We start from the raw sequence: 144179 nt of genomic DNA, 5'->3' as shown, positions 1-144179 counted from the left end.
TTAGAAGTAAGGCAAGTGTTAGTTTCTTCATTTTCCTGAAGGCTAGAGCATAGAGAGCAGCAGCCTGTTACCCAAGGTCAGGAGGGTCAGCAGCAGAGCTGGGACAGCAGTGCCCAGCTGAGAGCAATATTCAGAGGTCCCCTAACCCAGAAGGCAGTCAGAAAACAGAGGCACCACTGCTCCTCGAGAACCAGTTTGCCCTGAAGAGCTATTTGCCCCTCTGAAAACTCTTGATCAGCAGATCTGGAGGCCATGCAGTGAGGAACCAGAACCAAATAGCACATTTAAAGTTCTTATCCTGAGCACCTAAGTAAAGAAAACAATAAACCTCTTTCACTGCATCTCCATTTTACCTTTATACTCATCTACAGATGCACCTTCTTCACCATTCTCTACCTCATTTGGTGTATATGCATTATGCAAAAAAACAATAAAACCCAAGCATGGAAATAATTTTTCATGAACTACATAAAATCAACCCCTATTTAAGATGACACTACATTTCCAGTGTCTGGTTTCTCCACTCCCACACACATTACAGATAGCCTAAAATGGCACAGGGCCTCTGTTGAGTATGATTTATTGCGTTGATTTATTGAACTGAGCAATGACAGAGCTCCCGCTTGACAAGTTTTCGTTTCTTCATGGCAAGTAATTAGCCTTCATATTGCCAAAGGGCTCTTCAGCTGCCCTGTCAATGCTGCTCCAACCTAATGAAAATACACAGTCTTATCATAGCAAGACATTTACATTATTCACATACTGCTTTCCAGCGGCCTCTCATTAGCTCCAGCCTGCTTAACTTTGCTGGTTTATTTGCTGCAACAGAACAGAAAAATATGGTGCTCAAGGAGGAAGGGATTCATCCAGCTGCAATCTTGCCTCACTGCTGGTTTAAAATAAGTTCTTCTGACACCCCCATGCCAATGATTTTAAAGAGAGCATGTGAGGATATATACCCCAGCACACATTTTTGGCTATATATTTGCTCTTTAGCCTTCACAGAGCTGCATCTTGCCATTAAGCACAGCCCCAAATAACAGGCAGAGTTATAATCCACACCTCATCACAGTCATAATCTCTCTCCTGCCTCTTCCTCCTGACAGGTAGTTTACAGCTATCTGATCCTGATACCGAACTCGTCTCCTGCCAAGCTGCCAGCACTCTAGCCAGCAAACGAAATCTATAACCACATCCCTGCCTATTCCGTAACTACCTGGGGAGAGGATAACTGTCAGCAGTTCAACAACCTTGCTAACTCTTTCAGGCTGGGACCAAACCCCGCAGGCAGTCCAGCTGGGATGGAAAAGGAGCTGTGAGGGCAAGCTGTCCAAGCCACAGTGCTGCCGGATTTATACAGAGGAAGATGGTCTGTTAAGCATTCCCATCAAATCCCACAAACAGTGCTTTGTCCGGTGTGGTATTAACATCCCACTGGAGAATTGCAAACTGTAAAGTGCCTCAACACCTCAGCACACATCATGCATAGACCTACCCAAACCACCTCTAACACAGCCAGTGCAGCTGCCAGGAGCGATTTTGTCTAGCAGCAAGATCTTCAGCAAGGCTGTACAAGACCACCTGGGACCACTGGTTAGGAAGACAGTCAGATTTGTGTGCAAGAAAAGCATACGGTGAGAGTGAACGGACAAGCTGCCGCAAAATATACATTCAGCTAGGCTCTCTTATAAACTTTCTAGAATGATACTACATCCTTTCAGAATTCTTTTAGCATTCCAATCCACAGATTAAGATTATACTAGAGCACAGCAAATCATTTCATCCTTTGCCTCAGCTTTCTCTTGTCCTGTTTTACCCACCTCGTGATAAACTTTGTTCCCGTTTCTGGGACAAGGAATTCTGTTCCTCATCCACACAGGAGTGGTCTTTCCATTGACTAGGACTCTGGACTGCCAGAGAGAGCAATTAGGAAGCAAAGCAGCATTATGAAGAAAACCTAATTTCTTCATCTAGAGTGGATGATGGAGAAATATGAATTTTACCCTGTAGACTTCAAAGCTGTCAATGAATTGCTTAATACATAGCCAACAATTTCAGTCTGCCACCAGCAAGTAGAAAAAAAAAGGGATGAATCCTACTAGGAAACCAGCACCTGGCAAAGATACTTCTACAGAAAGCTGTTTTCTTTGCAGAAGCTATCTTGCTGACTGGCCAGTGGAGTATTTAGTGTGTATTTAGTATTCAAGAAGAAGCTAACTTGCATGTAGACTGCTGAAGCCTTGCTTGGTTTATGCCAGATAACGGTCTAACCCTAGGTGGATGCAAAAAGGTAACATAGGGAATAAGGTCCCTCACAGCTGTGCTATTCTCCAGCCTTCCTCAGAACTTGCCTTCCCCAGGAGACATAAGGAGGGGAAAGCAAATCTCACTGTCCTCTGCTTAATTCTAACAGAGAAAGATAGTGAGGAAAAGGTGAAGCACACTTTCAGTCTCTGCTATCCCACTGGATTGCACAACTGAGAAATACAATTGGTAATATTCATGAACTGGGCCTATTGCTCCCAGCATGTTCCCCACCACAAATGAGAGATAACAGAAAAAAGCATTGTTCCCTAAATCCCACGTTCTTCCCCACAGATCCTTTGGACATGATAAAGACACATACAACGCCTAATTTTTGTTTTCTACTTCTGCCTTTTACCATCTTAGAAGGAATGCCTCATCATCAGGTTGCTTGTAACTCTTTTATCCTATTTCAGCTTTCAGGACAAACAATTCCCTGATGTAAAACTACTGTCCAGAAGAGCAAAGCCCAAATTGGATATGGCCTTCTGTCTGCCTGTGTTTATTTTTGCTGGTATTGCCTTTGATTCTAACACTGTATCTTCCTTTCAATCTGCAAAGCACCTAGGACATTTTCTACTGCACACTTTAAAAAATACGAAATACTCATAAAACATTGCTTGGGAAGCTGTGAGTAACAAAAACCGAGCTGTCCTACAGCCATGGATTATGACAAAAAAAATAAGTGTTGATTAAATTCATGCTATACAGTTTAAGTGTTGCTATTCCAACTGTGAACAACTAGATACTTCATCCTGAGCTTGCTTTTCAAGGCAATACTAATGCCTTAGGAGGGTCTTTAGTCATAGTTCCTTGCTTATTTCGGAAGTTTCCCCATGCCAGTGCTATTATGCATATAGGCACCTTGGCAACTGTGTCAGAAAGCAGATATTGGGCTTCTAATGTTAAGGCCAAAGGCTGCAGATAAATAAGGTTGTGGTGACCCAAGGGAACATGCTATATTTCTTCCAATTGCTTTTTTCATTTTCAATCTGAACGTTCAGCAACAAAAGCCTACTGAAATTTCAGGGTAGGGGAAGGAAGAAGGGTGAGAGCAGAAAAGTAATCACTTTTTGTGGGCCTTTTTCAAGTCTCCTTAAGCCCTAAAGGAGATTCAGTGGTAAAGTCTTCGAAAGGAGCAAAAGTAGGTCCTGCTTTTCCACCTAAAAGAGTGAACAGGAAAAGAGAAATATGCTAAATTTGCCTAATACTTAAACCCTAAATATAAAAATGAAAAAAGCAAAGGGTAAAAGTTATGGGGAAAATAAAGTTCATTTGTAAGGATCTTAATGACAGAATAAAATCCACCTTCTCTTCTTCCCTTTGACCAACTTATTATCAATTTCATTTAAATCTTGCTGTGGGTTGTGTAAGCTTCTATGCCACTCCTTTAAGCAGCTTCTATGCCACTCCTTTAAGCAGTAAGGAGATTTCTTGTAGGCTGAGGGCTGTATGGCAGATAAAAAGGCTTCCCCAGGATGTGGGGGGGTTTGCAATCTCATTGATGCCTTTTTGTCTCTCTATTCTGCTTTACCTTATGAAGCTTAGCCATGTTTCTGTCAACTCTGGCAGCCTCATCCCTCCAACTCCTTTTTTTGGTGGCATTTTGCTTTCTTTTCTCTTTCCTTTCCTGAGAAGTCTCCCTTATACTTCATTACTTCCCCCTTTGGTCACATCTTTCTCAGTTCCCTGTAGTGAGGGGTTGCTGTCATTCCCTGTTGCATGTAACCCCTCCCCAGTCAATGCCGGCATCTTCCTTCTCACCACACACTCTACCATACAACTCAAAATCAGAGCTTCTTTGCAACAGTCCTGAATCTGGTTTCCCGATAGCACTTTCGAGTATTGCTTACCTGTGAAGAGGTATCCTCAGAGATGACATTTCACGTACAGACAACTGATCTCTGAAAAGCTATTTGTACTCAGCCTGGCCCAAGAACTTGTGAAAGGAGGGTGAAAAGCTATGTATTAGAGACTTCTTTTCAGTTCTGAATATTGTTCAGTAACTCTGAGACTAGAGGTCCAATTTGCAAAGGTGGGCTTCAACCAAGACACAGATGTGCAGATACAGATGCCAGCTTAAGGTAATGGCAGTGCAGAAGATGAGCACTCTCTATTATTAGATTTTGACAGTCTGGCACGGAGTCCTACAAGCTGCTGCGTTAATGAGTCATGAGCACAGGATGGGAACTAAGACATCCCTCAGGATAAAACTGATGCCCTTCAGGGACTGAACCAGAGATAGGAAGAAATGATTCTGAGTCAAGAACCGCAGATAATCAGCATCACTTAACACCTTCTTCCCACAGACTGTGGATCCTTTCTGACTATTCGGCCATTGTGAGTTACCAACTGTGTACATCAGAGATCTTTAAAAGTACACCTTTCTCAAGTATATTCAAGCAAAACATATTCCCCTATGGAGTTCTTAACTACAACTCTGTTTTCAGCTCACCAGTCTGTTACAGCCCTTTGTGCAAAACATGTGGCTCTAAGTAAAATAGAGATTCTGTTTGCAGCAACAAGCAAATACTAAAGCTTCTTCTTAATTCATGTAAGGCTTATACTGATCCAATTGTTATTATAGCATTGCCAAGTAACCAAATATTCTGCTTTTCCCTACTTTTCCTGGTCTTGCAGGTTTCCTCCCCTTTATGTTACGGTATTGAAACAGATTGAATTGTGCAGGCAAAACCACAATTGAGGAGAAGAGGAAAAACCTCCAATGTTTTAATCTGTTTTAATGTTTTTCAACATTTTCCTTTTTTTTCTGTTTAAAACTCTGCCAAAATCATTACTTAATATAAAGAGTTTAAAAAAAAATTAAAATTAAAAACATGATCCAGTGGCTTAGGTATCACTGAGACGCACATTTGTCTAACCCATGCAGTCCAGTGAAGGAGTCTCCCAAAATGCAATAGGAAGGATTTCTGCCTTACCAGATGCCTTGTACTTCTGCAGTCATCTCACACACAGACGCATAGCCCAAGAACTCTGAAAGGCACAACAAAACCAGAATGGTATATCATAACAGCTTCAAGATGGTATTAGGAGTCATTTCTAATAAACAGACTTTTCACATCACTTTGTCACATCTAGATTAGATGTCCAGCATGTAAGAGGTTTCAGATGCTATATACAACAAACACTTTCCATCATATGAAGAGATAGGACTAAACCAGCAAACTATCATATATCCAGAACACCAACCAGAAGAGCTAATGGAAAACCCACTTCCATAGGAATAACTCCCTTATCCTCTCTATGGACCTGTCACAGAAACTGTATTAGAGGAGTAAAAATGTGACAGATGGTAGTGACTCTTGCTGGATGACATTACTTGTAGCACTAACATGATTATGAGATTAAGAAAGTGTGGGGATAACACATCTTCTTTTTCTTGCAATATTTTTGTTTAATCACAGAAATTTCATTAGAAAAAGGAAGAAAAACAGAGGATGAGTATGCTTCTCAGCAGTGTTTGGGTCACAAAGTAGGGAAATGATGATAATATCACATGCTTTTTTTTAAAAAAAAAAGATCTATTAGAGATGCTGTCACAGAGATTAAGTGCATAAGAAATAGTGCAGCTAATTAGTGCATCTAATCTATATTGATAATGCCCATTTAATGTATATGCCAAGAGTCCTATTTGAAATGGGTGATGTGAAATCCTTACAGGAGTTAAACCGGAAGTTTCTGTGCCTAGATCTCCAAGTAATTCCAAGCAGAGTGAAAGTTATCGCAGATGGTTAAAACTCAGATGGGTGAAAGTGGAAATTACTGGCCTACATCAGACAGAATGATGGAAAGGGGACTTAAGTACCACTCTGAATATTTAAAAGTTCTACTATAGAAGGAAAAGACACAATCCCAGCATGCCACTAAACCTTGATGTCAGTATTCCTCTTCGAAGCTTATATGGAATATAAGCATTCTCTGGTACACTTTGACCACTCTTATCTGGTATATATAAACACTGACTGAGCTGTCTTTACAGCTATTGAAGATCCTTATATCCAACTAAGAATTTTGGCATTACCTATTCCAGTCCAAGACTTAAGAACAGAAACAAGATACAGTAATAATACAGCACCAGATAAGATTTATATAATTTCAGAAAGATGAGCCAATCTCACTTGCATCTTCTCATAAGAGTCCCTTATATATTCAGAGAAACTTACCATCTCAGTAGAAATCAAACTAGAGGAGATATTATATATTTATTACACCATTTATTAAAATAAATCATAATTAGTATGATATCATCTGGCGATTCTTGTTATCTGTTACAATGAGATGAAGAAACAAATAAAAAATGTCATTTTCACTAGATGTTTCTATACTATAATATTCTAATCAGTACTCATTTCTTAACAAATGCAAGACAACCATATAGTTTTATGAAGTAAGCCTGGGAGATAATTACATCCTTAAATAAAATTAAAAAAACAACTTATCCTTTGTTTGTCACGGGAAGGTGAGAAAGCACACAAAAAATACACATAGATCCAGCTGCTCCTATGCAGCTTCGCAGACTCCTGCTTTTTGCAGGTCATTTTAACAACACATTTATGTGTCAAATCTAAAATGTCACTGCTTTGAAGTGCCAACAGGGAAAGGAGAAGTAACACTGGAACTGAAAAAACAGGGCCCATATGGACGTGTCAATTTATTATTTACAAAGCCAATTCTGGGTTTTCTTCTCTGATAAGGGCTTCAAATGTGATCTTTGGTGAGTCATTTTAAGACATATCTGAAGAAAGACTTTGTTTCCAAAGTCCTGCTTAATTTCCATTTGAGAAATGCAAATCCAAATTACAGTCCTGTCACGGATGGATTGATGCACTTCACTCATAAAAGAGAAGTAGCAATATGTTTATTGATATAAAACAGCAATTTAATGAAGTTTGACAGTAAATGCAACAGTGGTTTAACAAGATTTGATGGCAAGGTTCACTTGATATTTACTAGAGGACAGGGTCAGATGAAACTGTCAGGGAGGCCCTCCCGTTGAGTCGTGAGGTTCAGAAAGAACCCCCTTGCGTTCTAAACTCCTGCCGAGAGGAGTTTATGTGCGACTGGATCCAGACTTAGTCCCAGACTTGGTCAACGGTTTATGTCTAAAGGAGTATATGTGCACAATCAATCCTTGATATTACTTAGCTAAGACTTTAAAGTTTCAGCGTGCTTATTCCCAATTCACTTACTGACTATCTGATGCAATAAGGATTCTCTCAACCTCGAGGAGTAACCTTGAGAGGTGTCCCTACTCAAGGGGCGATCCTGACATGCAGCCGGCCGCCATGCAGGAGAGCTCACTGGCCCCTGGGCTGTCCACTATTTATGGACTAAGATAATTGACTCATGGTCATATTTACATACCAACTACAGGGGTTAGTTTCTTCCAAATTTGGCTTGAGTCGGACATGGACAAACACTGTGGTTAGGTGGGCGCATTGTATTGCTATCTGTCTCCCCCGAATTCACTTTGAGACAGATGCAGCCACCACAACCAGACGCATCCATTAGGATCTCCACTGGTGGTTATTGCTTGATCAGGGTTACAGGAAATACAGGTCTGGTTGTGGGAAGAGCACATTGCCACAAGTCCTCAGAGTCACCACTCAGCTGCCACTCCACAGACTCTTAACATTTTTCCAAAGATAAAAATCCTTTTTAAAATTTAATTGCCTGGGAGCATTCAGAAACAACCTACTTAAGCTCACCCTCCTCTAAACCACTGTCTGTGGTCCTTTTGCACAGATACATATAAATAGTATACATAGTCAAGGAAAAAGGCAGTAGAACACAGCTTTCTGCCCTTCTACAGAAGCACCAACACTGGGCTGGAGATCAACATCACTTTCTCTCTCTAGTGCAGTGTATCATTAATTTTGCCATAAAACATGAACTTGCATTTGCAGCTGAGAGTGATTTTCTTCTTCCATCCCATTTCCCCCAGTAACTAGCACTCTAGTAGGTATTGTCTCTTCAGACAGTGGAGGTGTCAGTGGAGGTGTGAATTCATAGTTCCTACAGCCTGGCTCAGCTTTCTAACCAGTTAGCTGCTGGTTAAACAGAGGGCACCTTCTCCAACTGGATTTTGAAGGACCTCTGCTCAGTTTTTGTAGTGCTATTCCAGGAGCAAGGCTGTGATCCTCAAGCAGAAGGAGCTGTCTCCCCATTGACCTCTGGCATCTTCTATAGCCCTTCTCCACCTTTCTTCTTCTTGAGAAATAATAAAGGCAACAGCGTCTCTTGTGTGCTCTCCTCTCCACCTGCTGAGCTCTGCGAGGAAGTGTCTGGCTTCCCCCATCGTTTTGATGGAGACAGTAGATGCTCGGTTTAGCTTAGATCACAACATCGTGGACAAAGTGATTAGCAGTAATTTTAAAGCCCCTGCAACTCAATGGCAAAGCTAAGCTAAACTGAACATAACAGTACCTGCCTGGTTAGGCAAATATTACTCAGGACAAAACAACTGAATACACATAGGTACACATGACTCTAAAATGCATAGAAGTATGTTGATTACCTTAAACTATTCATGTGACAACAAACTAGATTGTATAGCACAGCTAATACACACATGTCTGAAAATATCTTAAGGAACAGTATTAAAGAAAAGGGGTCTAATCATAAAATGGGTTTAAAAAGAAAAAGATGAGAGCATCCACACAGGGAAAAAATGAGAGGTCAGGAACTGTATTCTTTCACTACATGGGTTCCTGCACTACAAGATGCTGAATGGGTGAAGAAAGAAACTGTTGTTGCTTTATTACCACACTTCATGCAGACATTCATGCAAAGACAGCCACAGCTTTACTGATCTCAGTAGTCACAACACAGCTTAAGACAGTGGGGAAAACAATGTTAGAAAGACAAAAGCATAGGATCCAGCAAGAAAAAAGGTCATGGCTTTGCTCAGCTACAGCTGTCCTTTCTTTTGGCTGCACTGCAAGGTGTGTGTGAAGTACTGACATACAGAAGAAGAACCTGTATATAGGCAGCTAACATGGAAGACCTTAGCCTAGAAGATTGTGTTGATGGACTAATCTTCAAAGGGTGGAATACGAAGATTCCCACTAACATAATAATAGTAATAATTAAGAACACAAAAACCTGAAATAGTGTAGGAAGGGAAGAAGGAATAGAGAAGGAAGAATACAGGCTGTTAATTCATGCCTGGCCTGTAACAGAAGGAACCCCATCTGAAAAGTTTAACTCCCAGGGGAAAAAAAACCAACCAACTTTAAACAAAAGTTTGAAAAGAAAGTGAAAAAGAAATGGCAATTTCACCTTCAGATAAAAGCTGCTAAGGGAAAAAGAAAGTACAGAATGTAAAAGGGTATTTTCTTTAAAAAAATACTTTACATATTTCAATTCTTGTATTTCCCTTGGGGTTTGCATATTTCGGTCACATAGTTATCCAATTAAAATGAAAACTCTGCATTATCCTTTAGGCGAGGACAGCTGCCAGCTGCTAAGTTTTATAAAGTCTTTAATCTTGTCCATAAATATTTAACAAGAATTGGTTGGTACACAAGCCAAAGTAAAGTAAGAAATCAAAGGCATGAGCTCTGCAGTAACCTCTGTATTGTCTGAATGGAGATGAACTACTAGAACAAAATTATGACTTTTCTCTTTTTATGTTAAAATTATTATTAAAATATATGCAGGCAACTTTTCTGATCCTTTTCCCATTTTCTTCTCCTCATGTAATGTATAGAAGAGAAGCAAAAGAACTAAACAGATTTCAAAACTGAGATAAATCTCTCTTTCCAAATGGAGTTTACAGCACAGCAAAGTACCAATCTTTGCCATTTTATCCTATATGCCTTCCATGTTAATTAGATGTTTTTCAAGCACAGCCTTCAAAAAAGGGTAACCACTTTTCATGATGCACTGGATATATAGAGACTGTGTCTTCAATATCTGTAGGCAGAAATATACTTACAGGTGTAGTGTGACTACAGGCACAGCCCACAACTTCAGGTCTTTGCAACATCAGCACCAGCACACCCTCACACATGGCACGCTGTCTAAACCCTTTGGCAGCAGCAATGCTCATAGATAGGACGTCAGTTTGACAACCAAGCCGGCAGCCTAAGTCACACGCAGGAGCAAGGAGGAGCCTTGTGCCCTGTTTCCATAGACTGCGTGCACAGGAACGTACCCGGGAGCAGGCAGCCTTCAAAGGCACACGTCTGAGGAAATCACTGATGCAACAGCCCCACACCAAGCCAGGGAAAACTGGCAGCTCTTGCTTGGACACAGGATTTTCTAACAGGTGCTGAACTGAGGGACTCGTAGACTTATATTTGTAAGGCTACATGCAGTCATAGCCTTGCATAACCCGCATAACCCCATTTTTTCCGAAAGCAGAGGAATAGTCCTGTTGTCTATAAGGAAATGGTAATCAGTCCCTGCGCCCAATCCCAATGTTATATCTGCAAAGGATCAGCAGCAGGAGACGTGGCCTTGCCCTGCAGCAGTACATTCATGATAAGCACACAGCACAGTTACAGCACGTACAGCAGCAGCATTACAGCGTCATCGTCTCTTGGGCTCAAGAGAATAAGCTCAGTGACAAGCTCCACATGTGGCCCTTGCATGGTTGGTTTCAGTTTTTCCCATGCCTCTGCTGACCACCAAACCTCATCTCCATGGCCTGGACCATCAGCTCCCCAGGATCCGACACCCATAGGACTAGGGAGCCCAGACACCATAAGGAACAAGCATGAAACAGCACCTTCTGAGTCCTCTATATCTGTGACGGACAATCCATGCCCAAGACAGAGAACGACAGCTGCTGGTTCACACTTGCAGATAACTTTTTTCAAAATGTTTGCAAACAGAACAACATATTCTGGTGCCCAAGGGGTTTTAGCCTGGTTTTACCTTCACTTCAAGGAATTACCTTAGTTTAGTTTTTGTTTGGATTAAATACATACTGCTAAGTATAGTCAAACAGAGAAAAAGTCTTTTAGCACAGCCTTAAAAAATAAAATTAACGAGACCAATTTCTTGCCCATTTGATTGCCAGGCCTGTAGAAACTCAGAGTTGAGAGACAGCACAGTGAGTAGTCTCAGTCTAATAAACAAATACACAATGGAAAGCACTGCTCTTAATCCTAGCAGTGTGACAGTAGCTCTTTAAACATCATACTGTTCCAACAGGCAGAATATTGAAAAATGTAAGCACAAACTCTCCAAGCACAGACTACCCAAGAAGAGGATCAGCCAGATGACCTAATGACTCTTAGAATCATAGAATGGTTTGGGTTGAAAGGACTCTTCTCTACTTCTGTGACAAAAGTAAGTTATCTTTGTCAGCTGAACCCAGCTCAGGTGAGTCTGAGAGTTGCTTTTAAATTCATTGTTTTTTACTAAGGCAGCCACAGCAGAATTAAAAAAAAAAAAAAAAAAAAAATCATTTTAATTTCCAGAAAGACCATATCACTTATAACAACATAAAGTAACTATCTGTGTCAGGATGTCAACCTTGATGTAAACAGACAGACAGATACTGGAACTGCACTCAGTAAACTAAAGCTGCATATGCTATGAATTGGTTATAAGGCACTCCTTGGCACAATGGAGCAAAGCACATGCTAGAGCTTAATCCTTCTGCTTTCTGAATCAATAGAAATATTCTTCTCAATTTAACAGGATGGGATGAAAACACTAAAATCAGCTTCACAGAAGTGGCAGAGTGAATTGTGAGGGATGCTGGAGATGAAATCAGATGAAAGGGGTTATTGCCAGGACCTTTGTGAGTGACAAGCGCTTTACAGAACTTTGCATTTTCAGTTTTAATCTGAAACCTGAGAAATAAAGGAACCTGACTTTTCAAGGAAGATCTTTGGCAATGTTGTTAAAGAGAGCGGTTGGGGAAAGAGAGACAAAAGAAAAGGGTACTTGTGAGATTTCTGGAAATTAAAACCTTGACATATTCAAAATCACTAGTCATTAATGAAAAATACAACTCATTCTCCCAGCTCTGTCACTGGTGAGTCAAGTAAGCTTGGAAAATTATGGTCAGAAGTACAAGTGACAGCAAGTCTCTCTGAAGTTAGCGAAAGCTGCAGAGACTTAACGCTCTGGAAAAAGTCAGGTCACTAATATCCCTGCACCAAAATTTCACATATATTTAAATGTAATTCTGAGGCAGCATTGACTCATCTGTTTCTTCTTCAAGTAATCACAATAAGGCCTTCAAATACTTCCATGAAGAAAATGCTTTAAATTCCTCTGAAGACAGGCTCCAAGTACAACGCCAATGGCATATCCCACCCAATCTGTGATTAAGATGCTATTTGAACTTTGGATCCAGACTTAAGAGGTATTTGTCCTGAGTTCTGTTAGCCCTGACAGATTAGAGCACAGTCCTTCGCAGGACTGTGAATAATTGAACAAAGAAATTCACTGCTATGGTCAAGGTGAGCAGAACTTGATAAATATTTTCATGGAAGAACTCATCCTCATAAGAAAATTTTATAGCACAGATTCATCTTTGACAGGTATTAATTATAGATGAGGGACCTCAATGCAAAGATAAGCTAGGGAGGATAGGTACTATGAAAGCCTCAGAAAATCTGCAGTTAGCCTAGCGAGCAAACCCACTTTTGTAAAAGAAGAGCTCCTCAGGCTCACAAGCCCTTAGGGCAGAGCTAATTAAAGTTCAGAAAGAGCAGCAAGAAGTGATGAGCGTGACAACTCCCCTGATGGAGGAAACAATCCAGGGGAAACCAGTGGCAGGCTGAGCGTAATCACCCTGAGGTGAGATGTGTCAAAGCTGGGGAAGGCCATACAAAAACTGGTCACATCTGGGTGAGAAGAGCTGGAGTAAGCAGGAGGCAGTCCCGTATTTTGCAGTGAGGGACAGAGGAAAGCAGTAAACGACGTATTTTTTTCCACTCAGTACAAACTTAACTTTTCTGCAACGAAAGCACAAGCGGTTTGTGTGCTGAAGGACAGAATGACTAACTGAGCCCAACTCTGGACTAAACCTCTATGTCCAAATGTTTAGTCCTTGAGCCAGACTTAGATGTACAGAGTGATATAATACTGTTAGATGAAGCCATGCCTCCTGGCAGAAATGCTATGAGCAGATGAAAACATGTGCAATTCAGCTGTAAAGACTACCAGGGACACATGGTTGCTATGAGATGAAACATGGCCCACAGCTGCTGTGGGACAGGGAGGACAAGGGGAGCACTTCACATCACATCATGTCCAAAGTAGTAAATTGTTCAGCAGAGCAAAATAAGACTGGCAGAAGAGAGAGCAACATCTTGCTTGTGTGCATCCAGCCAGCGACGCACCACCAAGAAGCTTTGGTGAGAGGCACAAACAATATCACTCTCCCAATTTGGATCTCCACTGTGGACAGCACACGTAAGATGTAGCACAAGACATATAAACAACTTGAAGTGCAGGACATATTGCAGTTCTATTTTTACCTGATGCTACATTGGAAAAGATTGCTATTAAGCTAGTAGAAACTTCTAAAGCAGCACCAACTGCTTTTAACTGATACTATTACTTTAACTGATTCCTTCAGCAAATAGCCAGCAATAGCCTTTATTTCCTAGGTTACTTCCCCACAACAGTAATCGAATTCTTGTTAACAATTTTCAGTCATGGAGGAAATCTGAACAAACTAATCTCTGATAAAGCACCTCTGTTCACAGCTGTGCAATCTGAAGTATTTCTGAGGGAGAGACATATTAAGCCTTGAAATTCTTCCATTTATTATCCTCATGCCAATGAGAAAATGGAACATTTTAATTGAGTTTTGAAAGAGTGTTTGCAAACTGCTGACCTAGAAGGAAAGCCCTGTAAATCATTTGCCATAGATTTCTTACAGGACTAGTGAGAAACCTGATATGAAGCAAAACAGCCGTCTGCCACAGCCCTGGTGAGTGAGTAGTGCATACAGATCAAGTTAAATGCTGTTTTTCACAAGCCTCAGCCAGAGCTACAGGTAGCTTTGATTCAGGAGCAAAAGAAACATTTTGCACCACAGCATCATGCACACCATTTCAACTTTCCTTTAAAAGGGAAAAACAGGAAAACATAAACCCAGGAAAATAGGAAAATATAAACAGATACAGATCATCTGGTTTATAGTGCTTGCCTCTCAGCAGAGCACAGAGGTAGAAACTCAAGCTGCTTTAGCAACTATCTGCCTGTTCTCTAATTTGGGGGAACTCTACACAAGTTATCATAAAACTTAGATATAGAGTACATAGGCTCATCTCATTCTGATAAATGATACAGCATAATTCAACTCACTAGAACGTACGCAGCGCAGCACAACACCATTAGGTGGTAGACATATATCTGCTCTAATGCTAACTATTCGTAATAAATGATTTGGTTTTGATTCTAAGACCGGATTTCTGATAAAGAAATGTGCTACTAAGCTCAGAGACACTTACAGCTGCAGAGGAACTCACACCACAGTTACCAGGAAGGAAAAATATGGAATTATATAACCCACATTCTTACACTTTCAGACCAGAAGATTACATTCCGGATTATCTTGACAGGCTGGATTGCAATACTTGATATTTTGAGCAGAGTGTACTTGTGTCAAATAATTGTTCTATCATAAAATGAAAGACATATTTATCAGTGAGAGACAGGTGTGAAGCAGAGATCAAACACAGAGAAGCATCTCTGTGCAGTCTCCCATAGTGGTAACTTCACATGTTAAAATATTTTAGAAGTTTGACCTGGTGCCAAAGTACACAGAAATGGCTGAGGTACTCAATGACTTCTCCACCTTGGTCTTTCACTCATAAAGCTTGCCATCAGCAATCCCAGGTCCATGAGACCTGTAGGAAAGTCTGGAGCAAGGAAGACTTACCATTCACGGAGGAGGATCAGGTTAGGGAACATTTAAACAGATTGGACTTACATAAATCCATGCAACCTGATGGTGTGTATTCACAAGTGCTGAGAGAGATGGATAGTGTCATTGCAAGGCCATTCTCAATAATGAAAGATCATGGCGATCAGGGGAGGTTCCTGAGCACTGGAAGGGAGCAAACATCACTTCTACCTTCAAGAATGGCAAGGCGGATCCGAGGAACTACAGGCCAGATGGCCTGAGTTCAGTCACTAGGAAGATGATAGGACAAATTCTTCCAGAGGTCCTTTACCTAGGACAGAAAGGTGATTCGGAGTAATTGGTATGGATTTATGAAAGGGAAATCACGCCTGACCAACCTGATAGCCTTCTACAATGACAAGACCAGCTTGGTGATGACAGTAAAATCTGTTTATCTCTACTTTATTATGACTTTCAGCACTGTCTACCACAGCATTATCACTGACAAACAAAGTACAGGCCATATAAGCGGACAATGAGGTGGACTGAAAACAGGCTGAATTTCTGGGCTCAAAGGGTTGTGATCAGCAGCATAAAGTCCAATTGGAGACCATTACAGTGTTTGAATCTTCATTAATGATCTAGATGATGGGGCAGATCAGGAAGGCATCATCAGGAAGTTTGCAGAGGATACAAAACTGGGAGTGGTTGATAGAGGTTGATAGTGGTTGGAAGGACCTCAGCAGGGCTGAAAAATGGACAGAATAACGTTGGACTTCAGAAAGTTCAACAAAGGGAAATGCAAAGTCCTACACCTGGGAGGAAATCACCCAATACACTAGTTGAGTCTGGGAACAACTGGCTGGAAAACAACTTTGCAGAAAAGGACCTGGGAGTCCTGATAGACAAGTTGAACATGAGCAAGCAATGTGCCCTTGCAGCAAAGAAGACCAAAGGCATCCTCGGCTGCATTACAAACAGCGTCACCAGCAGGTCGAGGGAAGTGATGCTTCCCCTCTAGTCAGCCCTGATGAGACACATCTGGCGTCCTGTGTCCAGCTCTGGGTTCTCCAGGGCAAGACGGACAGGCACATACAGGAGTGAGTCCAGCAAAACATCACAAAGATTACTACGGGCTTTCAGCATACAAGTAGAGGCTGGGATAGCTGGGACTCTACAGGCTGGAGAAGGGAAGGCTCGGGGTGATCTCATCAATGTCTATTAGTACCTGATGGGGAAAGTTAAGAAAATGGAGTCAGACTCTTCTCAGCAGTGACCAGTGACCAGAGAAGAGGCAATGGGCACAAACTGAAATATGGCAAATTCCATGTAAACATAAGAAAAAGCTTTTTCACTGGGAGGGTAGTCACACTCTGGAACAGTTTTCGCAGAGAGGTTGTAGGGCGTCTATCCTTGCAGCTATTCCAAACCTGAATGGACAGGATCCTGAGCAATCTGTTCTAGCTGACGCAGCTTTTAGAAGGGGAGTTGGACCAGATTATTTCCAGAGGTACCTGCCAACCTCAACCATTCTGGGATTATGTGAATTTACCATTTGGGTTAATTGTCTACATATATTTCTGCGGGGTAATTCAACAAAATTGCGAGAAGTCTATTATTTCATCTAAAAAAAGTATGTATTCCACTAGGCAGGACACATTTGATGCTGTGTTTGGCAGCTGCAGTTAGGGAAATGGTTTTAAAGTATACTTTATATTGCAGTACATAAGCGTGACTGCCCCTACTGTCTAGGTACCATTATTAGACAGGAGTACATGAAAGAATGGATGCCCTTGCTCTTTCCAAAGTAGTGTATCTATGAAAAAGACCAACCTCTTTGGTAATGCACAAAGAAATCGTAACTCATATTTTATATATTTTAAAGCTTTCATAATTCAAAGATACTAGCACTTACATGTTATTGATTGTACTTACAACTCCTAAGTCCTGAGACTTGTTTCTCAGAGGCAAGGATCACCTTTTTTCCCCTCTGATACATCTATATTTTTTATTGAAGAAGAGCTATTTCACACACAAGCACCCACTTGTAGTCTGTTGCTGCTTAATAGCAATCACTGCCTGTTTTTTCTCTTAGCTTTAGTATAATCTCAACAGCAATTCTGTACTGATTAATCCTACCTAAATTTAGTGTATATATGTCTCAAATAGCACAAATATTGAATTTCAAAACACCACTCTCCACTCTGATACTTACGGCCTCGGTTTCCCTTCTGAATCTGCTTGTCTCATCTGTAAATTTCTTTGGAGCAAGAAGTGTTTCAACCAAGGCACACAGGTGCTATCCTGACAGAAACAGTAGAAAATATGAACAATAAATCTCTCTCACTGCATGCTGAAAGAAGGTCTTGGCTTCTCTCTGTATGTGCATCTTCAGAAAACAGATTGAGATTATTGAACACGGGAAGACTTTGCCTCTTTGAGACAAACATGGTGAGGAGGGAATATAATCAAGTCAGACTTGAATAAATTAAAAAAAAAAAAAAAAAAAATAAAACAAAGCCACATTTTCCCTAGATAATTCAATATCATGACTAGCCTTCTCCATAGATTTTCTCCCAGTCAGAATTATTAAATGCTGCTATGTTGCCAACTTAGTTGGCCAATAATGAGTGGCTGGGGTTGGACTTAATGTGGTCTCATCAGCATTCAGTAGCACTACATGATACTGCAGCAGGAAGAAGACAGAATGGGGGAGGGAAAGGAGATAAAAGGAAAGAAGGATTAAGACAAATATTATTTCTTAAATTATACAGTAGTTTTTCATGCTAATGGATATCCCCTCCCAGACTTCATGCAAAGTAAAGAAATTGGCATAGTATGTAGCGAAGACACTAGTATGATTATATTTATTTTTGGTTGTTACATTTTGGCAGAAATTTTGGCAGCCTTACTCCACACAGATATGTGGACAAATCATTCACTCTGTAAACAGGCCTCCATTACAGCTAGAACAAGATCTACTATTATTCTCTTCTTCTTTCTCTATGCTCCTGAGACAACAGCATTTTTGCTTGAACAAAGAATACGTAGGGTATCTGAGGTCTTAACAACATCCCAAGGCCAGATCTCTTTTGGTGCTAATGGCGACAGGGGACAGTAGACCAACACCAGTGCATATCAGCTGACTCTCCTTATTTGCACAGATCCACCTGGAATTTGTGACTGACACCTGCAGCTCACACTGAAGCCTGTGATGCTTGACTATCACTGCTATCAGTATTCATTCTACGTGCAGCAAACTGACTTGCTTTTCTGTGCTGCAGTCACACCTTCCAGTGATGCTGTACACATGTCACTGGTCTCTGCTAGAAAGCACCTATGGCCCTAGCAGAGCATTTTTAGAAAGTATTTAGTATGTTTGTTGCTAAATTTGTCTCCAAGTTCTACAAACCTGTATTATGAGTGCAAATGAGGCCACATTTGTTGGAGGATTATATATATACTTTATATATTTGTATTATATATTTGTTGGAGGATTATATATTTTTTTTTTCACCCTTAAAGCACCCTTTTTTCCAACTTGGGCCAAAAAAATTGGTAGTTTATGCCTTTAATGAAGCACTAATTTTCAAGCAAAAATCCACGTTGCTTAGCATGGGGTTTGGACTGTCTCCAAGCTCAATCCCCAGCAGGGACTGTGACCCTATCTCCCCACGCTTTTCTGGTATTCCCATTATCCAGAGCGTTCCCAGTCCCACGCTGACCAGCTACACTGGCTGCTTGGGGAGAATGCAGTCACAATCTTAGTTTCATCTCCACAGACTCACACAAAATTTGGTAGGAGGGAGTGACAGTACAATTTCTTCTTAATGATTTATGACAAGTGCATGCACTGCAGAAGAAAGCAGAAAGGAGGAACTGTAATGAAGATACAGGTATAGATACAAGTTTCAACTTGTAGTTTCACATAGTGTTACTGCGAAAAGAAAAATCTCTTCCAGTTAAGTCTCCTTTCCCACTAGCATTGCTGGATGTATCAACAGATTCACTTTCAGACTTTGTCACTTAGCAATATATAAACAGATCTACAGCTGATTTATTCTACCTGTTTTAGAGACCCTGCCTAAAATTCTATAAAATATAATTCCACCAGTTTGCAGCAAATCTATTTAAAGGGACCATGGATTTCTGATTCCCATTTGTATTGAACATCAATAACTACTAGACATAAAACAAGAGAAGGAGATTTGTTATTAAAATGGAAGGTCAGGAGCCCATATATCTGGGTTATATTTCTGGGTTGAGTCTTGGTGCCTGTGGGTCCAAGTATATAATTTCATATATGTGTATCTAGCTATCTCTGTAAAATGAAGTATTTAATTTGCAGAATGCTTCCAAAGGTAAGGTACCATTTATAAAGGACCTGAAGTCTTCAGGTGGAAGGGCAGTCTGGCATCACCAGGCTAACATTAAATATCTGTTATGTTCAATAGAAACCAAGCAAAATGGGAGCTATTAGGAACACAGTCTAGCACACAGCAATTAGTCAAGGCCAATACAGTTGCTCCGATTCCTTTCCTTTTGTAAGTCCCTTCTGCACACTGAATAAGGTGGGTACCCTGTAGAGAACTAAAGTAGGATGTTATAATTTAAGACACTGGACATATAGTTAATGTTGCATGGCCCACCATAAATCTGGCATTTTTCAGCCTCCAAATACTTGACTTTGCAACCTAAGTAACAGTCTTAATGAACTGCATTGCTCCAAATAAGAAGTAGACTGTTAATCTAGACAAGCATCACTTTGAAGTGGGAAGAAATGTAAATAACATCACTTCATATTTAAGTTTTACCTGGTCCCAAGCTTACATCCCCATAGTCAATTTGTCAGTCATTCTATGGACACATCTGCTAATCACACAGCCCCATGCCATGACAATCTGGCTGCATTTGCCTGAGGCCGCTTCTGAATTCAGAGGGTACAACTGAGCCCTGAAAGACTCCCAGACACTTGGTCAAACAAGCATTTACCAAGGAGCTAAAATGGATATAACAATTCTTTCCCCCCCGCCCTGCCCACATGCTGCCTTTGCATCACCTCTGACTTTGCTTCTTCCCTAGAAGCAGCCCTTGAACACCAACACTGGCACCTACATCTTATATCACACCCAAGCCATTAGCACCTGGGAAAGTCCCAGAGACTTCATTTAATTCTTGTTTGAACTAAGCCATGTCTTTCTGTGAAAGAATAGTCTTTCTATCTAGAAAGGCAGAGAGATCTAAACCTTATACTGGCTCTTTATTTCTTGTAGGATATTATCATCAAGGGGGAAGGCTGTGTAGGTCAGATGAGGTGCCCAGTTTCACCTGTGTAACACCCTCGCTGTCAGTGTATTTGCACAGCTGTGACTTAGCAAATGGGTCTAATGCTGAAGAGACACAAGGAAAGAAGTGTTTTTCTTTGTGGTAGTGGCTGAGCAAACCTTGCAGGCACTCTGCTAACAGAGTAAAAAATCATTCAAAGCTGTCTTTTGTCACACTAGTCAGTGAGTATTATTCTTTGAGTACAGCCTTGTTGAGAAGGCAGAAGCTATCCTTACATAGGTACTTTTTGATCTACAAATGCATTTTAAGGTAGAGGTATATATTTTAAAGTGAGAACACAGAGACCAGTCAGAGAAGAAAGAAATGCAGCATGTGCTAGAATAAAACCAGCAATGGCAAAAAAAAAAAAAAAAAAAAAAAAAAAGGGACTATGATGAAATACATTCTTTTACAGCATGGATATCCAGCATGCCCTTCACAAAGCCTTGAGGGCTGACCCAGACCCTACTGAAATGAACAGCAGACTTCCACATAGAATATTGCTAGTTGCACCCTGACTTGACTGCAGATATGTATACATTTCTTGCAACAGACACAGTATTTCGTACCTACTGACAATCAGCCACCATCATTACCCAGCCTGTGGGTGGCTGACTGCTTTTCCATTATATATGTAAAATACGTAGAACTAACTAGGCTGTGATCTGGCTGCTTTCACTTATCTGTTTATCCTTGTGGCAGTGCCGTATGACTGACATTAGACAAACAACAGTGTAGGATCTTTCCTAAGAGTGTTCTTTATCAGGTCTCTTCGTTACAATGGTGCAGCTGGACTCCCCGTGGTCCACAAGAATACGTACATAGGAATGCCCCTGCAGGTGTTCAGAATAGGCTGTACCCAGCCCTGTCTTTTGGTTTCACTCTCACAGATGTTAAAATGAGCATTTCAGCTTCTTACTCTAGAGTCGCACCAATCAGACAGGCATCCCTCCTGAGGCAGGAGGTGTGAGTGGTAGAAAGCCTTTTTAACCTATGTTGGCATTATATATATATATATTCTTCCTCAAGTTAAATCCAGAAACTAAAGAAATGGCTGGAAAAGTATAGCTGCACTGAGCAGATTGACCTTCATTTTACACAGTCATATTCCCAGTCCAGTTCAGCCCAGTCTTTATCTCCCTAGAAGAGTTACCAGAGTGTCAAGGATAAAAAGATCACTAGAGTTCCAATCTGCCATATGCAATTTTGTAGTGCACCAAAAGCATCTATACAGACAACACACATAATGTGTGGAAGAATACTACTAGCTGTTAATTCAGTTCATAGCTATATTAGTGGTTAGCAGAGTTTCTTCTAGAACTAGCATATTTTAAAGTTTTCTCTAGAAATAGAGAGCTAGAGCAGGATCACATTGAGAAACAAGGTAAGTTCAGCCATTTTCAAAAAAAAGGTTTTGATTTTTAAAAGTAGATTCAACACTAAAATAAACTGAAATGAGTTTTCTGCAATTTTGAACATGATATTTAAAAAAATGTACTAGTGTACTCTTTTTTTCCACAAGAAGCAGTTGATATGTGCCAAAATTTCCATGCCAATAGAGACAGCGTTTCATGTGCTATTTCAGTGCCTTCATTTTGGGGTTTTCAGCTTGTGACACTTAATGAAACTTACTCCTTTTCAAAGCAAATATTGATGTCAGATGGACACTTATCAATCAAAGCACCAACTAGCTCTTTTTGTTGGAAAACATGAGTCTATTTTTTTATGGTAAGAACTGAGCTGTACAGGAAAATGGCTGTATCAGTTGCCCCACTCTAACAAAATGTTTAATTTCTTACAAAAAAGACTTGAAATGATGAAAATGCACTGTCTATGATGAGGTGTATGAAGGCTGATGGCACAGTAAGGGAAGAGGTGCACATCTTCTGTCTCTCCCCCATGCCAAGATGCAATGGGAACATTCTGACTCCTTCCACCCAATGCACTCTTCCATGCATTAAAGGTCTATGGGGGGGCTCAGGCTGCCTCTGCAGTCTCTTTAGGGTCTGTGTATTTTTCATTTCTTAGTCAAAAATTACTTCTTAAGCTTGTTTCTGCAAATACAGCCAAATCTAAAAGGGGATCAACAGACTACCTATTTGAGAAATTAAGTGTAATTTTTCAAATTTAAAAAGGAATACATATGCAACATAAGTATGAAGCCAGAGGGTGCTCTTTTTATTTACAATGTCCTGATTAAGGCTGGTTTCTATGGCAGCAGGAAAGAAGGTTTTTGTTTTTTCCTGTACACACACCCCCCAGAGGAACTATTCAGCTATTGAATTTAGGAAGATTCACTTAGCTTATTAAAAATACTTTTTCTTCTTTGATGATACACCAAAAGTGATAAAAGATCAGCTACTTATATCATATCCCACTTAAAACATTTCCTTCAATGTATCTGCAACTGTATTTTCTTATTGCTGTTCTGAGTTTCAAAAGAGGCATTTAGAAATACAGCAAGGGCATTTGATTATTCAGCACCAGCTGAGGTCAGAAAATCACACTGATTAGTGATATTAAGCTGAGTAGAGTCAAAAATTAATTATAACTTTACATCAGACCTTTACAAGCAGGTTCATAAGAATGACATTGGGTTTTGGATAAACAGCTATAAAGGTGAAGATAATTTCTCCTATTAAAAGTATATGCATTTACAATTTCTATTTTTATATCTGATAGCAAAAACTATAATCACCAACTCATTGTGCAGATATGGAAAGTTCTGTTCTAACAAGTTTGGGTTAGGTAAAATGTTGCAGAAACAAGAAATACAGTCCATTTTAATTTACCATCTCACAGCCATGCATTAGTAGGCAAGTTCAAAGGCTCAGAGACTGTGGTCTCTTTACATTGCCTGTGGAAGACTAATATACTCTCAAATGGCACAATATGTAGATCTGTGGTAAAAAAAATGTACAGCCTGGCATTCAACAGTGGTGAACAACTACAAGGACAGATTTGGGATATCAGCTCAGGATTAATTAGACTGTTAGGCACTTGGAAATTGATCTTATTTCCACTGAAGTCAACAATTACACTACTGTTCACATACATGGTAGAGATTTGACACTTTGACTAAATAATTTCCTTGTTGGTTGATAGTTTTTTACAATAAAATATGTCAAGCTGCACAGCTTCCCAGCACAAGAGGTATGTGTATATAACAAACATCTGGTCAAACTTGTCCTCAGTCCAAACTACTACTGTGTCCACATTGTGTGGACACAATTTTGGTTTAAGTCTGCATAATCCCTTGATGTGTACTGAGACAAGACACGGAGAAAAACTGGATCCCTCGTGTTGCTTGGCACAAGTCTGAATACATCAATATCCAGTGTGGATAGGACAGATACGCTACATTTAACCTGGCTGCTACCACATATATCCCACTTGCTCTTGCAGCAGTGCTCATGGCTGAGGTCAAGAAGACTTACCACCTGCTAGGTCTTTCCTGGGACCCTTTTGTTTGCACGTGAGCAAATATTGCAAGGACTCCTGCACTCCAAGCAAGTGCATACTATAGGCAACAATTTACATTCATAGTATATGCACAGCTCTAATTTTACCTTCCTCTCAGGAAGGTAAAAGTTTGCATGGCAGACTCCCTTAAATTTACAAGAGAAGCAGCTTTGACATAGTGAAGATTATCTGTGCAGATCCATCCCACTCTTTGTAGGACCTCTTCCATTTTCTCTGTAGCACCAGACTACCTTCTGGAACACAGCAAGTAAATAAAGGCCATATAATTTCTTTGGTGTTTTCAGGAGGATTCAGTCACAGAAAAATGTTACCATTAGCATGGTGTCAAGTCAAATAACACTGTTTTATGGAATTTGCATGCTGTATTCATAATTCTTTGCAAACCTGACCTCATAACCTTCAATTCTGATGTCACAAATATTTACACAGATAAGCAGTTTCTGGGATAATCTAGTTTTGCTCAAAATGCAAAATCCCACACATGGAACACAATTCAGCTCTCTAAATATCTGTGTAAACAAATGCTGCTTAATTTGGAGCACTACCTTTACCACACCACTATACTTAACACTTAGCATTTCTTTTTCATTCCAGGATGCCACACTGCTGAACTGTGCTCCGTGTTTGTTTCAAGAACCCAGCGCAGAGCGGGAGGGGTTTGGTCCAGATCCTGCCATCGCACACCTTGTTTCACTGACCTGAATGCATGCTGCATTGAACCTGGTAGGTACGTCTTCCACTGAGAAATTCTAGTGGACAAAGAGTTTTGCTTCATTGTCCTACGAAGACTTTCAGTTCTGCAACTGCTTCAATGCAAGACTCTCTAGGTTACAGAGAAGAGTGGCACCTCACTCCCATTGACTGCAGTATAAATTACACTTCATTCCTTTACAAATCTCTCTCTTCTCTCTCTCAGATGGAAACTGTCCAATTTCTACTGGAGGGAGGAGAAAAAAAAATGTGTTAAAAAGGCAGCAAAGTGTATGGTGATTGCTTTCTTCCCTATCTAGTGCACACTGTCCCAAAGATGTTCTCCTCAAGTCAGATGAAACTGAATAATATATTTTAATATCACTGCAGGATAAGTTTGACCTTTAAATATTAATATTTAAATATTAATGAAATAGCAGGAGGAAAGCAGACTGACAGGTGTAATACAAGTCAGACAAAATAGCACAGTAAAATTATATGCTGCATTGAAATTCTCATTAGTGATAATGAGATATGCACATATAATCCATGATCTGAAAATGTAGTCCAGAAAATCCAGGTAGAATAAATGATCAGAAAATTTTGCTAAGAGTAATTATTCTTATTTTATAACTTTGGGGGCAATTCTTTAAGAGAGGAAAAGTCAGACACCTGTACTTATGCAAGTAAGTGGACTTCTTTCTTTAAGTTGGACCCTTATTGGATTTGTTTCCTAAAATATTTTACCCAAGGGTCTAATTCCATTCCAACAGTATAGGAAAACCTTAATCTTTACAAAGTTCTTCATGTTGGCTTACTAGTCTGTTCTTTATTAATCAAAGTGTATCTCTCAAACACACCCTGAGTACTGCTTATACCACTAAAGCTGTCTGAGATTAGTAGAAAATTACATGCTGAAATTATAAACATTTTCCCATTAAGAGCAATATAACAAGATAGAGATGTAATTTTGAAGTAGGATCAGTTCTTCATTGAGAACCTTCACTGCAACATAAATAGGCAAAATCACAGAAGTCAGGTAGAGACACTGGGAGACACTTTCAAATCACTCACACTTAAAATCATGTGTGCAAATCTACAATATGGTTTTGAAAAACATGACTCAAAGAATCTGTCTTAAAACCAATGAAAGCAAGACATTAATAATGAAGGAGAGTTTAACAGATCCACAGCTACTGCCTCACAGGTCTGTATCTGCTAAAGCTGTGCTATTTAATGGAAAGATAATGTGATGTTGGAAATCATGTAATTTAAAAAATTATTTACAATTAGTTTGTTTATCCTTTTTGAAGATAGTTAACTACCTAGAAGGTGTAAAGCTGTAAAAGGTGTAAATGTGTAGAACTGCATCATGGAGGTGAGGTTTAAATTCCCTGGAAGAAGTAAATATTTTACACTAAAATCAGGCTGGCTAGGGAATTCAATTTGTTATATCTCCCAGTGTCTCTCAGCATCACCTGCAGGGCCAGACTTATTCAATGCTTTATCTTCTTCTGTCAGAAGAAAAAAAAAGTGACTAACACTAATTCTATGGCACAGCACACACAACTACTTTTGCAGGTAAATTCTTATCCCAAGCAATCAGACTCCAGACAAAGTCTCATGGAGACCAACAAATAGCTGTACAACCTCAGCCAACGTGAGAGTACTGCAAGATCATGAATGTAGAATACAACTGAAAATGCTATTTTCACAGGGCATGTATATTCTGAGGAGGCCAAAATCTGTGCATGTCCTAAGTCTGAGCTGCCAGCATAGCACGTTTTATTTTAAATAACACCTGTGCCACCTACTCCATCCTTACTGAGCTTCCAATAGCCCTTCCAATACTTACATCCTCACCACCTCACCTGCACTATGCATAATTCCATGGCTCAACACACAGTCCATCAAAGTGTCCTGCCAGCTCCTTACTCTCCCTGATGATTTCTCTTGACTTTATTTTGACAGAATCCTGTAACAGGCTCATGAAATGCAGAGAGAACAACTGAGGGAGCTGAGACATAGCATCCAGCTTATCCCAGACACTACACTGCCCGAGCCCATGTGAGATATGGGCCTCGATGAGGCAGCCTCTAAGCACAGGGAACATGATTGACCTCATGCCAAAGACATGTCCACTGTTCTTATTAAGCACCACTCATCAGCAGAGACGCTCATTGTCCTTCTGATGCGAGATGATCAACCAGGAGCCATTAATTTCAGGACGTAACAGGGCTCTTGAGAAAATGCAAGCTTACATTTGAGGATACACAACACGTAGATGGTGGCAACTGAAATGTGTCATGTGTTTGGATGTGAGACATTGCATTTTGGCATCATCAAAGGACAGTCCCACTTCTGCTGTCAGGGTTAGTGAGGGAATGTGGTCTTTCAGAAGAGCACACTCAGAGGACTCCAGGGCATAGCAAAACCAAATCTTCTTGTTGAAGTTTACTATAACTCTTTTTTAATCAAAGTTTAGTTCTATGGCACTTGAAATAGTATTTTCACAACAGAAATTTTGCTCCACATTCGGTATCTAGACAGAAGACATTTTTTGAGTGCTTATGCTTGCTGACATTTTAAAGCTTAGAACCTAAGAAGTCACACAGAGATATGCTTCATTCATCAAAACCTGCTGCATATTTGCAAAGTGTATATGTGTCTTATGCTCCAGGTCTCCATGTGCATCCTTGCTTTATTTTTCTTGAAATGTACAAATCCCAGCTCAGGATTATTTTAATTTTTTTTTTTTTTTGGCATTTTGCCATCTAAATCAGTTAGGCATCTCTTGTTTTTCTTGCTTTCTTTTGTAAAATTACATAATTACAGATTAATGCATTTTTCCATTCAAAGTTGAAGTAATTCAGGCTTCATTTAAAGGCCTAAATTACCCCTTTACACACTACAGAGTGAGTACATTTGCTCTCTGCCTAGAGCTTACTTATACTGATTTGCTGCCTCCTTTTCTTTGTCTTTGATTATTTTAATTCCTTACAGACATGGATGGGAAAGGGTAAAACATACTATTAAACCAAAGGATGGGCATTATGTAGAAGCAATGTCATTCTGAAACTAGAACAAAATAAAAATCCTATCCATTTCACTCAATCTTACTTTAAAAACCTTTTTTCATTCTGTACCCTCCAGAAGAAGAATGAAGGCATAGGCACAAAAACTGCTGCAAAGCAAGCTGAATACCAGAACTCCCTCATGTTTTGTGCAGAGAGGGCTGAGGTAGGACAGGCTTTCTGAGAGACCAAGGGCTTACCAGAAGGACACAGGAACAATTCTAAGCCAGACCCTGTAGCTGAGAGTAACCAGGAGCTTTGATTCCCTACATACCCTGGACCTGGGCCAAAAAAATATTGTTATCATGGATAAGCAAGCGTAAGTAATTACTGAACTCTCTACTCTCTACAAAAGGGTATGAGGAACCCTCTAGGGAAGCAGAGCATTTCAACTCAACCAGGTCATACTTAAAGCCTACAAACCCAGATAAACATCCAGCACTATTTCCAAAACTGCACTTAAGGACCTTGACTATGTTGAGAGCCTATTCACTCTGTACTCCCAACAGTCAATGAAGAGAGACAGAGACCACTATGGAGCTCATGTGACATTTGAACAGATTCTGGAAGTGAGTGCTTTAACGCAGGACCTCTGTTAATGTCCATAGTCAGATGGCAGGAATGTAAGCGTGAATGATTTATTTCAATCATGCATGTTGTCTGTGGCAGAGGTAGAAGCTCCACATGTATTTTCTGACTCCCAGTTCTATAACTGAGTGACACTGAAATAATTCGGGGTTATACGATTAATGTTGTTTCTTTACACCTGCCAATTTACATGAGCATGTTTTAAGCTATCAGAGCATAGGGGAGTGTAGAAACTAGACTGTATGCCATGGCTGAACAGTGTTTCAATCACGAAATGCTTCCTTCCTTTACTAATACATATCCTCTAATAAGGCTCTGTTAATTCCCTTCAAGAAAATTCCAATATCTGATGTGCTGTTGCATGCTTGGTAAATGACTTGTGTTTTACCATTATGTAAGTAAAGACGGAACATCTCTCTCTGCATGACTCAATGATTTAATAATTATTAATGAGACATTATGCCTTTAAACATTCCTGGCAGATGATTAAGTGCAAGCTAAATGTTTAACGTAGCTTTTAGAGGCTTGTATTATGATGCTGCATAGCAAGTGAAACTTCATATACACAGCTAAGGTAAATTCCATTATAGCTACCTGGGAATTGTTGCGCAGGTTTTGTGAAGCAGACAAAATAACAAACTTTGGTCAATATATTCAGTGTCATTTGTATATCAGGCAGTTTTGCCACCCCAAGGAGTTTTGCACTGTCAATGTATCCATATTCCAAACCTGTATCCAGATACTTCTTACCATGTACATGATTCTCACCTGCAGAATCCTGGCACGCAAGTCCAAAGACAGTTGCCTTCTGCTGGATGTGAACAGCTCATCTTCCTGCATGCCAAGTTAAAAATAGAGCTCTGCTGTAAGAACCAGTCATCTGCAGGATGTCTACAGGCATGAATGCTCAGGAATACAGTGGCAAGACATTGAGTAACGTGCATCAAAATGAACATGGTGAGCTGCAGAAGAAAGGCTGACGATCTTTACACACAAATGTGACAGGGACGTCTGTTATCACTGGCTTAAAAACCCAAAAACCTTTCCCTTACAATACTGACAAATATGACAAGTGAGATTATAACTGGATGTTTGGAACAATTTATTGTTTTCCCCCTTTGCTTGGTTCTGCAGTAAGCTAAGGTAGCAACTGGAATACTTAATAAACATTAGCTACCTTCTACATCCCCTCATCTTATTCAGCATTGCCTAAAAGAATTTATTCTTGTTATTATTGCTATTAGTCAGTGAGGGGTTGTTTAAAGCAGTTTGAAATGCTTGGAAGGTACAAAGCAAGAATTTGCCCCAATAGAAGAAAAAGTGTTAGTCCAAACAACGTATAAGCCTGATGTGGTCATGAATAATACGTGCTCTTGGTCTCTAAACACTTACAATTCCCAAGCACCTTACTGCAGTTTAAGGGAAGGAGTGGTAACACTGAGAAGCAGCTTTAGGAGTCCAAAAGTCATGATGACTATGGAGATGCGAGATTATTAGTTTGTTAGAATTAAATCTATCACTTGGTTCTAGTAAATAATTGAAGGCAGATCATGGTTTTCCTAAGCTCTGTTTGAGTTGGACTGTGACAATAAGGACAAAGAGTCAATTCAAACCACTTTTATGCTCTCCCGTCTCAGAGTTTCTGGTGCTTACTCTACAGAAAGACATACAGAAAAGTAAGAAGTTTTTGTTCACGCTTGCAGCCAACAGCTCGAAAGAAACTGATATCTAATACTGCGATGCAGAAATTATTTCTCCAGTAAGAATAGACAATCACATATCTTAGTACAATGATAACCCACTGGGTTATAAGCTGATGTGACACTGCCTTTTGTCAGGTTACATTAACAGAGACCAAAAGCACCACAGCCAGTTAAAAACATCTTGATCCCCTGTGGAGGCTCTGAGTTGTCCAAGAATGGTGACAGATACATTAAGGAGCAAACTAACAGAGAGACAGACTAGGTCATACAGTCTCTGGATTACTATGTTTTTAATGATTAAACATACATGAACGAATTGTGGTTTGTTTCTAAGGTAGTTTTCTCTGAAATAGCCTGCCTTCAGATGAAGTACACAGTCCTAGGAAGGCTGGCTAGTCATTGACTTCTCCTACGTGTTACCAGAGAACAGAGAACTGTAGTTCAGGTATGTTGAAACAGCCAGGTAAGAAAACTGCACTAAGGCCAATCTGAAGACTGGGAAGACCACAAATCCCCCTAGATTTATGTGATTGTTCAAGATCTGACAGCTGAAAGAAAAGGCTCTGGAAGATACCAGAGGGGTCAAAGCATGCCATGATTTGCTGTGCCAACAAGACAAGAAGTGTGGCTCTTCCTTCACTTCATTTTAATTTTGTGCCTATTGTGGCGCACAAGAACAGAAATTGTAGTCACCAGTAGAATTTATCTCTGATCCATTAAGAAAGACTGCCATCTCCCGGTTTCTTCAACAACAGTCTTCCTCGAAAAAAAAAGTTGGTTTAGTTAAAGCTTACCGCTGATCATAAAGTCATGCTTGCTCTGAACCTTTAAGGGAAAATGTCACTGATAATAAAGGACAGGCAAGTGAAAGTTGGAAAGGCTAATGCATTATGACTACACTATATAGATTAAGCCAACGTGTGCAATAATTATAACTATCACAGCTTGACACAGTTTATAAAGGCTTGAACTGTAAAAGCTCAGAGCCCAGTAATACAAGCTATTGAGCATTCTCTTATAGAGCGCTGACTGTCCGAGGTCCCACTGAGTTTCAATCAAAAAAAGCAGTATTACATAACAGAATAAGAATTAACCATTCTCATTCTCAGGAATATTAAAACTCCTTTAAATGGCAATCTGAAAGGGTCTTAAAAGTAAAAGTAACTTACACTGGTCTTAAGGACATGCAGAATTATGTAGAGCAGAAGAGTAGTGTAAAACTATGGATGTAGGAGCATACTAATAATATTGGGCAAGGGAGGGGTGAACCACTTCAAGGAAATCACTAGTAAGCGTACTCCTAACTGCATCTTGCAGAAAATGTGAGAATGAGCTCATCTGATACTTTCTTGAAGGTATTCTGTTATTCACCATGGGCTAACAGCACACTGAGGTAGAGGTATCACAGATTATTTGACATGCTCTGTGTTCACTATTTAGTTCCTCCTCTTTCCAGGTTGATGAGAATCTGGTCCCCTAAGATGTATATACCTTGTAACAAAATAGTATTTTACTATCATTTGTATGTTTAAATTTTGGTGGTTAAGAGCAATACACTTTTGCTAATTAGTATTACAATAGCGCCCAGAGCTCCCTGATACATATAGGCCTTCTCTGTTATAGGTCCCATACAAACATATTTTTTAAATTAGTCCTTGCTTTAAGGGCTTGCTGTCTAAACACAAACAAGCAGTGGGAGTAAAGAAATATGGTTATTCTCATCTTACAGATTAAAATATTCTCACTGTATGGATGACATATATGAAATGAGAATGATCACTTAAGGTAACAGGAGCATCTACAACACAAGAAGGCATTGAGTTCTGTCCTCACAAGTCCCAGATGTCTTTACTGCAAAATCTTTTTCATTATTTAATACAGGAAGGAAACAAACATTTAAAACATAAATGTCATTTTGAACATAGGCATGCTGTCCATATTACTGAAATCAGGAGCCTGAGCCTAAAATTTTTATTAAAGGTATCCATTCCCCATCCATAATCAGAAAAATGCTAATACCATTGTTTAAACAATGCTTTGTTTAATTCAAGATTTTCAACCCCTTCTTCCTTGAAGAAAGAATTGTGCATTATTTGGTGTAAAGCTTAAAGGCATTTCAAACTGTTACATAAAGAAAATATTATTCTTCAGCACAAAAATGTTTACACATTTTAGGAAGAAACATAACAATTTAACTATGTGACATCTGAAACTTTTTCACAATACTTGCCATTGCATCCTTCTATAAGCTTTTAGATTTCTAGGTAAGTGTATGAAAATGAATGAGACTGAAGAAAACTCAGAAAAATTCTGCACTCTGTTCTCCATCATCTTTGTCACTAACAGTATAAGAAACATAGGGCTACTATTCAAGGAAGTAAAATCCAATTTCAAATTTCAGGAACCTACTTTAAAACAACAAATTTAAAAAATCCTAAATGGCATAATAGAATTGAATTAGAAATATTCAGCAAGGTGTAGAAAATTTTGTAGTGAAACAATGTTCCATGATAGGTAAATGAACACATGTGATGGACAACTTAAATAAATAAATAAAAAGTAACCTAAATCCTTCATTTTCTTTCCTCTTCAACTAATGGCATTTTTATGTTGGAGCTATCTCATAGCTAGGGTGACATCTTGTGTTCATTCCATCCACAAAATGCCACAGACCTGTCTCCATCCCACTGCCATGCACCCAGAAGCTCTATCCCTCCCCTTCAAATTTTATCTTCAAAATAGTTGCAAAGAACTTTAGCTGACCCTATATATTTCACTTACTGTCTCAGATTTCATAAACTCTTTGAGTTTAATTGTGACTTTATATTATTTGAACAGAGCCATTTTAAATGAAGATGTGTAAATGATAAGGCAATATAGGAAGACACACTCCTCCTGAAAAGGAGACGGTAATATATTTACTAGGATTCCTTAAATTAATGAGGGCACTGTAAAAGGAGAGCCTTTTATGCCTGAGAAAATTATTATTTTAAAGATTATGAACCTGTCAGTCTGTAAGTTATAAGCTAGCTGACATACCTGCAGTTTGATTAATCTGTTAATTAATCACTTGATCCTACTTGTAGTCTTTGCAGTATTTTGAAAAACCTTCACTAAGTTTTTTAAAAACAGGAAAATATTACAAAATGGATCTTCATATGTAAAAAAAGAATATCATGAATTTAAATGCTATCTTAATAAAAGCCCTACTGTCATGTGCAAAACAGACTATTTATCAACACTTGCTAGGGATGGTGGAACAGTTGAAACAAACAGCTGTAAACAGCCTCCTAAAATAGAACAGAAAATGCTTGATTATTATTTCATCCAATTCAGAAAAGCAGTTTCTAAGTACCCAAAAAACATTTTGTAAGTTTAAATTACAAATGTTAGAAACAACTTCTTCTGCATTGCTAAAATACAATAAAGTAGAACCTTAACTATTCAGCTGTGTGTGCCATGCATGCTTTTACACTACAGTTATCCTCATGGTACCCTCCTGCCTGCCAGTAGCACATTGCAAATTATGCACTTCTCTTTATTGTGTATTACTTGTTCTTTCATTGCCTCTGTGAGGATAAAAATGTGTATAGCACCTTGTTTTCCTAGAGGATTTTTTTTGTTTGTAGTGTGTAGGTGCTAGCTATAAAATGACTATATATTTCTCTTCGAAATTGCAGTTTTCTTAAAAAAAAAAAAAAAAAAAAAAAAAAAAAAGATTTATGCAATTATAACAGAAAATCCCACTGTGACAACTGTGACAAACTAAAGGGAAGTGATCCTTCTCTCTACTCAGCACTGGTGAGACCCATGTGGAGTACTGTGTCCAGCTCTGGGCTCCCTAATATAAGGACGTGGACATACTGAAGTGAGTTCAGCAAATGGCCACAAAGATGATAAAGGGATTGGAGCACCTGGCATACAAGGAGAAACTGAGAAAGCTGGGACTGTTCAGCCTGGAGAAGAGAAGGTTCAATGTGTATCAATACCTGATAGGAGGGAGTAAAGAAGACAGAGTCTTCCGTGTAGTCTCCATCCCTGAAGACACTCAAAACTTGAGTGAACAGCAACCTGCTCTAGTTGATCCTGCTTGAGCATGGGAGTTGGACTAGGCAATCCCCAGAGGTGCCTTGCAACCTCAACCATTTTGTGATTCTACAATTGCAACTGTCTTCTTCATTTTGGAGAGATTTAAGCAATATTTCAGATAAACTGGGCCCTAGTGATGATGTATTTTGGAGATGAGGACCAAAATACTGACCTTAGCATAAATTTCTGTGGCAAACCAATGCATAATTCCTCTTACTGCAGGGAAGAACTACAGCATTTTATACTAGGTGGCATTTCCTAAACACTGAAGATTTTTTGCTTATAAATGTCACATAATCTAGCTATAGTCACATTCTATATAGCTCACCTCAGTTTAATTAAGCTAATTTCACACAATTAGCTGATCACCTTGGTAGTAGCAGAGTTAATGATGTAGTCACAGATGGTAACGAATACAGACAGACAGGTATTACCTGCAAATGGCTAGCCTCTGAGTCCAGCTGCTAATGTAGTTGCATTCCTTTGCTAGAAAAGGACACAAAGTAATTGATTTTTGTGGGTTTCCAACCATTAGGGATCAAGAGGAGTAGGCATGCAGATGATCATCACTATCTGTTGGATGCATCGCTTCAGGAAGGGCCCAGACTAGTACAGTAACCTGGACTCCTGCCATCCAGCTCATATGATACACCAGGGTTTCATGATCAACCATGCTAAACTCTGCAGAGAGGTCTGAAAGAGTGAGACTAGACTTTGGTCTTCTATGTGTATAAAAGACAAGATCATTCATTAGAACAATTAAAATGGTTTCAGTTCCTTACGCTGGCATGATCCAGATTATTCCAACTCTAGAATATTGGCTTCCCTTTAATGAACCAATAAGAGCAATGGTGATGGCCTAACACTTTGAGATACTAAACCGCTTCTCAGAAACACCTGAGCAGTTGTAAGTTCCAGAAAATCCATGAGAACTAGGCAAAATCTACAAGGTCTCCTATGAAATGCAATTCAACTCATCTCTACTTTCTCATCCCAGCTGCAGATCTGCACTGGATTTGATTTGGAACACATTCAGGTGAATGTCCATCTGCATTTACGATTGATACACTGAATAGCTTCAGTTGTAAAATACATGGTAAATGAGAAATTTCCTAAAAAACTCACAAATGTGATTTGAATCCAGCTGTATTCCACACACTACACAAAGTGTTGACGCCGCCAGTTGTAACTGAGACAATACCTCCATATGACACAAGGGAGATGTTATTTGAAAGCAGTATTAAACAAAAACCCTAAAGAACAGTGGTTATGATGGCCTACCTTGCTTTCTCCAAACACAGATATCTTACTCTCCTTGTCTTAAACTCAAAGCCATACTTTAAATTCCGTCACAGATTCAGTGATATTCAATGATACCCTATGGAGATATGACTTGTACCAGCAATTTCTAACCCCCGTTAACATTAAGATGTTCTATAAATCAAGTCATTTGTTCTCTATGTGATATATCTGGATATATCTGTATCTACACCATTTATATCAGCTCAGGAGTGGGTAACTTTTCTCTGCCAAAGTCCAGATTTCAGAATTATATGACTCAATTAAATTAGAAAAATCGATTATTTCTGCAGATACATTTGTATCCATCACTTGCATACATATACAGATTTTTTTTTCTTACATAAGTTAGACCTGTTTGAAAAAAAACTTATATCTATCTTGATACTTGATCTTAAACCAAGACCCTATCCAGAACTTATTACTGTCTGACAGATATTTGATCCAAGAGGGAAAATTATAATCTGTTAAAAATGAAGACAGCTCTCAAATGTTTTCCAGTTTCTGGCTATAAGCAATAGAAGCTCTAGTTTTCTAGTTCAAAACTTTTAGCGTAATGGTACAGATGTTCATAAATTACATAAGTAGTGGTTTTTTTCACGTCCAACCTAAGACATCAAAAAAGCATTTTTCCAGAGATTCTGCTTTCTGAAAATAAAATCTGTCTGCCTTAACTCAGCTGTGTACCACAACTCTAACATCCAAAAATGACTACACACTTTTGTTTCATGATCTTTTCTGTATGGGATTTTGATACCTTTTGTATAAATTACCACCATCTACCTGAAATGATACAACCGAAATCAATGACTACTTTTGTGTTACATTGTTAATCAACACAAGTTAGTTAAAGGTAAGCAGGAGCAAAGATTTTTAATTTGGCTTTAATGATGAATTGATTCTGGGAGATAAAATACTGACATTGGCAGCCCATTAAAAAAATTCATCTTCAGAGATAAATTCAGAGTATCTAATATGGACTTACTCAGCTCTCTAAAGGCTTTGCTAACCTAAAATATGATTCCCTACAAACCTTTCTGCAAGATCATACCTAGAGAATTTGAGACATTTTGACAACAACTCAATAACCATTTGAGAATATCCTATTGTTAGTAACGATTGCCTGATAAGTCAAGCAATTAGGAATGAATCTACTGGACAGAAATGAGACATGTACCAGGGGGAATTCATATGATATCTAAGAAATGTCAAACTTCAGAGAAAAACTATTAACATGACTTAGTGTTTTAAACTACTGTCTAGACCTGTCACAATAAAATTACCATTATTGCCTTCTGAGTCTTCTTTCTTGTGACTTTCCACAATTGCAGCTTGAAGAAAAAACAAGACAAAAAGAAAGAAGCTCATAAAACATGTTTTGAAATTTCCAGAGAAGCACACTTCTTTCCTAACTCCAAGCAACATCTTTTACAAGATACTGCAACAAAGCAATATTGGAGCACATGGTACTTTGCCACCTAATGAAATCTGGAATTTCTGAATTCCTATACATAATGCCATGACACCTGTTTACACAGATGCAAGATCATAATTTATCTACAAACACAACAAAGTTTTCCTTGTGTGCCACACTGGTAATAGCCAATTGACATAGCCAATATATTCTGCTCAGTGGGATCTAACATAACTTCTCAGGACAGTTTATCAATTTCGGCCTCGTGCCACACTAATGCAATTTCACGAAGACTTGCCAAGTCAGCCAGGACCCAACATGGACACTGAGGTGAGCTCTTTATTTAGGGTTCTACCAGACCAGGGTTTCCAGGTTCTAATTCTTGGCAGAGCTGGAGGTGTGATGACATGGGTGAAAGCAAAATAGCAATGGTCCTAGCACTACTGGGTAAGATAGGAACATGTGGACCATGCCATGTCCAAAGGACATAATTCTCTCCCCCCTCAGTGTAAGTATTAGTGTCAGCTCCCTCCTGCCCAGATTTTTAATTCACTCTATCTGCACAATGACCATATTCCAGAAAGGAGCACCACCCGGGTTAAATCTGGATCCAAAAGTAAACCTAGTCACATATGTATAAATCAGCACAGATTAGGAAGGGCAAACCCCTATCTGCTTAAAAATATATTCTGCAGACACAATATAAGGTAGTCAGGAAGAAAATATGTCCAGAACCTAAATTACACTGAGTTGCAGTAAGGAACTTTTACCTGCTTAAAATTCAGCCTTGAACTGAGTTCCCCTGGAGTTTTGCACCAAAAGCCTTTCTTGCTGAGGATGGTTCAGTTTATTTTCAAATGCAGCTGATAGGGATGGTGGTTATCCTTTCAATTTAGTAAGCCAGTGGCCAGACCTGTTATCCAGTCCGTGAAAGTCAGGACAAGATCACATGGTTCATATTCTGAAGCTCTGGCAAAAGAAATTCAATTCTTATCCTGGTGATCCACACGACCTCTGCAAGACAACAATTACAGGTGGTGAAAAATACCTTTTGTTTCATCTCTTAATATCAGTAGCTTTTTTTAAAAAAAAGGTTACATGCAATAAACACTTCGAAATTAATATAGTCATAGTTCTGCAGCTTATTCTGCGCTACAGCAAGGCATTGCAAGCTGAACCTTACACAATTTGTAGTCATTCAGATTTCTAAGAACACGGTGGTTACTGGTTAAAGACAGCACAGCAATCCGCCGTAGATTCCTGTACTGTTTGTGCCATCTGCTGGTCAAGAAGGATCTGAAGGGCGCTGCATTTCGGCCTGCAGGAATCACTCCTTGGAAGAGGATGCAGAGCCAAAAAGCAGGAGGACCCTGGAAGGAGAGGTCATGCTGCCCATCACGGAATCGAGGTGCAGCTGGGAGCTCCAGCTGGAAATCGCTCCCTAACAGAGCTCCAGGAAACCATGGTCTGGAAATGACGGGCTCCCACGTTTGGCCCGCTCGCTAACACTGCCAAGCTGGTGAAAATCCCGGGGATTTCCATGTTCTTTGCGCCCATCAGGAGGAACGGAGAGCGGACCAGGTGGCTAAGCGAAGATGCGGGACTTGAGGGAAGGCGCAGCCGTGTCCTTTCTGCCCAGGGTCGGGGCTGGGGGTTCTGCAGCCCTGAAAGTTTCACCCGCTTTAGGGCTGGAAGTCGGCATCAGGGTTTTGAACACCGCTGCGTGCTGCGTCCCGCGGGGATGCCCGCGGAGCGAACGGCCGGCGGGCTGGATGCCCGGGAGCGTTTCTTGCTCCCGCCGCAGTTAAACACCTGCAGCCGTGAGCGGAGGCAACGCCACCGGGCACACGGCGACTGCGGGGCAGGGGGTGTCCGCGGCGGAGACGCCGACTCCCTCCCTCCCTCCCTCGGGCTAGAAGGGGGGGGGGGGGGGGGGCGTTCCGCCCTCGCTCTCTGAGCTACAGGGCACCGGGGACCGGGGTCCCTGGCAGGACACACGGCGGGGACCCGGGCACGGCCTCCCGGCGAGGCGCGGGCCCCGCCGGGCTGCGCGGCGCTGTCTCCGCCGGGCCGCCGGAGGCCGCTGCGGGCCGCCCGTCAGGCCTGGCGGGCCGGGCCGGGCCGGGCCGGGCCGGGGGGGTTCCGGCGGAGCCCGGATACGCCGCTCCGAGGCGAGGCGAGGCGAGCCGCCGTCCCCACGTGCGGCGGGGTGAGCGGAGGGAGGCGGCCGAGATGTCGGTGTCGGTGGCCGCGGGCAACCTGCCCATGCGGCTGCTCCGCAGGAAGATCCACAAGCGCAACCTGAAGCTGCGGCAGCGCAACCTGAAGCTGCGGGCGGCCGAGGGGGCAGGTACGGCGGGGTCGGGCCGGGCCGGGCCGGGGCCGGGCGGGCGGCCGTGCGGAGCCTCTCCCCCAGCGAGCGCTTGCGCAGCCGTCTCTGACTTTGTGGTTTTTTTTCCCCCCTTTCTCTCTGAAACGTGTCTCCGCGCCGTGCAGTGCCTGCGCCGGGCGAGGCGGCATCGCAGGGCCCCCCGGAGGAGGAGGAGGCGGCGGCGGCGGCCCCTGAGGTGGAGGCGGCGGCGGCGGCGGCGGCCGGAGCGGCCTCGGAGGCCGCAGATGCTGCCGGCCCCCGCGGCGGGGAGGGGAAGAAGAAGACGAAGAAGAAGAAGAGGAAAGCGGTGGCGAATGCGGGTGGTGGTACGTTATCTCAGCAAACACAGCGCGTCTGCCAGGGCTGAGTGGGTCTCGGAGAGCCCGCCAAGCGCCTGCTCTCCTCCGCCCTGTCGGAGGGGATTTGTGGGCTGGACTGGGAGAAGTACCGTGTGTTGGTCTGGGGTACCTTCTAAAGCCCTGGAGGCCTTCCGTATTACCTGTTTCCTGATTCCAGCTGCAACAGCCGAACCCTGATATGTACTAAACCCATAGCAACTAATTTAAGTGTTGCATAGATTCTGCTTCCTAACGTTATGTTTCGATGTTTTGTTTATTATACAAGTACCTATACTGTTTTTCAAAGTAGAGCTTTGACAGATAGATGGTTTCTGAACGTCCAGTCACTACATCTTTTTAGCAACGCATCCAGCCTTTGGCAATATCTGTATATTATGAAACTAAAGTATACTGGGAAACTACCACAAAAAACTGCATGCTGCAAATATTGCTAGATTTTTGTACCTATATATATACCTGCACACGTGTATATTTTTATATATATTTGAAGCTTCCATCTTTTATGTGTTTGATCTTAGTGATACTTCCCATGGTTATGAAAATAAACAGGTCTTTTCCTGCAGTTGTCTGAGGGTTCAGGTACTTAGAACAGAACAGACATTACATTTCACATGACCTGAGCACAAACCGCCTTGGAAACTTGATGCCTGTATTACAGATAGGAAAAAATTTTGTAACTTGTTCCTCATTTCCACAGAAAATTTCATATAGTATACGTTAAGCTTCGCTGCTGTATGGTGTGAAGCGGACTTTGTGTAAGGAACTTCTGAATTTTTTGCTCTCTGCTTCAGAAAGTTCCACAGAAACCTTGCCTCCCCTTCTCCTGCCTCCCCACTCACCCCCCCGTGAAAAAAGCGTGATGTTTGTACGTGGATTACAGACTAAAGAAAATCACTCTGTGGAACAACTTTTGATGATGAACATGTCCTTCATATCTCTAACTGACTTGTCTTCTGTAAAATGACACTCTAGATACACAAGCTAAAAAAGCAAAAAGTGAAGAAGATGAATCTGTGGGGGTAGAAGATGAAGATGAGCAGGATTCTGGAGAGAAAGAAGCGGAAGAGGAGGAGGGGGAGGAGGATGAAGTGCCCAGTTTACCACTAGGTGTAACAGGTATCTCATGTTCTCTTTTTCGTATGTGTGCAGAAAGCCAAGGTCTAACGCTTTCTTTCAGAGCAAGTTGCATTTTTCAAATTAGCTTTATAAGCCAGGTGTTTGAATATAGGTGACATGACACTGGCAGCTTTACAGCTGTTACTCAGTTACTGTTCTTTGAAGTTTTTATTAGGTACCCGTTCCTGTTAGTCTTAAAATTACTAGTGAAAAACTGTTTTAAAACATGCTTAACTATAGGTGAAAAAGTCAATGAAGAGCAAGATGGAGGTATACAACTAGTAAATCTGGCAGGAGAAGCAGTGCATTCGTGTTGATTTTTAACAGCTCTGTGTAGTATTCGTAGGAACACATTCATACACAGTATTTTGTCAATGTCTTGGCATTTTGTGGTAGAAAGGAATAAGAAAAAGTCCTTTGATATTTTTTTTTTTCATCTAGCTAATTGGGTAATCTCAGAGGATAGATGGCATTGAATAGGTTGAACATTGAACTAAATAAGTTTGAATATTATTTTTTTTCCTCCCTCACTTCAGGTGCTTTTGAAGACAATTCTTTCACTTCCCTGGCTGGTGTTGTTAGTGAGAATACATTGAAAGGCATAAATGACATGGGTTTTACGCACATGACTGAAATTCAGCATAAAAGTATTAAGCCGCTTCTGGAAGGCAGGTAAGAAATCAAGTCTCTTTAATCACTGTATTGACCTCAAGTGTTGTGTAAATTTTGCTAGCAAGCTAAATACATGAAAATGTGATTTTCTGCAGCTAAACTTTTTTTAAAAAAATGTGTTCTCATATGTTTCACGTATTTTGTTTATAGACATTAATACAGGTTAACAAAGTAAACTAAGTAAGTAAGTAAAGTAAGTTAAGTAAGTAAACAAAGTAAGTTTACCTGTGTTGCCTGTGAACATATATTAGGGTAAGCTCATGGAAGCTGCTTTGCATTCAGCTTTGAAAGCAGGGGAGTCGAGTCTGTTTTCACTAGGCTTCTTGTCAGTGTGTCTCAAAGACACTGTCTCACATCTGTCACTAGAGACATAGTGACACATTGCTGGGGACCGCATCTGCCACCAAGCTCTTAATACTAACTCTACTGGTTTCCTTTAAGCCATGTTATGTTTTTATATTGTCAACATTGTACAAAATAGGATTGTTCTTTTTTTCTGTACGATCAACTAAATACTTCTTTTTCTAACCACTGCATACAGGGATATTTTGGCAGCCGCAAAAACAGGCAGTGGCAAAACACTTGCGTTTCTTATTCCTGCAGTAGAGCTCATCTACAAGCTAAAATTCATGCCTAGAAATGGTAAGGCTCTTCATTTCACAGTTTAATTTTACTGTGGCGCAGCCATTGAGGGATGTGGCGAGGAGAGGGATTGGATGAGTTTTAACTTAGTCTTGTCTGATTGGTGTGTTTTTTAGGAACGGGTGTTATTATTCTTTCTCCTACTCGAGAGCTTGCTATGCAAACCTACGGAGTTCTTAAAGAACTTATGAATCATCATGTTCACACCTATGGTCTGATAATGGGGGGTAGTAACAGATCAGCAGAAGCACAGAAACTTGGTAATGGAATCAACATCATTGTAGCAACACCAGGAAGACTGCTTGATCATATGCAGGTAGATAAAATATTGATGCCTAATCTGTGTTACTGGAACATAATAAAACTCCTGTCTCTGTCTGACTCTGAATTTGTTAATCCTCTAGAACACTCCAGGTTTCATGTATAAGAACTTGCAGTGTTTGGTAATTGATGAGGCGGATCGTATCTTGGAGGTTGGATTTGAAGAAGAAATGAAACAGATCATAAAACTTCTACCAAGTAAGGAAAGAAAAAAAAATCTGTCTTTCCTGGAAATCACTTGACTAACATTATGTCTTCTTTATGACTCAATTATTATAAGAGAAGTCATTAATTTTTATAGTTCTGTAAACGCACTTCAGAGTGATTGTCTTACTCTGTTCTTTTTTCCTGATAGCTAGTATATATTACTTTAACATCATTTATATGAAGGACAGAGTTTTCATATGCACTTTAGGGCTATAATTCTGTTCATATAAGATCCTTTTAGTTTAACATCTGCGTTCTCTCATTCATCTTCCTCTGGCCATTTATTTCCTGCAATTCATTATTTCCTAATAAGGCTTAAATATAAGGAAAAAGGTCTTTTGACTTGCAGTTTGAATTTTCTTCATGCCTCAGAGAACAGTATCTTAAGGAAGCTTGAGTGTTTACCTTAAAATTTTCTTTCCCTCACTTTTCATTTAGCTATTCTTCATAACTGATGTGTTAAACACATTCTCAGAGTTAACAAGGCTCTCCCTTTAACTTTCAAAATGTAGAAAACCTCCCCCATGGAAATAGTATATAAAAAATTCAGTGATAAATATTTTGAGGTTCCACATCTTAAATATTGAAATTCAGATCTGCGTGTTTAAAATGCAGATACATAAATCTAATAAATAACATCCTGTGAAGAATACTAGTGAACAGTGCTAAAAATGGAAAGAGAAGGAAGACTAGGAAAATTACATGTTTTTCGTGAAGTGGAAAATGATAAATAAAAGAAATTTTTACTTTGCATGAGTTCAGTTTGGTTTTGTCCCATTAGGAAAGAAATTGTATTTTAAAACAGACACTTCAAAATAGACAAAAAAATAAAATTCAAAAATGGTGGCACCAGTTCTTCAGCAAGAACAACTGCTACTGTTCTTGCAGTTGTGAAATCGAACAGCCTAAGTATGCATTTTCCACGTACTCATGTAACAAGAAAATGTTACAGAATGAGGATATATTTTTGAGCTGAGAGGTGATAGGCAGGCAAGAGATTTCCTACACCTGCTCTAAGACCATGGAAGTCACTGAGGCTCAGTACAGACATACTTCCACGTGACTAAATAACATGCACATTTGTGGATGTTCTAGACTGACTATGCAAGACAAACATTTACAATGCTCTCTAGTTTTTGTAAGTTTTTTCTTGCACAATCTCTAGCACAATTTTTTTTAAAAAAACATTTTACTATTCATGCAAATGAAATCAATTTATAGTTAGAATTACAAGGTTGGTCTCCATTTAAATAATTGTTTTGTGTCTAAATTGGAGTGCAAATGATTATTAACATTTTCCCAGAGAGAAAGAATATAGTATTTTGATAGGATTTTGGGGGGGGGGGGGGGGGGGCAGCCTAAGTAAGCATCCTGTACAATCCATAATACAATTGCACCTCTTTTTGTTTGTCAGTAGCAGTATGTTTGAATTAGAATTTAATTTAAAAAAATAGAAGACTTGCTCAGGGAAGTTTGCAGCTAGAGATTTTTATGGACTTGCTATTTGAATTCTCCTTTAAGAAATGAGGCTGTCTTTCCAAATATTTTTTCAGAGCGCAGACAGACAATGCTTTTTTCTGCTACACAAACCAGAAAGGTTGAAGATCTGGCAAAGATATCTCTGAAGAAAGAGCCACTATATGTTGGGGTTGATGATAACAAGGAGACAGCAACAGTAGATGGTCTTGAACAGGTAAAACACAAATGTTATTAAAAGGGGTATGATCTGTGAACATATCAAAGCCTATGTGTTTTTAACTGGGTTGTACAAACACCGTCTTAAATGGTGTTTACCATCCTAATGGGCAAAAGCTATCAGTTGCCTAAAGTGCTTTAGTCAGTCTGCTAACTATAGGAAGTTATACGCATCTAGTCAATATTTGCAGGACAGATGATATAAAACCTCATGAAATAGTAATATAGTTACCTACACTTGTCTATTCCTATCTATGTTACATACGTAAGCTCCAGTTGTCTTTCTAACTATTTTCCACGTTACTGACTGGACATATATATACTTCAGATATATTTCATTGTTGCTGCTTCAGATAATAGCTAACTGGAGTTGCACAGCAGTTTCTGTGTTTGTGCAGTTGACATGATTAGTGTTGTTATAAAATTTCAGAGTTACTGAAATGAATTTTTATTGTATAAACTAATCACTTTTCACTGAACTTAAATTAGTTTGAAGACTTAATTAAAAATTACTTCTTCATATTTCAAGTTAGTATAGTAAGTTTCTTGCCAAGTTAGAATCATAGAATCATTTAGGTTGGAAAAGACCTTCAAGATCATCAAGTCCAAGCATCAACCATGCCCACTAAACCATGTCCTGAATGTCGTGGACACTGAAGTACCCCATCTACTCGCTTTTTGAATACCTCCAGGGATGGTGACTCAATCACTTCCCTGGGCAGCCCATTCCAATGTTTGACAACCCTCTCAGTAAAAAAATTTTTCCTAATATCTAACCTAAATTTCCCTTGCCTCAACTTGAGGCCACTTCCTCTTGTCCTATCTCCAGCCACCTGACAGAAGAGACCAGCACCCACCTCGCTATAACCCCCCTTCAGGTAGCTGTAGAGAGTGATAAGGTCTCCCCTCAGCCTCCTCTTCTCCAGCCTAACCAGCCCCAGCTCCCTCAGCCGCTCCTCGTAAGACTTGTGCTCCAGGCCCCTCACCAACCTGGTTGCCCTTCTCTGGACACGCTCCAGCACCTCCACGTCTTTCCTGTAGTGAGAGGCCCAAAACTGAACACAGGACTCGAGGTGTGGCCTCACCAGTGCCGAGTACAGGGGAAGCTCATCATCTTTAGGAGTTTCATATACCAAGGTGAGGGACAGACACTAAATCAAATGGTTTGGCCCAATATACCTGGAAAAATTAACTATTTGGCATATTTGTTTCACAATATAATGCTTCCCTGATTTAATTGTACTGCTGAAACAAAAGTTTGTTCCATACTACTTTTTTTAACAATATTTAAAAATTTTCCAGGGGTATGTAGTGTGTCCATCAGAAAAAAGATTCCTTTTGCTCTTCACATTCCTCAAGAAGAACCGGAAGAAGAAACTAATGGTATTTTTTTCTTCATGTATGTCAGTGAAGTACCATTATGAATTACTCAACTATATTGATCTCCCTGTTTTGGCCATTCACGTAAGTATTTTATTCATTAATTTATTTTTAATTAATCTGATAGTACCTCTAGGTTGTTACTGACCTCACATTTGCCTTGTTTATTTCAGTCCAGTTCCTAATAAACAGACACCCTGCTCACAAAACTGGTGATGATATTGATTAGTCTGTAGAAGAAAGAGATAAAGCAAAGACTATGTAATAACAACACTTCAATATTATTAATCTTGCTATTTTCCAAGCCAGGGCTGAACTCTGATACTAATTAATGCTCTGTGTGTAGAAAGCTTTTTGTTTTCTTCCAAGGGGGTTGCCTTTCACAAGCATTAAAACTTAATTTGTGGAGCAAAGCTATTGTCAGAGGAATCCAAACGCTGATCCCTGACACACTGGGTGCTTTTTTTAAGGCCAGGGTGATGTTTGGTTGTACTACGCCAATTCTTGCCATTTGGATGAGTATTTTAAATTTTTTGTCAAAACCATAAAATGCATAGTTTAGGAGAAAGAATTGACTGAAAGTTTATGAAACAGTTGTAACTGACCACAAATGTCTTTTATTTTATTTTATTTTTTATTATTTTGTTCTTTTGGGTATTTTCTTGCTATACTTCAATAGAATTGTTACAAGTATGGTTTTTGTTTGGTTGGTTTTTTAACCTGTAATCTATCTAACATGTTGCTAGACTTGCAAATGTCCTTTTTCTGAACTTCAGGCATTTATGCAGTCCTCCTGAAAAGAATACTCACGCAACCAAATTTTTAATGCTTTGGAAGGTACAGTGTAACCTCTGAGAGATACCACTTCATATAATCCATGATATGGAAAGATGCCCCGAACTAGTTTATATTTTCTGCAGTGATATAATACGTGAAATGGGAAATAGATTTAAGCTTACAAGTTGGCAGATTTGTTGTTGTTGTTAGTTGGTATTTCATCCTTAATGTGTTTGTTTCCTTTTAGGGCAAGCAGAAACAAACCAAACGTACTACAACATTTTTCCAGTTCTGTAATGCAGAATCTGGAATACTGCTGTGCACTGATGTAGCTGCCAGAGGATTGGATATTCCTGAAGTTGACTGGATTGTCCAGTATGACCCTCCAGATGATCCAAAAGTAAGTTAAAGAAATAGAGAAACTTCACAGCAACAAACTAAATCCTAGCAAACAAGCTTGCACAAAAAAGCTGAAGCTGCTGCTTGACAGACCTCAAGATTCAGCCATGTTCATATCTAGCAACTGATTGCTTCTACTTCCTTTCACCAGCTCCTAGGAAATGCTGCACCCAGCTGAGATCTTCGATAGCTTTTTAAGAGTTGCTTTTTAAAACATTATTCTTTAATTTAAAATCTTATCAGCTGAACAACAGAACACTTTTCAGGAGGAGTATGAGTTTATATATGCACCCCTGAATCCCTAACAGGTTTTCCAGTGGAAGTCTTATTTTTACTTAAATGTCAGTATTCTTATTTGAATAAATGTCCAGTGTAAACAAGCAAAACTCAAAAAACTCAGAAGTTTTGACAAATATACACAGCAAATATACCAAAAGCAAAGTTTAATTTTCAGTTACAGTAGACTACATTTGTTTTTTTTCTTCAGCAAAAGGTAAAATACTTTTAGCCAGGTGTTCTGTCTCAGCCTAATTAGGCTTTGCATTGTCCACACTTGGTTTCCCTCATCTGTGTGTCAGTACTAAGAAAAAGTCTTAAAAACTAATGGATGATGCATTACACCATATTAATGTTAAATTGGGGGAAGGGGGGGGTGTGAAGCTGCTTGATTATTACACATTTGAAAGACTAATTGGACTTGCTGTTTCTTATTCTTGCCAAAAGGAATATATTCATCGTGTCGGTAGAACTGCCAGAGGCATAAATGGTAGAGGACACGCTCTGCTCATTTTACGACCAGAAGAACTGGGCTTTCTTCGTTACCTAAAACAAGCCAGGGTAAACTTATGTCTGGATTTATTTTTTATTATTATTTTTACTGTGCAATAGGTTTTTAAAGGCAAAAACTGTAATGATTAATCAAACATTTTCATTTTTTAAGCAAAAAGCATTCTGTTGCTTAGAAGATATTTAACTGAACACCTGACTTTAAAGTCAGCAGCTAAAAGTCAATATTGAGTGTATTTATAGTTGCTTTGCAACTGTGCAACTTGTGTTACTAAAAAATAAATAAATTTCCTGTGAGCTTTCTGTGGAAGGATACTGGGAGTTTGACCATCCAGAGGAAATTAAAACCCAGATGCTGCTTCTGCAATTTTTATTCTTTCTTTTCAAAGATGCAGTTGCATTTTGTTCAATTCCAAAAGTAGTGTAGCCACCTTCTATGTATAATCATTTTACTATGATAGAACTGCATGTAGTTTCTTGGTTGCTCTCTTGATGGGCTTGTTTACAGAGTTTTGCCACTTGTAACAAAAGTGGTATAGCTTCTAAAGCAAAAGCTAAAGTGGTAAAAGTGTCATACTGGCATCTTAATTACTCTAGCTTAAAGGAAGTGATGATACTGGCATATTGATGTAAAGGCACTTTACAGATACAGCTGTGATATTAAAAAAGGAATCTTCTGTTATCTAGTGGGTCGTCTTCTATTTGTCTTGGGTCTTAAACACGTTTGTTATTTACACAGTATAAATAATTTTGATTTTTTTGTTTGTTTGTTTTGTTTTGTGGTTGTTTTTTTTAAGGTACCACTAAGTGAATTTGAATTTTCCTGGTCAAAAATTTCAGACATCCAGTCTCAGGTATGAAATGATTTCATACTACAGCTACTCTGAATATCTATATAATAATTTACATGGAGACTGTTAGTCTATAACAACTGCAGTTTAAAAATGTGTGTGCTTGTTTGGAAAAGTTCCGGTAGGTGAGTACTGTGCAGTAAATCCTCCTGCCGTGTTGTCCTTTGATGACAGTAAAACAATAAAAAGTTCAGAAATTAAAGATGAATTTTAATATCTAGTACTAAATTGTCATCATGATATGGTATGAATTTGCTTGTAAGAATTGGTTTTTTGCATTACATTGCAAAACCACAGCGATGTAACCCTGCTTTCTGTTTTTGAACAGAATGTTCTGTTCTGGCATAGCAAATGGAGTTTTGGTAGCTGTAAAATATCTCAGTCTACAGTAGTGCATCTGTATTTTTGTCTTAGAATTAATACTGTTTATTTTACAATGCATTTGCACCACAATAGATAAGACTATGTATAGAATTACATGGAATGGTACAGTTTAGATGTCTGCCTTAAAAGTATACTGTTGTTGCCCATTAATTCTCAATACACATAGTTTCATGGTGTGGCTGCAGTTGTATACTCCTCCTTGGTTGGGACAACCCAATTTAATATTTCTGTAGATTTTCATATTGTTGTGGCTTTGTACTGTAATTTAGCTTCAGGCTTTTTTGTTCCTCTGTTTATAAAAGCACTCTAATATATGTATGTGCACTCTACTGTCACAGGGCAATTTTGCTGAAGTGAAGAGTGAATGTCACTACAACTCGCACAGTAAATAATCTACATGTATATAATTTATACAGTTCTTACAGCTATAATTGGATGTGTGTCTTGTTTTGTCATTTTTTTGTTGTTTTTTTTTCCTCCAACAGCTGGAAAAACTGATTGAGAAGAACTACTTCCTTCACAAGTCAGCCCAGGAAGCATACAAAGCCTACATTAGAGCTTATGATTCCCATTCTCTGAAGCAGATCTATAATGTCAATAACTTGGATCTTCCCAAAGTCAGCCTTTCATTTGGTTTTAAAATTCCTCCCTTTGTTGACCTCAGTATCCTTTTACTGCAGTATTTCAAAGCTGAATTTCTGTGTTATAAATGTTAAATGCAACTTACTGAAGTTCCTATTCTACTTCAAATTCTGATTATCATTACTTTTTGCTATTAATCACATAAATGCATCATGCTCCAGCAATAGGTTATCAAAGAAAATGTTAAATAGCAAATACTAAAACATCAAAAATTGCCTACAAACATCTATAGTTTAATGTATGCACATGCTGTACGTGCTTCAGTTGCTATGGGGTAGCAGACGCTGGAATGCATACATGTTTTAGAGTGCTGTTCTCCATGCAAAATTATTTTCATTGAAGGGTAAGTGCGTAAGTTTAATAATCATGGAATATTGAAATAGAGGGGGAAGAGTGTGAAATAGAAGGCTCTGTCTAGATTACTGTCAAACTTGCCAGTGGATGGAATTTGAAGCAGTAGTACTTTGGCCAACTTAGTTGGACAGCTGGAGGAAGAGGAGCATTATTTAGAACCATAGGCACAAAGTTCTAGTTTTGTCTGTAGTTATGCAACTGAGCTTTTTGTATAATGCTGCTATTTCTTCTCACATTAATAACCCTTACAATACCTAAAAAGGAGTACTTTGAAATGTTGCTTTTTAAGTTCTTTAACCAATAAAATTCCAGATGTGAACAGCAACCATGGCAGAAGACTACAGAAAAGGGGTGGAGGTGGGGGATTTGGTTACCAGAAATCGAAGAACGTCCACAAAGCTAAAATCTTCAAACACATTAGCAAGAAATCGGACAGTCGGCAGTTTTCTCGTTAATCATACATTCATTAAAATGGCTTGTGGCACTGGAATAGACTACCGTGATCAAAACCATCTGGCAGTTACTTCTAATTTAAACTGCTCTGTTCATGTTTTTAGGGGTCTTTATGGTTTTGTTTGTGGGAACATCTTTTATCTCTCAGTTCAGGAAGACTCTTTGGAAGGGAGACTAAAGATAGAAAGGGAGAATATGGCCAGCTAATTTTGCCATACTTGTTGTAAGGAAGAAGATAGTTGAATACAATTATCTTAAGTCAATACTACAGAGTTTTTCATTAAAGAAAGAAAAAATACTTTTAGGTTTTATAGAAGAATTTGCTTTACATGTACCCTTTTTTCTATGCACACCTCTGAAAATTGTTGGAATACACAATGCAAGGACAGATTATAGTGTGAGATTAAAAAAAAACTTTGCTGACATGAATCATTGCAAGGCTTTTTAGTGCTACAGAACTCTGCTTGTCCATCAAATATGCTGAAGAATATAGGAAGATTCCTTTAGAACAGAACATACCTATCAATAATTAAGGTTGTATGAGCTTGTGATTAATTTTAGTCATGGTATCTGTATAACAAGTACAGTGTCCAAGATTTAAAAAAAAAAAAAAAAAAAAATCTTTTACAGCACATTTGGGATATGCTTAATACTGTTTCTTTTAATGTTGTGATAAAATGGCAGCATTCTAGTGAAATGTTTGGTGTTCCTTCCTGTTCTCTTTAAATCTGAATTTATCCATCTGGTAACTTCTAGTGTATGCTCTTATGAATATGCAAAGAAAATGAAGAAAAGCATATTACGTAAATTGAAGCACTTGGCCCAGATAGTATTTTTTTTAAATGCTTCATAACCTTGATGCAGTGAGACTTTTTGCAGTTGTATCTTAATTGCTTTTTAGTCTCAGTTTATCAGATCAGTGATGGGCAAACTCAAAGATACGGTCACAGGATTGAAGGGGTGGAGAGACTCAATAAATGAAAAAGAGAAATGGGTTATAAATATACTAGAAGGATATTTTGAGGGAGAAATATAAAAGACTGAAATGAAAGAGGGTAGAATACACATTGCAAACAGAACAAACATGGAGACTTAAGTACAAAAAGAATACACGAGTTGGGCAAAAGTAGAGTAACTATATTACATATATTATTTTCGGATCTCTACCATTGTAGAAGTAGGTAGCTATTCTTAGGAGGCTACAATGGTGGTGGGCAGTAGTGTTTCAAAAATTTATATCCATCAGTGCAGGGAAAGACTAAAATGTCGCAGATTCCAGAAATCTGTGTATGGGCCCTGACTACACCTTTTAATTTACATCTAAAATGTAACCCGGGACCAATTATGAATACAAAAGTATATATAGTTATTCCAGTATAAAATGGACTGTTATTCCTTAGGTCTTTTGAAGTAGCATATCAGATTTAAAACTTTCATATGCACATTGAAGTATTGCAGAAAAGCATTGGTGAGCAAACTTTCCACCCTTAGAGAAACCAGATAATATTTTGGGGGGAAAATAGTATGGCCATTCTGTTGCTAGTGCTTCCACCATTCAGAACTGAGTGTTGCCTTTTTTCCCGTTTTGTGAAAGAGCTGACTTTAAGTCCTAATGGACTTTTCAAGACTCTTGATTAACATTGGTCAGATATTAAGAACTTCTGATATGTCAAAATATTTAAGTAGATTAATTTTGTTACTAGGATTTGAATGTCTTACGCTTCCAGGGTTGCAATGAAAAAGGAAAATCCGCTCTGAAAGGTAAGCGATACTAAGTACATGATGCCTGGCTCATTGAGTTCTAATCTTTGATTCCAGGTTTGCTTATGTATTATAAATAATACACATCAAAGTAGTTCTCATGTCTGTTTATTAACAGCACACGTAAAGAATTATCTCTGAGATCTACAGCATCATGCAGTTGAAGGGTCCTGTCTAAACCTGCAAGCTGTGCAGTTACAGTATGGGAATTGACTTACATTGTAGTGAAATTAACTCTGAGGGACCCATTAGATGAATGCAAAATTAATTACTTGGAAAGAGATGTAAGCAAAGCTGCAGTAAACCACTGTAAAGATCAGAGCATGGTTATGTGGGCACAAGCAGTGTGAATGAAGTAGTGTGGAGTATTCATTTGGAACAGGAAAAAAGCTGAGATGATGGGCACAGTCAGTGACCACCTGTGTGACCATGTGCTGCTTAGCCAGAACTGGTTGGGTTTAAAAGCGCATCAGAACTCCTGCCACTTCTCTATGTAGGCAAAAATCTTCACAGAGAACTGCTTTTTTCTGTTGCTCCTCGTCGTTCTGGGAACAGAAGGGTGACTGCTTTCTCAGCAGCTAGACAACCTCCAGTTCCACCTAGTTTTTTCTTTGGAAGAGTTGAGGCACTATCAATTTCTAAAGTCTGATATGCGGACAACTGAAAAATAGGGGTTTGGCACAAGACTGCACAACTCCCTGGTATATTTGGTTTGCATTTTCTTATATATCAAGAATATGTAACAAATCTTTGAAATAATTTCATCTAGAAGATGAAAAGACTGGATGGTATTGCTCTAGAGTAGTACTAGCTTACCCTAAAAATAAAAAAGTTAACACTGTTACTTAAACATTATAGATGTATAATGGCTGCACAGTCTGTAGTAACTACATAGTCTGCTATTTTACACTAATTTCCTGATTAAGCAGAAGAGAAATTCCTGAGCTGAGACTAAGTGGGAATTGAAAGGGAAAGGCTTCAGCTTCCTGGATTGTGCAGATGCAGTTACCTTTCTCTTTGTTTATGGAATCATAAATGAAAAATAATTTCTGATTAAATATCCATGTGTATCAGGCAGCATCTATTCTACTATGGTATTGCAAGAAGTTTAAAAGATTGTCAAACTGATTGGAAATCTAACGTTTCCTTTGCAACTTACCCTGTTATCAATCTTGTGAGCAGTTAATAGACCTCAGCCATCAGACTCTCAAGGCTTGTCTCATAACAGTGACTGATAGGTTGGGGACTAATATTGTGTGCCTTGAGAAATTGCCTTCTTTCTCTGAGAACCTTGACAAAGAAATTGGACTCTTTAAACCACTTAAGGGGGTGATCAAAACTGTCCTGCTTGAACTGGAAGATTTTTTTGACAGTTCTTGGAACAGGCCCATAAAGGAAAATTCCATTGCTGAGCTACTGCTCATAATCATAAAAAATCTTGTCATGATATGAGTTTCCTCTGCCCATAACACTGCCAAGTTATAGACAAGCACAAGACTAGTCAAAGTGTTGTCATCAAATTTTTCAGGATGAATGTCACAGGTAGAAGGCATGTTTATTGACAGTGTAGAGCAAGAATACGAGAACTGGATAAGATATTCTGTAAATAAGTATGCTTATATTTTGGCAGTAATTAGCCTTTTTGTTTCATGTATGAGTTGATGACTCAATTTTAAGTTAGCTACCAAAGCTTTAGATACTCTAATGATTTGCTTTCAAGCCAGTAATCTAAGGCTCAGGGGAAACAAGCTCTCACAGGAAGGGTGAAAAGGACTATGTGATTAAAAAAAAAAAAAATTTTAGTAGGGGTCTCTAGTTTTTCACACTGTGAAGGAAGGCAGGGTACTGACAGGAAACAGCACAGGTCTGTGACTTACGGTTTTAGGTTTACTGCTGTGCTGTTCAGGAGATAGTTGTCCAGTCACTTCAAACCCCTAGAACTTACAAGGGATTTTGCAGAGATCTAAAAATCTAGCAACTAGAAAAGAGCCAGTTACTAGCCCTTAATAGGTGGGTTGGTTGGGGGGCAGGGGTTCAGACTAAAATAACAATGATGAAAGAAGCCTAGAATCAACTGGCTAGGCATGCAGAATAAAATCTGTATCTGCTCTTGACTTTTGCTCTACTACCTTGATTTCCTCAGCATTTTAGCTGCTTGGCTTGACACGAGAATTCATGCAACTGTTTCTGATGCTTTTGTTTGCTCTAGATTTATAGAAGATGTTGAGTCGTGAAAATAAAAATCCAGCCTCTCAAACTGGAATGCTCTTTGCTTCTAAAAAATTTGCTGGCTTGCATCAAAGTCATAAATACTATAATGTTGCTTGTGTCAAATCTCTTTATTGCACAGCCACATGAGGAAGAGATTACCTTTTTTTTTTTTCTCCTCTTAGCCACCACAATAAACTTTTGATACGGAGTTGTGAGGAGAGGTAGAGGAAGGATGCCATTAAGAGAATGGAAGACAAATGGAAAATCGGGGTGCTGTCTAGACACACAGTCACTTTGTTATATCGGTGTCATCCAGCTTAAGAACTGCATTCACCTTTCAAAAAAAAATCTGAGCATACTCTACAATAGCAGTCCATCTTACAAAAATGTTTGGGAAGGTACAACACTGAAAAACATAAGCATCTACTATTTTTTCCCAGTTGGTAGGAATTAAAAAGAAGAAAATCATAGGCTCTGCAAAATCTTGTATGACAGTTCTGAAACTTCTTCCAAGTGCTCCTCTCTGTTTTTGCTGTCATCTGAAGATGTTCAGCCACTCAGGGCTTTCTGAGCTCCTCTATGAGTGGTTGCTATCACCTATGAATGTTGATAATTACAAGAATATTAAATGTGTTACTCTACATAACTAAACCTAGATATTCACTTATAGGGGTTGACAGACCATGTGAATTTGTAGGAGCTATTGAGTCTTCCTTTTAAGCTCTGGATAAATGTTCTTCATATATTGTCACTTCTCATTAATAAACCCCTTTCTGTATGGAAAGTGAAAACAGGCTTGAGTAGCAAGTAAGTTCTGCCCGGCACCCTTCTGTAATTAAGAGACCCGAGAATGAATTTATGAAGGGTACATAGTAACACTAATACCTACACAATGTAATTTGAGAGCATAAATGCAACCCTAAAATTACATTGCTTTAAAAAATAATTAAAAAAAAGGCAAAAAAACCATAAAGCAACTTCAATTTTCCATAGAAGTTGTATTCAGTGATATCTTTACATTCCTCTCTTAATTGTGGCAGAAAAGTTAGCCAAATGGCTTGTAGTACTCAGAAATAATAATTCTTTAATAGTAGAAAAAGAATCCTTGATCTGTACTAAGCCATAGCAGCAGATGGCCTGTAACAAAACTATATGAAGTGCTAAATTATTATTTAAACATGGTATTTTCTGCTTCATTGCAAAATTTTGCAAATCTTTCTAGTGCTTTGCACGTATGTGCTACTGTAACTTTATGTAAACTCTCCATAATTTTTTGTCCCACTTTCTACATAAATTCAGCAAGGGATTATTTGTAAATAAGGATACAGAATAGAATAGAGTATTTTTGGTTGGAAGGGACCTACACTGATCATCTACTCAAGATGAGGCCACACCAGTGCTATTTCAGGTGCAAACTAATCAATAAGGTATACAGGTTTTCATTAATCTTAAACTCATTCAAAGATTTCTTTCTTTGAGTATGGGTATGAAACTTGTCTATTCAGAACTATTGCACAGAGAAGTAAACCACACACATACATTCCAGCCTTGTAGTCATAATAAATTCATACAAAGGCCTTGCTTTACATTCACATTATGATGGCAGTGGAGTTAATTAGTTGTAATCAGTGGCCCATATGGGGAATGTTTTGTGAACACTTTGTCCAAGGAAGGAAGTCTGTTTCCAGCAAAGTTAAGACAAATGCAAAAAGAGTTGCTGCATGTGTTTGAAGTGGGCTAGACTAAGAATCAAAAGCATTTGGGCACTGCAACTTCCTTGGACACCAGTTAAAATAGAAATCAATGGATATGGATTCCTAAATAACTTTGAATCTGACACTTTAAAATGTTAAAATCCTCAAGTGGAAAGCCCATGTCTTGTACATAGTCAAAATAATAATTTAAAAAAAAAAAAAAAAAAAAAAAAACACCAAAATTCTGGCTCCTCCTCAAGATTATTGGCAATAGCAGAAGCCAATTGTCAAGGTCAAACAAATTAGATTTACTCAACTATAGATTATTGGGGGCGGGGTGGGGGAAGCCTGATATTAGCAAACCTACTACTATATAATCCCCTTTGTACTCATATTTTGGCCTTAGCTGTACTAGGGCTCATTATCTGTTAAAATACATGCACAAGTCCCTGTGGCAAACCTAATTCATGCAGGTATACAGATCTTTGCTGACTACCTCTTGTGTTTGAAAACCTTGCACTTAGTGGCTCGCATCCTCATAGTTTACATAAAGCTGATATTTGAATGGAACTTATTATGTCAAAGATTTGCTCATTATTATTAATAAAATCAATACTAGTGAGGATTTATGTGACATCTGGATTCTCCATCACATTTTCAATCACAAAAATATGGAACTAGCTGTCGAAAGGCTTTTGAGGCTTTGTTTTTCCCTTGAGCTGAATTTTTTTTTAGATATTTATCAAGTTAATTGCAGGGTTTATATAACCCGAGTTTTCGCTTTATAAAGGAGGCTGGTTTTCTGTTAAAGAGCTAGCAGAGAACAGAAGATGGAATAAAATTGCATCTACTAGAAGCTCTCATAGGATTTTAGATATAAAACAAAAAATGGAAAATGAGTCAAAACAGTGAAGTTCAGTGTAGTCCCTTTATAATGGTCTAAAAATAATCTGCTTCTCTCTCTAACAGATAAAAGCAAACTTCTGAAAAATGTAAACTATATTTAAATTTTATATATTTGCTATAAAAGTACAGCATCACTTCACATAATGAGTTGAAATTCTGTTATCTGGATGAATCATCATCCTCCAAAGCTGTTCCTAAGCAGCATGCTGTCCTTGAAAGTGCTTGAAAATGGAGAGAGCTATAATGAAGTGGGCCTGGGTAGCTGCTGTCTGGTGAAAACAGCCTGTTCTTTACACAACTGTACAAAGGGGAGCTTGGACAGGAATTACAAGGATGTGGGGAGGGTTAAGCTAAGTTAAGAACTGTTAGAGTGACAGAAAAGAATATAATTATGACAAGACTGAGTCTAAGGAGATTAATTTCAATGTCAGCAGCCAGAAGAGTGAGTTTTGCAGGTGGTGTTTGGTAAGGTGGTAAGTACTAGGAAATACGTTTTGCAATTCCTCACCTCTGTCACAAGTCCTTTTCTCAGCAGTGCTCAGGTCACCAGGGAAAAACGAGAAGAGATGCAAAGGAAGATGTAAAGTATTTCTACTCCTAGACTTACAAGCAGATTACTATTTTTCACCTTTTTGTGTTTTGTATCCTTCAGACTTCTCAGCCCACAAAACTCTAAACTTCTGGATGGAAAGATGACGTCATTTTGTATTTACTGTTAATTCTGTTATCTAGCTCCATGAAACAGTTGGTGATAGCGGTTATCTTTTCAGGATAAACACTGTCATACTTCATTGTAAGAAGTAACTGTGAAAATGCAGACTGTAGTTTCTGAGGTCACTGAAAAGTATCAGTGAATGAAACAAACAATTTTGTTTTCATTGCACTCTGACATGACAGCAACTTGTAATACTGTTACTGTACATAAAAGTAAACTAGGTCCTCCTTTAGTTTCAGTAAAAGAAAAGTGTGGTTTGTTTTGTCTCTTTCTTGTTATTTTTTATTATTATTTTTTTATTTATTTGCTTTTCTGTTATTTAGAGTACATGAATACATGCCAGTCTCCTCATTTTTTAAAATTCCCTCTTTTTTTCAAAGTATACCCTAGTTTCTGAGACATTGTAATGTGTTGCCGTAGCAATCTTTGAGGAGCACTAAGCCTTTGCATTCACAGGACAAGACAGCAGTGGGGTAATTATCAAGAAAAAATAAATCCCTTTGAGACTTTATTCAAGCCTCTGTATTATAAGACTAGGTTATTTCAGCCAAGCAGGAGGAAAAAGTGGGAGATCTCAATGCATTTGATGTGTGAATTGTAATGTAACTATCAGGATGTGGCACATATACATAATAAAAAGGAGTAGAGGGATGGGACACACGGCTTCTAGGAGAGGAAAATTTTGAGATCATCTGGGCTGCTTTAATGGTGGCCCGCACATAGTGTGCAACTCACAAATGAAGTACCCTCACATAAGAAAAAAGACCACCTAATTTCCTGCAGGAGCAGGAACAAACGGATCATACACTGGCCCATCTGGGTCCCTAAATATTAAATTGTGCAGTTAGTCTGAGTTTTGTTTGTTTGTTTGCAGTCTTTCTTTAATAGCTGAGTTATTCAAATTCTGACAAGATTCTTTTATTCCTTTATTAAGTTCACAGAATTGGACTGACAGTTGTTGAAACATTTAGAAGTTAAAGGGCTTTTTAATCTGCTTGTTTCCCTTACTGCTTTTAGGTCTGGGTGCCTTTTAAAGGAATAAAATATTATTCAGTAATTCTCTACCTGGCATTTTAAAAGTGGCATTAACTAACAAAATGAGACACAAATTAGAAAGGAGCAATATAAAGACAAAGCATACAAAGTTGCTTGTGAAGCAGTCACGTGCTGTCTGCGAACCCTGACAAATTTTAGCAGTCTCTAATTGTTTCAGATGCCGCTTTAGGCTTAACTTGCAAGCAGTATTGTGAAAAGGCTTTTCTTGACACGCTCTGTCAGGTTCTGCCTATTGCAAGCTCAGGTGGCAATATGCGAGACATTTGGCGCTCAGAAGTCCTTTTCTCCTAATAATAAAATCTGGTAAGTAATGCAGATAGTTTTCTCTTTGCTGCTGGCTTACACTACAGTACTTGTTAGAATTATTGCAGGAAAGAACAATTAAAATAATATCTGCATTAAGAGCCTGGGAAAGGATTTATTTGCTTTACTGTTCATCTAGTGAGTGAAGTGGCATCCAAAAGTTAACCAACAAAACAGCCTGGTTATTATGACTACAGTCATTGTCTTACATTTCTGTAATATTTCATCATTGTTCCAGCTTTTGAAGTTGGGAACCCTGAGTAAAGCAAGGTGGACCCTCCTTGCTGTGGGTAACGTAACGGTGCTGTGAGAGGGTCTATGTTTTGTCAGATGGTGCCGTTTCTTCAGTGAGCGTGAATGCAAGTGAAGAACATTGATTTGAGCAACATTCATTTAGACGGGACTATTCTGACCCAGAAAACAGTCCTCTACCTCAAAAATAAGCAACCAATCTCCTTTTCCCAAACTCCGCCCTGTTACAGTCTGTGATTGTAGGTGTGCTGCTATTTGCAAGGAAACAAACTTCACTGACCTTCTTTACTCTCAACAACTTCAAACCCCATTGGAGATCTCTCAACAGCACCGAATGACCTGGTAAGGAAAAAGAGCCTGTGTTTTGCCCAGTAACTCCCACTGAAATTGTCCTGGTAATGGACTAAGGGGAAACAAAGGGGGTGGAAATGCCGATTACAGGTTGTGAAGGACCTGAGGAAAGTAGGCCTGGATAAAGGATTACCTCCCAAAGACCTTAGACATAATACCTTAAGCACACCTTAAATATAATACCCAGGTTGCTATATGATCCTGTCACAGTACTTGTCACTGTTTATTACTCAGAAAGTGACAAAGCTCATCCCTGTGTCTCCTCTATGTGTACCACCCTGTTAACATCTATTACAGAATTTGAAAGAGGTTTTGTAACAGGTTCAAAATTACTTTTGAAACATCTTGATTTCCAGGGTAGTTACTGGAAAAGGCCAGGACAAGGGCGCGTTTTCAGAGTCTGGGCACGTACCCGTAGTAAAGAAACTGTGCCGTAAACCTGCCCTGAAACAGACGTAAAGATGGAGATGTTCCTGGCCACTTAAAAATTTAAGAGAATTTCAGAGATTTTTTATTTAACTGGAAAGACTCCCTTTTAAATGCTGCAGCCTAGAAACCACTCACGTTCAGTACTAAAACCGTCCCCAACCTTGCAGGCTGCGGCCGGCGGCGGCGGCGGGAAGGGGCCGCTCGCTCGAGGCCAGGCGACGCTCCGGCGGAGCGCTGAGGGGAACATGGCGGGCGGGGGCCGTGAGGAGACACGGGTGTCCCGCCGCCTCACGGGGGCCGTGAGGGGAAGGGGGTGTCCCGCCGCCTCACGGGGGGAGAAGAAGGGGGTGTCCCTCCGCCTCACGGGGGCTGTGAGGGGAAGGGGGTGTCCCGCCGCCTCACGGGGGCTGTGGGGAGAAGCGGGTGTCCCGCAGCCCCACGGAGGCCGCAGGGAGAAGGCGGCGGAGGGGGCGGCCCTCGCCACACCGGCGCGGGCCGGCCGCCGCGGAGGGGCTCCACCACCGCCCCCGAGGCGGCCGCTGGGGCGGGGCGGGAGCGGCGGTGCCGCCCTCCCCCGTGCCTGCCCGCCGCCGCGGTCCCGCCGAGCCTCCTCGTCGGCGCCGCAGCCGCCCGGTATGGGCGTGAGGAGCGGCGGGCGCCGGCGGCAGCGGGTGCCCGGCGGAGCCGCGGGCTGCGTTGAGGCGGCGGTGCCTGGCGGGCGGCCGCTGGGGGCAGGCCCGGTGTGGGCTCCCGCTCCGCGGCAGCAAGGCTGGGGACGGTGCTGGGGCGTCAGGCGGCCCGGGAAGGGGGAGAGCGCTCGTGTGCGGCAGTAGTGAGGGGCCGAGCTCCAGCCCCGGGCATGGCGGAGACCCTGAGCCCCTGCACCCCACGGGGCCAGTGTCAGGCCAACATGGGCGCCAACGCCTCGTCAGCCAACGCGGACAGCAACGCGTCCTCGGCTGCCTCCGCGCTGGTGGGTGGCAGCGCGTGGAGGGGCCGGGAGCCCTTCTCCATCTTCACCATCCTCGTCCTGACCCTGCTGGTGCTCCTGACTGTGGCCACCTTCCTCTGGAACCTGCTGGTGTTGGCGACCATCCTGCGAGTGAAGGCTTTCCACCGGGTGCCCCACAACCTCGTGGCCTCCACAGCGGTGTCGGACGTGCTGGTGGCGGCCCTGGTGATGCCGCTGAGCTTGGTGAAGGAGCTGTCGGCTGGGCGGCGGTGGCGGCTGGGCCGGGAGCTGTGCCTCGTGTGGGTCTGCTTCGACGTGCTGTGCTGCACGGCCAGCATCTGGAATGTCACTGCCATCGCCCTGGACCGCTACTGGTCCATCACCCGCCACCTGGAGTACACGCTGCTCACCCGCCGCCGCATCTCCAACGTCATGATCGCTCTCACCTGGGCGCTCTCCGCCGCCATCTCCCTTGCCCCCCTCTTCGGCTGGGGGGAGACCTACAGCCCCGAGCAGGAGCGCTGCCAGGTCAGCCAGGAGCCCTCCTACACCATCGTTTCCACCGGTGGGGCTTTCTACCTGCCCCTCTGCGTGGTGCTTTTCGTCTACTGGAAGATTTACAAGGCGGCCAAGTTCCGCGTGGGGGGCCGCAAGAGGAACGCCGTGGTGCCCCTGCCTGAGGCTGCCCAGGTAAGGGTGGGGGACAGGGGGGAGAGCCCCTGCTGCCTCCCGCAGGAACCTGTACTCTTGCTTCTCATCTGCTCCCAGCCGTCACCCCTGCAACGGTGGTTTTGGCACAGCAAGAAAACTGAGATGTGCCCTGGGGCTCTCGTGTGAATTTAGCTCTGTTACAGACTGGATGCGAGCGGTAATTAGCCAGTCAAAAAGTGCCACTCTTGGAGAAGAGTTTTATTCACATTTTTTTCTTAAGTGTGCTATAAAAGTAAGTGACAGGTGCATTCGCTGCCAGGCTGGAGAGCCATTTAAACACTCTCTCTTTAGTCTGAACCTACCATTCATTGTTTTTATTTTTCCTCTTTATCTTATTACAGTGGTGTTGGGGTAAGCGAAGACATAAACAAATTCCTAGGTCATGTACACAGTAAATGCACGCACATTTATCTGCTGACACAGACTTTGTGTGGGATCTGTCTGTCTGAATAGATTTTAATAAGCAGATAATACACTTTATTTATGTGCTTGTGCTATTTTACCATGAATAGTGGGAACATACTGCTCACTGCATAGTATTGAAGCAATGAATTGTTTCTATTTTAAAATTACCAGCTGTCTTAAAAAACATGTCCTCTTTCTTCTTATCCCAAACATTGCCTGTAATCCTGCAAAGCCCAAGTCACGTGGGAGGTCTCATTCATTTTGGGGATACACCTAGCTAAAGGGAAAGCTGTGTCCCTGCAGAAGGGTTGGGGTTGGCCCTTTGTGTCCCATTAAGTCAGGCTCTCTGCATGACGACACTGTCACCCATGCCATGTCACCAAGGTGCTCGGTAGTGCTCACTGTAAACTCCCTCTTCTTTCTGTCACATACCCTTACTCCCACTCCTGACTGTGGAGGAACTGATTCTTTATAGTGCATTTCTGTTGTTGCATGTTGTACTTGCTAAATCCAGTCCCTTCCTCAATAACAAAAGATGATCTGTGTGGATGTTAAAGATACATAAGGAAACATGGAGCATTTTCTGTTCAATTCGGACTAATCCTGCAGAGCCTCACTCCTCTGCTAAATCCCTCTAACTTTGATTTGTAGTCATGGTAGGCACTGTTATTATGGTAATGAATAAAAGTAGGTTGTGCCCCCTGATTCTAGCAAGAGATAACAGGCACTGGCAATTATGTGGTCAGACTTGCAGATTTGGGTCCTGATGTCTTGAAGATGGTTATAATATAAATCGATTTATGAAGCTGTCTTCTATGCAAAAGCAGAAAATGTGTTAGAAAAGATGAGAATGTCTTCTCTAGTGGCATTCTTTTTTTCTCCTACAGCCTTCAACTGCTTGTTTGCACCAAATTTCTTTCCAAGTTGTTATAAGTGTGATGAATGTATTGCTTGGCGTTAATATATAATCTTCCCAAGCACAAAAGCTAACTGAATATTTACAGTGGTTTTGCATGCTTTACCTTTTACATACACACATACTCATACAGGACTAGTTGGAATCTAAAATTCTGGGAAGCTAAATGAGCTGAGGTGTTGCTGTTTAAATTTTAGCCTATACAGAGACACATTGTTGGTACGTTAGTTTTAGCATGAAAAAGTCTGGCTCCTAATTGTCTTAGTTCTGTCTGCAAAAGCCCTTGCGTGGGCACAGCTAGACTGGCAGGTAAGTGCTTTTTTGCTGATGGGGTGTCTGGGAGCGGGTTTAGGCTATACTGACAAAAGAGCTGCTGTCAGTGTGAGCTGAATACCCATTTTGGAGGGGTTGCCAGTATAGCTGTTGTTTCAATACCGGCAGTTCTTCATCTTTATTATATTGGCAGTGATTAACATATTAACTTCTCCTTTTATAACAGTGATTCTTGAATCTGCAATTGGTATATAGTGGCAACCTTCCCCATTGTCCCAGCTTCATTTGCTGACTTACTTAAATAAAAAGACTTTTGCGATTCATGTGCAAACCTTTACTCATCATCTAAAGGAAGAGCTGATCCCCAGCTGTACACGTGTATGTTAACTGAACCTGTGGATCAAGGGAGCTGGCATTCAGGATGCCTTTCTTCTTAGTTTTCTTTCTAAGTTAAGAGACTGAGACTTACTCACTGAGTTTTATACTGATCTCATTTAAGCTTATAGGAGCAGGATCCATCATGTCCACAGGAACAGTAGCAGTTCCCCAGTGAATTCTGGAGAAGAATCTTCAAACACATCACTACTGCTCCTTTGGCAAAACCCTTTTTTTTTAACATGCATACACAAAGATTACATTGCCAGGGTATGTGGCAAACCTAGTGAGGTGATCCAGCTTTGCTTCTTCATATCCGGGGTAATTAGGCTGTCAGTGTCAGCACTGTCGTCTCTGCTGGGGCAAATTCAGTTCCACTTACCTCGTTTTGCCCATCAACTCACTCTAATTTTCCATTTCTTTCTCATCTGATGTCTCTCCTACCTTTACTTTCTTTCATCCCTTCCTTTTCTGAGAATGCTCACCTGTCATGCTCAGCCTTGCAACATTTTTCTTTTGTCACTGTTAGTCTGGGTGTGAAGTCCCCTCTGCATCTGTGTCAGTTCTTACCCCGGGTGCCCTGCACCAGCTGATCTGTGTAACATTAGAGGGGCTTTTGGCCGCAGATGCCAAAGGCTGGCAGTGCTTCCCAGGCTGGAGGTGAGTAGTAACAGCTGTGATCCCTGCTGGGAGTGACGTCTGTGTTGCACTCGGGAATTAGCTGTCAGGTAGCGCTGGATTGGAACTGCATGCCAGGGCTGCAGTTTATGGCCTGAGGTCTACCCAGCAGTGTAGCTGGTAATTCTAGCAAGTTAATTTAAGGAGGAAAAGGTTTGAGGTCATAGTACTCATATGCAAGTAGAAATGCCTTGATGAAACCAATGCACCAAGTGAAACAGTTGTGATGGTACCTTGATGTTTTTGCATGGTGCTTTTCAGCCAACAGAGCCAGGCACCAAAGTGCTTTGCAGATGGCCACTGTATATATATATGTATACATATATAGATATATACAGGGAAAGAGCAGTTGTCTCCGAGCTGAGAGTTGGAATACATACATTGTGTTTCTATACTCTTACAGAGGTGCAGAATAGAATAGTTACAAAATAACTATTTTGAGTCATTTTGGGTTAAAATTTTACTTGGGTTTTTTGAAAAACACTTTTTAAAGTCTTTGAAAAAAATTCAGGTGAGGGAGATGGACATGAAACATCTGAGGTGCTTCTAGTTTTAATGAGACCTTGTTTCTTACTTTCCCTTGAAACAAAAATATTGCAGAATTGGGACCCTAAATTAGGCTGGTGCCTTTATAATTATTTATTTGCTAATTATCAAACTCCTTAAAAAGTGAATTCTACAGTCAATACTGACGTGAGCGACCCTCATAAAAAAACTAGTGACATACCATCACTGACAGAGAACTGTACTCTGTCACACCTTGCTGACAGTAGGTAATAATTCTCTCTGTAAACAGTCCAATTGAAATAAATGAGACTGCTTGAAAAACAGCAGAATCTGCTGGATAGTGCCCTTTTAAATCAATGAAGTCACTTATAGCATAGGTTTTGCCCAGCAAAACCAAGGATGGTAGACTGAACGTCAGGATTACTTAGATGTAGCAATGGCAGTCAGGATTAAATTTCCATGTGAGGAGTTAAAAAACAGTTCTGTTGATGGTTGGGTTTGTTTTGTTTTTTTTCTTTCTCTCCTCTCAAAGTACTTCGTATAGTGCATAAGTAATTAAGCCTGATCCAAACCTTATCAGTTTTGTGAGAGTCCTTCCTACTTTCAGGCACCAGATCTCCAACTGTGCAGTGTTATTCTGCACCTGGCTCGTTCAGCCCCTCCAACCCATGTAAATATTCAGGACAATATGGGAGAGAAAACAGATTCTCCTCTGAAGGAGTCACAGGCCTTCTCTTTCTTATTTCTGCCTCTGACTGTACAAGTAGAAGAGATGGGTCAGGAAACAAAGTGCAACTGTCTGGAAGAGTGACAACAGATGACAGAAAGGAGAAAGGTGAGGCGGGAAGTGGAGTGGCTAGTGATTTCCTGGGAGAAATGCAGAGCTATTTACAGCAGAAGAAAATCCTGTGAGAGAAAGCAGGTGTTCTTTTCCCTAACAAATGTCCTGTTTGTCATATTGGTGGAGCATCCAACAAAGTGTAGACATTCCTCTGTTTTGATCCATGTATACAGATGGGTTAAAAGATGGGATTTTGGTCTGTGGATGAAAACTGGGGGAGAGGTAGATAGCTGAGGAAAATGCAGTCAGCACAGAAAATGGATGGTTTGTTGCCCATTGCTTGGCATGCTGACCACAGAGATAAGAGAGCTGAGCGATACTGGGGGAGGACGGGCAGCAGGCTGTCGCACAGCACAGTTGTGTGCATGATTGGCATGTCACTGCTGGATGATGACAATATGCCACATGTACAAAGCCCATGAACCAATAGACAGGGTGGCTATGGCTCATGCAGCGCGCCTGGCCAGCAAGGGCATGCGTCATAGGCTCCCTATGTTACAATCGAGGCGTGTTTTGGCACCCGCTGGCCACCTGTGCCGAAACCCGTTCCTCTGCAAATGTATAAATACCGGGATTTTTCCGAAGAGTGTCGGGCTGGTGTATGGCGAGGCCACCATTGCCTCCGTGGGAATGCCCATGTAAAGCTGGCAACTACCGATTGCTGGGCTGATCTCATGGGGCAAGACGGCACAAGAATGTACGGATGGTCCATCTTCCTCACAGTCCTCGGGCTGGTATGTTAATTTGCTTTACAAGATACCCTTAGCATAACGCACATCTGTAGTTAATAAATGCTTGCTTTTTCCCCTTATAGTCAGTGTGTGTGTGTTTGCCTTCTCAGAAATCCTCGAAACCACCCTAAATCCTCAAAACCACCCTAAAACAATCCTTTGTTGTGCCTTTCAGTTTCTTGTGTTCTTGTTCAAAAGAGCAAGAAGTATGCCAAAGCTGCACTGAGGCAGTCATGATCTTTGCTGAATCACGCTGTAATAGGAAAAACTCTGAATTTGTGGTAGTAGGTCAGATTTGACTATGTTTCATCTTTACTGTTGTTTTATTATTTCAGACCCTGGAGGTACAGTACAAACAGATAAACAGTACTTGCCATGAAGGACCAGTAATAACAATCATTAAAGCTGTAAGGAACATTTTAAATCAAGGGATTTCGTCAGAAGCTCTTTGGTGGCATGTTTTGTATAACACTGCTAGTAACACAGGAATTGGGAACATACAGCCATTCAGTACTAGTAAATTACTGGGGACAGACAAACAACAGAAGTGGCATTGAACTGCAACTGCTGATCAACATACAGAAGAATGAATTCTGAAACTAAAACCAAACTCCTTTGTGCCTGTAGAAGAATGTGTACTTGAGAGCTCTTTTCCTTCATTTAACTCTCTTTATGATACTCTCACTGGAAAGCAGTCATCTCTGCACTTCTCAAAGCCTGTTGTCCTGGAAATGGCTGATTTTATGAATTCAGAACCTAATTCTGGCCTCAGAGTAGCAGTCCTTTCATACCAAGTTTTTTCACCACTGCTCCTGACTCACAGATCCTGGAGCAGAGCTGGGGTGGAGGGAAGGACCGAGGTATAGTGTGCTGCTAGCCACCGAGTGAGAACAGTGTGCAACACAGTACAGTGATGCTCACATATGAGAGATGTCCCCAGTATAAACTAAGGCATCTTCATGGATTGCTTTAATTTACAGTCTGTGACCACCTTTTCCCCTGTCACAGTCTGCTTGCTAGTGCTCATCAGTAGGCCCAAAATGGGAGGAAAGGTTTTGTACTGGGCTTGTCCTGTGTTCCATGTGGCACAGGGATAACGGTCAATTATTCTGACTTACGTTAGAAATTGGAGTCATGCAAAGCCTCCAGGATTGGCACTGGAAACTGCAAATTTGGTATATCAGAGCTGTGTTTAGTTCAAGAAAATCACAACTGGCAAGGCTGGAAAGTAGCTACATAATCTTTTTGGCCTGTGCTCTTGTTCATACAATGCCAAATTACAGGGGATTACCCCATGACTGCATAAGGGGGAGAATCCTTTAGCAAGGATCCCCTGCCAGCATGGTGTACTGCAACAGCATTTGCCTACAGTAGACTAATTTACTTTCCGTGTACTTTGTGTGGGTTGGCTTCTAACAAACAGCCTTGACAACATAGTCTTGGGGGCTGATAGTTGTAGCAAGGATAATCCTGCACCAACCAGGCCAGGGAGATGAGTCAGGTCTGCAGCAAATCATATGGAGAGCAATAAAAATAAAAAAAAATTGGAATTATAATGAAAGGTTGGACTTTCCCAGATTTGCAGTCCACACTGATATTTATTTTCTGATATGAACGGCACTTCAGATTAAATCCATGTTTAACTTCAAAAATCTAGTGGACTTGTCCCCGATGAATCGGTGCCCACAGCAGCGATGAGATGCTGGCAGTCCTGCAGTAAGTGTCTATGGTGACCAGGCAGGGAGGGAGCACAGTACTGAAAAGCTGACAGGTTTACAGGGGCATTGAGCACAGGGCCACGCTGGAAACCCTCTGCAAAGACTGGTCCCTTTTGTCATAGTACAAGCCAGGAGCAGCTGGCCAGTGGATCGCCGGTCTGCCAAGTGGCAGCGCTCACGCCAGGGGCTGGCACTTGGAATGGTACCCCATGCTGGGAATGCCCAAGAGGCAGGTGTCGTGGCGGGTGGGTCTGATGGAGAGCCAACTGAGCGAGTGCCGTTCACAGCGTGTGCGGCTGGTCAGCTGGAAACAACGTGCAGAGTGAGCATTAGACACTGATGATCATGGAAAGCTGAGCTTTCATACAGCTTCTGAGGTTTAAATGCTTGTGTAAGTCCTGTTGAAAGCACAGGCTGAAGGACCTTGCTGAGCAGAGATACTAGTTACCTGTTCAAGAACATTTTGTGTATCCTTTTCAAAGGATTTCTTATGGAAAATTGAAGCAAAATATTTCCAGTCTGCCAGGGATATTTACACAGTATACTTAATGGAAAGTTCCGTGAGAGATCCCATTATTTTTCCTAAAGCACCAGGCTGCTATTTGCACTTTTATTACTGCTATTACAACATTATTCAGAAGTCCTAGGCAGAACTAGTAAAAAATAATTGAAAAAACAGCTATGACAACAGAGAAAGTAGAAATTATGTAGATAGGAAGACAGCTACTGTCCTGTAATTTACAAAAAATAATCATGATCTATTTTCACTTGCTCTTTACTATTCAGAGGCCTGATCTGACAACTAGTGAAGTTTGAGAAAACTCCTCTGATTTCTGTAGGAACATGATCAGGCTGTAAATGCATGCTTCATTAGGGAAAACACCTGAGGACTGTGGTATCTTCTATCAAAATAAATTAAATAACTTTTTCTCACAATAGGTAATTAAGTGATAAAAGAGTCACTACTACTAAATTCTGCAGTTCAGTCACAAGCCTTCTAAAACCTGAAGTACCGAAAAGGCTCCGATTTGATGATGGCACACTGCAAGCTCTATCTTCTGAGTGAGAGTTGAAGGTTAAATATAGTACCAAACTATGCCCGATGGTAGTGACAAAGTCCTTTGTATGGCTCTTCCCAAGAGGTGTACTTATGTAGCTATTCCTCGGGGCTAAGACATAATCTTTCAGGGTTGCTTGTCACAAATTTGTCCTCGTGTCATACATTCATCCCTTTTTGCAGAGTGTGATTAAGGACGTGCAGAGCAAGTCCTTCTGCAGACAAATGGTGTGATCCTTGCTACATGAGGGGTGTCCCATTTTAATTGTCAGGACAGATGTGATTTTCATTTTCCTCCATTATTTGCCTGCACCCATAATCTGCTGCTCTTACATTCTGCAGCCATGTCTCATGTCTGAGGGTGAACACAGGGATATCCATCTTGAAGAGTGATTGTTCAGCCATTGCCAGTGCTTCCCTCTCCGAGCCGCTGTGCTCATATTAAACAGAGGCCCTCTATCTATTGTAAAGCTTGCACAAAGGTGCCACATGCATGTGGAATATGTAGCTAATTTAACAACAAGCCATCTTCAGTGTGGCATCAAAGTCTTGCAGTGCCTGTGAATTATCACTTCGGCAAATTTTAGAGCCTCAGGTTGCATCCTTAAACTGTTTATTTTATTGCACTGTCTTCACAACTGTACTGCCTAGAACTTTAAACTCACAGATACTTTAATCTTCAGATTAAAATCATAAGGAAGTATCTTTTTCCTGTGAGACTCTAAGCACATTAATAACTTGTGCCCAGAACCTGCTTGCCACAGTCTCGCTGCCACCCAGAGCGCTGTGCTGTGCTTAGTGCACAGATGAATAGCTTGCCCTTAGCAAGAGAGACAGAGCCAAGAAGTACTGTTGGTAGTCCGGGGTAGCTGATGTTCTCCCGTCTTGTGTAAATTCTGCTGAAGCCAGAGTTTGAACTGAAGGCTGAGTGAAATGGTGGTTTTCTGGCAATGGAGCACTTTTTGTGAGAATACCAAGTAGATGAGAGTGAAACAAAGGACAGGTGACAGAAGAGAGAAAATGAGGACCAGAAAATGCTGCTTCTTCAGCAAAGATTTTCTTTGATTACCACCAGAGTATTGTATAAGCTAATTCAAAATGGTGGCACAGAGCCTGAGGCTATGTCATTCAGGTGCATCCTTACGCTCCCATTGTCATATACTGCGTTGGCACCGTCACCAGGCTGCAGCTGGTGCGATACACTGCTCTGTCCTTCTCCAGGAGGGAGAAGTGCCTGTGGTGAGATAGCCTCTGTCAAGGAAGACCAGAAGGCACCCGAGTTCTGTCTTTCATAAGGGACTCTTCTTGAAGGGTTTACTTTCCACTGAAATATTTCCAGAGTATTCAGTTTTATTTCAGGCATTTATGATTTTGAGGGGGTAATGAAATATCAGCATTTTCCAAAGAACAGACACATTCCTTACAACTTTCCTTTAATTGAAATCCCATTCTTTCATTAAAAAAGGTTCTGATGGAAAAATTTTCCTGCAGATTTTTCTGAGTTTTTTAGGGTATGCTCTGTCCCTTCTGCAGAACAAGTGGTAGTGCCAAGCTCCTGCACCCACCAGAGATGGGATTTTGAGCTCTGCATCCAGGCAGTTAGGCTGAAGAAATTAGCTTTATCTTGCAGTCGAGGAGCAGGCATTTGTTGCGGGTCCCTCCCCAATACCTTACAGAAATGACCCAAAGGGCCTGCAATGGAATGAAACTCATTTACGATTCAGGCCTGAGAAACCCTAAAGGTCATGTAGCAGCATAGGGATAGGCAGAAGGCACATGCCTTTGTTAGCCTTCCTTAACAACCTGATTTCCCAGTAGGTGTCAAGGCATCCAATAAAATAAACTGAAAAAGAATGCCCACAACACATACGGCATCAGTTACTCTTTATTTAGCTTTGTTTGTCAGTCACACTCGGCAGCTTTTCCAACATAATGAGAAGTCTGGTAATTTTGGCACTCTGGGGCATTTTCTTTCTTTAAGCATGGAAGGAATGGAATTGGGGCCTTTTGTGGTAGGTGCACAGATGTCGTGCTGTCATTTAAAAGTAATACTTCACTCAAACAAATTGTCTTGGTAAGAATCCATGTTTGCTTTTGTTTTGAGGTGAAGGAAGCTTCGCCTGAACCACAGATGGTGTTTACAGCTCGTCATGCAGCTATCGCTTTCCAGACAGATGGAGAAACATGGAGAGAACAGAAAGAGAAAAAGGCAGCTCTGATGGTTGGCATCTTAATTGGAGTTTTTGTACTGTGCTGGATCCCTTTCTTCATCACAGAATTAATAAGTCCCCTCTGTTCCTGCAACATCCCACCCATCTGGAAAAGCATCTTTCTTTGGCTTGGCTACTCCAATTCTTTCTTTAATCCTCTCATTTATACAGCATTTAACAAAAATTACAACAATGCCTTCAAGAACCTTTTTGTAAAGCAGAGGTAAAAGGGGACACAGAGGAGAAACTGATTCCTTTATTGCATAATACAGAGATTTCTGGAGTGAAACGTGCCTGTGATACATACCGTTTTCATGCACAAGAGCTGTTTGAGAGGATTTAGGAAGTGAAAAAGAAGACGCAAGATGTTTGGATATAATCCTACCGAGAGTTTACAGCTCTCCCTTGGAAATACATATATGCTGCTCCAGGGTTTGGCAAAGAAGATGGAATCAGTGAATACCTCCTGTCTGCTCTTTGAATCAACATGTGTTAAGGTCTGCAAGCCAAGCACTGTATGCATCTAATACCATGACTGTCAAATCTAACTGGACTGATCTCCTCTAATCAAGCTACAGGTACCATGCTGTAGCTCTCTCATCATTAGCAAAGGCACCAGTGGGAACTGCTAATTGAGCAATACTGAAATGTTTGTGATATGGGCAGGATACTGGCTTAATTTTTGAGATTTATTTGGAAGGGAATAAACATGCTGTATTGAATCAGTTGTTGAATTGATGTGAAATTAAAATGGATGACTAAGCAGCTCAAAAACATGCCCTAGTGTGATTGAAGGGCTGTGTGTTCTCTAGCAAGCAGCAGTCCTTGATGGGAAGTCTTGGTGAAATACAGGTCAGTTATGTCCCCTGGGGTTAAGTGAAATTTTAGAGCCAAGTGTACAATTATTTAGAGCTACTGAGAATGTGCTCATACTGCTTGCACAGGAGGAGGATCTAGCGAGGAGTTTTCACCTGCCTTGCACTCTCTCACGCTGCAGGGCTTAGGCTTTCCCTGTTTTCTGAAACCCGGGTGAGCTCAAGGTGGGCACCTGATACCTCCAAGTGAACGGGGACTGTAGGCATTATTATTTCATGCTACCATAAAACTAAGCATGCATTTGTGTTACCGACACCAATCATGTTGTATTCAGTCACCAGGTTTGCTGGCAGCAACACATGGCTGCTTGGCAGTGGTAGGTGAGTACCTGCACTGCACTGTCTGGGGCCCTTGCACCATAAATGTTGTGCTCATCACCCTCCCAGAGTAAAGTCCACAATTTGTCAACTTGCATCAACTTCCTCCCACTGTAAGAAAGGTATTGATGCCATCAGGTCTAAGTGACACCAGAAACTCCAAAGTGACTCAAAACCAAGCCTTAAATTGCTTTTCCAAGATCTAACAAACACCCCTGTCCCAACAATATATACATAAATAAATTAAAAGGTAAGTATTCCCATGCATGCTGCCAAGTGTCTCTCTCCATATTCGTTCCTCTAGTGGGTTTTACTTCCTCCCCTTCCCTGCGGGGGGAATGCTGACAGCATCTCTGAGTATTTCTAGCATGGCAACTTTTTATTGACACCCTCTCCCATCTCCTCCTAAAGCTTCTTTAGGTACTGTAAGGGTAAAACATCATAGCTCTGATGGGGCTGGACATCACAACTCCTTTTGAAGCTGAGGTTTAACCTTTTATACTGCCTTTCTCTGCCAGTTTTGTGTTTTCTGCTGCTTAAGCAACCCTTTGATTCAAAGCATACCCTCAGGCAACTAACACAAAACTGCACAGAATGACTAAAATCACAAATTTCAGCTCCAGCAATATACACCACTGGCATCTTGATCTCACTGCGGTGCATCATACTCGGCCTCAGAGATCTCTGACAGTTACCAAGCTAACGGGCATTGCATCGACGTGAGTGCTGACCGCGAAGCTGCTACCAAAGTCTTGGTATCCTGGCACTCTCTCACAGGCAATGGCAGCTAGGTGTATTTCTGTCAGTTGGGGACTGAAGTACTTAACAGCTGTGTCAGAGAGTTATTATCAAGTAGCTTGTGTAGTCTGAAAACCAAAAAAAATGATGCAGCCTTTACTTGCTTAACTTTAAAGCACAGTTTACTGCAGCACAGCCTAAAATGATTCATGTACCTTGTGATGTCAGATTGAGCTTAATGTCAGGTACATGGGCAACTTAGACCCAAGCAATTTCCAGCTCCTTTCCAAGTAAGTGATTTAAACAAATGCCATCAAAGCATACATTCCTCCACTTCCTTAAGGGAAGCACCTGGCCTCATTGCTCTGCCATGGTGTATGGTGAGACCAGGCACTGCTGTACTTCACACCCTGCAGTACTGTGAAATTCCAGTGTGTCCAGCCACGTCTGCAGCCAGAGCCACCTGTGTATCTTATGTACCTGCAGAGGATGCGTCTCCTCTCAATTTCAATGAGAATTAAGAAATTTTAACAACCTAGAATTTCAGAGAGTTGTTAGATAGTGGCTCAGACTTTTAAATACCACCTTAAGTAATACTTTCGCTTGTGAATCTCAACTTGCCTGCATATGGAATAGCTACAGTTCAAACTAGTGTTTGGAGGCTTAACTAAACCAGAAGGAAGACAAATATGTAAGAGTCTAAAAGTTACTGAAACATGCAGGCCTTATTCAGAAACACTGATATTTTTCAAGTGAATTGAATTTTTCATGCAAGATGATAGTCACTGCTCTAAAAACCTTAAAATCCAAACAGATGACATGGAGGGAGAAAATGAAGAGGTCATCTTAAGCTGGTTGTTGAAAAGCATACAAATCTCCTGCATGTAGCCACTCCTGAAGTTTCCAGTGATCACGCTGTGGCCAAATTTTAGTGCCTGTACCTTATCCACCTGGTAAAACAAGCCATTACCAACATGTAAATCTTAACACCAACCCTGCTGCGCTGAAGTTAAGGCACATCACCGTCTGTGGCTGCAGCAGCAGAGAGATCTGTTCCAATTGTACGTGCCCGCTGACTGGAGGAACACGAGGCTCTGGTTCTGGTGTGGGAACCCTTCCAAGAAGCAACACAGATTTTGAAGGTATGTTTCACCATGGCTTGGCACGCAGAACTGGAGAACATACCATAAAGGCAGAATGCTGCTGGGCAATACAGTGGAGCTGTATGCTGCGCTGCTACTACTGCAAGTGCTGAAGATGCCGCAGGGCTGCCTTCAGCTAGCTTGAGAGCTGGTAGCAGAGCTACTGATGTAGCCTGCAGCGTAGCTCTCCACCTCCTCAAAGATGAATTTAGCTTCCTTAGAAGGTGAATGTGAGCCTCTGGAATTTTGCTGTGAGAAGTTCTCAAGACAACTAGGTTAGTGCTCTGCCCACTCAAGCATCTGTGACAGCAGTGAGTTGTTACAGAATGACAGGCTTCCACCGAAAGCAGCCTGCCTTCATACTCACCCAGAAGCGATGAGAAACAAGTGGAGCTTTCATTTCACTACAGTGCATTTTTAGAAAGCTCTTAACAAAATTGGCTTCCCACACTGGCTCTGTGCATGTCTGTGTTTAGAAGAGCAGTGGCACATACTCAGGATTTAAAATCCTGCATTTGAATCACATGGAATCTGAGCTTAGTGTAGGGGAAAGAAATATGTTATCTGGGGTTACTGCCTAACCTGCTGGATGCTGCTTCCCACTTAAAGCCAGAAAAGGTATTACCATCCCTGGCCTTCTGCACAGCAAGCACAGAGTTTCACCATGGATTTCTGTGCCAAACCCAGTAACTTGGTGCAATGGGAGCATAACTGTTGGATAGTCATCAACCTTGATTAAAAAAAGTTGAACTGTGGATAATTTTTTACTTCCCTTGGTACTTCATTTCTGTGATTAATTACTCTCATTATTAAAACTTGCAATTTGATTTTAATTGAAAAAAGAGGAAAGAGAAAATCAAGTATGCACGCATTCCTCTTTCTGGCACTTCAAGCCTTAGAATTTAGATCTTATGTTATTCCTGTATTGTTATCCTTGGCTGTAAGATGGACCAAAGAAAACACGGAAAGTACAACTCGCATGTGAACTAAAATAAATGATGGAATATCTTGAATATCCAAACAGGAAAAAAAAAAATCAGCTATTCTAAAGAATCATCATTTGGCAGTGCTTAGACGTACGGTCATTTATTTCCCCAAATAGAAGTTGCAAGTTTAGAGTACCCCAGTCACCTCTGCTTGTGCACAGTGAACTGCTAGTTTTAATTTTATTTCCCGACACTGAATCTGCTCCTAGAAGAACTCACTGGAGACTATTGCTCAGCAGAAAGGCATGGCTGTATCCTGCAGCAAGGCTCTGAGAACCCTGCAGCTATACTGAAATTAAGGCCTCGCTTTGTTGTGCTGTTGGAATCCACAGATTGTGCAGAAGTCAAAAAGCTTTGTGAAGCTTTTTTTGAAGATGAATGTGAACAGAAAATGCTAATAACTTTCTATGTTCCTCCCCTCCTCAAGAGACCCACATCCATGCCACAGCTTCCACAATGAAAGCTCTTCAGTAATAATTATTGTACCCAGGCGTTCCTGATCTTTCAGCGGTCCTTCAGTCTCCCCTTCTAAACAGCGGTTTTACACGAGAATTCCCAAGCCCTTCCTACATGAAGACTGATGCAAAAAAGAGATGAAGGGTCTGGCCCCGAGGATACACGTTGACAAACCCCTGTGAGCAGCACCGCATAAGCTAGTCTACACCACAGTCACCGAGACACCCGGTATTGGGAGCGGGTGATCAGGGGAACGTGGTGCTGGGCACGAAGCAGCCACCGGCCCTGCCTGAAGAGCTGGTGAAGAGGCAGCGCCTGCCTCCAGCTCCAGGGACCACAGCCTGCGCAGCTCCGATGCCAGCTGCCGGGGTTTGCACAGGCTGCAGCCGTGGCTGTGTAGGCACTGCATGAATAAACAGTGTTCATTAATTTTTTTAGATAAAAGACTATCCTAAGAGTATGTCATCCACCATCCAAACGAGTAAGATTTGTATATCGCCTTGTACGTGTGACCTACTTACATGCCTAATATAGCAAAGCTGGCTCTAAGGAGGTGGGTATACCAGCAAAGCACAACTCTCCAGCTGTCTGTTTTGCATGAGTACCAGCAGCTATACAAAGCGGGACCTAAAAGAAGTAATACCCTTTCTCTCATGCAAGTGATTTTATGTTTCTAAAGAAATTTCAACAAAGTTTTGCTATCTCCTATATGGCTGGGTATACCCATACCATAGCGTCACCAGATAATAAAGAGTACAACGTGCTACTTTGACACACAGCAAAATGTTTTTGCATGTCATACATTTCTCCCCCATCAAATGCTGCTTGCTTCAAGAACCTACACACTAAGGTCACACTTCAATAATAATTTTTCACAAAATAAAGAGAAAGAAGGGAAAAAAACCTAAAAAAAAAAAAAATTGGTCGCATTTTAACTTGCCTTCAAAGATTTTCTTTTATTCCAATCAAGTGACTTGGTGCAGTACTCCATTCATTTTGGTATACTGTAACAAAAAGATTGGATTTTGTCATGTTTGGATTAGGTGTATGTCACTGATTTCACTCTCAAAAGATATTTTACAAGTGCACTTGTGGAACTGCATTTAAAGAAAGCTGTCACGGTCTAAACGGCAAGTGTATGCCTTAAGTTCAGAGACTGTCTCAGCTTCTGAAACAAAGAGCAGACTTACCTTACAGCAGTTTATTCATCAGCATATCAAAATAATTAAATTTATTTAAATGCAAATTAAAGCTCTGAACAGGCTCTGTCAAATAGAAAAAGAAAAGAAGTTTTGCTACAAGTCCTGTAAATGTTATTTTACAAGCCTGGTAACATCAAATTAATTCAAGGCAAGATCTTTCTCTTTAAACAGTCAAAGAAATCCAGCAATACTGAGGTAAAATTCTGAGAAACTCTTAGCTCCTCTGTAGCAACCAGCTCAAATGGAGAATTAAAAGAGGTTCTGCTTGCTATACATTTGTATAGTCCTTTGTATACATACATCTACACTCCCAGAATTTAGTGCCTCAGCTGTACAGCTCCAATCACCAAACTGGGGGCATTAAAAATATTTTTAATTCTGTAGATCAAAAAATTAGTGTAATAAGTATACAAAAAGACCTTAAATCTCTAGCAAAGACATGGTACACACTGAAGCTTATTGACTTAGAGGAAAATAACCACTTTAAAGCACTGCCCTCCTTTCTTTGAAATCTCCACTTAGAAATTACATCCTGTCACTGCCCTTCATGTTGACAAATAGCTGTCAATTTTGGCTTTCAGTAAAATGGTAACTTAGTTGTTTCTGTTTAGCAGGATTGTTGTGTACTTGTTCCTCCACACTAAAATTGACTGAGGACAACCTGATGTAATAGTTAAGCCTGACAGTCATTAAGTTAAGCAGGAGGAGGAACAAAGTTTGCCATTAGAAGTGCCTCTTTCATTTTGGTTCCTCCCCAGGTATCAGAAGAAACGGTACCCCCATATACAGCCTGCAACAGAAAGCAAGGAACAGCTCAAGTAACATTTTCCATACCTCTCCAGCCTCCTTCCTCTCATTTTTACACCGGGATCTGGAAGCAAAGATAGTGTCCAGTTGTCCTAGATTTCCATCTATTGTAGAAAGAAATTGACTCATTACAGTAAGTTATAATCTGGACTCTGATTTCTTTTCTATGAGCAATAACTGGATCTTCACAAAACCCAGATTTAACTATCTTAGTCAAAATCACTAGCTCCTAGCCAGAGCAATGGATCTAATGTTTTTGCATTCCATGTCAAAGTTTCCAGGTTACAGTGTTTGTAACAGGTAAGCATGAAGTTTAATGATACACTGAACAATCACATCATTTATTCTACCTGGAATTTCATTACTTACCCTACCTAGGAAATTTTGCTCGATACTAAAGCAATTTTGATGAAAATTGCAAAACCCAAATTGAAATGTCCAGTCAAGTTATTCTTTTAGAAGTGCATGGTATGCAAATACATCACAGCTTGAATTCACAAACAGGTTATCTTGGTGCCAAAGTTAAATTATTTGATTTACATATGACAAAGAAAAAGAATTACAGTTTTTATCAAGGGCTAAGTTTGTAGACATAAATAATGTTTCCTAATATCAAAGCTGACTACAGAAAGTCTGCAAGTAGCACTCAATGCAAATGTCCTTCTTTGAAGGAACTCTTACAGTACATTTTCCTTCTTTGAAGGTACTCAGAATGTAATTTTGCCTTCATTATTTCACTAGCTCTAGGAAGACTCACTTTTTGAATACATACAAGAGGAGCAGCCTGTATATATTCCGCCACTAATGAGTGTGGGGGAGTAAGATACCAGCTGGCTCAGTAGAAAGGTTTTTTTTCTGGTTGTACTGAAGGACCAGGAGAAGCGTTTCAAGTTGTTACAAAAAACACAGTCTCATCTATGAGAAGGTACATCACATTGAACCTAGTCTACCACAGTTCTGGTAGCTCACTGCATTTTACCTGGACAGTACATCAACAATCTCTTTATGCAAGGCTTAACAAATGCCTATGTTCTTCCATGTTCAATGCTACAGAGTTTGCACAAATTCACATGCTAATCTCAAACCTTCCATTGTATTCAAAAGGAGTGGAGTCAGGTATTGTAGTGTGACGAACTCATGCCGTCTCCACTGAGAATTCTGTACCTTAAGCTGATGCTTATGGAAGACAAATACAACCCTCCATGGACCTCCTTTCCATATACCATGTTTGATAGTTTGTGCCAAACACCAGAACACCAAGCCTACCAAAAGCAGCAAGGGAAAACAAAATGTTACTGATTGCTATGTGACACATGAAAACATCCGTATGAGTGAATATTGACACAATTCATCTTTTAATGCACTCGTAATTCAAAAGCATATTAAGGTTTCTAAAGCAAGTTCCACCTGAAAAACACAATAACAGCAGGTCACTGGATTGCAAACATTCTTTATTTTTTATTCGCTGCCATAGAAAGTAAATCAACCAGCACTGTCATCAGTGTTACTTGGAAAAAGAACATGGTTTTTCTTCTCCTGAAGATGTGATGTACATTAAGAAGTCAGTCCAAAATCCTGATGTTAAGTACAAAAAACAACTGTTTGAATTATAAAATACTGTATATACAGATAGAAAAATGTTTTAGAAAGTGTTCCACAAAGTTTCTTAAGTTTCAAGGGCAAATCTTCAGCAGGGTAAATAGGTTGTTGTCTTCAAAAGGTGAGCATCAGTTCATTTGAGCAGAACGTCTGAATCTGTATCTTCCTATATTAAAGGTGAGACAGACTTTGATTTTCATCCCAGCCAGGGATAACATGATGGTCCTAGTGATTACGGTGTTTTTTCCTGGAGTTATTAATTTAACAAGCACACTCTCTCTATATAAAAATGAAATTTCAAAGAAATTTATACAACAGCTAAACTTTATAAAAATATAGATCTATAATTTTACACCAGGAATTATCCAAGGTAAGTTTCCATTTTCTTATGTCTTAACCGTTAGAAATTAATTTTTACCCTTTGGAATCTTATCTATGGCTAGAGTGTAAATTAAAGTAATATGAAGTTATTAACTGATGAAGAGAGTTTCAAGAATCTCATTCTGTTGAGCTTTTTGGCCAAAATTAACAAAACATTGCATTCTGCAGTGCTCATCTTATGGTACTGGACATATTAGCAACAGTACATATCTACTTATTCCAGAATCTTGACCTAATTCAGTGTTAAAACCCAAATAAAAAGCATCCCCATTGTCCTTACTGTGGGAAAAAACCAAACCCAAATAAATAAAATTAGACAATATTTCTATTTTGCTGTACTGCATTAACTCTTTACTGTTTAGTGGAGGCAATAATGAATAATACAGCCATGTGATGAAGGAATGTGAAACTGAATACATACTGGAAAAAAAACCAGACTTTTACAGCTGTGTGTATATATATTTTTTATATATATCTATATATATCTACATTGCAGTTTTAACTGTCACCTCACAAAAGAGATTCAATGGACTGAACAATCATCTATAAACTTCAACAGCTGGAGTTCTTCAGGAAGAACTAGCTTTCAGCTTGGACAGCAGCATTTCATTCTTACGGCATTCCTGTTAACAGAAAGCAAACAAGTGAGGAGGTAGTTGCTCTTACCTCTACTAGTTATATCTTCACATCAGCAAAACTAAACCCTTTTATTTTGAAAGGTCTCCAAAATCCAATGTAGTATGGAGTGAGTGATGAGCTGAAGATAATTCTGATTCATCCATAATGTTATTCCAATGGTAATACTCATTAAACTTTACAACTTTCAAGCCAAAAGTAATGCTGCTTGACCATTCATCTAAAGCTGTTACAAGCAGCAAAAGTAAACCCACCTTTTTACTTATAAATTGAATAAATCTGAAATTGAGATTACTTTTAGGTGATCTGGAACTTCACAAGACACTTTGCAAAAAAGTCAGTGTTCAGGGAACAACTCTAGGTCAAGAAATATATTTACATAAGTACATACCACCTGTTTTCAATACCACAACCATGACTTCATTTAAAGGACAGGAAGGTTAAGTAGAAGTTCCCTTACAAGGCAGTGGAAGAAAAATGGCTTATTTATGCCTCAAAAAAAAAAAAAAAAAAAAAAAAAGAAAAAAAATCCACCTGATTTCTCCACCTAGGACATAAATTTATGTATGTCAGAAAATTAGCTGAACAGTCTCTGTCATTCCCCCAGAATACACTGTCTGAAATAGGAAGGAACTGTCTCAGAAAAAAGTAGGACAAATTACAGAAAGATGTTTTTCCTCAAACATCTGAAGCCAAATGACAATTTGGCCTGGCAGCACTACTTTGTCATTCTTTATCATGGAGACAATAATTAACAGAAGCACATTATGATGAAAAGCTTGGGAACAGCTAAATCAATGAAATGTTAAACAGTGCTTTCACAGTGGTGAGAAAATAAGGCTGGTTCCTAAAGGTATCTGTAACTACTGAGACTCTGAATTACCTCCCTTATTCACACATTTCCACAACCCTCTTTGCTCCAATACCCAACTGCTCACAGATCTTCAAGAGATTCCATTTTGAAACCCACATATACAGCTTGCTCGGTAACAAATTGTCCTTCCCCGTAACACGGAAGGGTGCTAGTCTATCAGTGAGAAAAGAATTTCCAGAATCAAATTCCGGGTCCAAGAATCACGTGGGGATAACCACCAAGAGACAATGTGAACATGGTGTGGTATGCATCATGTCAGGAAATCTTGTGCATATATTAATGCACAAGTCAAGCCAAAATGCGTCACTGAACACTTGACTGTTTACATTAGCAAAAATGTTCTTACCTCTTTAAATTCTTTCACTGTTTTAAAGTAAAGCCTCTGTTTCTCTAGAAGCTCTAAGTATTCATCATTCAACTGGTCTCTTCGCATTTTGTTTTCTTGCTTCTTCTTTTCCATCTGTTGGTATACAGGAAGGATAAGAGATCATACACTGTATAAGGAATACACACACAAAACACACATATATACTGGATAAGGAACAACTCTCTATAATAGACAATGGGAGACAGATGCTTCATAAATGATACCCCTGGCTCATGCTTTAAATGCAACGAACCTTGAGGCCAGGTCTTAAAAAAAAAAAATTAAAACCCTAATGCTGAAGTCTCAGTACCAGTGGCACTACAGGTAACATTCAGAATTAAACTAAGGCTCACATCTCTGCAAGCCAGGCATCTTGCTCACTGAACAATCCTACCACAACAATGACACAGTGAAATTAATTAACAAAAAAAAAAAAAAAAAGAAAAAAAGAAAAAAAGAAAGGTTTTTGATGCAACACTGAGATCTTGTCTTAACTGTTTTGTTAGTTGTATCAAACAGGGAGGGCAGGAGACATCTTTGCCTTCCAATGCAATGCTGCACTTGCTCAAGACCCACATGTAAGAAATCTCTTTTCTTTTCTCCTTGTGCCAAAGTTGTGACAAATGTAACTTAAGTCCCTAAACCTGAGAAGGACTGGTTCTTATTATAGAACAGACTGCCTTCCTCTCAGGTGTAGTTCTAATGAAGTTCTTCCATCGCAGCATCATAGACAAGTTTGCTGCTAGTCTAGGGAGTAAATTTTCCCTCCCTCCCACTGGTGCTAGGGCACAACCACATAAAAAGCCCTGTTGTATTCCTCTCCCCCCAGATTAATTTTGCATTCTCTCCAACACACTTTCGCCTCCTAAATTTTGACAGGGAAAAATGCAATTCCAAAAACCGCAAGAATCCCCTGAAGCCCAAACAAGCAGGTAATTCCACAGCAGCAGAACTCACTGTATTTCTAGATTTAGGTATCAACATTGATCTTATTGATTCTTATGCCTAAAAGAAATCAGCAGATCCCAAACTCTCCCTGAGTATGAACACTGCTAAGAAGGTACATCTCCTTTACAAAGCCAGCTGCTGTCCGAAACATCAGGGAATCTCTCCTAACATAACTTATCAGGGCCAGTAGGTTTTTAAAGTTATGCTTGAGGAAGAAAAAGCATCACGTATTAATACAGAAAAAATACATTTTCACATGCATCCTATTCCTTTAGGACAAGGCTAAAAAGAACATTGCTAAAACATCTAGGAACTAGATTCTTGTGAAGAGATAAGGCCCCTAGTACTATCCTTTGATAAACTGCTTCCTTTATGCATGACCACGGCAAATCTCTCAACATGCTCCTCTCAGTAGAAACTGGCCTGCTCTGTCCTCAGAAAGTCTCATGAATATCTGTTATCACATCGAAATGCTTGTTTGCAAGTTACTCCTTCTTGGAAACAAGTATGTCTGATTTCTCCTTAGGTGTCTTTTACGATGCAGTTACAATATGACGGGCTTTGAAAACTGAAATTTCTCTTCAGGTATAAGGTCTTCAGGGCTGTACAGAAAACAGTTAAAGTGGATGTACTTTAAAAGTGAATCGTGAAACTGACTGTGAGCACTTCTAATGCACTGCAGACAGAAGCTGAACCAGTAAGACTAAACCATCACGGGGATGAATAACCCTTGCAGCGTGCAGCTAGCCTGTCTGTTGGAAAAGTCATCTGACAGACATTTCCTAAGTGAAGAATAAGAAAACCTTTCCTTTTGCTGCAGAGCTGTTCCCCAAGGAACCATGTGAATTGTTAAAACTTTCTTAGCTTCCGTTTGTTGTCAGTATCTTCACTGGCATTGAGAAATCAACTATTAGAAGGTACCGAATTATTATCTACACAATCACTAACAACCAATTTTTTTCTCTCAATCGACATAAGCTTAGCTTTTTCATTCAGAAACTCTTGTTTTTCTCCATTAGTTGTAACTGCCACCTCCTGATGATTCAGACACCCACACCTAGGAATGAAACGTCACTTGTGAACACTCTCACAATATGCAAGTGGCCAAACTGCCACTGCAGGAACACAGCACAAGTGATGTGAGCTGCCACTGCTTTCAGCAGCCATCAGGGATGCTGAAATTGTATTTTCCCCCAAAGGAATGAGCCATCTGACATCATAGCTCCAATTCACTTCCCTCTCCTTTATCTGTACATGAAGCAGCTTAAACTTTTGATTTCATTTGAGAATATATTAAGAGAGTCTAGAAGGATTTTATGGACTTCAAAGATTTAAGAGTTCAATTGCAAGAACCTGAAGTCAGTCACAGCAGAGCTCTCAGTCTGCTTCCACTCCTTGCATCTGCTGTGCTGTTACCCACGTGGTTCTGTGTGCATAATGGAGGACAAGACAGGAAACAAAAAACTGAACTCCTGTACAGTTTCAATTTAGGGCAGTTGCTTGCTGCAGCAATTAAAATAATGTCTTTTTTCCAAAAGAAAGAAATGTAATTATCTTCAAGTTCACCTTCACTAGTCAGAACTGCACTGTTCTAAAGTATTTTCACAATCTGTTTGACACCGAGTCACTCATTATGTCAACAGCCTTGAAGACAGAAAGATTACCCATCCATACAACCACCAATATCACTATTCTTTGTTGTCATTTTGTCCTCTCTGAAAATAAGAGGCCAAGCAAATAATTCATTGCAAAAAAAGACAATGAACTAGCCACCTCTTTGAACACATCAGTCTATAGTAAATGTCATACATTTTTATAGTAGAGTTTACTAGTGCGAAAGAGCTTTACTACAGCTTGAGTTGCATCCCATTCTGTTTTTTCTACATACACATGCTTACCATATTTTGTACTTGAAGTTTCTATTTAGCTATTGAGATAAAAAAGCCCAATATCCGGAGAGACTGCACTTTCAGTACACACTCTAGTATATATTGATTCATAGTCTATCATACTTCCATTTAAGCTCAAATAAAGAACAGCTATAATCTACTACCAAGAATTTTCTGGCTCTATAGAGAAAAGAAACTCAAAGCCCCTTTATGGGACTTGGGAAAATATGCCTAAGTTCGCATATGAAAATAAAAGAGTGAAACAACACAATAGCTACAAGTTAGTAACTGCCATTATCGAGAAATACTTAAGCCTATCCATTGTACACAAATATGCCTGTGGACAGCTTTACTTGGAGCCGCTGCTGGACCTCATGCTTGCATTGCCCCAAGATCACTTCACACAAGTCCACTGAGACTGTGCTTTTACAAAATAGCCCCCAAATGTTACCAGCAGTTTTGTCTTCTCTGAACTGGGGCTCTGCTCACCCACAAACCCCTTTCACTTGCTATGTGGACACAACACACTCATCATCAATGCTGAGCCTTTTCTAAATCAGGTTAAAACCAATAAAAACAATGAAAAAACACCCGAGTGGATTCAACAACGTGTCAGATGAGCGCTGCAACTGGGACAAGGGAAGCTGAAGATTGGGACTCTAGAGTGAGGTGCTGCTGACCCCCTTCAGCAGCAGAAAGCAGCTTCAGTCAGATCCACTTGCCTGAGAAACCGTCCCTGAGACACAGGTCTGACAGCCCCATGCAATCCAAATGGAAAAATTCCCATTTACTTCAGTGACACACAGCTGTTTCAAGCATCTGAAATCACTACGCTGCCAATAATGAAGTTAAGGGTATAAGCTTCCTGACAGGAAAGAGGTGTTACAATACCTCTGTTCTACTCTATTCATTAACATTTTAGTGGTGAGAAGTTTCTTATGAATGTGAAAAAAAATAATACTTGTTAGTTGCTTGCTTAATTTGCACCTCATGTAATGGATTTCTCCATGCACAGTTATTATCCAAGAGGCTTTTCTGAAGTAATTCCCAGGCTCTAGCAAAGAAAGTGAGAAGAGTCTCAGACCTTCATTCGATTCTGTTTGATGCCTTCTACAATCTGCTCCATCTGTCGTAAAAACTGCTCACGAGAACCAGAAGATGCCATTGCTCTGGAAAGAAAAAAGATAACTGACAGGGATGTGGGACAACTTGTCTCATCTACTGTTGTCTTGCATATTTACCCATGTCCAAGGATTCACATTGCTTAGTGTTCTATGTAAAAATTCACCTTTTTAATCACTGATTTCAAGTAACAGTGCAGTTCTTCAGGTGGTATAAACTATCAAAGAGATGGGAACACAGAGTACAGAGCTCATCACAAGTGTTCTTCCTGTCAGCTCAAGTCTATTCCATTCTCTCATGTGTTGTACAGAAATAAATTGCTAGTAACTAACCAAAAGCACACACTTTTAAGAAAACCAGATGTTGTGAATATTAAGAAGGCAAGTGGAGGACTAGAAGATCAGTAAATATTCTAAAAAATAAATTCACACCCTAATAGGGAAAGCCCAGAAGTAATTTTAGACCTGTAACATATCTTAAACAGATTAAGAAAAATAAACCAAAGAAAATACAATCCTCCCCCTCACACCCACCCAACAAAAAAACCAATCCAAAACCCAGTTGTCAGTTACAGTATTGGTTGCTATTGACTGGACAGCATCAAAAGGATCTCATCACTGAGAAAAACAGATCTACAATCCATGCTGTAAAGGAAAACATCTGAAATACTTATTCCTAGTTCTGTTGTAATTAGAAGTTTTGGATATCACAATAGGAAAAAACCCCCCATAAAATATCAAAATTTCTGACAAAACACAGAAGGACACAAGTGTATAGAAGCAAGTAAAGAGATAGTTACTCGGGGGGAAAAAAAAAAAACAAACCAGCTTGGAATCTCACAACAGAATTAGAAAAAAAAAAATCAGAAGAATTGTTTAAAATTATTAAATGGCCATCGCCTCCCCCATGACTCTCCTGAACTGTACTGCTGTGAAAAAAATTCATACTGGACTTCTTTTTCTGAAGTCAAAAAAACACAGAGAAAAATAAATGCTAGCAGCATCACAGACTGATACTTGACCTCAAACTTCAAAGAGAACCGTGACTTTACCTAAAGACTTCACACTATATCAAAACCTTTAAATACAGAGTTAGTTTATAATAAACATGTCTGAAATATGTCCAAGTCCAATGTTTTGTACGTAATGTAATAACCACATGTCCTGGTTTCAGCTGGGATAGAGTTAAGTATCTTCCTAGTAGCTGGTACAGTGCTATGTTTTGAGTTCAGTATGCAAAGAATGTTGATAACACTGATGTTTTCAGTTGTTGCTCAGTAGTGTTTAGACTAAAGTCAAGGATTTTTCAGCTTCTGATGCCCAGCCAACGAGAAAGCTGGAGGGGCACAAGAAGGTGGCACAGGACACAGCCAGGGCAGCTGACCCAAACTGGCCAACGGGGTATTCCAGACCATGGGATGCCCCATCTAGTTTAGGAACTGGGAAGTGGGGGGGCAGGGAATCGCCACTCGGGGACTGGCTGGGTGTTGGTTGGCAGGTGGTGAGCAATTGCCCTGCACATCATTTGTACATTCCAATCCTTTTATTACTGCTGTTGTCATTTTATTAGTGTTATCATTATCATTATTAGTTTCTTCTTTTCTGTTCTATTAAACGGTTCTTATCTCAAACCAGGAGTTTGGGGGTTTTTTCCCCAATTTTCTCCCCCAGCCCACTGGATGGGGGGGAGTGAGTGAGCGGCTGCCTGGTGCTTAGTTGCTGGCTGGGGTTAAACCATGACACCACAACTTCACAAAATGGAGAAAAATATTCAAATTAATACCAGGAAAATTATGACCGAATGATTTCTTTCCACAACTGCAACTGAAAAGCCAGATATTAATAACATATGTTGGCTATAAAAGTTAGGTAATTCCAAGTCTGTGATTCCTCAAACATTGGCTTAAACAGAAGTAATAAGTATTTTATAAAGCAGTTTATGTTTATAGAAATTTCTAACAGATTTTTAGTCTCTGCAACTCATGCCCACTCCTACTTTTCCAACCAACCATATGACTCATTGCAACTATCAAGAACAAAAGGACTATTACTTACTGGTGAAAGTTGTCATGAATAGAATTCAGTAAGTTAACCTGTGAATTAGAAGAAATGATATGTAGTTCAAACAATTGACTATATAGATATTGCCCTGGCAAGCATCCAGATGTATGAAAATCACCCTGAGCTTGCTTTCAGAAGAGAAACCATGATCCTTTTGTATTAGTAAAATCTATCCCAGTGGAGGAGCCACAGAAAGCAGAATGAGACAGCTATAAGCACATGCATGGCAGAATCCGAAGTTGTTCCTGACCTTTAAAAAATTCAAACAAATTCTGAACAGACTCCAAAGCAGCTAAGATGCTTAAGAATTCCTGTTACTTAGAGGAAAGATATTACTGCATGACTCATCAATATTAGCCAAATCCACATCCCTGCCTCAAGATATTTCCAGTAAGCATGTCTTTAAGAATGTAAGTGCAGTTTATATCGCAAAACATTCAAGTCACGAAAAGTAATACTGCACAGCTATTGCATAGTAAGAGTGCTGATGAGTTACATTACAAACAGTAAAATCAGTGTATAAACCCCAAAATTCAAAGATGTTATGAAAAAATTAGTTTAAAAGCATTTTAAAAATGAATCTTTCACAAAATATGATTAAAACATGAACCATAGTCACAGAGACCTTTCATGTCAGAACTATAACCTTTATAGCCAAAATTCCACTGTATAACAATTCCTGGTATTGTTATTTTAAAGCAATTACACTCAGCATATTTTATGAAATGGTTGGTTTTGGTAGGAGGAAAAAAAAAAAAAAAAAAAAAAAAAGACAAAAAAACCTGCAAGCTTATTCCAGAAATCTTTCTGAGGCACAGATGCCAAAGGCATCTTTTGTACATTACTAGACAATATTTACTTGCTGAAACTTTGGTTCTAATATTAAATGAAACACAAGGAAACCTCAACCATACTATACATTTAACAAAGTTATGACTGCATTAGAAGACATTCAGACCCCTCTCTTGTGATTGACATCAAGCTAAAAGAAAGTCTTGATCAATTTATTTGTCTTTTGAAATTATATCCATGTAAGTTCACCTTGGAACTCAAAAAAACCCAACCAAAAAACAACCCAAAACCCCCCAAAAGGCATTGAATTATATTGGCAAGAGTACTTCCAATTTATACAACAATGAAATACATCTGCTCTGTATTCTGTCAGCTGGTTTTTTACATGCCCATTTCAAAAACAATCTCTATAGACTTTTTAAATTTGCAGGCTTGCCCTCAAAAAACAGAAATAAAAAAAATAATAATCTGTATTAAACTCTAAACTGGGGAGAAGTTAAAGTAATATGAATTCCATAGCTGCTACTTAATGTAGTATTTTAAAGCTGGTATATTGTTACCTGCAACCTGCTGTATTATATATTATGAATACATTTCACCATTTACAATAAGAAAATAAAAACAATGAAAGACCACAGAAAAACAAAGCACGTGATTATCTCCTTACAGACTTAGGTAAGGCATTTGCCAGGACCGCTGACAGCCATTATACCATCCACTCTTGCACAGAGATGGAAGTTTTACAGCTACGGTTCCCGAATATTCAATATGTAACTGACATTACATGGCATCATCATTGTTGGTTTGTAAGAAGTTGATGTTTGAAAAACTTTCAAGGAAAATTCTTAATGATATTTTCAGGAGACAAAAAAGGTAAGTTACACCACTAATTCCAAGACAGTTTATTTGAGGCTCTTAGAGACCATCAGGTAGAATAACTTTTAGAAACAGCATTGTCTCATGCCAAACTGAAACGTCTCCCAGAAATTAGGTATTTCTGGAGCACATGACAATCATCACTGCAGGTTAAACTTTGGTAAGATCCTGCTTTGTACCGATCGCTGACCTAACTCAAAATATATATATATACACACATCAATGAAAAAAAGCCATAAGGCTCAATTCAGTGCAGAACTTGAGATGTTTTTACATGTTATTTACATGTGTTGTTAAATCACCTAGTCACAGAAGTTACTTTTAAATTTATTGTGATGCAACTTGGATTCTGACAACATTCATAGAGCAGTACAATACTTTACTGCAAAAGAACAGGGCCAGATCTACCCTGACACTGCAGTCGTGCTTTAAAATACTTCTATCAGGGTAAACTGCGGAAAGTTAAAGTTTAAGATGGTAGTGTTAAAACAGTATTCTGAGCTGTGGGGTTTTTTTTCACCATCCTGGCCTCCAGAAAATCTGTAAGAAGCAGCCCAGTCTTCTACGCTTGCCAAAGGAAAAAGGTATTACATCTCTGAGTAAGTTCTGCACAGAAGTAGAACATTGGTCAGCTTTCTAGCAGACTCCCATGGAACACATCCTGGTTTTGGCTGGGTTAGAGTTAATTTTCTTTCTAGTAGCTGGTATAGTGTTACATTTTGGGTTTAGTATGAGAAGAATGTTGTTAACATGGTGATGTTTTCAGTTGTTGCTAAGTAGTGTTTAAACTAACTCAAGGATTTTTCAGCTTCTGATGCCCAGCCAGCAAGAAGGCTGGAGGGGCAAAAGAACTTGGGAGGGGACACAGCCAGGGCAGCTGACCCAAACTGGCCAACAGGGTATTCCAGACCATGGGACATCATGCCCAGTATAGAAATGGGGGAGTTGGCTGAGGTGGGAGGGTGGGGAGGATCACTGCTCAGGAACTAACTGGGCATCGGTCAGCAAGTGGTGAGCGATTGCATTATGCATCACTTGTTTTATATATTCCAATTCTTTTATTATTATTGTAATTTTATTATTGTTATCATTATTAATTTCTTCCTTTCTGTTTTATTAAACTGTTGTTATCTCAACCCACAAGTTTTAGGGTTTTTTCCCTGATTCTCTCCCCCATCCCACTGGGTAGGGGGGAAGTGAGTGAGCTTAGTTGCTGGCTGGGGTTAAACCATTACACAGCACTTTTTAAGGTTATCACAATGAAAGCAAGTACACTGTACTCAGCTACTGTAGAACTAAGTAGGAGAATAGGGAAGGGATGAAGTAATTCTTTTCTCCACAGTTAATGTGCTTTTGTATGTGCCTAACATTATTCTATGCTGAAGAGCAGTTGTTTGCCAAAGTTCCCCCTGCTCCCCCAACTACCTCTCCTCACAGTTTTACCACAGGTGCAGTACATGCAGCATAGGTTAATTGTTAAAGCATACTTCTGTATTTAACTATTCCTTCTGCAAGCAACTGTGAGGATCACACACCCTCTAAAGAAGCTACATAAATTAATGATTTCTCTGAATTGAAAAACTGAAAACTATCTAGCACATGTGTTAGAATCAGCTGCTTAAGGGAAGGAATGGTTGCTCATCATCTTCAAAAACAGGAGATGAAGTGTCTTTACACAGAAGTTTGACTACTGCTTGTTTCACAAACTAAACAAATATATCTAAGTAATGCAAAACTATCTGTTCTTATTTTATTAGAATAAACAGAGCAGCCTGAAGTATCATAACATATTTTAAAAGTAATGTCATAATTTTTATCAAGTCTTGACTGCTCCTATTTCTTCAGCTTTACTGAAGTCACAGGAAGTGAAGGAAATTGAAATCACTCAATTAAGTCATCCCCAAGAAAGAGGTGAACTGTATATAGTAGGGAGAGAGGGGAGAGAAACAACCAAGTCACTTTCAAGAAAACTACTCTTCTGATCCCGATTCAGTAAAATCTCCAGTGACTTCAGTGTAGGCAGGCTTAGACCTGGAGAACTAACTCTGACATTGCTGACAGCAGCTGGAATTTGCTCTCCAAAGTTACTGACTATAGCATTGGTTCATAATAAAAGATATTGACCAAAAAGAGAAAAAGAGGGTAATTTGGTCCTGCAATACCAAGACAGAGATACTTACTAATCAAATGTTACTCGTGCTTTGTGAACACAGTGAGTAGTTCAAACATGCTGTACTAATAGCACTTTTACCACACAGGCCATTTCCCCCTCAACATTAGAAATATTCTTATGAATCACTTGCTTCATTTTTACTTACAAAGACTGTTAACTCTGCTCTGACAGGACTGAATATGGTAAAAGCTGAGTAAAAGCTCTTTATCTCCTTCTCCACAGACTGAATATTTAGAAAACAGTAATAACATTTTCTTACCTCCTTTTCCAAATACACTTTCTTATCATCCAGTGTATTATAAAGAGTAAAGAACTGCTTCGTTTCTTTGTGAGTTGCTGAGACTGCAAACAAAAAAAAGGGTAGAATAATAAGAGAGCATGAGGTGAAATGGAATCTGTAAAAATACTTTGTAGGCTTTCTATAATATACTTTCCACTATCAAGAATGGAACACACTTTTTAATATGTTATGGAAGAATATTCCCTCTGCATGTCAATCTCCAGCAGGGTTTGCAGCTATCAGATTTTACAAGAACACCACCGTTTAAATTAAGCCTCAACTGCTGACAGTCCTTTACGTGAACATATGTTGGCACTATCAGCTGTGCTTCCTTACCACTGTCTGTTCATCCTTCCTTCATAAGCTTTACCCTTACACCATACAGGCTGCTGTGCTGCTAACAGTTGCCCTTGCACAGCTTGCCCATGGTGGCAGAGAGGCACAGGCTCGGCAGGGACAGATAGGAAACAGATAATCTGATACTACTGCGTGGAAAAAAGAGTGCATTATACTATATATTTTAAGCTACACACGTGCAAGAAGCCCAAGAAAGCTTTTACTGTTTCAAAGCCTTTTTTCTCTTCTTACAATTTATTCATGCTGATAGAATTAAATAATACTTTCTTTCCAAATAAAATATTCTGGTTTAGGTGATTACAGCAGATGTTGGTCATAGCTCGGTGGGGGGGAGGTAAGGCTCAGATATGCATTCCCCTTTGGGCCTACAAGACGATGACTGATTCTCAAATCTGCTGAGTGTTCATCTATTCTTTAGTTTTTCAACGCCTAAAGAAACCCAAGATATCTGTGATTCCCAAGGAAAGAGTTCAACAGAGAAGGACAGTTAGCAAAAATTACTGTTAATATATTAAGCACTGTCTAGAATCGTGAACCTGGAAAAAACATTTGGGTTAAAAAATATAAACCTGAGTGAAATTATGCTCATCACATTAAACTCTAAAGCCTAACAAGTTGCCATCTTTAAATAAAACCTTTACTGAACTGATACACTGGACTAAGCTTTTGAATGAAACCACTTACTGTAAGCATGACCTCCCTCCTACATCACAATGTCATTAAACATCCAAATTTTTAAAGAAATTCCAGCTTTTGATTTGTACAATTCTGTTCTCCAGCCAAAGCCCAACAGCAACCCACAGCTTGAAGTTGAATGTTTTAGTGACAGAAATCCAGCAGTGACTACTTCTGCAGTAGTAAAATGTTCAGGACCAAAGAGCTTTCTCATTGCCCCATTATGATTGTGACTCATGTTCTGCACATGCTGTAGCCTCGAGCAACACACTGAGTACCGGGAGCCTGAAAGCACTGAGGTATTCAGGAAAGCCTGGGACAGGTTGAAAAATTAGTAAGGGCTATTCAGCAGGTTCCACAAAGATTTTCCAAATGCTGAAATCGGGCTGTTTCTTGAAAAACTATGTGAACACAGGGATCGCCAATAGGCTTACTTCAGGTGTGCTCTGTTAATTAGTTTGGTTTTTGTAGGACTGCTGCCAAATGGAAGAAGCCTTTCCCAAACCATTTCCTTCATGCAGCTTTTCCCTTTCTTGTGGCAGCTCTGGTAGTCACAGATCTTTTATGAATGGATTCTACATACCAACTCAGAAGAACACTTTTCAGGATTTCCACTGGGTTAGAAAGTTGTACCAGCTTATCAAGCCTTACGGGCAGACACCAGAGCCCGTGTAAGGCAAGACAGACAAAGAAAGAAGAGGAAGAAGGAGCCAACTGGCTCATTGATTCTCTTGAAATCACAGCTTAAAGTTTTCAAGGGAAGAGGTTCAGTTAGGTGAAAAATAAAGCATGGAATATTGGAATTTAAAAGCATTCTAGTACAGAGTCACAGAATCACTGAGGTTGGAAGGCATCGCTGAAGATTGTCTTGTCCAACGGCCCTTCGATCAAACTTAAAAAAAAGAAAAAAAAAAAAAAAGGGGGGTTTGGTAACTCTGAAGATCACCTGAATCTGGCTAAATGAAAAGCCTCTAAAAAAATACCACAATTCATAGAAAAACTTGCTAGAGATTTTCAGCTCATTTTTCCAAAAGCTTAGCCTGTACAACACAGGTTCCCATCAACGACTGAGCAGTGTGTTATCCTTTTACTACACATATTTTGTACTATAGAAAACAAAAGTCCCATAAAATTCAAAGCATCTTAAATCTACACCCAATGCTGCACAAATCTCTTCGACCTTAATCATATATATGTACCGTACTTCATACGTAAATGAACCCCCCATCTTCTGAGCAGGTAGATGCTCTTAGATTATTTGTCTGAATTCACTTAGACATGACAGAGAAAACAGTCTGTAGAAAATTCAGTGCAAGACAACCAAGTTGTCTTTATAGCTGGACTTGATTAAATAAAGTACATGGCACATAAGAAGCAAAGTGGGGGGAAGACAGTACTGGATTTGTACTCACTAAAGTACATCTATTCCATACACTGAGTTAGACAACATACATGGAAGGTAGCACATGACTATGTCACTAGAGATGCCTTATGCCTTACCAGGGCAAGGGATTTGAATCAAAGTTAAGTAACACTTTTAGACCTGCTCAACCTTCAAGAGCTTGGTTTGCACACGTATTTAATAAATGCAGAATGTCTTTAAAACATTAGCTAGTTCTTCTTGGTAGAAACTTATTTTAGCATATGATAATACACAAGCTACATTAAATATACACCAGTTGGTATACTGGTCTCTTAACAGTTTAATGGAACAACTTTAAAGTTTTATTCAGTTTGCATGTTCCATACCATCCATGCACAGCAAACACATGCCTATCCAAAAAGTCAACCAAGCACATTTTCCCATTTTCTGACTTCTTACCATAAAAAAAAAAAGTTAAAGACAATTTGTACTCCGATCCAAGATATTGCAGGACATTTATAAATAAAAAATGAAAGAAAACAGTCCCTTCAATAAGTTGCCTTTACTTTGTAGTTCTTGACATAGTTTGGTTCAGAACCAGATATCTTACATCATTGAAAATGATGAAAATAATCTAATGTTAAGAGCAATTAATTAAACAGGTCAAATTTACAGCAACCTCATTTGTAACTGGTGAATTAAAGACTTTCTAAAAACACTGGTCATTAACCTAAATGACTGAACCTGTTGCAGACAAAATTTACTCCAGAGATCTTGTGCATCAAGTTTCACCCTCAGGAAAGTTCTCATAGCCAGCTTATAAAACCTTGAAAATAGGGTGTATAGCATGAATACCAAAAGACCCTTAAAATACCACAAAATTAGCAAGTGCTGTTGTTACATGCTGTATGCTTAAAATGTAATTGCCCTCCTTCCAGGGCTTTAGCCTTCAGCAGGATGTTCCTGCTTGATATACATACCCTGACTGTAAAGTTCAATAAATCTCTTCTGATACTGTGTTAGCTCAGCTCGGCTGGGTACTTCATCAATCCTGCGTTGTAAAATGGCTATTTCTCTGTTTCTTCGTGCCTGAATAGAAAGTTAGGAGGGGAGAAAACAAAGCCTCTTCTTGTTCTCTTCTTAAAATGGATGAAGCCCCCCCCCCAGCAACATTTTGTTACTACATAATTAATTAAAAAAGTGCTGGCTGAGGCTTAATTTTTTTTTGTAACTGATTTGTGACAGAAAAACTTTTTTAAATTAGAACAACAAAAAGAAGTATGAGAAGTTACAAGATAAGAAAATCGTTAATAATTTTGTACAAGTAAATTTACAAAGAGTTACTCACCAGTAACAACCGGATCTTTTGAAGTTTATCCTTCTCAGTTTTGTATTGCTGTTCTATAATCTTATTCGGCTCCTAAAATTTGAGAACCCAAAACAATTGTGTATTACGGTAGCATACGAGAGCTGTAGTGCAAAAATGTGCAGACTGGGTTTGTTTTCTGTATTTGTCGATCTTCCATTTAATGGCTCCCACAGTAACACCATCATTTGATGTTACTTTTTTTAACAGTGATTCATTATCTGCATTAAAAAACTGACATCTTTTACTGTAAACAAGTGCATTTTGCTAGCTTTTAAGGCTTTGATATTTTAGTTTTTAAGATTTGTCAGTGGTTTTTCCAGTACTTTACAACAGTCACACTTAAAATGAAGGTATGTATCGAAAGATTGTCCGTACACCTTGTCTGAATGTTTATACTTTGAATCAGTGGTGGGCTTAAGGACAAACATGGCCCAGGACAGAACATAAGCTCTCTGACATGTGTTCTAGAATTCCTGAATTGTGGACTTTAAGATAACTTTTTTCTTGTTTAAAAATTTAAGATTTAGGTTTACATTTTAATTTTTTCATGCTGTGTTCAGAAGGACAGCAGCATCATGGAACCCGTAATCTACCTCATTTCAGAGGCATAAATGTATCAAATGTTTACCCACTGAAAATACAAGTCATTCAAGCTTTTCCTTTGCTGTTCATTCATTATTCATTGCTATCAGTCTGGATGCACTTGTGTTAAAGCCTAACCTCTGACAGCTGCTCACAGCATGCAATGTACTGAGCCACTGAAAACTTGTGCTTTCATCCTTCAAATAAATCCACTGTTCAGAAAAAAACAACCAAAACAAACATGCTTTCTGAGGAAGACCTGTTTTTGTCAGAGGTACGCACTGCTCTTAACACAACATCCAGAGATTCTTCTCTGGTACTACAAAGAAAGAAGGAAAAGGCACAAAAGCATCTATGAGTTAGCTCAATGGATTCTGCTAGAATAATAGCTATTTTCAGTCTACTGTATTTCTATGATTATTAGCCTCAACAGTGGCTTTACCAGTAGGGGAGAACAGAATTTTTCAGAGATTGCAACAGATATTTTAACACTTACGAGAATGTCCCAAAAGTCAGAAGGACCTAAACCAACATTTTAAAACACAAATTGAAAATAAAAACTTTGACATTTGCTATTACCTGTTCTTCTGCATTTTCCACTGCCTCAGCTTTCAAATTCTCAATATTTTGTTGAAGTCTCTCCATTTCTTCCTTAAAAAAAAAAAAAAAAAAAAAAAAGTATGTTGCTTTTAACTGAGACCTATCCTCTTAACAAGGGAGAGCAAGAAGCGTGACAACATACACCTCTAACGAAATTCTGGAGCTGACCACACACTGTATATTTAAATTTTTAAGATTCAAGAGCATTCCCTGCTTAAGGGCAAGGCATCCATTATTACTTATTACATAAAACTGTCCGCTTTTATCAAACACAGGAACAGATTTATTTCTTTCTTACAAATACACTAGATCCAGCCAAGACAACTAATGAGTGACATGGAAAATGAAACTGAGGAAGCAAAGGAGTATTACAATAGCAACAGCATGAGCATAGGACTGCAACAGTTGTAAAAATGAACAAACCTAAAGTAACTTCCAAGGTAGTTTTCATTACAATCCTTTAGAGCTTTCCAAAGGGGTATGTATGGGAAAATGAGGCTCCTATGCTCAGTCTATGCCTCAAGGCGCTATTTCTTTTTACTTCTTTTCATTCTATTAAATCCCATCCACTACTGTTTAAATAAAAGAAAATGAAAACAATTCTCTCTGACCATATTTCTAGGAAGTCCATAAACACAGCAGTAAAGAGGACAGCAAAACAGAGCAATTAAGCAGCAAAACTGAAACATGCTCTGAAAACTGCAATAGCTTCATCTCAGTCTTGTCTCTTTTGGTGGGTTGCTCCAAAGCTAGGGGCCTTTATGAAGCCCTCCTCTTTGGCACTGTCCCGCTCCTCAGGTCACTGTCCGCTGCATTATCCAAGAACAGACAAACCATTTCAAGTTATGAATAGCACATGGGGGTATCTAGTACAGCCCAATCTCAAATTTACATTTTAGTGCTCCCTGTCAACCCATCCCAAGTTGCTCTCAGCAGAATGGTAATGGGAACGAGAAGAGCCAAAGCTGTGACTAGTACAGGGCTGATCTGGCATTTCATGTCTAGGAACTGCTCTGTATTAGGGAGTCCCAAGCACAACAGAATATTGAAGGCCACATTAATTAAGACAGATGCCTTGGCAGCCTTTTCTTGTACCTCCCTGTTTCAGAGCAGGGGGCAAGTCCTTCTGGTTAATCCAGTTCCAACCTTCTTGGTCATCAGCCTTGTTGTAGATATGATACACTGCACAACTGGGCAACTGTCCATAATTCAGCTGCAAATCAAGCTGGTGGCAATGTTCACTATAAACCTGAAAATACCAGTAAATGCGGGGGTGGACAGATGACAGAAAGGGACACACAGCACGACAACAAATCAGGAAGAAGTATAATGCTTATTTACCAAGTTTTAAATGAAACCTTATATAAGATACTAAAACTTACCCTACAATGTGCTTTGAACTCTTGCTCCTGGCTTTTTAGGTTTTCATTCATGGCCACCAGTGCTCGCAGACTCTGCAATATGCTAAATTTGAAGATCCAGTAAACCACATTAGATTTTTAGTTTCTAATTTAAACAGATGGAGAACCAAAAGACATTAGAACAAGCTTAGTTCTAAAGAAATTTTCAATAAAATCTGTGCAAATTCAAAACCCAAGTATCATCACCAATATACCTACCAAGATCAAAATAAAAATGTAGTATTACACTGAGTATTTTGATGGTTTTGCTATGTTCTGACCTCATTATTGTGGAAGTTTTAGACTCCTGTTTCATTGATGTGAGATGAAGGCTTCAAATATGAAGAAAATAAATCAGGAAGGCTTCATCTATTTATCAAATGTGTCTAGGGTTCTTCTGCTTTAAACACCTACAATTATTTTCAACTACAGATTGACGCTTTTCATTCTAACTGAATACTATGGTAACGCTTTCCAAAGACAGGAAAATAAGCTGGAGAATTATTTAAATTTCAGTTATTTGTATAGGTTGCCAAAGCAAGAAACATCGAATGATTCATTTTAAAACCATCATTTTTCAGAACCTCAAAGTCACAAAAGAAGAAACTTACCTAGAATCTGCTTGGGATTCTATTGTTTCTAAGGCTGCCAATTCCTTGTCCAGCTTTTCACTGTAACTCTTAACCTAAGGGTTGGAATTAATAATAAATTGTAATACACTTCCACACATAAAACGATTCATGGTATTTAGTTTTCCCACAACACAGGATCAGTGAGTTAAGTTGTCAAACACCTCCACCATTTAATACATTCCTCTACACACAGAGCTTCTTAAAAATGATTCAGCTAGAATCAGTACACAGAAAAACAAAGAAAGATTACCTCGGCTAATGTCTTTTTTGCTTCGGTACATTTTGCCTGCAGATCAGTACATTTAGCTTGCAACTATTATGAAAGAGAAAGAAAAGAGTTTGATTCTATATTCACGCTAATTACACCTGTAGTGGTGAATAGCAGTATTTGAGCTGTTAATAATGATTGTTTATTAAACAATAGGCCAACCATCACAAACACTGTCTTTTCTTGTCATCTACTCTGAGAACATTTGATTGCAAGAATTCTGATTGAATAATTAATAACAGCAAACATTTTCCACCTGACCTTCTAGATGTATTAGGACCCAGAATAACCAGCAGCTTTTACAAAATGGATGCCAACAGAATACTGAATTATAGAATCTCTGCTAAATTGCTCTAAGTTATTTAGCCTGGTTATGCTGGCTAAGAAGAGAGTCCCATTTCATTCTTCTCCAGGTAAGTTAGGGTGATTCAAGACTTCCATAAAAGCACCATGGCACCATACAATAGATATGTCCATAGCAAATAAGCAAACTGGTTTATGATTTTCTTTTGTGTAACCATGGAAAGTCTAATAAGATGTCAGTTAACAAAACACCACTGGATATTTCACTTGTCAAATAATTTAGAGGCTAATTTTAGAAGAACACCTTTCTTTAAACTCCTTATGATTTAAGATAACATTGCAAATAGTAACAACAAAAATGGGACATGGGTTACAAAAGTGGAGCAGAAGTGTTGCAACGAAATGCACATTTGGCTTGCTTTCTGTTCCACTTCTTTTCATGCTGGTTTAGTTTGCTGTTAGCTGTGACCCAACACTCTGCTCATCCCTTTCCACAGCTGAATTTACAAAAAGAAAGCCTTTTCATTGTTTTTCATATTTTGCACCAATAATTCACCAATAGACTGAATTCTAACTAGTTGGGGAGAAAAAAAATAATCTAAGCCTGCAGTCCACATCTCATGAAAATTGAAATAAAGATTAAAGACCTATTTGTTAAGAGAACTCTTGCTGAAACTTACTGCAGTATTGAAGCCAAAACTTCACAAACATTATTTTAAAAGGGGGGGTCTTGACTGTCACCGATTTCAAAAGCTGTCTTTGGCAAGTGGTTAAAAAAAAAATTCAGCCAGGAAATTTTTACTTTACTAAAGCAATAAAAGAATGATATTTGGCTTATAGCGGTCAGTACTTTTTTCCCATATAAAAAAAAAAAATAGCACTGAGACAGCTATGTACTGGAAATAAGCAACACAGAATTAAAGGGCCCTCAACTGTTAAAATGGCAAATAGCATGACAACAGATTTAGAACATACTTAAGTTTTCCTGTGGATTAATGAAGTTTATTTGGCAGTTAAATCAGCTCTGTAACAAAGTAAGGATTCTTGCCAATTTTGTGTGGTTTACAATCATGTTTCCTCCGCACCCCAAAATGCTCTCTTCTCAGCAGGAAAGCAAGAAAATACATTCATTCATATGCCAGGGAAACTGGTAAAGGGAATTACTTGCACCAGGCATGAAAATGTAATCCACTCAACATATATTTAGTTACAGGCATACTCTGTATTACTAATTCAGTAGCCACACTATGCTACAATTCTCTAGAATGTAAAAGCCATCTGCTACAGAAAAAGTGCTTTTGAACATTTCAGTCATTGAGACTGCATACACTGGTGGATAGATCCTTTCTGCCTTCCGGATCATAACAGCACAACACAGAATAGCTGCAAAAGCCACCCACAACTGCTAAGCTCGTTTACCAGCCTCTCTTACTGCTCAGCTAGGCAAGGAAGATCAAGGAAACACAATGGCTGGAGAACTGTGCTAGTGCACATTTTCATTTTTTGAAACCCAAGCTAGCTGTTGCAGTTTCCTAATGTCTCTCTTGCTACACAGCCGTACCTATGTCTTCCCCAAAATTAAGCTTGAGCTAACTTCCTCCAAGAATACAAACTTTTCTCACAATGCAAGGGCTGTGGTGCAGTGTTCTAGTACATACATACATGCAAACTGAACATGCCTCCAGTATGTCTACATACTGCCTGCAGAAGAACTGCAGATGGACATGAGCTGGTGGACACAACCAAAATCCATCCAAACTCTGTCAAACTGTACCAGAATATCCTTAAACCTGAGCAAACATGCCCCCTTTTATAATAGGGCAGTGGTAAACCATTGCCAGTCATGATGACAAAGCTCATCTGGAACAGGTTTGCAACCTGCTAGCTCAGTGTGGATGCTGCAAGTGCCAGCGTCTGTCTCCATTCTACAATATGCACGCAGCACATCTGTATCTCCCTTCACATGTATTTGTCTTACAGCCTTCATGGTTTAAAAGAAGAATTAAAGTGTGACAGAAATGTACTGCAATGATTTTGTATACACTAAACTTCCTCTTCCCCCCCCCCCTCCTGAAATTCCGAAGATCTCATTCTGTAATCTGTGTTTCTACTTCAGGTGAAAAAACCCCTCAAACCAACACAGGAATTCACGTAGGATTTAACTATCTGTAAGCCCATATTATGATTTTGAAAGCCTGACACTTCAGTCTGGATTTAAATGCTAGCTATTGTCAATATTTTTTTTACTAATGGTCATCACCTTGACAGGGCACCAGTTATGCTTCACATAAAACACATGGAAAATTCATATTACCAAAGTGTTAAAAGACTACAAACTCAAGTAAAAAAAAAGTATATTTAATTTCAGTATATCATAGTTATAGTATATCATAATACTTTCTAATATTTCACTCTAGAATGGAGGGGAATTGTGACAGACGTGGTTTACATTCGATATACAGTGCAAATAATAATTGTAGTTATTGACTATGAAAAAATGCTATTTTTAACAGATGGGCTGTGCCAGAGGACAACACAAACAGAAATGTATCAGTTTAAGAAGAATGAAGAGTTCAGCATGTTCCAAAGCAAATGCATTCTAATATTTACCAGTTAAAACAGCCATACTCTACCCTTTGAAGGTCTTTTTTGTGCAAATTAAATTAAGAAGAACCTGCATCAGTTCTTCATAAAGCTTAAAGTTGGAAAAAAAGAAGAAAGAAGCAAAGACAGGGTAGACAATTAGTCTTCCCAATTTTTTGTGCATGTTTTATTTCTGTAGCCTTATTTAAACTCAGTATTACTTGAATGTTAGTCAGAGACTTCAAAAAAATCGTTCATAGCAGATGCTTTACTGAAAGGAGATTTAAGTTTTGAAGGGATAAATATCCTTTAAATAAAAGACTTTATTGCTCTGTTAGGGACTATTTTATTCTCATTTTAAAAATAAATAAAAAAATAAGTCAGGTCTAGTAAGAGGCTGAGCAGAAAGGTTTAAAATCTAGTGCTCCCACAGTTATACTGTAGTAGGTAAGGCTTTCAAAGCTACCATTCTTTCACTTCTGTTGTTTGTAAAACTGAACAGATCACTGTCTCAAAAAATGTGCCATACAGACACCTATCTTTTGGAACCCCTGTACCGCCAACATTTAATAGGTAAAACCAGTTAAGATGTAGGCAATAAGACATTACTGACAAGATCAGAGCAAAACAAAAGAAAAAACAGACGAAGGCTGCTGAAGCAGTGCTGTACTTGACAGAGTATCAATCACAGAAGTCATCAGCAACAGTTTTTCCTCAAGTACTATTTGTGTTTTGGCAAACTCTTCCAATTACTCACTCTGATGCAGTATGTTTTCATCAGATTCTGCAAGCTAAAGATGGTATGGTGCTGATTACAGCAGTATGCATAATTAAAAGCAACATTTCATTAATGGCATAGCTTTTCCACTTATACTTTTCCAGGCTTAAGTGGCAATAGCATAAGAAGGTTAAAATACAGGAATGGTGGTTCTTGCTCTTACTTATAGATATGAACAGAGCATCAGTGACAAAGTCAAGAGTCTTTCCCCCCTAAAACAAATGTGAAGATGTGAACCAAGCAGTGACTGTGCAAAAACACCCCTAAACAAACAAACAAGCAACAAACCCACCTTAGTCATATAGCTGGCTCATATAAAGGACAGGAAGTGATAAAGTCATTTGTAGCATATTCTAGAGTAACTTCCTAAATTGTTTCTTTAAACTGTGAAACCAGCCCATTCAACACTATAGCTAACAAGTCAAATGCAGATACTCTGTTTTTCTCCAAGAGAGGTATGCAAAAAAAAAAAAAAAAAAGGAAAAGCATATTTTGATTAGCTAGCCCACTCCTCACAGACAGGGCTATACAAATTTTTAACATAAAGCCAGCCACACATTGTGTTAGTAATAAATGTACAAGCAAGACATTCAGAGATGCTGAAATGAATGTTCAGCATGACAAACTGCTGGTACAGAAGACAGCTTGCAAATCTTTTCTGGATGGCAAAAACTTCTGTGATCAACCACATTTATGATTGTTTTCTTCTTTATTACACACACAATACTTACCTCTTCCAGGAGTCTGTTTTTTTGCAAAATCTGCTTATTCAGAGATGCCACCTTCCTTCTATGTTGTTGGGCAGCTCCAAGCCTTTCTGGTCGCTCTTCAGCGGAAAGCTCAGATTGCTAAAATGAACAGTAACAACAGCCTGTTGGATCTCACACCATTATTTTTTGCTTCTTCAGCAGCTCAGGAAATACTGAAGTAGGACACACCTGTGATACTTACCAAGAATTGTGTCCCACTATCCAACAGAAAGAATGACTTACCAATTTATCTCATATAAAGATAACAAAGCAGCTAAACAACTGAATTATATCCCAAAGGAAACAGGTAAACTAAGCTAAAAATAAAGTTAGGTTCCCTGGGACAGGTGGAAAATACTACAGCGTACTAGCAGAAAGAAATAATTTTTTTCATCAGCATTACAGTTAAACCTAGTAGAGTTCTTAAATGGAAAAAATACAAACATTCTAAAAACCACCTTAAGCGGTGGTATTTACTGAACTTGTTGTATCATTGATACTCCATACCCCAATAAGTAGATCCAGAACTTTCAAAAGCCTTGAACAATTATCTATTTAGATTCTGAAGTACCACCCTGGATGCATCTTTATGCTGAATGACAATGGCATACTCAGTGTGGTAGATACATTTACCACTCTAAGCGTTTTTTTATGTGTGCATGTATACTATGGACACCAGTCTTTGAAAACTACTCAATCCAGCATGCATTGCCAAGAAAGTGTCTCATAAATACATAATGAAGACAGCAATCTGGATTCAGTCTCCTGTTCTCTCTGAATTGTGAAAGGAAAGCTGCCAGAAATATTGTTTACCAGGAATAACATTTAGAATAGAAATTGTCTATTTGCAGTAGACAAAAGAATGATTAAAAATCAGTGATAGCTCAATGTCTAAGTCACTATTTGCCTAAACATTATTTGTACCTTTTGAAAGTCCTCACTTTAATACTTACAACCACCTGTTAGGGTAATTCGCTTCATGCACTCAGACTTCTTTTTCCAGTTAGTCCATTTGCCAATATTGCATTAGAAAAAGTTCATTTTCAAGTACTTCAGGTGCTAATTTGCAGAGTATGTCAAAGACTTCAATACTAAGTGCTTTTTGAATCATTACCAAATGTTGACAACCACTGCAATGTATAATCAGCAAAAACATTACAAGAAGTATGAAATACTCCTCACTCATATTTGCTTCTGGTATCCACTCTAGGCAGATGGGTAAGCAGGTCTTCATTAACAGCTTAATTTTAAATGAAAGTAAGAGGCAAAACCTGTCTTCCTGTTCTCAATTTTCTATGTTATTCATATTCAAGAGCAGCTTGATGATTTGTTAGACTTTCACATCCACAGCAAGAAAAGACCAATTCTGACATCTTAACCCAACAATTCACATCCTTTCTTTCCATTTGTTGAGAAAGGAAAAATGCCTCTAAGCAACACGTATAACACTGAACTATTCAACAAATGCACACTCAGATTTACTTATTCCTCTCATTATGTAGCCAAATCACATTCCCTCATCACGTCATGCATTCTAAGACCCCATCATTCTCACAATACAATTAACCTATCTAATATGCATAATATGCAAATCAAGAAAACTGGAAACGCAAGAGAAAAACACGAGCTAAACCAGTCTGAGACTGATCTTGGAAAAATAGTAAAAATACATACAGTAGAGCTTTAGCAGAAAGAAAAGGTCACGTCTCAAGAAGTGGACTGTTAAAGCTTGCTTTTTGAAAATGGGAATTAACCATCACTACAACACAGAAGTTTCTGCAGAAAAATCCTTCTGGTCTGCAAATGAAAAAGTTAGGGTTAAGGCTCATGCAGTCAAAGCGGGCTAAGGATCTGCTCTGCAGCAACACTATAGCTTTAAAGTTACTGAGGAATTGGGTTCCAATTGGTGTAGAAAAATGCATCTTTCAGAATAGAAGGAAGAAAACACAAATTATAGAAGCTACTTTGCTTTTGACATTCTTGCTGTTACCTGGCCTCTTACTAGACTGAAAACAGCAGTTGCCTTTTGAACATAATTTAAGAAAGCTGTATCTGAGCACTAGCATCTCTGACTGTTTATCAATTTGCTACTCTATCTCAAAACAAGAACTCAATTACACATGACAAAAAGGGGTATGTGGATACATCCTTCAGCTTTTCTGTTAACACACAATATTCCCACCACTGACAGGTGTAGACTCACTTCTTCATTCTTCCATGTTTCCTGCAACGGCCCTACAAAGATTTAGCCAATTCAAATAAACAAGTTAAACAAAAAGTGTTAGTAGCCTCATTTGGTATGACAGAATCTGTTATATTAAAATGCCATATTAATCATGCATGAGGATCACTAATCTGTGGCAGCTCAAAAACTGCTAGCCAAAATAAATTAATAATTCTAGACTTTAAGAGCCTGCCTCCCACTGTTCACATGTAAAAGTTTTACATGGGAACAAGGAAGGAAATATACGCAATTAATGTTATTCTTTGTAATGAGATTCTCTCACACACATTAGTGCTATAGACTTTCCAATAATTAAAGAAAGAGAATTCAATAATTACTCTGCAGAACTTTGCATTCTAAAAAAAAAGTCTCTGTACAAAAATACAAACTTTGTAAATCATTTTATCTCTTCATGTTCAACCACCTCCTACAAGCAAACAGACTTCAGAGATTTAGATCTGTGACTAACTCCATCATAGCTGCCTCAATTTGAAGTCCACTGTCTGAAGCCCACTGGGGGAAAAAAATAGAGAAGCAAACAGACTCCAGCCCCGTAACAGTTTATATCTGTTTTCAGTCAAGTTCCACATAGATCTTTAGCAGTCATTTCAATGTAATTTGCTGCCTTTTTTCCCTGACACCCCCAAGGCTCAGGAATCCAAAGATGAAGATCACTGTATCTCACTTAATCTTTGAGAGTTTCCTCAAACAAACAAACATACAAAAATATCCAATTTAGTATCTTCCTTGAACGACAACCCCTAACCATACTAAATGGCTGAAATGCTTATTGTATGCTACTTCAACTGACTGTGTAGGGTGCATAGTACTCTCTGATACAGGATTCTAGAAGTCTAAAAATATTCAGAGTTAACTTCTCAAGATATAAGCAACTTGCAAACAGCATTTGAAACTGTTGAAGAGGACTCTCCTCCAGGCATTTCTGAAGGGGCTAGTTTTGAGACAGCACTTCTCCAGTTCTAGTCATTCTCTTATTTTACCAGGGAACAGGCTTTTCCTCCTATTCTAGTCCTAGAAAAACCACTTGTTATATATGACTATACTTGTGAATTCTCAGAGGAAGAGTCCTCCTAACACAGTAAAATCAAAGCTACTTTGAATAATTGGCCTTAGAAAGCTGGTGATGAATAGACAGATAAAAGCCACGTTAATAATTTTCTGCCAGGATTTTTTGGAAAGTGAGGAACAACACTTTCCCATTTACCCAGCAAGTTAACACAGCAGCAGAAAGGAGGGGCAAATGCAGAAAACTGTATGATTGATCTTCTGCAAAAATGCTATCTTGTAAGAAAGGTCCTGGGACATGGCAACATCACATCTAGAATTTTGTTTGCCAGCTATATTTACTGGGCCTGTGGATTCTGTTAAGACTCTGGTAGATAAATAAGCACTGCTGTGTTCTTCAGACTATGTATAGTTACAAGGGGTTAAAACTATTAGAACTCTAGCCAAACATTGCTGATGCTTCAATAAACTGTTTGATAACATCCTTAATCCTCTTTTCCTATCACATGCACGCACACACAGAAATTTCTTTTTGGTCACATCCAGTAGATTTGAAGAGCAATATATTTTTGGTTTGACTTGAATCAGTTCTTACTTTCCAGAGTATTAATCACTGTTCTACTATAATAGTCAAGGTCCTGCTGCCTTCTCTCAGAACAGAAGCACTTTAACATTGAAATATGACCCTTGGGCTTCTGTTCTTCCAATCCTTTATAATAAAGAAAGGCCAAGAATTTGCTATAGAGACTCTGTTGAGTTATAGGGTTTATCTCCCAAATGGGAAAGCGCCATGCCTCATATGTGTCAACAAAAAGGAAGAAATATGAGAAGACTATTGGACAAATTAGAGCGACCTATAACTCATATCTGGCAGTGATGTATTGTATGTATTAATTGCTTGAAGAGCCAGATTTTGTTTTCATGTTACTGTAAAAACAATCACAGTTGAACACAATAAATGGAACCAATAGGCACATTTAATTGCCTTAACTTCTAAAAGCAACAAAGGTTTGCTTTTGATGATACTAGATTCAAAACTAGAGATCCAGGGCACAACTGAGAATTGGAGACTAGTGCGAGTAAGATCCCAATGTCTGAAAATATGAGTGGAGGAGGCCTAGATTTTTCTCTGAGCAGGCCCACAGAACTGTATTTCTGTGCTTAACACTGAACATTTTTTAAATGCATTAAGAGTTTAGGGCTCTAGTTCGAATAGATATCAACTCAGGCCCTTCTTTATTCATGAAAACATTTAAGCAGGTGCTTAAACCCTAACTACTCATGAATACAATTCAGGAATATACACAATCACACCAAAAGCTTGTGCATGTTTAAATCTCATTAAAATACTTTCCTGAATCCTGACTGTGCTGCTGTCCACAGCATATATAAAACAGTGGTGTTTCAAGAGAATCATGGCAATTAAGTTGGAAGCTTAAGGCCTAAATTAAGAAGCCATCAAACATGACCTGATAAAACACAATCAGGTAACACACTTACCTTTTCAGCGTATTCTGACACTATTTGCTTGATCTCATCTGACTGGAGTCCAACAATCTGGCCAACTGTGCTTGCTGTCAATTTGCCCTGCAATTGTGTCAAGAAAACATCTGGAGTTTTGAAACTGCCTGTGCTTTTTACACAGCAATTTCACCAAGCTCGAATTTTAACAGACACGTACAAAACCTTTACACTGGGTAAAAATCTCCAATAATAATAATAAAAAAAGACTAAGAAGCATCCCACCTCAAAAAACCCTTCACTGATGGAAATTTCTCGCTTACAACCTTCTAGCGAATTTGAATTCAGATTTTCAAAAACTTCTGTGTTCTGTATACTGAATTTTGCATGTGCAGTAATAAAACTATTAGACCACATTTTGAGCCAAACTACAAAAATGCAGATGTGTGAAAGAATGCACCTTTCAAACTGGATGCAGGTACAAAAACAATCTTCACGTAGAGCTGAATTCTGCAGTGGACTTCAGTAGTGTCCTGGTTTCAGGACAAGTAGAAAGCACGTCAATCAACTTTGAGACTAGACTAATTACTACCTTTTTTCTTCTGTGACTTCACCATAAACAGAAATAATGTTTAACAACTTAATTTATTCCCAGTCCTCTCACCCAGAAATCAAAATGTAAGAATTTTCAAAATTACAACAGCCTACAAGTTCCATTACATCATTAACTACAATTAGTGAAGAAGATACATATCCAGTATTTTCAGTGTCTTAGACTACTGGTGTTGTTTATACATATCAGTGCTTTGAAAAACACCTTGAAAGGCATGCAATTTTCCTCCACTCTCCCCAGTAAAACCATTACTCCTCTGGATATCTTCACAAGATGAATAAAGGAAGATCATACTGCATCATACTGGGTAGCTGCACTGTGATGTCTTTCCCCTGAAGTTCTGCTTGTAGAAACCAGTTGAAAGAGGCACTTATTTATATTGCTTTTGTCATTTCAAGGCAAATGGTTAAATCACCAGCCTCGTAAAAATTACTGTCTTCCCAATTCAACCATCTTTTCTTGCACTTCCTTCATGAAAATTTAAGCGCAGTCATTCTAAGACTTCAGACTCACCATTAACCCAATTTTAGGAAAAACTGCCATAATCAACCATAATTTAAACAAAGCTGTATCAGTTTTAAATGCTGCTTACCTCTTCTGTTGCCATTGCAGCCATTCCAGTCATCAGAGTTTTAATGCGAAGCTAGGGCAAAATATGAGGAATTACACATAACAATTTATCTATCATTATTTAACTAACTTCCGCCTAGTGACAGGGACACATGTATACAACTAGTATCATATAACATATATTTCAATGCATGTAATGGGACAGTAAGTCTATGAAAGTTAAAGAAGAGGTGGCTAAAGTTACCGAATTTAAGGAAAATTCCTTATAACAGTACAGGTTCACTTGGAGTATTCAGCTCCCATTGTCAACTGAAACCTGACCTTTTAAAAATGCTCAGATATCCAAAACAAAAGTTGAATTTTTTTGGTATTAAACATCAACAAACATTTAATTTTGTGCATCAATTTCAGGTTCCATATTTTCCTGTGGGAAGCAACTTTCTCTTCAGCTAAGCATGGAAATTTTCCTTCTTGCAGAGAATGACTGGGCAGTGATAACTGCTGCCCTCCCCCCAAGTTAGTAACATCCATGCCTACTATGTACGTGGCACACCTCTTCAGCGGCCTGCAGGTCCTCTTCATCACAAGGCTCAGCTTTTCCCGCTGCTGCAAGCCCTGGAGGTAGCACAATCTTTTTATCTTCAGCCTTTTAAAGAAAAATTAAGAAAATACTGCAGCTAGTTCCCGTGTTCTTAAGTATTAAGAAAGACAGCAAGGAGAAAATTGGAATATAGCTGTTCTGTTTTTACAAACACATTTCAGCTACTGGAACATCCTCACGCTCCAATTCATGCCAACTGAAATGTAACCCTCACTGATTTCACAAGTATTCCAGTTGTTCAAGACAGTGTCTCTGGCTTGCTATGGACACATCTGGGGAAAAGATCCCTTATTCCACAGCCTTCCGAGAACTACCAACCTCACAAGACAACTAGCTACTCCAGCATATGATGTCTGCTATATAGAAGAAAGCTTAATTATTTTTTTTTTTTTTTACATAAATCATTTTTTCTAACTTAATTTTGGTATAACAAACACACATCATAAAAAAGCGTAAAATTGCCTAGTTCAGTCAGAAGAATTCGTACCACTAAACTAATGAGAACTGGTGACAGACTCAATTTCTAGGTTACTCTATTGCACCACTAACCTGACTGTTTAATCTTCCACTTCTGCCTTACTGGAGACTTAATTCACACAACAAACATGATGACCACCTAATATACTATATTCCAAAATCAGTAATACTTTTGAAGAAACAAAATCTATAAACATAACTGCAGTCTGGCAGTTACTTTGAGGGAAAAAGAGGTATGCCTAGATTGGGAAACATCTCCATTTATAAAATTTAAATGCTAAATTTGTATGCAGAATATTGACATAATGAAGAAGGCAACCTTAATATAGTCAATGTATTGCTAACTCCAGGACACGCTTAATGCATTTCTTCATTAACTCTGTAATAAAAACTTGTAGCCAAAGTAATATCTGCACTGAAATAATAAAACTGCAAATACTCTGACAAGGACATTTTGTGCTTCCGTAATCATCAAAAGCACAGCAAGGATGCTACTTTTCAAGAGGCACTATGATTTATTTATGACATGGTATCATGTTTCTCTATCATATTAAATAACCTCTTATGTAATAAATGCCTACAAAATTTCTTGCCAAGCTGAATGGTTCTTTGAAAAGAAAAGGGAAAAACTCTTTAACGATCACATCATGGAACACTTAGTTAAAAGGTACTAACTAAACAGACAGGATATGGCATTACTTCACATTAAAAACCAAAACAAAACACCCAAACCCCCTTTATTCTAAGCAAAAAATGTTTGCAAAATGTGATCTTTGAGTAGAGATGAAGGAAACTCTTTAAAAAAAGAAGACAGTAATCACAGAAGACAGTAATTACATCTTTCATGGCATGCAGATATTTAGTTCCGGTTAGTCATTTTTAAGAGATGGTAATAATAGAAGTTATAGCTGTTTATTCTGTTGTATTCCTTTAAGATCTTACAGTAACCAACATTTCACCAAAAACAATGCAATTCTTCCCACAATTTGAGTATTTAAAATTAGTATTTTTTTACCTGTTCTGTTTTTCCTGGTTGTCTGCTAAATCCATATCTCCTAAAAGAACAAGAGTAACACGAAAGAAACATATTGTTGTTTATAACTTTCACAAATACATTGTTTCTATCAGTTTTCAACATAAGAAATGCAGTAAAAATTGAATTTTTTAACAAAACCAACAGCCAGGTTCAGGTTAGTTTTGGAACGTTTCAAATAAACTAAATAAGCAGGTACTGTAACATATTTATGGAATAATTTCAGTTCCATCTAATGCTTCCATCATGATTTGCAAATCTAGACTGTTCGTAAAATATTGTCATGTAAAGCTCATGAAAGGAAAAAGCAATGCTCTCTTTCCATTTGGAAGTTAATCCTGAGCTATTAGCTATATACTACTGAATTCTGGAAAGGCCTCAGGAAATTGTCAGTGCAGCCTCTACTCCCCCAAAAATTCATGCTTGTGTGGTTTGATGAATCTGCAATTTCTTTCTGAAGCATGGCATTCAGAGTTTTAAATATATACTCAAATAAACTTTTTTATATCTTGTTTTTTGAGGGAGACGAAAAATTGACATTTGAGTTATGTTATTTTGGAAATATTATCTTAAAGAAACGACAGGTAGAAAGAAATTTTAGATACAAGCAAGCAATCATCTTCAGTATTGTAAAACACTAAACCCAGCATGTACACAGATAAGAAAAGAAGCGATGTTCCTGATTGACTAACTTAGAGCTACAACTGTTTAATTCCTTAACTACTGCAGAAGCAGGACTATTTATAAGACTTTTATGGCTAAAAGTTAAGTGATCCTCAGCATCAGCATCAATTGTCATCCATTCTCCATTTATTCAACACTCAACAGGTAAATTCAGTCATATTTTACTACAGCATAACTCCAAGCTTTCAAGAGTTCCCCACACGAAGTTTTCTCTGCATTTTAAAGTGTAGCAGTACAAAGAATGTGGCAGAGCATTACCCTTCCACCAAACATGCATGAAGTTGTATTAGTATAGAAGCATTTGTAAGTAGTATTGCCATTAACGTATATCTGTTCTCGCTTTTTGCAGGAACGCAATTTTAATTTCACATAGATAATTGCATCCAAGTAATGAACTGCACCAGAACAGCAATAACAAAACCTGAACCATCAGTTATATCAACAGAGAACCCAGACGCCTCCAAGGCTTAACATTTCACCCCTGCTACAGGAACTGACTTTATACTTTGCTGAAAACCTATTGATAATACGCAAAGATGTGGTGACGAAAGTCCTTAGCTAAAGCAGACTATGCAACTGTGTGGAAAGATGCTCACTGGCATCACTCCGCTCTCAAGCCAGACTCTGGCCTACCACAGGCAAGCTCATTTGTGAGAACCTCTAAGCTGGAGGCCACAGGATCAAAACACAATTTAGAATATGGCACTATCGCTGGCTGTATCTGGAAAAATGCTGTGTTTGGCATCAGGACATTGCAAGATCCTATAGTATTTGTAGGGCTGAGAAAATTAACTTTCATGATTAGTGTGCTCTGAAAGGATCCATTTTTATGATAACCAAGGGGCATTTAGGAGGAAAAAAACCCCCTCTAGTCACAATTTTCTACAACTGCCATCTACATGCATTAAAAGAATGAAAGGTTCACTTTAACCATTTGAACTCTAAAAACATTCAACTCTATTTCTAAATCCACCGAAAATTTACTATTTGCCTTTTTTAGCAGTGTTCTAGTTCCCCTAACAGTGTTGAACAGCGGACAGTAGTCCCTACTGCCTCCACAGACTTCTGTACGTATCTCAGAGTCCTTGCACTCGTTAGTTTATCACTAGGTTCACGGTAGACACTATCACTTTCCTTAAGAGTTTCTCTACCAAAACACACAAAGCAGATATTTGAGTGCCTCGATAGTCTCATTTTCTCAGATGTTCTTCATTTTTGCATGATATCGAAAATAGTTTTCTGATTGAGTTTCACGCTTTGAGACTTCATTAAGAAATCATTACCAGAACACATTCAAATCCTGCAACTATCCTAATTTTCTCCCACTTCCATCCAATTCATGTTAAACTCTTCATATCAAATAGCTAACTGTATTTGTCTTTTGGCAAGTACTGTCCTTCCTTCATATCACGAACTTAAATAAATGCCCTTCAAACACTGAATACTACTTCTCCCTTTGTTCTTCTGCTAGGGCTCTGCAATACCGTCAAGATCACCTCAACAAATACTGTCTAGAAGAAGTATTTTCCTTCCCAAAAGCTCACAGGTTCTTGGTCATCTTTCTTACTGATCCCAAGCCACTCCTCATACCTGTGTACTGATGCACACAATACAACAGAAGAACAGTTCCCTTATACCATCAACACCTCCTACATTCCTGTTCTCATTTCCTCTCTCTGTACTTAAACCTTCTCCATCATCCATTTTCATTGTTTTTTATATTAAAGATTTATCTGGTTTTTACAGCAGAAATGAGCTTTACTTAGGCCTTGACTGTTCCACAGTACCTAAAGCTAAAACAATTTGTGAGGATCTATAGAAAACATCTTCTATTTATTTCAATTTTCAAGCTGTATAGTGATTTGAAGTTTTACCCTTCTGTTTTAAAAACTAAAATTACTCTAGAAAAATCATACACAAAAATTCCCTTAAACTGCACAAGCTATTTATACTCTTTCTGTTTATTAGGAGATGTCTATTGACACCAATATGTAGTAATGACACTGAAACAGTACAAGACTACAAACAGACAGAATAGGAGTACAGCAGGGCTTCATTTTATCAATGATTTGGATGAGGGGATCGAGTGCACCCTCAGCAAGTTTGCAGATGACACCAAGTTGGGCAGGAGGGTCTGCCTGCTTGAGTGTAGGGAGGCTCTACAGAGAGATCTGGACAGGCTGGATCGATGGGCTGAGGCCAGTTGTATGAAGTTCAACAAGGCCAAGTGCTGGGTCCTGCACTTGGGTCGCAACAACCCCATGCAGCGCTACAGGCTTGGGGCAGAGTGGCTGGAAAGCTGCCCGGCAGAAAAGGACCTGGGGGTGCTGGTTGACAGCCGGCTGGATATGAGCCAGCAGTGTGCCCAGGTGGTCAAGAAGGCCAACGGCATCCTGGCCTGTGTCAGAAATAGTGTGGCCAGCAGGAGCAGGGAGGTGGTTGTTCCCCTGTACCTGGCACTGGTGAGGCCACACCTCGAGTCCTGTGTTCAGTTTTGGGCCCCTCACTACAGGAAAGACGTGGAGGTGCTGGAGTGTGTCCAGAGAAGGGCAACCAAGCTGGTGAGGGGCCTGGAGCACAAGTCTTACGAGGAGCGGCTGAGGGAGCTGGGGCTGTTTAGTCTAGAGAAGAGGAGGCTGAGGGGAGACCTTATCACTCTCTACAGCTACCTGAAGGGGGGTTGTAGCGAGGTGGGTGCTGGTCTCTTCTGTCAGGTGGCTGGAGATAGAACAAGAGGAAATGACCTCAAGTTGACACAAGGGAAATTTAGGTTAGATATTAGGAAAAAAATTTTTACTGAGAGGGTTGTCAAACATTGGAATGGGCTGCCCAGGGAAGTGGTTGAGTCACCATCCCTGGAGGTATTCAAAAAGCGAGTAGACGGTGTACTGCAGAACATGGTTTAGTGGGCATGGATGATGGTTGGACTCAATGATCTTGAAGGTCTTTTCCAACCTAAATGATTCTATGATTTTTCCATACCAGCTCTTTGGATTCCCATTGTGAGCACTGATGAGCTATCAATGACCCGATCTAAATCTAATCATGCATGTCTTCTGCTGAAGAGTAGAGGAAGAAACCCACATGCCAAGTAGAATAATCTGTGACACTGTCACCAACTTGCAAATTCATTTTCATTGGGGAGGGACGAATTGGACTCTAAAATGGATGAGGTAAATCAAGCCTAACTCCTTACTAGCATTACCAAAATGATAAGACTCATTCACGACTACAACCCACAGAATTTGTGAATACTGTACATATAAACACGTATATATATAAACATAGAAGCATAGAAGAGCCACTGTATTTCCTTGTAGCTCTCTGTGTTTTGAACAGATTAAGCTCATTAGAGCAGCCAGTCATCTTAGGCTTTTAAATCAGCTTGCTATACTTCAGATACCTGCACTGAACTCCACTGGTGGTGGAAGGAAGGGAAAAGTTCTACAGTTAACCATTTGTATATAAAGTTTATGCAATGTCAGAAGAGCTCTGCTGAGTAACAGGACACCCAGATATCTCCCAATAGTTTCATTCCACTAGGAACACACAGAGGATTTCACTCCACTTTAATGGAAAATAAGCTGAAAAATGTTAATTTGTCCACGCTGCCCTCACAAAATACCACCATGAATGAAAGGGGAAGATTATAAGCAATCTGCAACCAGGACACTTGCTGATTTCAACTGTGTGTCAAGAGTAAAAGGAAGGTACTCAAAAGAGTGAGACCAAAAAAAAAAAAAATCTATGGCTTTGGGGGAAAAGGTGGCACAGAAGATACAAAAATTAATTCAAGTATCATTTGCACTCATGAAGAGCTCAGACAGCAGACAAGCTGTCTGCATCACTAAACTATGAAAAGAAAACTGGAAATAGAAACTAGAAATAGAAACTCTGTTAATGTTATTTTTCTGTGTTAGGAGAACTCTCAGTAAACCAGAGGGACTTCCTAAGTGCAAACCTTGATAACTTCATCTCTATATAGAAGCCTGCAGAAAGTAAGATGACATAGCACTAAACCATGATTCAGCCTCCTAATGTAACAACCACATTAGAACTAGAAGCAGCAGCAATAACATCAGCTCCTTTCTTCCCCACTTCCTGGGGACTGCTTGCAAAGAGGCAATATTGACAGACATGACCTAGAAGCATCACGAATTTCAGCCATTTTTGTAAAGCAAAGAACAAGCATGTTAAATAAACATACCCTACTAGCAGGATAAAGTCAGAACTTGAGCTCCCATTGTACAAAACATTGTTCACAGATGAGGACTGTCCAGTCCCCAGAGGATTTACAGGGTAAGCAAACAAAATCTGAAACCAAACAGGAGTAAATCTCAAACAGTTTGATTCTCAAGTAGCAGACCACCCCCCCCCACATCCAAATTTTATATGGAATGCTTCTAAATACTCACAGTACAAAACCCACAGACAATTAAATGAAGCTTTCACCTGCCATATTCCAGAAGCGTAGCATGAACCTTTGATTCCTCATCTAGCAGTTCTTCAGCTCCCTTCTGACGTTTATATTTTCTCTGGGGTTTGTAAACCTCCTGTAAGACAGTGACTGAATTCAGAGCTTGCAAAAGGCTTTGTTAAAATAAATGATGAATTGTTATATAGAGTGATATATATCACTGTTTGCTTTCCAACTCAATATACCTACCCTAATAAACATCCTTCACTTTCTCTTTTTGAATTACATGATAAACTCTTACTGAACTTACTTCTAAACAATTTGCTATAGGACCTGTCTTTCCAGAGTTTAAAAAAATTATACGTGAGTATTTAACAACAAACATGATTTCTTCAACCATCTCCTCCATCACACATCAAACAGTCAACATCTATTAAAAAAAGGCCCTATGATGTAGCCAATAATGCCAGTGTCTGGAAAATTTACCTCTTTGTGAGTTAATTCTATTTTTAATCTCTTTTTAGATAATTAAATGTAATTATCATCTACTCAGTGATCACAGGTTACAATGGAATTAAAGCAGATTTTATTGCAGTTTAAGGAACAAAAATATCTTAAGAAGTTTGGTACTAAAATCATTCGATCTCATGCGACCCTATAGCTGGACAACAGCATATCAAATAAAGCAATGATTCACAAGTACTATTTTGTGCTGAAAGAGCTACTTCCAATTTAAACCCAAATGGAAACAAAAGGACAGAACTGCTATCCTGACTGTCATCACAGACACAACTGTTATAAGCACATATTTATGGCCTAGACTAAAGTACCTTTTTTCTTCCTCCTTCAATATACATCAACTATGCCACTATAAAAGGCTATATAACAACATTAGAAAAATTATTCTACCTCAAGCACAAACAAAACCAAACCAAAAACTAAACAATAAAAAAAAAATAATGAGATCCTCAGCTTTCCCAAAATTAGAAATTGGAACCAAGATAACATTTACTTTGACTGGAATTATTTTTGACGTTTGTTTGGTGAAAGATTAGCGCACAGTAAGTCTGTAATACAACATTTCTGTTTCTGGAATAAAGATTTTGAAGTTAATTGAAGTCTAGTATTTAGTGCTATCCTGCTAGCAAGGATACTGGGAAAAAACTTAACTAAAAACCTGTGATCTCAAAAGATTTTTTTTTTTTACTCCAATTGATATTTTTAAAAAATTGTCCCCCTCAAATATATGACATTTTCTCTTCTCCTGTTTCTGAAATTATATTCCAGCCCTTGTCACAGCAGAGAAAAGCTTCATCACCACCACCAAATAATCAGCATCAAAAAGGAACACCCCCCTCTCTTCTGGTCTGTTTTACATTCATGTATTTTAAATTCTTTGAAGGCCAGGCTCAGAATGCTTTGAACGAATACCTTACAAAAACAAAAGTTGAAATCAAAGCTTGGGCTTTCCACACATACATTTAATTTCAGAAAATGCTATTCACATGGGACAAAAGATTCAATGCAAGAAGTTGCAAAGATTCTAAAAGAAAATAAAAAAGGAAGATGATTTTTTGCCTGATCCGACTTTTTGTACAACACAAACTATTATTTTCAACAAGCAATTCCTGCACCTTAACATTGCTGAAATAGCTTTCAATCTTTTTCAAAGCCATGTAATCCCAAAGTAGAGATTTCAAACAAGTGAAAATAGACAGTATTCCTTGGCAAGTTTCTCCTGAATTTGTCAGTTACCCTTTGCAATTTCTACTTCATTTCTAATCTCAATTTCTGTCATCTTTTTTTCCAGCTATTAAATCTTGCTACATTTTTGACTGTCACATGAAAAAGCTTTTTATGATCAAGAATCTCCCACAAAATGTACTTCCACACCTACAGAAAAGCAATGTAAGTCATAAAAGTAATTATAGTTTTTATGATGGCATTCTATATTATACTTGTGCTATACAAAGTGTAGGCATCATACCATAAACATTAGTCTTGGCATCAGATAATTGAGTAGTTGAATAAAACCACTGCAAGATAATCTCAATTCACTAGACAGTCACCTTTCAGCAGCAGTAGTTCTTATTCCAATAACCATTACTGATATTTAATATTCCCTTTACTAACCTTTAGGCCTGACCGTGACCATAAATCTCACTGTATTGTCCCCTTGAGAAGAGAAGGGTAGGTCCTTAGACCAGAGTTGTAATAATGAATTCAGACAACAGACTAATCTTTCACTCTTGCTGGCCCTATTTTAGGAAAGTGGGTTTCTCCTCCAATTCCAACGCGTAATGATTTAAAGGTGACCTGCAAAAGAACCTTCATCTAATAGCCACCTTCTCCTTCTTCCAGTTCCTATGGACAGATAGGAAAGCTTGCGCACCTTCTCCCCTGAAAATTCACTCTGTGTTCTTCTAGACTGCACTCGTGCCTTGATGCCTTAAGAGATCTCACGAACTAATCTTCTATTAATAACATCAGGTGCCAGCTGTAGAAGATATAATCCTGACAGAGCTCATATATTTAAAGAAGAGGTGTTTGTCTAAAGATACCCCGAGTAGTGATGAACAAATGTCAAAACTTTATCTACCATGAAGATGCACCTAAAAACTAGAGATCAGTGATCCAGAGAAGACAGAATACACCTTTATCAACCATGCAGATAGATCCGAACTGGGGAAAGCAGCCAGCATGCTCAAAGGCAGGAGAGCTATTCCGAGATACCTGGACAGGCTAGCTGAATGGTACAAAATACTACCAAACTTTTAAGACTGTACCTTGTTAACTTTGCTTTCCTTTATCTGTTTCATTCTTGGACCCCGAATATGGAACTGTTCCCTTAGCTGCAGAAGTAGACACATGCCTATCTGATTCCAGGACCATGACCTATGAATTTTAAAGTTACAGCCCTAATATACTGGGCAAGTGAAAACCAATTCACTGGCTTCAACCACCAAAGAAATACCTGATCTGGCGTACATGTACCTGCTTCATCTTTGCCATGTCATTCTCTTCAAGCTCAAAAAGTGATTTCAGAAAACATGCAGGCAGATACGTAAAGGAAACCCAAACAAGCACCATGGGACTTTGGACAAGCCATTTGAATGAACCTGACATTTAGTAAGTAACTGCACACTGAAAGTAGATTGCATTCCTTCTTTTCAGACAAGTTCTCCAAAAAAATTGCATTAATTAAATAAAATAAACTTAAAACCCCCAAATTATTAGAACATAAAAACTAAGCCTTGAAACCACCTCTGTTCCTCAGCAATCAAAGGGATCCCTTCATCACTGTTAATCAAATATCTTATGTATTTTTTTAAATGACACTAAAAATTCTAGGTACTGATGTCTCGTAACAGAATTGTGATTACTTTATTTCTGTCTCTTCAGTGACAAGGTTGGTATCAGCCACTTGGATACAGAATCTTTAGTGCTATTTAAAGATAATGCCAGTAGAAAATGGACACACTTGAAACACATAGAAAATTAGGACAGTTATTCTGAGAATTGAAAATAAGCAGAAGCTCAATGAATTTCAAGGGCTACTTGATACAACACACATTTGGACTTTGCTTTCTTACACAGATTTGCATTCTCTCTCAATTTAAAGAGTTATACAGGTGCACAAACAAAACAATAATATTCATTTACAAGAGGAGCTAACTTGTAAAATGGAAAACAGATGTCACTGGAAAGACAAGTATTGCTGGTTGGAGTAAAAGACTCATCGTAAGTCTGCTAATAATTAAAAAAACCCAACCAAACCATGGGGAACAACAGTTAGACACTGTAATTGAAATTTTCAAAGCAAGAGTAATTATTCAAATAGATTAACAAGGGATTTGCATTGGTCATCACCTGGAGACTTTCATAGCAATGTTTTTCTATAAACATATACTGTCATTCAACCACATATATTAGGCTCAGGTCCGTTATGCAAGCTATCATATAGCTCGTTATACTGGCACTTAACACCTTTATCCATGGACAAAGAGTTATGGGTGTCTGGCTAGAGCTACCTGAAATAGCATTGATTTTCTCAGAAGAGTCAGGTTTCACCATGTATTCAAGAGCCTTGGAAGTGTCCCATTCAAAGTATACCCAGATTTCTCATCCCTTTTCAAATGCTGGCCTGTGAATTTATCGATCAAGATGGTCAAAAAAAGGTAGTGAATTGTTGGAGTCAGAAATGGTGACTTGACAGTCCCAAGCAAACAGGGAAATGAGAGAGAAAGCCAAGGACAGAAACTCAAGTTGCTAGCTAGGCATCTGAATTCAGGTATAAGACAGTGATACAGCCTATGTATTCTGCATGTCACTCCTGGTAGCATTCACCAACAAGCTTTCAAAAAATATAAAACAAACAGTTTATCCAAGAGCTAGAAGATCTGCATCTGAAGAGGGAGAACACAAGTGATACCACCTTTCCCAACCAACATTTGCTACTTGGAAGAAAACATTTCTGAAGTAGGGTGTGTATTTTCACTGATAATTACAAGTAAAAAAGACAAGTTCTGAAATGCAGACATTTAAATTGAGGAGAATGTAATTTTGATTAATTTCAAGATAAATAGTCCAACTGCTGATAGCTTCAAACAAAAACTTAAGTCTGCTGAGGGTTTAATAGCCTGTAAGCTACTTTGTGACTTTTGTTTGATAGTGTGGAACTCCACACTCTCTGTGCAGGCAGTTGATATGGTTTAGCTACTCATACAGTGCACACCTAAAAGGTTTTCAATCTGATATGTTAGGATTTGAGAGCTGTTCTAAGAATGAAGCTCGACATGTAACTTAATCGGGACCTTCTCAGAAGAAAACCCAAGCACCAGCTGCATTAAACAGAATTAACCACCACCATTTCATTACTAAAACCACGTGCTTCTAACATACTTACAAAGATATCAGTAACAGTTTTGATAGCCTTTTCTTTTCTTTGCAAAAATTCATCATCCTGCAAGACATTAATGGAAGTGATTAAAAACAGCAGGAATGGAGATTAAATCTCAAGCACTGTAATAAGTTTAGCAAACAAAGTTGTCAAATAGTTTCTAACCAGGCTGACCAATTATTTGATGAAATGTTAGTAATTTCCTGTAACATAGGAAAGTATTTGCTTTTCTCATCAGATAGGTAGGTAGGTCTTCAAAACTGTATCCAGATCAGTAGTCCTTCTGCTTTCTGCTTATACAGTACCTGACACAAATGTAATCCCAGCCCACTATCGGGATCTCCAATCATTACTACACTATGAAGAAATGAAGTTGGGATGGGCTTAATGTGGAAAAGAAGTTTCCCCCTACTGTTATTTTAGTTTCTAAGCATTAAAAACAATCAAAAAAAACCAAACCAAGATCCAAACCACCCCAAGCTAATAAAATCCAGCCGTCTTTCCCAATTCTAGGGACATCTACCTTTAATGCTGTTACTGAATTAGAGACAAAACTTGGGTTCTAGGTTTTAAATATGGAATTGCCTTGGGATATGCAAGAACAGAACTGATGGCTCCGCACTATAGGCACAAATCCAAGCTCGTTTGAGCCCTCGGCCTACATGAAGGAAACATCATATCGTTACTGCAGAATAGGAAGAGGAAAGGATCACAACACTGTTCTAAGCATGTAACTTCAAAATGGGCAGTGTTTGCCTGTTATCAGAAGGAGAAGCGACGTGATCAAGGTGTCTCAAACAGTGCAAAATTACCACTACACTTCTTGATAAGACTGCATCTCTCACTCCTCTGGCAATCATATTTTACAGACACAAATGTATTTCCTTTTAACCCAAACCTGTCCCCCTCTCTTTTTCCAAGTTCAGTTTTTGAATGAAGTTTTTTAGGAATCTAGTTTTCAAGAACAAATTTTGGAGTTTGGATACAGGGAGACAAGAGCTGACTTCGAGCACTCTAAAACAAAACCCAAGTTATAGAGCATTAACAGCATATAAATTCTCATTTAGCTAGATCAGCTTCTCCACAGTACGCCAGTCGTTTCTAACGCATTTCGGCCAGTGTAGCTCCAGTCACATGGTTAGCCGGCATACACCGCACAGAGCTCTACATCCACTCCAGAAGCAAGCTACCTGGCAAGACAGGCTGACAGAGAAGTACCAAATACTGCAGGAAAACTAAGGCAACTATTAGGCAAAAGTTAAACAAGTATCTATGAACTCTCTGTCATAATAATGTTTTAATTTTTTTCCCAGCTGAATTTGTACATGGATTCCTCTAGGACCAAATAACAAAATGATAGCAAATGCAACTCTGGTATATTGTGCTGATTTCAGAGCTGTGAAGCTGGTACCGTACCTGAGCATTTGACATATTGTAATAGAAAAAAAAACTGGCTTGATCTTACCTCTGGTAGTCTGTGAGTTTTTTGAAACTGTGATATAGAGTAAGAACGGATATAGTCTCCCATTTCTTCCCTTGTTTCTATTGCACGTTTCACCAGCCACTGGAAAAAAGAAAAAAAAAAGTTTGTATCAGTGGAAAGGGGAAAAATAACAGCAGCAAACACCTAACGACTGTATAATTACTTTTAATACATGATAAAAGATAAAAACACATTTTAGGCACACAAACAAGAACACTTATTTGTAAACATGGTAACTTAGAGACCTACTCCTAACAAAATGATTCAGCATTAGCTATTTTATAAACTTCATATTTCCTCCTCTTCTATGTACTAAAAAGCTCAATAGAGCAATCAGATAATGCATAAGCTAAGAAACCACATGGCTTTTCTTATAATCAAAATTTTACATATAAAAACCTAAATATTCTTCATCCTGTTGAACTATATTGAACCATATAAACCTCAATGAGCCATACTGTTCATACTACAGTGGGATTCAATAGTCCAAAGAAGATCAAACTGCCTTCCCTTATAAGGTCCTTGGAGCAGAGCCTGTTATCCCAAAAAAACACTTTTCTGAATGTTATTTGTAAATAGTGTATTGCAAAATTAGTTATTTTGTTGCATGATTTCCCCTTTATTTAGCTTGCACTGTAACTTCCCATATACTGAATTGCTTTTACATTCTAATTAATTTCTTATAGTAAGTATGGAAAGAAAATGCTATTGCAAATTTCAACTATTAGAAATTCTTAGTTGACAAATTCATTTATAAACAAAAACATATGAAATCTTCATAAGCAAAGTTCACTGAATTTTGCCAAATGGTTTTCTGTTATTCAAATATTTGTACCTTCAATAAAATCATTCCAAAAAGGAAAACAAAGAGCACCTGTGGAACAGCAATGGACGTGGGCCACTTCAAACATTATTCTTTTAGCTTGCATCTTTAAGGGAGAAGAAGCTAAAAAAAAAACCCCACCCCCTCAAAAAAACCTAAATTGCCCTCCCAACAATCTGAGTTGCATAAGCCCTACATCCTAGCAGAGGAAATCTACTACTGAAGCTAAAAATGTTTTAACAAAGTACATTTCACCACACTAAGTAGTTATATGATCTATGTTATTCATTGTTATTACTTGCTAAACATAAATAACATTGTTATCAAAATACAGAACACATAATATAAAAAAATGCACAGCAGTAGTTCACAAAACAAAGGAATGTTAATTTTCTGGCTTTTTGTTTTCATCTATACCATGGAATAGCCAGCACATCTCAACTCACCAGACCAAGAGCTCAGCTGCACCAGCCTGCACAACATACATCCTATTCTACTTTCAAAAAACTCAAAACTCTACTGTACTGTAAAAGCTATCAGTGTTATCCTTCTACTGAGCAGGCCATACTGAATAAATAATAAATCCCTCAGTTCTAGGAGGCATTGGATTCACAGCACGTATACAAAAATGTGATTATACTCTGCATGCATACAGGTTCATCCCCCTCTACTCCAAAAAAGCCCTTGGGAGCATACTTTAAAACAAACAGATAGTCCAGGTGGCTTTTATACAGCCTGTGGGCTATGGTATGGTCATCCTTCTCCAAAGCAAGCTTGAACAGTTCACAGCAACCATGTCTATCAGTCTGAGTGGGAGGAGATGGGCTGGAGCTCTGCTGGAATCTGAAGCAATTAGAAGTTGAACAGAAAACATTCTGGGCTGTCAGTGCCAGGACCCAACACTGAACCCGTCTTGTATCATTAGTCCATTACACTGACAGAAGACGCCACTTGGAACACGACCTCATCTCATTAATCTTGGCTGTACCCCAGGTAGAAGCCATTACAACTAGTTTATATGCATTTCTATCAAAATTTCCTACTACAGATCCCTTACTGTGTTCAAAAACTACAGCTCCATCGTGAAAAGACATATCGTCAAGGCCATGAAGCGTTCAAGAAGAACCACATGCCCATATAAGAAAAAAAGACTTCTCCTGACATTTATAAGACCACACAAAAAGCCATAAAAGATTGAAGTACATTTTAAATAATGTTGGAGAAGATAAATCTTGTGGGCTGTCAACAGCCTGTGCAGGAGGTCAAATAAGAGATCAGATCAATCTTGGGATCCAAGTTTGAACTAGCAACTGTTTTCTGTGCTGTAACTATGAAGCCCTGGAAAGGGAGGGGAAGATGATGACAACAAGAGAGATAAAAAAGGCAGACTATTAATTACAAAGCACATCTCAACACAAGATAGTGTACATACTTTCCTGTGAACATAAGCAGACTTTACTAGGAAGAACAGCACAATTTCTGCCTACTGGAATCTTTTTTTAGTTTTTTTTTTTTTTTAAAAAAAAGTTCTGCTGCAGTCTATGGCAGTGAGGCAGCTCAATCCAATTTCTTCCTGTAGGGAAGGATTCACCTAAATTCCTCCCAACAAGTTCACCAGACTAGCCTGCACAGCGCAAGAGCTATTGGGAGACAATGCCAGGTGAATTAAGAGCTTCTGTATTACTTGGGGACTGTTCTGAGATTTACAGATAGCAAGTGAAATCTGGAATTTAACAAGGCATTGAGTAAAGTGTCATTATCAAATACATAACTCCTACATGCCATGGTGTGGGCAGCCTGTTATGACTCTTGCATGGTCTTTTTCAGAAGATAGTATACTGGTGACACCAATAAAAGTTTTCTTGGTTGGGACGAAATGAGAAACCAACAGTTATATATGGAGAAGGCAGAACTTCACAGGGACCTGACAGAAAGCCACAATTTCTATAAAAGATTCTCTATGTACAAAAAAAACTAAGCTTATGAAGAAAGACTTCTTCACCAAGTATGGATTAGATATACCACCTACTGGCCAGCTGATAATACTGAGAATCACTACTCAGAGAATCTAGAAGCCGATTTCCTCCCTGCTTAGAATTAATGTTTCTCCTTTCCAGAGGTAATACCCCAAATCAGGATTTTGGATAAAGCAGGTCAGAGAAAAGAATACCTAGTGCTATAGTTTTTACAGCAGGAGTAATAGTTCATGTTCTCACTTCAGGAGAGGAATTATTTTTCCTGTGAGAGAAGTCTTGTATTTGATAAATGTAACCATTCATTATCATCATCATCGAATGACCAGGGAAAGAAATTAACCTGCATTGGGATTTATTTATTTTTTTGGTAGGAAAATAGAAGTTTAGAAGTAAAAACTCACATTAACAAGACACAAACTTTCCACCTTAGGCAGCATCAGCACAGCTTGAAAGCTGTGTAACAGTAGCACATACCACATAACTTCTTGTGGGGAGTGCAGTTAAGTGTGGTTTTCCTCAGGAGCCTCCTGCTAGAAGATAACTAGAACAAGACAACAGGAAGCCTTCCCTACTTCTTACAAACTGGAATTTAGATTAAACTCTTACTTGCTAAATTCTTTCACAGGCAGGAGGTAAGGAGATATTTAACGATAAAGAAGCTTGCTTAATGGTTTTCATTTTCCCTATTTATCAAAGATACATTTCTGTGTGCAGATGAAAGTAAAATCAAAAAATTATAACAACATACCAAGGATTCTCAAGATACCACGCGTAACTGGAACACATCACATGTTAGCTTAAAGCTTAATAAAATTGAGAACTATAAGCATGCACATGGGCAGTTAGTAGTGCTCAACAAATACACAGTAATAGGATCACATGTCAGAGCAATTTATTTTTTCCACGCATACAGTTTTTAAGTGATATGAATGAAGGATGAATTATGCTTGAAGAAACAACCCCAACTGGCTTTTGCCTTACTCATATCCTTTTGATTGAATGACTATCTGCATAACTTACTCCATAAGCTTAAACATAGACTATAAGACATTTATTCTATTTCCTAGTCTGGCAAAGTAGATTATCAGATTCCAAAAGAAGCTTAAAGTTTAGTTTCTTTAAGCAGATGTTCCACAAAAGGCAGAATCTGACACCATTTGATAGAATGTAAAGAGTTTGGTTTGTGTTTTTCTTAAATGTGGATCAAACACTACTTAAGAATTCTATCATCCATAACATCACCCAGTTCTTTAAAAACACTGAACTACTACTCTGTGATTATTCATTCCAAAGTTAAATAAAGAGCCAAACAATAATACGGATCTTTGTTAAAATTTTTATGCAAGTTTTATGGTCTTTTTCAGCAAAGTATTGATACATCACAAAATTATTACCTGTACAACAGGAAATATATGAATGAAATCCAGTCCCTGGATCTGATGTGGTTCCAAACGATGAGGACACTTCATTTTTGGTAACACTGACACAATTTTTTCAGTTAAGGCACTATTATAAAACAACAAAAACACACATGTATATATGCTACAATTTTCTTTTGTAAATCACAAATTTTTGCAAACAGTTAGCAGTTAAAAGGTTCCCTCTAGTGGCTTCCATTGTATACAGCTGTGAAAAGCAATCAAACTTTCATTTACAAAATAGCTTTTAAAGAGGTGATTAAACCCCTCTTACAGCCTCCTAGCTTGTGATTTCATTTATAGTATGACACACAAAATTTTAAGATCTGCATGTCTGGTCAGATGAAATGCCCATGTAAGATATATCCACAAATACCTTTGCATACATATATTATAGTATATGCACACGAGAAGAAACACTAGCTTTAAGAACAGTTACAGAAAGTAAAAAACATGCACTCAGAGGAAGTCCAGAATCAAACGCGAGGACTTAAAAATTTCTTTAGCAGAACTCCTAAAAGAGATCTTGACATTACTACTGAAACTGTCTGAGTTTAAATATGTATTACACCTAAAAGCTAAATACATGGTATACTTCACATGGTTTTGAAGTGAGTAAAACTGAATTTGCTGACAACCATCTCATTCTACAGCTCAGGTAAGAGCTGGTAAAGTGAAAGGATTACCCTAACACAAGGGATTAATCTACAAGAACATCACCTTGCTTCTACTGAGTCCTGTATTTTAGGGCAAGGTATTTTTTTTGCTGCCAGTACAGCACATTTTTAAAGCACGTGTCAGCACTGAGGATGAACACTGTACTGGGAAAACTATAACTATTTTTCCATGAAGGAAAAATTTAACTGGTCCAGTACTGACCTCAGTGATATTCAGTACTGCCCAAACTGACAACTGGTATTCTGGAAGAACAAAAGCGGAACAAGAGATACGAGACAGAGACCAAAGTGTGGGAACAGAACCTGAAAACTTATATTTCTTAACAGAAGTGAAAACTTTGACATAATTCTTGTAAGACAATTTCCACTATGGCACTATACTAATATTCAACAAGAAAATAGCAGCATCTCTCAGCACAATCAAAGCAAATGCAATGAAAGAAAAAAAAAAAATTTATCCAATAGATGCAAGATACTCTCCTAATATATGTTCCCCTTTTTATTTCAACCCAGCAATTAAATAACAGGACACCATCAAAATGTCTTCAGAATAATAGTAAGAAAACACAACTTAACTTTTCCTTATCTTGAAAGCATCACAGAAGCACTGAGCCACTACCAATATAAACATTACACGGACATCAAAACAGCCTATGCTTGTGTGACTCTGAACACTTTAGATTTACAAATAAATCATTGTTGCTCTTTTGGGAGAGGAGCCTGGGTTTTGTTTTGCCAGTTTTGCATCCAGTCAGCTGGAAAGATAACAGAACATTTTCAGAACAACTTAACTATTTCCTACCCTGCCGTTCTTAAGGATAACAAAGATGGCAATTATAAAAACTACCACCACCATCTTCATTCCTAGTCTCTGCTTAATTCTGTGCACTTAACAATGCTTTATATAGTTATCTGTGATGATTTGAGTGTCTTCAAATTTAATGGCAATAACCACAAATCTTTACTTTCACATGTGTTCCATTCTTGTCAATGCTAAATGACTTTCAAGAAAACAGCACAGGAAGACAGTCTTTTCAACAACGCTGGGCGAACAAGTCTCTTCATGCAACTGTAACTTGACAGGCTATTCTTACTTCCTGCAAATTTTAATTATGGCTCTTTTATCACAGAAATGCATAAAGCAATAATGTAGTTTCGAATGTATTCCCTTTCTCAGCATAAACAATTTTTACAAACTCTCTAATACAGGAATTAACTGGCTTATGAGTAAATTGCATGCATAAGAAATGAATCAAACCGAAATGGTCTCATTGGGTCACTATCAGGAAGGAACTCCTCCTCCTCAGTATGGGGCACATAACTGTTTTGGCAACAGTGCCATGCTTTAAATTCTGTTGGCCGATTCCTACAATTCCAACCCAGAACCATAAAGGAGAACCAGAAGTTATTTACACAACAAAACTGCAGACAGAGAACCCAAGGAAGGTCTTCTAATGTTACACTACACTTTCCAGCAGCATGGTCTCCCTCTGCCCTTTGTTTTGGCCTCTACATCATCCCCTTGTGCCAGCACAAGCATCTGTACAGCTGCATAGAGAACTGGATCGAGAAACTGATTCATGTTAAAACTATTTTCCTCTTTTATTTTTTTTTTTGTAGGTTTTAATCTGGATCAGTTCCCAATCCAGTTCAATGTAGAGCCACATAAATGTTTTCACTGCTTAGTAAGGGTTTAAGAACATGGCAGCCCAGGGGGAAATAGCACTGCCTTTTTTGGAGTAAGCTTCTTTTTGGTTTTAGAGTTTGTGGAACTACAATGTGAGAAACCCAGAAACCGGTACAATATTTTGCAAATGAGTGGTCTGGAAAAGCAGGAAACTTGGACTAAAAATCTTTCTTATAGACAAGCAGATATCGGGTAACTTCCCCCCCGCCTGCTTCTTCTTTTCCAAGAAGAAAAAAAAATACCACATTTGCCATTTAATCAACTTACATTTTTTGACCAATAGTAGAGTTTTCCTGAAACAATAAATCAACATCGATATCAAAGCTGCAAGTAGTGATACACCACGTCATGCCGCCTACCACCTAGCAAAGGAGCAACAGCATGGTTAGTTCCATTTTAAATTGAAGAGGTAAAACCAAATACAACTTAAAGGCTTTATTTATTTTAGAAACTACAGGTTAGTATTTTCTCTATCCTCAATATTCTTATACAGAGACTGAAATACATATAAATAGCATACATATATCAACTTCTACATATAATACACATATACAAGACAACAGAAAAAAACCCAGCAGTTAGTGACATTCTAAGTTTCTCTCTTATCTTTATATATTAGTTTTGAAAGAGCTCTCAGATTAAAAACAAAAAATAGATATAACACGACAGTATGTTAAATGTCACAATCTTTAAAAAGTGACCATATCAAAATTTTATCAAGGATCATAATTTCTGTATTCATACATCTACCTTTCTATATACCTCGCTACTAGTATTCTTCAGCTGCTGACATATACAACACCAAGTGCTCTATCAACACAGTAATAAAAATCCCCAGCTCTGCAGAAATCTCTATTTTGGGCCCTATTCCTACAGATACTTAGGCATATTTAAACTCCTGAGCCTTTTCCTCAACTTTACATAAATTACATAAATATTTAAAGACAACCTTGCATAAACATATGCAAGGTGACCTAAATGTATGCAAAGGCAAAGAACAGAAAAAGGGATTAAAATGTGGAATAATTTACCAACGTCACACAGCAAATTAGGGTGTTCTATACAAGGTTTTCTAACACATTACCCCTCTCATATTCCTCTCAGAAACAGTTAACGAGTATCCCTTTTGTACTAGCAGCTAGATCATCTTCAATACCAATGCTCATTTTTTTAAAGGTTGGGCATTGTCATGGAATAGTAACTTTGCAATTGCATTTAGGCAAGTATAAACCTGATGCGCCCATTTCTACACATAAACGCAACAATATTACATCCTAAGGCGGTCTCCTTGAAACTCCTTTGTGTCTGTATGCCCAGCCTCCTGAGTAGCTAAGGTCAGTAACACCAAGTAGTTTGAAGAAACTAAAATTGCATTGCAAAGTGAGGCTGTGCTATGATCAAAGAAACAGCAGAAAACAGAAGAGTCCATTTCAAGGCTGCTGTAGTTCTGTGTTTTCAAACCTTGGTTCAGGGATTTCTCAGAGTCAGCACTAAAACAATTTAGAAGTCTCTTTTCAACCTGAACTTTGCTCGCTGTCAGGATCACATACTTCCTCTCTAGGACAATGAAAGGTTAACATACATGACATTCTAAAGATATGTAAAAAACAACTCCAAAATAATCTCACTAGGCTAACTGTTCCATTCTTACAGAGCCTCTCAAGACAAATACTTCCTCATTAATGAATATGTCTTTTTAAAATTACCATGCTATCTCAAAGTGTCAAGTCTTTCTAGCTATTCTAAGTGCAGTTGAGAGAAGGGCAAAATTCCCCATATATGACTAACTTTGGCCACAGCACCCACAAAAAGCACACAAGCAATCACCTGGCATCCAACTGCCTCCTTTAAAACAGGCCTTGCTGCACAAAATCATTTTTCAAGATTGAGGAGGTCCTATCTGTCTGTAACTGGGTCATTTGCATAATTATTTATATAGGAAAGCATCATGTGTTGCGAGTGTCTTTTTTTTTAAGTCACCTAATCTGCTAAACTAACTAGCAAAAAATATGTAATCTTCATATACTTAAAAAAGGTTTTTAAAAACATTGCATTGGTCTCACCTTGTCAAAGGGTGATAACCCTTTGATTCTTGCTCGAAAATACCCAGCAGCCACCAACAGTTCCAAAATTTCAGTCAACTTGACGTTTTGTTCCTCATCTTCTCTTGTTTCTACCTGACAAATGAACAATGCAACACTAATTCAGCGTTTCTCTTCCGTTCTTCAAATGAACATTCTCCAAACTTCATCTTAAGTAGACCACATTATCAGGGAAAACCATGACTTCCAGTACCAACGTGGTAGTTAATTTGAAAGACATTAAAGAAATAGGTAATGCATTTCTACATGGATTTAACATCACATTTTTTTCCACCCAGTTAAATACTTTAATCTGCTTTTGCTGTTCAAACTCCTGGTCCAGTGCTTGCCTCCAGCTAGACAGACTGCTCCTATTGCCATAAGACAGTTAATTTATTCTCCATTTTGCACATTTCTTTCAATTTCAGGGTTCACAAAATCGCACACCTCAATTCAGTGCTTCCATAATCTTTTTACAAAAACAGGAGAAGAAATTCACGTGGAATCCCACTTTTTGGATAACGCAATTTTAAGCAAAGTACAGCAGTAACAGAAAATTAACTCTGACGGGCAGCCTGGGTAGTTTCAGTGCTCCAAAGCCTTATCAGCACAGCAACCTCGTAAGAGTGCTCCCGTCCCCGCGTTACAGGGCGAAACCCCGCAGCCCCAAGAATATACACGATTTACTAGAGGCACCTCGTACCTAGGCCGGGCAGGCAGCTAACAGGGCTTCAGGTCTCCCCCTCAGGGGCCGCAGGGACCCACCTACACACCCTCCCCACCTCCCTTCCCCAAAACCTCTTCCACAAGCCTCCTCCTCCCCTCTCCCTCCCACGGAAACCTGAAAAGCCTCGCAAGCAGAGGGGACGGGGAGACGCCGCGGTGCACAGAAGGTGACCTACACGGGCCCCCACAGGGCCTCCCCCGGCAGCGGGGCGCAGAGGGGCCCGGCTCCCCACGCCCCGAGGGACCCCACCCCACGGGGCCATGGGCCGCAGGCGGGGGAGGGCCGGTGGGGCCGAGCCCGCTCAACAGCGGCGAGACCCCGGGCTCCCGGCGCAGCCCCAGCGCGGCGGCGAGGGCCGGTCAGCGCCCCAGCCCGCGGGGAGGCGAGGAGGGGAAGGAGCAGGCAGGGAGCCGGGGGAACAGCGGGGCGGCCGCGCCTCGCCAACGCCGCTCTGCCCGGAGTTGGGGCGGGGGGAGAGACGCCGCTACGGTACCTCCTGGGGGGGCTGGTGCTCCTGTCCCCTGGGGACGACCATCGCCCTCCGTCTCCGGCAGCCTGCGCCCAGCCGCTCAGCCTGTCACGTCCGCGCTCCCCCCCGCCGCCGCCGCCGCAACGCCCGGGCAAAGGGATGTTCCCAGCCGGCGGCTGCCGGGTTCCCCCGCCCCCGCTCAATGGTTCGCCCGCACCCTCCTTGCGTACAAGCGCATCCGGGCCGTGCCATTCACGGCCAAAGGGGTGCGGGGGAAGGAGGGCGGGGGCTGCGCGGCTCCCCGGCGGCTCATGTGACTGACTGCACGGAGCGCAACCGCCAGAGCGCCGTCCCGCCCCCGCCCGCCAGTCACTCGCTCACTCAGTCAGTCAGTGCCCGCGGGCGGCGCCCCTGCGGCCCCCCCCGGGTGCCCCCGTGCCCCCGGCCGCGCCCCGCCGGCGTCCCCTCAGGGCCCGTCCGCTCAGGGCCCATCGCCTCCCTGCCCGCGCCCGCTGGAGACGAGCGCTTCCCCTCTGTTTCACTGGCCTTCGCCCTTCTCTTTTTTTTTTTTTTTTTTTTCTTTTTCTTTTGCAAGGGGACCTGAGGCCTCTCGCCAGCATGGAGGACAAGTTATTGGGCGCCCCGTGACCCGAGAGATGCCTCACGGCCTCTGGTGCCCCACAGGGCACTGACCCTCCTCATTAGCCGCTGGGTCTCGTTGGGTGACCGAACAGCTGAGGGGGATTTAACCGTATTTTTTCTGTCCCACACACAGGTCCCATGCTCAGGAGCCTTTGTGTTGGGAGGGTGGGAGTCTGTTTGCCAGCAGGGACTGGGTGTGCTGGAGCCTGGCTTCCCATCCCACGTTTGGCAGCACGTGGCAGGCCCCGTGGCGCAATGGGTGTACGTTGGCAGGGCCGGGGGCTGGAAAGCTGCGCCCAGACAGGTCAGTCGCTAACACCCTGCTCCGGCTCCACCATGCTTTGGACTCATGAATAAAATTCCACTGGTGCACAAGGATTTACTGAGTGATAACAGCCTGGTAGCGAACTAATCCACAGCTTGGAGGCAGGGTAGCCTTTCTTGTTGACGACAGCTTTGGAAATACCTGACGGTGATCTCTTTTCAAGTCTACCCCATGTGTTCTGTTTCTAGGCTCTTTGCCGTACACAGAGCATTATAAATAATAAACTCTACATTAGGCTACGTCTAGAAACATCTCAGGGAGGTGAAGGAACAAGAAAAGCCACACGAGAGCATCATCTCCATCCGTTGGAGGGCAGCAGAGCATGCACGAGCTGGTCTGTACAGACAGCTGCCCTGACAGAGTGATCAAAACAATAATAATAAAAGCAAAAATATGCCAGACTGGCTCAGGCCGTGTATTGGTTGTAACCACAGGCCACGTCTTAATTAGAGTTGCAGAAAACAGTTTTGCGGCCCCCGAGGCTAACATGCTCACCAGAGTAATACAGGCTTTCTGCTTTTTGTCTGCCTTCTCCTCACAGAGAACTGTATGGCTCTAATTTGATTGTCATGGAGAGGAAGGCTGAAACAAACAAACAAACAAAAAACAGGGACAAGAAGAAGCCTTGAAACAGAAGAGTGTTAGGAAGGGATGTACGTGACCTTCAGATGCAGTGGCCAGTGCACGTTGTAAGATAACTATTGAAAAAAACCACATCAACTTGGAAAAAAGCTTCCTGAGCCATGATATGGTCATAAAATTCCGTTTCAAAGAAACATGTTAAAGAAAAAGGATAAATAAAAAACCAAGGGTGGTATAAACTAAGAGCTTAAGTAGTAACTGAGTGTCAGACAAGGGAGGCATCAAACCCACCCTGGCAAACTTCACTGTTTCTCTGGCTTTTTAAAGCTTAGTAAAGGAAACAGGGCTAATTAACACCTATGGACTTTAAAACTCATGCAACTGGCACCCAAAAACACAAAGCTGGCTTGAAATTATATACTTACAGAAATGTAATAGGTTCTTTTAATTTGCTTTATGTCTATGTGACCACAAGAACTGGAAACAATTTTCTTATTTACCGTGAAGGCTAGAATTTTCCTTCACCTGGTATATGGTTAGGAAATGAAAAGGAAAGGCATGAAAACACAAAAATGTATCTCTGTTGTCATTACAACTCATCTTTGATGACTTGAACCTCAATAAAATACTCTGCAAAGGCATTGCTTCCCAATACCTAATTGTGATGCAAATTCACCCAGTTATCCAGACAGAGCCGTTGTCCCCTATGACATTTGGATAATCAATCTTCTAAATACCAATTAGGTTTAAAAAAAGTCCCAAGAGGGGTACCGTCTAATAAAGAAAAACCTCCCTTCCTTCAGATCTCTAGATCTTGTGCTTGCAAATCTCTAGCAGGTTCAGCTTTAGTCTTTGTTTTTACTTTCCCTGCTCTGTTTTGATCTGTGAAGGTAAGCAAGCTCTGGCTCTTGGTGCAGCTGGCTTGAACAATCCTGTCTTAATTTTTCAATTCCATTAATCTTGACCCCATGAAGCTGAGCTAAAGAGCTTCCTCCCTCTTTTATAACCACACGATTTATTTTGCTGTTCAGCCTGGACTTCGGACAACATCAGACTTGGTCACCACTGCAAATGTAGCGATAGGTTTCACTGTATCTTTTAGCACATATTTGTTTTTTCTCTTAACAAGAATTAAAACATGAGATGGGGTTATAATAGCAACAGCAGGGGCTTCACTCTTTGATGGGCAGGCACAGTTAGAGAAATAAATAGACAGACTTAAGTCATTTTCCAATGTTCTCTATGCTGAGAAGGCCTGAAAGATTTATTTCCATAAATTCTGCATGATAGATAAAATAAAGTAAGTATAACTCCCTGCGCAATGGTCCTTTGTGCAGAGTCTTTTTGTTAGGGTACAATGTTCTTTTATGTATACCATAAAACAAAGTGTCATGGACAGATCTTGAGGTAAATGGAAAGAATCCCAGTGATTGCATTGGACTGTGGACCTCAGTAATGCCATGACTGCATCTTCTGACTTGTATTCCTAGTTATAGGAGAAGCTGAAGTCATCTGTTGGGAACTGAATCCAAGCCTTCCAAAGTCAGAATCAATTTTTGCATTCTTGTCTTTGGCTCATATCTTGGATGAGCTCTGTTTTCAACCCATTTCATTGCCTGGCAGCTCCAGCACAGAGATCACTTCCATCCTGATCCCTAATTAAATGATTCCTGCCATTAAGGTTTTCATCTAGTTTTATGGTATTAGCAATACTGCCAGGCACAGCAGCAGTATCTTCCTCTGTGCGCATTTACTCTTCTTTTTTATTTGTTGCTTTGGAAGTATCCCATCTCCTTCAATTTTTTCAGCTCCCCTTCATCCATTGCTTGAGATGTAGTAGGCATAAGGAACCATTCGGTAGGCAACTGCAAATTCCCAATTATCATCAGTGGAAGTGAGACTCTGTGCACTGTGAAATGACAAAGTCACAGACTTGTTATAGTAGCCATTGTGTTAGAGGCTGCCACAGACCATTGCATCCCATCAAACAGGCTGATATGTTTTGCAAGGTGTAGTGCCCTTTCAGCGATCGCATATAACGTTAAATAGTGATGTTCTAAACATGCCTGCTATCACATCCATTGATGACATCTAGAAGGTACAGTCCAGCCAAGATCCTAGTCAGTCCCTCCTCTGAATGATTCCTATTCTCAGCATTTAATAGTTTAAACCACACAGGGAGGCAGGAAGACATTTTTCTTGAACGTGATGTTTGTGTCATTTTTAATATTGTTTTATTAAGATTGGCAGTATTAACACAAACATTTTTTAGCTCACGTACCAAGCTGTTTGTCCCAACCAAACCCAAGGCAAACACAGATAAAACAGGCAGCAATAATGGATGAGAAAACAGAAGAAGCTCCTGTTTGTGGTCACCTTCTTGGTGATGTAGTTAGCAAAGGGCCACACAATAGTTCCTTCTTTAAGCAGGAAGAAGAGGAAAGACATTATGACCTGTGGAATTTGCAGAGGAGAAGACAGTCCAATAGTGAAAATGCTGATGTTCTGATAAGAAAGAAAACAGGGCTCCCTCATGGTCTACGTGACAAAAGTTGATAAAATTGGTGGCTGGTCCTCTCTACAATTTCATCTGTGCAAGCTCTCTCATAGCAGTCTATCTGGAGAATAAGAGAGTATTATAACTAAGTATCTGATTAATACTAAAGTTTTTTACTAGACTTCTGTTTTGCAGTGTCATGATTTTGGTCACATCACTCAAAGACTGTGGTCAGAGTATTCAAGTAACTAGTCATTTTGGGTACTTCAATTTTTGGGAAACTTTATGAGAGGCTTGACTTTCAGAGAGTGACTACTGTGCCCTCTTTGAATATCAAGCTACCAGGGAGTTTCTCAGTTTCTACGTGGGTACACATTGCAAAGTCCAGGCAAGGACAAGCACACTACACCCTGACACAGAGTAATTATCCATAGTGGAGTTTGTTCGGGACAGTGCCATTACACATCTTCTCTTCTGAAAGTCTCAGGGCATCTGTAGCTGTTAGAGTTGAGAGAAATTAATCTATGAGAGAATGAAGTGGTTTTTTCTGACTCGCATATCATCCATGGAACAACTAATTAAGTCTGAGTCATTGAGCCTTTACCTGAGAAGGTACTAAGAAAATGAGAACAATTGCACTGTAAGTGCGTCACAAGTCCTCAATTTGGGCCAGGATATTAAATTTCAGATCGCAACTGTGTCTGTGATGCTAGCACTGGGAAGAAATGTTCTGTTTTGTTTTTATATTTAGACTGTGCAAATCTGATTTGGAATTGTTGGAAAATTAAAAGCCCAGGAACTTATGATATATTTTTAAAAGGTAAAACTTTTCCAAACAGAGTCACGCTTTAGGATTTTTTTGATGTTCAAAGAACAAAAGAATATAGGTTGTTGGATTACTGGCTGTCTTGGAACAAATCCTTACAAAGGGGAAGAGAAGTATATATTTTCACTGTGGCTTTTTTAGGCAAAATATATGGATTTAGACTTTACCTTCTATGTGTCATAATAGTATGGCACAGCCTTCACTTAAAATAGTTGTAAGAATGAACAATTAAGTTCCCCGATGGAGTCAAATAATCCGAAACAGTAAGACACTTCTCACAGTCTCACTCCTCACTCCCAAGAGAAAGACAGTCTGAGGTTGAGGATTTTCTTTGGCTTTTTTCTTCCATGTCAATTTTTGTGAAAGAGAATTGAAAAGGCAGAGAAGTAGTAAGAGGACCAAGAGAAAATGCCAGTGATGTAGAGGTTGAAAAGACAGGAAGGTAGAGATACAAAGTGAGCACTTGAAGTGTAATCCTGAGCAGAGCTCGAGAATAGGCTGAAAACTGAGTAGAAAGGCATGTGAAGTACTGAACAAAGACATTTCCACTTATCTAATTCCTGGTTTATTCAAGTAAATAGGACTTTGCCTTTTCTGTGAATTACAAGCACTGCAATTACAATTATTTCACTTCATTAACTTTAAAGTAATGTACAGCCTTTTTCGATTAAAAATTTGGATGAAAAGTATTAACTTCTATAAATCCTCCATCTTCTTCTTATACTAATGTCTCATTATGACACTAATAACACAACTTTAAGATACCCAGGACCACTTAACAAGCTGCTTTACAATGCAGCTTGCCTGCAGAAAAAATTTAGCTGTATAGTGTCTGGGTAGACATCAAATTTAACTTGAGTAATTTATATGTGTATGCATTCTGAAATGAAACAGTCGTACAGAGCAAAGTTTTTCAGGATTTTTAGCCTGACTCCAACCTAACCTTAAATGAAAAGCAAATTTTGCTACCGTTCACTCTACTCCTTCCATTTTCAGACTACTAAGCAGTGGATTCTGGCATAATCCAAACCCACCATTAGAACAACATATCTTTTAAAAATCAATCTTGCTTACATGAAAACAAACGCTTTGACAAATGGTGGAAGAGCACCATCTGGTGACACCAGGCACATCACTATATTCTGCTGCCATTAGAAATTATGTTTGTGGTGTACAACCTGTATTTTGGAAAGCCTGTCTCAATGTGTTTTAATATGTTTCAATTCATTATTCAGTTATGCATAAGGAATACAAGAGTGAACTTCCTGAAAACAAATCTGAGCTGACAGTGACCCTACCTCTACTGTCACTTAAATCACCGAGAAGTTCTTGTAATTCGAATCAAACATTGTCTGAATTGTTCTGAGCCATTTTTTTTAGGAGGCTTTGGAGCAGATTTTATGGGCACCATGAAATGCAGTCCCAAGTTTTATTGCACTGGACATTTCAAGGTTTTTCTGTGTGTGATCCAAGTATTTTCTTACAGTGTTCAAGAAACTTGGCTTAGCTGTCTTTTCAGAGATTTTCTTTTTCCACAGAAGCAATTATTAAGAAAAATGAATTACCTTTTGCCTTTCTAGCTATTCAGAGGTAAGGAAAAAGGATGGATCTTAACCTGACTATTATTTGCAAATCATAGTTCATTTCAGCACAAATTGAGCCTGAATATGCTAACAAATAAAATACATGATTTTTCTGAATAGGTTCTTTTTCACAATGATGATGACACCCATTTCATTAAAGTTCAAGGGCAAGTTAATGTGAGTTTGGTTAGGAATTAATAAAAGCAGTTAGTAATTATAATAAGCTTAGAAAACACTTTCTGGAATTTTAGTCTGCAAAGAACTAGTTTTCAAAGTCTGTGGTTTGTGCAGACTAACTCTCTCACACTTCAAAAGCTGTTCAAAACCCCTAAACCTCAGGGAACCTTGCCAAAAATTAGATAAAGGTCAAGAATGTGGGAACCATGGAAGTTCTTAACTGTTCCATGGGACTCAAGTATATAATTCATGAAAAACATAGTCATGTAATTACCAAGTAATTTTTTAATTTATGATATGAACCTGGTCCACATAATATTTATTTTTTCTTTTATTTAATAGGATAATAAAGCATTACATCTCCAAAGTGTAAAGATAATGATCAGAATGTCACCTAGCATAAAACTGTGCAGCATGTCTGAATAAGTCCTCACATAGCATATGGTGATATTCCTGAAAGGAAAGTGGTATATCCTGCTTCCTCCCACCTTCTCACAGCAGTGGGATGGTAAATCTTCAGCCTGTGATGCCATATAAAGTGTTAAGTTTGTTCCAATGTTGAACACACTGTAGCAGAAACACCCAACAGGTAAGTCTACTGTTCTGAGCAGAGAGGAATATTGAGGAAGGTTGCGGTAGTTGATGAGTTGGAGAAAAATCACTCTTACTAAAGGGTAACTTAGAAAACAGGTCCATTATTGCCCAAAAGAATGAGGGAGGAACAAGTTTTATCTCCAAAACCATTAGCTTCCAATTTGTACAAGACTTCTAAGTCTTCTTAGAGGGCAAGTCATCAAAAATAGAAGGCAAGAGAGACCCAAGTTCAAAAGACCCATGTTCTAGCTCAGTTGTTAAAAAGCCACCTAGTAGGGCTACATTCACAGTGAAGGTTCATCATATTCAGCACTCTCTGCAACGTGGAAGAAGCTGTCTCGTGCAGAGACAATAAGCAGCCTACCTTGATTTATGATAGCTTTCTGTCCTTTCTAAAGGCAAGACCAGATGCCCAATGTGGCCAGAAAGGTGTGTATTTTTTACAACTGAGAGTCAACTTCAGTGGGGATTCTTGCTTTTAGAATCAGATATCTGCAATTCAGTCTTGCCAAAGATCTAATGTCACATACCAGAAGGGGAAGATTCCTCTTTGGCAGATTTATGTGTTCCAGACAAGATTACTTCCTTTTCTGCGTGCTACAGCATGATACTATTGCCATTATCTCGTGCATCTAATGTCAGTCATGTGGCAACTCAGTCTGGAAACAGCCACGGGTGCATGCTCTATCTTTATGCTGCATATCCTGCTTAGTTGCAGTCATACAGGTAACATCAGCTATCAATGCTACCTGCTTTTTTTTTTCCTTCACAAGTGCTATCACAAAGGAATCAACTGGCTTGAGCTTGGATCTCTTTGAATCTGTTTTGTTGCTAATTAAAGGATGGGTCATTTAAAAAAGAAACCTCCTCTTGGGTTTAGCATCACTAGTGTTACTAAACAATGAACATTAAAAATTTAGTCTCCGTAAATAATGTAATCAAGTTAAATCAGGTGTTTTAATATATCTAAATCATATATCAGTAGGAAGGTTTTTCTATCTACTTTTTTTGGCTTTTGCACCCTTGGAGATTTTTTTTCCCAGCAGCCACAAGATGAAGAAAACCTTTCTTGTTTGTTTCTTAATTAAAACAGAGACTTTCACTTAATCTCTTGATTCCAGGAGCTGGGCTTTAAACAAACATCAAATATTGCAAGGCCTATAATAAAAATAGGGAGAATTGGCAATGCTTTATTACATAGCTTCACATCCTTTATGCAGGGCCACTTAGGACAAAGATTTACCTAAAAGATTGTTAGCATTTTTCTTATCAGTCAACTCAAAAGCAGCAGTTTGGCTGACTCCAGTGACTGTGTTGGATTTTTTTTATACTTCAAGACTAATGAGGTCTTTTTGTTGTAGAATTCTCCTAGCAATTTCTCCACTGTCTCCAGTAGTTCATATTCTTGTGAGTTTGAAAGGCTAGAAGTAATATGTTTGGAGTTACACTGCATATCCCCAAAGCGTGCCCTCTTATCAGTGACTACACCTTCTAGAAACCGAAGATGGAAAAGAATGCCTTGTAACTTCCATGACTTTTGAAATTAGGAAAAAAGTTCCTACAGATACGCAAACACCTGGGCTATACCATATGCTGTCCAGTCTAGTTTGTTCAGAAAGGCTATTAAAATCGCAGCTCATTCAACAAAGCAACCATTAAAAGCTCCAGTAAGCTCTGCTTCCCATTGCTGCTGCCCTCTTTCTTGGGATCCGTGTTACTTTTGCTTAGTATAAGAAGCAGATGTGCAGCTATGTCTTTCTCTCCCAAATCTGCCTCTGTATAGGGATTATAACCTCTTCCAGCTTCCTATCTCTTGGCCCTGCTCTTAGAACTTTCTGCTACTCCTTTAGCACCGTATCCCTGGCTGTGATGTCTTGTGATTGCAGAAGCATGTTGCTTCTCTTACTCAGACTTTTTGTAAACTAAAATGCCATCCTATAAAACCATCCATTCCCTGCAGATGGACTTAGCAGAAATTACTTCCTTTCACTTTGGGAAGCCTCAGGCTGGTGGGAAGCTGAGCAGTGAGCACTGAGCAATGCTATAAATTGGCAGTTCAGCACAGTCCATGTGGAGCAGAAATGACCAAATCCAGGAACTGCTTCTAGGGGGGAGATGCAGTTGCCCGCTTTAATTCAGGGACTATAACTTCCACAGAGAGAATAATTAACCTTTTACCTTGACTATTGTTCTACTGAGCTTAAAGCCACTTCTCTGTCTTCATCTCTTCTGGCTAGACTCTCTCCCAGCTCCCTTTCTATTGCAGATTTAAAGAAAAATCAGACAATGCATTTTCTTTTTTTGTCAGTCTTTGCTTCCCTAGCTGGCTGCCTTGTAGTCAATCCTTCTGTTATACTTCTCCCTTTGTATAGCAGAAAAAATCCTGCATTTTTTTTGATTTAGAAAGTAGGATGAAATGAGCTGCATATACTGTATCAGAACATCACATCAGGACTCTCCTGCCTTTATTTCTGGAGGTGTATATGAAGTGAAGCAGCATGCTTCACAGTTGCTCAGAGAAAACAGGTCTGTGCTGATCTGTGAGAGAGAGAAAGCCAAGTCTGCTTTCAGTAAGACGAAGTGAACTGGGGGTTCCAAAGTGAGCTGGGAAGCAGTGGCTCTCATGCCATGCAGTAAATCAGAAGTACCAGTGATTTCCCATGAACTTGCCAGCAGAGGCAGAATTTCAAACGTTGAGCCAGTTCTGAAGAGATTCTGGTTTACGAAACCCTGCCTGCATATATGCTGGGCGATTGTGCAAAAGAGTGGATATTCATAGGAAAACATCCACTTGTTTGATAGGAGAAACCAAAGAAAAGAAGAAACACATGGAGAAAGGGTTAGAGTCAGAACAATTATTTTAAACAACTTATGGAGAAATAAAACATAAAGAAAAACCTGCACGTCTCTGGCCTTTGACCTTGGTCAGCTCTAGACCAACCTCTTTCCAAAGTGGTTTACTTAACTCTTTCATTTCAAGAGTATTCATTCCATGTCTCATACAGAAGTTTTTCAGGCAATCCGGACATTAGTATCACTGTTAATACGTTCTGTCCACCGGAACACACTCTGGTGCTAACAGGTAACCCAATGCTGGATAATATTTTTTCATACAAATCTGGTTGCCCCAAGGGATGTTGTTCTACTTGGGAACTGGCATGTTGGTATTCCATTCTGATGCTTTTTCACTGAATTCTATATCAAATTCACTCCATTTATAAGGCAAAACAAGATTTTTCTAACCAGGTCTGCACTTAGAGTATCTGAAAATTGATTTTTTTCTGCCAGGTAGTTCCTAACTTAGGTTTGATAGCAACAGATATTCTGAAATCAGGACTGAACTGCAATTTTATTGCTAAAGCATAAGGGGAGAGAGACTGTATCTTGCTTTTTCTACAGCTGTATTGATTATCAAACCTTTTAGTAATTAAAAAAAAATCAGAAAAGCAAGGAGATAGTTGGTGTTGCCATGGGGAAAGAGTTGATACTAGAGTAGTAACCTGCTTCTGACAAAAGCCTATCCCTGACACTGCAGAGGAAAACTAAACTATTTCTAATAAATGTATATAACTGTGTAATATCATCCTTTACCTTTCAAGGCCATCAGATTAACTACCTAAACACAATATTTAGGTTAGTCTTCAAATATCACTTTAGCGTGTGCAGTAGTTTGAATGACAGTTTCATCCAAAGCCTAGTGAGGTCAAAGTAAAGTTTTCTGTTGCTTTATATTGAATCAGGCCAACGAATTAAGTCATTGAGTCAAAGCTGGATAAGTGTACATAGGAAGAAAATGTCATGCTTTTACAGACTTCCTATCTCTAATTGCACCCATCGGTGGTAGAATATTTTCCACTTTTAACATCTTTTCCATAATCAAACTCTATTTTTTTTTTTAATTCATAGCCCTGGGGTTTATTGTTTTTTTTTTCTTGGATGCAACTCATTACCTATACTGACTGTACTTGTATTTGTTAAATACAGTGAAAATGCCAGCACCAAGTAATTAGACTGGAAGGAACTACTGACATACTGAATGACAAGAGCTGATGATCCATCTGGTCTGGTCCTCTCTGCCTAATAAACTGCTGGTGCTTCCATGCACAGAAGGAGAGATGTTGTAATTACTGATTACTTTTCAAGCTGTTCTTC

At 39.4% G+C, this 144179-nt stretch overlaps 3 protein-coding genes across 6 annotated transcripts; 2 read left to right on the top strand and 1 right to left on the bottom strand.

Annotated features, from left to right (window-relative positions):
• The first annotated feature begins 38954 nt into the window (after positions 1 to 38954).
• DDX18 (DEAD-box helicase 18) lies at positions 38955 to 50919 on the top strand. Its single transcript, XM_049813542.1, has 14 exons — positions 38955 to 39163; positions 39310 to 39510; positions 40516 to 40659; positions 41196 to 41331; positions 41873 to 41973; positions 42090 to 42289; positions 42378 to 42492; positions 44055 to 44194; positions 45499 to 45660; positions 46601 to 46753; positions 47476 to 47589; positions 48336 to 48392; positions 49259 to 49436; positions 50082 to 50919. The coding sequence occupies exons 1-14, from the start codon at positions 39046 to 39048 to the stop codon at positions 50222 to 50224; spliced, it is 1962 nt and encodes a 653-aa protein (XP_049669499.1). The 5' UTR covers positions 38955 to 39045; the 3' UTR covers positions 50225 to 50919.
• Positions 50920 to 60610: 9691 nt separating this feature from the next.
• On the top strand, positions 60611 to 71966 carry LOC126044193 (5-hydroxytryptamine receptor 5A-like). The gene is made up of 2 exons (XM_049813553.1): positions 60611 to 61542; positions 71169 to 71966. The coding sequence occupies exons 1-2, from the start codon at positions 60760 to 60762 to the stop codon at positions 71499 to 71501; spliced, it is 1116 nt and encodes a 371-aa protein (XP_049669510.1). The 5' UTR covers positions 60611 to 60759; the 3' UTR covers positions 71502 to 71966.
• Positions 71967 to 79236: 7270 nt separating this feature from the next.
• CCDC93 (coiled-coil domain containing 93) lies at positions 79237 to 133088 on the bottom strand. Of its 4 annotated transcripts, XM_049813551.1 has the most exons (23): positions 132826 to 133086; positions 131588 to 131701; positions 129792 to 129886; positions 127137 to 127248; positions 122926 to 123024; positions 121467 to 121523; positions 116596 to 116696; positions 111442 to 111481; positions 109902 to 109994; positions 109371 to 109421; positions 108205 to 108291; positions 103437 to 103553; positions 99024 to 99086; positions 98753 to 98826; positions 98124 to 98205; positions 96721 to 96792; positions 95539 to 95610; positions 95171 to 95279; positions 91775 to 91857; positions 87669 to 87706; positions 85577 to 85661; positions 81635 to 81748; positions 79237 to 80401 (listed from the first exon to the last, which is right to left on the bottom strand). In XM_049813551.1, exons 1-23 carry the CDS (start codon positions 132865 to 132867, stop codon positions 80348 to 80350), a joined length of 1854 nt encoding a protein of 617 aa, XP_049669508.1. In that variant the 5' UTR covers positions 132868 to 133086; the 3' UTR covers positions 79237 to 80347. The 4 variants fall into 4 exon arrangements, 2 of the variants coding, with proteins under 2 accessions (XP_049669508.1, XP_049669509.1); XR_007507607.1 differs by lacking the exon at positions 79237 to 80401 and having other exon boundaries at positions 85577 to 85680; positions 132826 to 133088; XR_007507606.1 differs by lacking the exon at positions 79237 to 80401 and having other exon boundaries at positions 81642 to 81748; positions 85480 to 85661; positions 132826 to 133087.
• Between the last annotated feature and the right edge of the window lie 11091 nt (positions 133089 to 144179).

This window comes from Accipiter gentilis, chromosome 1, assembly GCF_929443795.1.
Source record: "Accipiter gentilis chromosome 1, bAccGen1.1, whole genome shotgun sequence".
Taxonomy (NCBI): Eukaryota; Metazoa; Chordata; class Aves; order Accipitriformes; family Accipitridae; genus Astur; species Astur gentilis.
Note: the sequence above shows the minus strand (reverse complement) of the source record. Positions and strands in the feature narration are given on the sequence as shown.

What these genes read in the sequence shown, in the direction of transcription:
- CCDC93 (XM_049813551.1), bottom strand. Translation starts at nt 132,867, where the DNA reads ATGGTCGTCCCCAGGGGACAGGAGCACCAGCCCCCCCAGGAG. An exon ending in AGTTCAAAGCACATTGTAGG is followed by an intron (nt 96,793 to 98,123) that starts GTAAGTTTTAGT and finishes TTTTTTTTTAAG; the next exon opens with GAAGAAATGGAGAGACTTCA. An exon ending in TATTGAACTTTACAGTCAGG is followed by an intron (nt 91,858 to 95,170) that starts GTATGTATATCA and finishes TTTTGTTTGCAG; the next exon opens with TCTCAGCAACTCACAAAGAA.
- DDX18 (XM_049813542.1), top strand. Translation starts at nt 39,046, where the DNA reads ATGTCGGTGTCGGTGGCCGCGGGCAACCTGCCCATGCGGCTGCTCCGC. An exon ending in AAGCCGCTTCTGGAAGGCAG is followed by an intron (nt 41,332 to 41,872) that starts GTAAGAAATCAA and finishes CACTGCATACAG; the next exon opens with GGATATTTTGGCAGCCGCAA. An exon ending in CAGTAGATGGTCTTGAACAG is followed by an intron (nt 44,195 to 45,498) that starts GTAAAACACAAA and finishes AAAATTTTCCAG; the next exon opens with GGGTATGTAGTGTGTCCATC.
- LOC126044193 (XM_049813553.1), top strand. Translation starts at nt 60,760, where the DNA reads ATGGCGGAGACCCTGAGCCCCTGCACCCCACGGGGCCAGTGTCAGGCC. An exon ending in CCCTGCCTGAGGCTGCCCAG is followed by an intron (nt 61,543 to 71,168) that starts GTAAGGGTGGGG and finishes TTTTGTTTTGAG; the next exon opens with GTGAAGGAAGCTTCGCCTGA.